Source organism: Drosophila nasuta, chromosome 2R, assembly GCF_023558535.2.
Source record: "Drosophila nasuta strain 15112-1781.00 chromosome 2R, ASM2355853v1, whole genome shotgun sequence".
Lineage (NCBI taxonomy): Eukaryota > Metazoa > Arthropoda > Insecta > Diptera > Drosophilidae > Drosophila > Drosophila nasuta.
In genome coordinates this window covers 27,493,749-27,634,343 of record NC_083456.1, presented here as the reverse complement: position 1 = coordinate 27,634,343, position 140,595 = coordinate 27,493,749, and the positions used below count along the sequence as shown (strand labels likewise).

Below are 140,595 nucleotides of genomic sequence, written 5' to 3'. Positions count from 1 at the left end.
ATAAAATAACCCATGTGCTGTAAATCGATATTTGCAGAATACTTTTATATGCTAGCCAAAGATTTCATCAGCAGTCATTTCATTGACTTTACAGTCAGAATACACATAGTTTATGGCAACGATATGCATTCGGTTCTCTAACTGTGAGTCTATAAAAGCAGAACAAAGCAAGCAAGAGAGCTACAGTCGAGTATGCTTGACTGTGGGATACCCGATACCCATTTTAAATGAAAGCTAAACAGTGCGGTACTATTCTTAAAATATACCGAATTAATATACCAGAAAATACTAAAATGTACCAACTTAATGTACCGCAAAAATACTAAAATATACCAATTGATATATTAATGATATGGTGTTACACTCAAAATATACCATAGAATACAAAATATACCATAGAGTACAAAATATACAATAAGGTACAAAATATACCATAAACTTCAAAATATACCAGATTGTTGGCTAAAATTTAAAACAAACTAAACCTTTTTTTTCCTGTTACATGCACTTCCTGCCCGCACAAACTTATAATACCCTTCAACCCTTTGGGTGGCGGGTATAACCAGCCAATTTACGTGCAGACTCGGGCATCTAAATAAACACAAAATAAAATGTAAAGCACATAAATTTATGAGTGCAACTCTTTTGTGCAATATTTTTGTTTTTAGGGGAATTTCTTTCTGCTCTCCACTCACTAAAAACTAAAAACAAAACATAAGCAATTTAAATGTTTGTATTGCAGTAACAGGCAAAAGCAACAGCAGCTGCAACAAAATGAATGTATATTGTGTAGTAGTGTGTGTGTTGGTGTGTTGGTTGTGCACACACAATGGTCATCATAATTGTTGTTAATATAACCAAAAACAGCAGTACTCAACCTTCGGTGCATGTGTATGTAAAATATTTGTTTGCCACTGCAATATTTATTTAACTCGGCAAAAATAATTCCATTCTAAAATTTTATTGCACTTCTGCCCTGCCCCATGTGGCAAATGTGTGTATTTGCTTTGTGATACCAGTAAACATACATGTTGTTCAATTTATTATTAAATGTTGCAGCTGCAACTTCAGCACACAAATTGTTTTATTTTATTTTATCGATTTCTCTTACTCTAAAACTTATCGACTTTCTCAATCTCAGTTATCAACAATTACCAAGGGCATATAATAGAAAGTTTTCAACACTTTTTAGCAGTCATTATTCTTTGAAATTATGTCACTTAATGAAATTAAAGTCTTATCATCATTCATCTTAATTATGTGTCGCCAATTCAAATTGAATTTCAATGCGCTGCACAGAGTGTATTTTCAATCAATTCATAAAAGAGCTCGACGTGCTCGTAAATTTCTTCTGCTTGAGCTGGGCAAATAGCAGCAATCAGTTTATAAATGTCAAGAGCATTGGCACTTGTTTGCTACCCAAATTAATAACCAACTTGTCTAGTAGTTTTTCCTGAATGTCTCGTTGTGCCAATGGGGAAATCCTAGATGAGAGCCAGAGACAAGTTTTACATGCATAGCATAAGCTACTCATTGGACACTGGAGGAGTTGACACAGAAGTGGGATGGAGCATTGCGTCCATTCAGCAAATGCTTGGCCATGTTAAATCAATAGTGCACGAGTGTTTACAAAGTTTCAAGGCTCGGCCACAGTGCCCACACAGTGCACGTTCAAATTTGTCCTTTAATTAAGGTTGCAACAAGGTTCAACTCCGACTTCTGTTTGGTCTACAAAAGCAACTGCTGCATTTTGTCAACGTTTTCCCATCTCGACTCAGCTCAACTCTACTCGACTCGACTCGGCTCGACCTTTGGCCCTATGAAGTTTCAATCATTAAATTGTGCCTGCCACACACTTTGTTGCAACACACACACACAGAAACACACGCACACACCTCTGAAGTGTTGCTTTAAATCTCAGTCCCCTCGTTTTATACTTATGCACATTTTGCCAAGGCTGTTTGGCCAAATCTCTCTCTCTCCCCATCTCTCTCCCTCTCTCTATGCCCCATGAGTTGCGAGTGTGTTGTCTGCTGCTGCTCTGCTTCGGTTCGTGTGCGGGCGTTGTTGCTGAGCTTTTTAATTTTAATGAGATCTCTCTCACTCACTGGCAGGCTACGTGCTTGGGCCAGAAGCAGAAGTAGAAGCAGAACCAAAACCATAGTCAGAGCCAGGACCGTTGTTAGCCACGCCTTGGCACTAATTGAGGCAGCTGCAAAATGTTTTGCGCTGACTTGGCGCGCTCTTCTCCACTTCTCTTCTCCACTCCTTCACTCTCCTCTCTCGACAGACAATTTTAATTACAAAAATATGCATATTTAAAGCGTTTTTAACCGAAAGTCTTGGTGGCAAAAGGACAATGCCTAACAATGGCCGACAGCTTGAGTTATGAAATGACAGCAAAACTCCCAACTGATATGAATAAGAATAGCGTACAGGCAGCTCAGAGACAGCTCTTTCAAGGAACCCAATGAAATCAACATAAATCCTCAGAATGTTTTGTTACCGTATCGTAAAAGAGAGAAATGAGAAAAAATAAAATGCTAATTTAATGGCATCCACTCGTGGCTAATACAAAGCAAAGCAAAAGAAAAAAAACCCGCCCACTTTGCCCACTTCTAACCAGGTTTTGCGTGGCATAAGCCACAAAACAGATTGATACATTACGTGGCCAAATGCAAATGCATATCTCAATGGAATCTCTCTCGATGAATGAGATGTAGAGCCACACACACACACATACACATACAGACAGAGAGCTTTTGCTGCTGATTGATATGTTGGATTCACATGCCAACAAATTGGATTTTTGCATTTTAATCGGATAAAAAGCTTTAAATATTTTATGCAAAAGAGCATAAACGAATGCATGCAGACAGTGACGTACGTATCTGGGGAAATCTGTTGCAAAATTATAACAATTTATTTTAATTAAGCTAGCTTAGAACCTTTTTGACCATAGCAAGGCTTCAATTTCGTTCAACAAAGACAAAGTAAGTGAGACAGACACCTTTTATGGATTCCTTCTATGCCCCATTAGGCAGAGACAGAAAACTAAAAACAAAATACACACAACACACAACACAACGGAAATATTTTGTGATAGAGAAAATGTCGCCCAACAACTGGAACGCAGCACAATGGCGTTGCATTTCCGTTTCCGTTTCAGTTTCAGTTGCATTCTCTTATTTTTTCGGTGTCTCTTTTAGTTTCCACTGGAAATGAAAACAATTTATATTTGTTTTGTGTTTTTTACTCGCGCACAAAAACGTGGACAAAAAACCCTTACACTTGTCTCTGGTCACAATGTTTTTTCTCCATTCTTCTTTTTTGTATAGTGTCAAAAGGCATCAAGCTCAAATTTCAGACTCCGAAGTATGAGTTGTGAAATGGCTGACGGACAAAGTTTTGTGTTAGAGATAAAAATGAAAATGTTTAGGTAATTGAAAGTGGCAAACGGAGAAGCAGCGAACAATGTTTGAAATAAGCTGAAATTGTCAGTTGAGTCGAAAGTTTCACTAAAAGTCAACTTATACGCCCTGCATGAATTTCTAATTAGTTTTCGGTTTTCGTTATCGTTTTCGATACGGAAAAAATAACTCTTGAAATTCTTTTACTTACTGTTTGTTGAAGCAAATTTCCATTGGCTTATGCACCATGAGGACAAAATGATGCGGGTGCTGGGGCCAAACTTTATGTGTGGTCTTCTTTCACCCCCCCACTGAAACTGAAATGCGAAACGTGCTTGAGCCGCAGTGAATGCGTTTGCATAAATTGGCCAAGGCATAAAATCCAAGTGGATAGTTACCAACAAAAAAAAAAAGAAAAATAGTAAAAAGTGAATTCAATTTGGATTTGGTGCAGCAACCGCCACGTTTTTTTATTCAGCTGCCTCTCGGTTGCCACTTCCCATTGGCCACTTGCATTGTCATGAGTGGCGGCGGCTTGAAATGAAGTCGCCACTAAGCTCGTTTGCCTTGCCTTGCCCCGAACATAAACAGTAGAAGCAGAAGCTTAGCTTTAGGGGCAAACGCCAGCTGCAGTTTTACGCCCACCACTTATGACCAATTTTTATTAGAGCCGACAAGGCTAAGGCATTTCAGACATTCCATTTTTTCGTTCGTCTTCTCTCTTCTTTACTAAAAAAATGTGCAAGAATATTTCGAAATGTGCCTGGACTCTTGAACGTCCATAAAAGCTAACATATGCAGGGCGTGAGTTTATGGAACGTTCTCCCAATGGAGTGCACAGGAAGGAGCTTCAACGACAGGTCAGGATAACGTTTACAGGAAGCAAAAGGCAAAATGCAATAGGCAGCAGAGAAATCCAACTTTTATGTGAAAGCCTGCCGCCTGCTGACACTCGAAAACTGAGCTGCAGCAATTAAAACAAGCTCAAGGCCATAAAGGAATTTGAATAAAACGAAGAGAGAGAGAAAAAAAGACAAATTCGATTAAATTCGGCAGCTGCTTTTTAAAGCGAGGGATTCAAGCTGCGAATTTAATGCTGATGGGCGGCAGCCATTGAAAAGCCGCTGAAAAGTTTTGGCTGTGAAAGAAAACAAAATAATATCGATTATTAGCACGCGTACACAATGGACGGAAGCAGCAGCAACAAAAACGCACATAAAGAACAACACAACAAGGGAGCAAATGAAGGGAGAGCGAGAAGTCAGCACCAGCACCAACAGCAGCAGTAGCAGCAGCAAAACTGGCAGTCAAGCAGACAAGCAAACAAACAAAAAGCACCACGGCAACACAGGAACAGGACGCAACGCATCAGGAGAGAGTCAAGGGAACGGTGGGGGAGGGCGGGGTTTGGAAACTCCCAGCGAATTTTGTTAGCCCAATTAAAGCAATTTTGACAGCTCAACTGCGGCGCAGCTGCAAAGCAAAAGCAAAAATCTCAGCAACCAGCAAAACTAACACAGTGCCTTCAAAAAGTTGTGTAGACCAGGTTGGTTAGCGTTTGTTCGTGGTAACAATAATGAAGCAACTTTTAATTTGGCATAAAATGAAACAATATTTGAAATTATTAAAGCGCATTCATTAGAGATGTTAAGCAGTGCTGTAAGCCTCTACCTAGACCGTGATGATGATGATTGCTCCGCTAGTTTACAGGATTAGCGGTGGCTTGGCAACCCTAAGCGGATTAGCATAACCAAACAGGCGACCAAAACGCCACCAAAAGACAAATGCGAATAAACAAAGGCAAAGAATGTTCGGACTACATTTGCTCTCAGTCGCTGTCGCTGTCGCTGTTGTTCAGCTATTTATTCACTCCACAAGGGTTCAGCTGTTGTCACTTAAATTTAGGGACCAAACTGAGCAGTGTTTTCCACTCCTATCTATCTCTCTTTTCTTTATTTGCCATGTTCATTAAGCTGGCGCAAAGCAAAAGCTTTGTTGTCGATACTCTCTCTCTCTCTTTTATTCGTTTAGATAGCTCTGTTCAATTGCTGAAATTATTGTGTACATGCAATCAGCTGTGTAATGAAAGCCAACTTAGCTGCTGCTGCTGGTGCTGCTTCTGCTTCTGGTGCTGTAATCAACAGCAAAGGTAAATGCCATAAATCTGTTAGCCGATTTGCTCGTTACACTTCACTGGTCGCTAATGATTTATTGGCACATTGCAGCACAGACAAGACAAATGCCCAAGTAATTGAATTACAAAGGCCAAAAACGAATCGATGATAACTAACGCTGACTAAGCGTCAGGCACTTATGCAAATTGAGCATGGCCAAGTGCTGATAAGACACCAAAAAGTAGAAGAAGATAGTGGCGGCACACAAAAACAACATTGATTGCAAAATCAATGGCTCAAAACACAGTGCAACAACAGTTCAGTTCAGTTCAGTTGAGTGCTGGCCAAAAGTCAGCTTAACGGCATTTGATAACGACACGATACTTTTGCCACTCAACGAAGACAGTTTAAAATGCAGGCTTAAAGCAGCGAAGCGCACAAAAGTATGCAACGGCTACTCGTTCAACGGAAACGGAAACGCGAAGTGCCAAAGAAATAGAAAATAGAAAATGGAAAATAGAGAGCAGAGAGCAGAGGAGTTGCAAAGAATGAAGTCATGAGCATTATTTGTGCAAAATTACCTTTAACGAGCTGACTAGCTGTGGCTGTGGCCATCCTGTTGCATTACCATTACCGCAATAAACTGTAGCTCACTCGCTCGTTCACTCGGTCTATCTCGCTGCGGGTGTCGAGTGCGCCGCACCAAGTTGCTTGGCTAAATTGCACTTGACTCGAATGCCAATTACATGGCCCTGCAGATGTCAGATGGCAGTTAGGCCAGGCCAAAAGCAGGAAGTCGACAAATACGACAACGACAACGACGATGGCGATGGCGAGGACATCGCCTGTAGACAGCAGCTGCAGCTGCAGACTTTCGCCTTTGGCACAAAAGTAGAATTGGCATAAAGTGGATTAAATATGAATAAAAGATATTTGCACAAATTGCATTAGAGCGGCGTCGAGTGCACAAAAGTCAGAGATTGATAGTGAGATAGGAAGAGGCATGCAAAACAAAAAAAAAAAAGGAACGGAGAAACTCTGATCCCTTGAGGTCAGCACAGCATTAACTTATTGCATTAACCAAGCCGAAAACAGCTTGTAAACTGAACTGAACAAAAGCACTTTCAATTTATTTGATGCTATTATTTTATTATTTACATGCCAATTAAAGGGATTTCATTTCAGTGTTTTTTGTTTGCTTGTTAATTTTAACGACTTTTGTCAAATATTTCATTAAATTTTTACAACTCTACGAAAAAGCGAGGGAATTTAATGAAAATACAGAGAGCTCGAAAAAAATGCCATTTTGAGCACAACGTAACCGCAAAACGACGCGACCTTTCATACAATGCGCATTGCACTGATGGTCAACGTTAGAATTTCACCATCGACCTACACAGAAAGAAAAAACGTGCTGAAATCAAGAATAAAATCTTGAATCAAGGTTGTTTGTTTATCAAAATTGTTCCAAGAAGGTTTATTTTTAAATCAAGACCGAAAATCTACACAAAAAAAAATAGATAGGCCTACCTTGAAATTCATGATTATAATCTTGTTTCAAGAATGGATAAATCTTATAATTTAACCAATAAGTCAAAAGCTTGAACATAGATCAACAATCTTTAGATTAATTAAAATAAAACAAACATAAAAAAAACATATTGCAGTTTTTAATAACATTTATGTATGTCTAAATTTAAAGGAAGGAAATTCTAACATTTTAAGAAACAAAAACAAAATTCCTATTTTTCTTAACAACGAAAAATCTTAAATAAAGATTTGCAATCTACTTTTCAATCTAGAATAAAACATTAATGAATCAAGATTTAAATTTAAAAATAAAATGTTCTTAATCATAAAATGAAAATTCAGTATATAAATCTTAGACCAAGACTTTACCAATATAGTTTTTTTTCTCTCTGTGTATTGTGTGTTGCAGAGTGTATTGCAGTGTGTGTGTGCGCTTGTAATTAAATTCCATGCCTGCAAGTGTAACAGCAATATTTGGTTTTGTGGCTGCCACCTCACGACCGCCCAGAGTTGCCCGTTTTCAAATTCTCACCGCATGATTCAACCTTCAATGGCGGGCAGTGCAACAGGATGTAGCATCTAATTTGATTACACCGTATGTTACCTACTCTCATTCGTACAATTGAAACTATGCAAATGCCAGAGTGTGCGTGTGTATCTATATACAAATGTGTGTGTATCTTTGTGATACAGCTTAAAGTCCCATTAGCGCATTTATGAGCTTTTGACCAAAAATTTAATTATGTAAACGAACTGTAGCATCAAAAACTTTCGACCAATCCCCAAAATACACTTATGTTCAAATATATCTTCTTATCAATTAGTAGCACAGTGTGTGTCTTGCTTAATTAATTAATCAAGCAACAGGAGTAATTATAATGCATATTCTGTGTTTTGTTGCATAAGCCAAGTATTTGAGTGTAATTTAATTAATAAGTTACATTCACAACTCATTTCGCAAACTCATCTAAACCACCGCCGACTGTCTGTTTGTCTCTCTGTCTGTTTGTCCGCCTGTCTGCATGAATAAAGACATTTAACATTAATTGAAATTGATTTTAAGGGCTGCCCCAAAAATCTCATGCTCATTACATTTTATTGACAGCATGTTTGGCATGAAATTAAACATGTCAGCATTGAATTAGTCCTCTAATTACACTGAATTTAATGCGGAAAATTAAGTGAGTAATGAAAAAATCGGGAATGCATTAAAAGGAATTTCATTGAATTTGAAGCAGTTATAAAAATGATTTAAATTTATTAAAAATACGTAAGAAAGCTCGACTTCGAGTAACCCGCTACCAATTTTGCATAAAATCTGCATTATTCTTAAAATATACCGAATATATTGCAATATACCGAAGGCTATATTTGGTATATCGATTAACTACTACTTGCGAAATATACCAAATTTTATATTAAAAGCAAATTATATTGTACCTTACTAAATTTGGTACGAAGTAAAATATTATTATTTTTCAAATTATTTCAATTATTAATTATATTTTTAATAACTAGTTTTAAAATTTTAAAGTTTTTATCAATTTACAATGCAAAAATAATTGCAATTAGTATAAAAATCAATAGGTTTTAAAATTTTAATTTTTCAATTCTAAAGTGTCTTTAAAGTGTAGATAACTATTTCAAGTAAAGATTTTATACTTTAATTGCAAGCATTATAATATACATTTATATTTGCATATTAAAGGTTTTAGTCATTCCTAAAATAAAGATAAACATTTTCAAAATAATATTTAGAAACTAATCTTCTAAAAAACAAATAAATGTTTGCTGTATTCTACCAAATTAGCTTTACTTTAAATTGTGTGTGTATTCCATAATTCTGAAAAGTTTCATCCAAAAATAAATAATTTTGTAAATCATACCAAGCACACGTTATACCAGTTCTCACCTGAGCTCTGCTTTCGGGCAGCAATCAGAGCTTCTATTAAATCTATACGAAAGTTTTGCTAGAGCAGCTCTTGTTAAAGCACGATGCGGGCTATTGCTATATGTATGCCTCAATAGATATACATTTCTGTGGCCGCTATCGAGTGCCACAGACATGAAATTTTCACAAAGTAGTAAACTTTATGCCGACACCGTCAACGAGACGCACACACACACACACACACACACACAGAGATAGACACACGCCCACACCCACAGATTTGCGCTCCCACTACTAAATTGGGTTTAGTTGGAAAGCCAAAAAAAGAGAGAAAAAAGCAAAGAAGTATAAGCTTGTTAAGCTTGAAAAGAATATGAAATACCCTCGAAACGAATCCAAATAAATGTTAAATGAATTGGTAAACAAATAATTGTAATATCAAGTTTCATTCACAACATTTACATTGCTCGTTAAGTACTTGAATTCCTCAGAAACTTCCAGCATCATCATACCCTTTCACCTCCTTACAGGGTATGCAAAAATGAAAGACAAAATGAATGGCAACGAGCGGCGAACTTTTTCATCCACTTTTTTGTACATGTATCTCTATATTTATGGAACTTTTTCAATTTGGAAATAAAGTTTTTTGGTATTTCGCGCACATTTTTATTCATAACAAAGCAAATCGTGACCGTGGTCGAAAAACCAACAACGAAACTCAACATTTAAATGTAAAATATGTGCAAAATGCAGTGCATACTACATACATGTATCCTTATATTAAAAACTAATTTGAGTTGTTGTGAATTCAGTAAATGTCGATTTAACCGAGTTTACCACACCATTAAAATTCAAATCGACATGGGACAACTTTCACACTGACACTTCAATTACATAATGGAGAGCCCACATGCCGTATGCGTAATAAACGCAATTTAAATTTCCCAAGGAAGAAAAAAACTTTACTTCAACTCCAATGGCTGCAAAACTTTCGAGTTAATGCAGCACCCCTTTTGAATACTTTGACGGCTTACGAATACTCTACGAAACAAAGAAGTTCTCTACATACGCTCTGATGACCTGACAAAACCTGTCGACAGAGAGCACAATATCAGTTATTTATACGATGCAGACACACACACACATGCTGTGAGTAAGTAAGTAAGTAATGCAAGTACAAAATAGAGTCCCTAATGGTTGAGCAATTTCAATTGCAACTCGCAGCAGTTCAGCGAGTGGAAGGAAGCCTTTACTTTACTTTAAGTGCTCTTGCGAGTACACAGACTTTCGCTCAGACTCGCTCTCTCGCTGGCAATCGCCCTCGAAGTTGTACTCATATGTCAAAATGCTCACTCGACAACTGCATTAAAATGTTGCAGTCGGTTGGCTGTCAATGAAAGTCATATAAAAAAAAAAAATTGAAAACATTTGCAGCTGCATTTTAAAGCAGAAACTCTTTGTTTAATGGCTTGTGCATTTAAATGCACTTAAATCAAGTAGATGAAAGCATGAACTGGGCAACAGACAACAATTATCATACAATGCTCGCTGATCCTGCGACCTTATCATAATGGTAAAAAAAAGTCAACAGCACACAAAAACCGTAAATAATATTAATTATAATTGTAGTTTGAAATTTAATTCTATAATACCCATAATATAAATAATAATAAATTAATAGTAAATTATTCCCCATAAATTCAAAAATAATTTTTAATGAAATGTCGAATATCTGAATAAGAATGTATCTTCAGAAATATATTTACAAATTTCTTACTTTTATTTGTACAGCTTATGTATTTGCAATATCTCAGAAATATATTTTATTATTTAATATAGCACATAGAATTTCTACTCCCCTACACTATAATAAGCTTATTGAACCTCCTTTATTTGCTCTGAACTTAGCTTCGGTTAATCCAATGTTCATTGGCATAGCCTTGATTTAAATTAATTATTGAATTGTTTTGAGCGTTTATTGATTGATGATTGATTGTAATCACTGTTGTTATGGAATAACTAATCGATTAAGCACCAGCGAGGGCAAGCAATATCATTTGAGCCTACATTCGGCTATAAATTACACTATTAGCTGCAACTCGAGTATGTTCATTAGACCCCCAAAAACACTTGTCGTCGTTTAGCATTAGGTTAGGTTAGGTAGGACCGGCTGCCCCAGTACGGGGCAAAGCATAGACCAGTGGAGGTCCGTAGCTGAACCGGTAGCTTATCTACGTCTCAGAAATCGCGCAGTATGGATGCATTTTTGGCAAAAGCCAGCAGCATCCTAGGAGATAGCCGTGAGACGTCCCGAAGATCGTTGTGGCACGGCGAATTAAGGTATTTCAACCGGAGTCGGGATAACGCTGGGCATCTACAGAGAAGATGCTCAAGTGTTTCCTTAACCCCGGGTTCGTTGCATTTCCTGCACTGATCACTGTTCGTGATGCCCATCTTTACAGCATGGACAGCTGACATACAGTGGCCAGTTAAAATGCCTAGCATTAGCCTGCAGTCTTTCCTTGAAAGCTGCATGACGAATTTGGTTAAGTTTTTGTTAGTAGAGGCACACATCAGCCTTGCAGTTTTGCACGAGTTGGCATTACGCCAGCTCGCGTCCCACTGAAGTCTAGAGCGCACCTCAATTTCACTGCCTAGAGTTCGCAGGGATATCGGAACATTGCACATGTTGCCAACATCGAGCCCCACTCCCTCTTTGGCGAGAGTGTCTGCGATCTCGTTGCCATCGATGCCCTGGTGGCTTGGGATCCAATAGATTCGCACGACCGCAGATGCGTTCAGCGACTCTATTGCTCTTCTGCTGTCCAGGACAACTTTGGACTTGACCACATCAGAGTGCATTGATCTTATTGCAGCCTGGCTGTCAACAAAGATGTTAATAGAGGTGTGATCACGCTGTAAACCCCGAGCCAATTCGGCAGCCTTGCCAATGGCAAAACTTCCGCCTGGAAGATGCTGCAATGGTCTGGGAGTTTATAGGATTGTTTGGAGACCGGGTCCGGGCGGTATACGGCCGCTCCGACACCATCATCCATCTTCGAACCGTCGGTGAAGAGGTTGAGGGCTTCGGGAATGCATAACCCTTCCCGCCAGCACTCCGGTTCCAAGAATATAGTGTTAATATGGTCAGTACTGGTAAGGGGATAGTATAGTCCAAGTCTCTACTAGTCTCCCTACCAATGGCGCTGTGACCATAGCCTAGCAGACCCAAATTGCCAGTTGCGGCAATCCGTAGGGACGATTTTGCGGCTATGGATTGCGCGTATAGGTGTAATGGTTCCACACCAGCTATTACCTCGAGGGCTTTAGTTGGCGTCGACCTGAGAGCGCCTGTGATACACAGTAGCGCTTGACGCTGTGTCCTTTCCATGATGGATAGGTACGTCCTTTTTTCAGTGGCCTGCCACCACACTAGAACACCGTAGGTGAGGATAGGGCGAACAACTGAGATGTATATCCACCGCATTAGATTAGAGAGAGGCCCCAAGTGCAACTAAGCATCTTCTTCGCCATGTACAAGGCTCCGGTGGCCTTCTTCACCCTTTCTAACACATTGAGCTTCCATGTCAGTTTGCTGTCCAGGACCACACCTAGGTATTTTACTGCTAGGCTCGGCTTTAGCATAGTGCAGCCTATTTTTGGGGGACCACGCAGGTACCTTATACCTCTTCGTGAAGAGGATAAGGTCCGTTTTATCCGCGTTAATGCTGAGCCCGGCTGATTCGGCCCATGCTTTAACTTCCCGCAAAGTAAGTTCCATTACGGAACTAAGGGTGGTTGGGCATTTCCCAGTTATCAAAATGCTTATGTCGTCAGCATAGGCAATTAACTTGGGGGCCCGTCTAGTAAATTTTAGAAGTAGTACGACCAAATTCCAAAGGAGAGGCGAGAGAACCCCACCCTGGGGAGTGCCACCTCGCACTACCTTTGTAATGGCCGCATCGCCCCACGTAGCCACCACCCGCCTGTCACAAAGAAGGCGGTTGACCCATCTGTGGATCGCTGGTGCCGTGTTAATTGAGGTAAGGCCCTTCATAATAGCATCAGTGGTGACGTTATTGAAGGCGCCTGAAATGTCAAGAAATGCACCCAAGGCATATTCTTTATAGTGGTCCGCTTTTTCTATGGAGGCTACTAGAGCATGGAGAGCAGTCTCAATGGACTTGCCCTTTGTATACGCATGCTGATTTGGGGACAACAGATGCATTGAGTTGCTTCTGATGTGCAAATCAAGTAGCTTTTCCAATGTTTTTAGCAGGAAAGAGGTTAGGCTGATAGGCCGAAAGTCATTTGGGACCACATGACTGCATTTGCCCGCCTTGGGCAGGAAAATGACTTTCGAGGTCCTCCAAAGAGTGGGGATATGACCCCATGCGAGGCACGCCGAATAGATACCCGATAGCCACGGAACAATCGTGGGCTTGCTGGCTTGCAGCATTGCTGGCGAAAGTCCATCGAGACCGGGCGACCTGACCTTCGCAAAGGAGTTGATAGCCCAAATTATTTTGTTATCTGTAATTAGACTGGCAGGGAGTCTCATAACTGGGAGACTAGGAAAGAGCTGCCAGTCACTATTCTCTATTCCAATACATCCCGGGAAATGAGTTGAGAGCAGTGCTTCAAGAGTTTCAGCACTGCTCTCCGTCCACGCTCCATCGCCCGACTTGAGCAGACTAGGACTGGAAGCCTGCTTGGACAGCAGCTTCCTCAGTCTGGAGGTGTCTTTGATGTTATCCAGGTCCGAGCAGAAGGTTCTCCATGAAGACCTTTTGGATGATCGGATCATCTTCTTGTACGACTTCAGGAGAGACCTATACTCGTCCCAGACATATTCGTTGTCCGCCTTCTTAGCAAGTTGAAACATGCTAGTAAGCTCTCCACGTAGCGATGAGAGATCTGGGTTCCACCAGGGTGGCTTCGATCTTCTCGTCGGTCTTGAGAGTCTACAAGATTGGCGAAACGCTGAAAGTAGTCCTGCAGAAAGGACATTGACATTAGTTTCTAGGTCCTGCACCGAGTTGATGTTACCCGGCGAACCAAGAGACTTGGAAACAAGGCTAGAGAATTTCGCCCAGTTCGTGTTACGGGGATTTCTGAACGGCTGAGCCGCAGGTACCCTGTTAAAAGGAATGGTAAATTGAATGTACTTATGGTCCGAGAAGGAGGGTCTGTCCAGGACCCTCCACTCTTCAACATTGGTACACTCAGTTGAAATCGTTAAGTCCAGCACATTACTGGAGGTGGGACCTACATAGGTAGATACCTCACCCCTGTTGGCTAGTCTAAGCTTATGGTTAAGGATAAAATCAAGAACTGACTCACCCCTGTCGTTGATGTCGGGACTTCCCCAGACGCTATGGTGGGCGTTGGCGTCCGTTCCGATAATAATATGCTTATTGGAGGAGCAGACCATGTCCACCAGCCTCCGCAGCTCGTCAGGTGGAGCCGGCTTGTCGTGGGCCATATAACAGGATGCCAGCAGCAAACATCCTTCACGGCTCTCCAGCACCACCACGGTTAGATCGTCGTTGCTGTAATTAGGTAGTAGATGAGCTTTTAGCCCCTTCTTTACAAGGATGGCAGTTCTCGATCTGCTTACCAATGTCGGGACGTATAAATCATAGTTGGGCGACTTCAGTCCAGCCACCGTGTTGCCCGACGCTATCCACGGTTCTTGGACCAAAGCCGCGTAGGCGGACACTTCCTCCAGGGCAAGGAGTAGCTCCGCCGAAGCCGTTTTGGATTTATGGAGGTTGAGTTGCAGCACACTCATTAGAGGTTAGCAAACTCGCGGGGGGGCCCGTCTCCATGGACAGTTCCTCCCCACCTCCTCCGTCTTGTCAGTCAGGCTGAGGTGCTGGGTGGCGTCGGTCACGCTCTCGAGACCGAGATCTGCCTCAACCTCCCCAGACCTCAGCGTGTGTGTGTCCTTGTCGTTCGGATGACGTTTCTTGAGGCGAAGGTACACGCTCCCTAAGCCCCACGCCATCTTCCCATTGCGTTTATATAGCAGATCCTCGGCCTCCTTGTTGATCTGAATGATCACGTGCTGCCCACCACTGGGTAAAGGTTCATCAACCTTCAGCACGGACCAATCACTCGTCGGTATGGCCGGGTTCTGCTTTTTAAGCAGCTGAAGCGCCCGCTCTCCCTGGACAACTATTGGGAAAAGGACTTTCGCCTTCGGCATGGACGGAATATTATTCCTGTCCACCACGTCCAGCTTGGCCCCTCCCACAGCCCGTCCAGTTTGGGTACGGTCGCTTGCAGCCACTGCAATGTTGGGTCGTCCTTGCATGTCAGGATCTTGACACCATTCAGCCAGCCAGTGCCTTCGAATGTAGGCATTGGACTGTCTGGGACATTCTCCATCCTGACAAACAGTGCGTCGACCAGCTTACTATGGGTCAACCGCCACCGCTCTGCAGACATTTTCCCGTTAGGGTCCCCTCTGTCTATGAGAGCAACGGCGAGATGCCGCCTGGCAGTTTCAGCAACCGTTGCTCTCTGTTTCGTCCTGTTCGAGTCCGAGTTGGTGGAGCCAGGTGCTCGCAGCTTCTTGCTCACTGGAGCCCCTTGCTTGGGACTCTCAGCGGACCGTTGGCGCTTGCTTGCCATGGACTCCACCTTGTTGTTGGCAGGGCCGGTAGAACCGGTCTGCACTTTATTGTCTTTTGGAAGGGGGCTAAGTTGGTTTTCCCGCATCCACGTGTTGGCCCAGGCAAGCCTCTCCTGGTCCTTGACGGACAGGTTAGCTACGCCACTAAGCCTTGCGTGAATACGGGTCGCCGCCCTATTTTGGCCTTCTCCTTCAGCCCCCGTGCCCCGCTGCGCAACCTTGGAGGTGCTGGCGATAGGCAGGGGTGACTGAAGAGGAAGACGTTCCCCTCCACCGTAGAAGTTGGCGCAGCGCTCTTTTGGTCCGTGTCGGTTAAGACCACAGCACCCGCGCGCACCAACCTCGAATTTTGGTGGCAGTGTTGTTACAACTGATACGGCCTGCTCCCGCCGCCTCAGAGGTGTGACCGCTGGCGACACGCAGAGAGGATCTCTCCCCCCCGTGCCCGCCGGTGGTAGCAGTCACGCCTTCCACCGACGTTTGGGCTGACATCCCAGCCCGAGTTGAATAGTTTAAAGAGTCCATTCCGAGACCATAGTTGGCTAATTTTGTTCTTGGGAGCCCCCCATAGCGTTTTCAGTCTGACCGCCAGACACCTCGTACCATGGATTCTGCTACTTATCTTCAGGCAGATGCCCGAAAGATAAGGAACAGAGTCCTCAGCTAGGATCTGCAGTTCCTGAAATATCGACGTATAGTAGAGATCTGCTACCCGTTGACACTGAGGTAATACAGATCCTACCCAGCCAGCACCCTCGGGGAGGGTTCAGCAGAGGATTTTTGCCAGCCGTCGTTTAGCATTTGTATGTATACAAATGTAGATAGATAGCTTGATATAACAGGTGTACAAGTGTGTGTGTGTGTGTATGTTATACAATCCGTTGTGAAAATGCCAGAGTATACTTATCAAATGAAGCCGATGTTATGTTGTGTGTTTGTGTGTATTTGTCTATGTGAGTATCGATTGTATAACTCACATAATCCCACAAGTGCCATTGCCATCAATATGAAGTACTACTCTCCCTCTCTGTATAAATGTATGTGTGTGTGTGGGAAGCGTGCGTGTGCATGGCATAAGCACTCATTAGTGTAAATAGCTTGGTTCTATGACCGAGTGGCTCTGAGTACTATGTCCAAATTGCTGCCTATTTAAGCAACATCCAAATTATTTTGGGTACCACTCAATTAAACTGTAACAGGAACACGTTCTTCACAAGTGAAATCCTACATATCGATCATAATTTGATGATGACTTGATGACTGCGAAATTCATAACTAAGCACACACTATGCGAAATGTGAGTTTCGTTACCCAATTGTTTAGGCATCCATTTAATTTTATTATCAAGATGGGAAGAACAGCTCTTTTCCGAGTAGAGTTCAAGTTGTCTGCAGTGCACTGAGGCGTGCAAATAGAGAGAACGAGAATGAGAGCTGCTAATGCAGATTCAGCCAAGCAAGCATTTAACATAAAACGTAATTTTCCATTGTTGTAATCCATATTAAATGTAGCATATTTGAATGGGTCTGAAACTGAGTCGCAGTCTGTGCAGAAGTATCTACGCATTTCTATGCTAATGTGCTAGCGAAATTTGAATGGGAATCCAAATGCGAATGCGAATGCGAATACGAATACTTTGTGTGTAATCAAATCGGATACTATACACTCTCTCTCTCTCTATCTCTTTCTCCATCTCTTGGGGGTAGTGTTGAGAATTCGGCAGAGAAATGTTACGCTTTGTTAATCCTTTAATGTGATTCCCAGGCACCTTTTGAAATTGTAGCTGCTTGGGGGCTCCATCCTTTTGATGGTCTTATTAGGAGCCTCATTAAGTGCGCAAACAAGAATTTCTCATATGTGAAATGCGAAAGCCAAAGCCCCACAAACTGACGGAAATATGAACCAAGAATTGTTGTGTATTATTTAATTTCAATTTTGGAGTAAACAGCTGCCAGCAGCAGCAGCTCAACACGCTTTGAGGCTCAACGCAATACGATTCAATGCGCACGCAAACACACACACACTGCGTATGCGTAATATTCGAGCTGTGTGTGCATTTGAAATGCAAAATAGTTTTGTATGGCACCCGAAATGACTGCCGCATAATTGACAAGCTGTGTGTGTGACGATGTCAGGTGTAGCTCATTTGCATGCTTCACGTTCGCACCTAGCTGATAGGCGCCTCGGGTCAAAAGAGGCGTGGGGGCGTGACTTCCAAAAAACACAATACGCAACGAACGTAGATTAATTAGAAAACTTGTTCAGTTAGACGCAATTTTAAATTCAATTTTAAAGCTGCCAAAATGATGCGAATGTTTTGAAAGTCAAGAATTATATGAAAATAGATAAATATGTTTGTACTAATTTGTTTAAAGATAATTGGCTTTATGGCTGCTGCTGATGCTGCTGCTGTTGCCAACAAAAGACTGTGCAAAATATCAATGCACATTATGCGAATATATTTCATGTCATGGCTGCCAATTGCAGCTCGCAAATTGAGCACAAAATTCAAGATGAAAATACGACTGCAATTTTAAATGCATAGCATTTTAAATGAGATAAATTGAAAGCAATTTGATTATTAAGCCACCATATTAAAGCATAGAAAGATTATACATGTTGAACAGTCACTTTAAAAAGCATGCCAAATACGTTTAAATAAATTCAAGAAGAATATGGTAATAATAATGCACTAAGAAATTATTAAGGCAAATGACTTACTTGGTGAATGGCGTATTTCCTTAGCATTTCTCTAAACTATACATAATTTCATGGGAATAACACAATAACAATTTTTTTATAACTCAACACTTTTTTTTTATTCATTGATAAGCACAACAACAAAAATAATACAAAAAAAAAATTCATTCACATATGTACAAATATTGGTATTTTTATTCACACTCTTCTTCGCTTTATTGGAAAACACACAAAAAAACACCAAACTACCATTCACACACTATTAATGGTATTTTTTGTCATTCACACTGCACTTATTAATTTTCATAGCTTCGCTTTGCTTGCGCTGCTTTTACACCTCTCACTTATTCGGCAATTCCTTTTTTTTTCGTCACTTTTGATTTAAGCAACCGATAACAGCTGCAACCTTGCAGCGAAATGAGAGATAATTGAAATGCGACTGATGCGCTTCAAAGAAACAAGATTATGCTTTCACTACTCTTCATATACAATGCAAATTTGAAGCTATTATATTGAATTATTTTTCATTTTAGCACTGCATGGACCAAAAGCACGATTTTGTGAGGTTATGTGTCACTACGCGCAGCTAGCAATCAATCGTAAACAATTTCACAATTTAGACATATTACTTTAAACACTGATTATACAATAAATATTATATAAATATACAAAAAATATGCACTAATTTGGGTGGTTAAATAATAATCTAGCAACGCGCAAAATTAATTTTGCCAGCAGTCAATTTTTCTGCATTGATCCTGCACAAACGCGAACACAAACTGGCAGCAATTTTTTGCGCCCTCTCTCTCACTCTCTTCCTACTCTGCAAATGCAAGAAGCACAATTGACTCTCTTCAACGGCTGTGATCACATGTATGTATGTATGAGTAAATAACTTTTTTCATTGGAATTCTTATTTGCACACACTTTCACAAGAGAACAGCAATCTGTTAAGCAACACTTTCAACTGGTTCCCAATAGGGGAAATGTTTACAGACTTTGGCTGGTGTTGTTATTGTTTCTTCCCCCGGCCCTTTGGTGGGAATTAAACAAATTGTACAAAGCGCCACTTTAACTCGAAAGTTAACAAAACATAAAGAACAACTTTGAAGTCTCCGCAGCAGCAGCAGTAAAACAAACAATAATTAAAATTTCTTTACGAGCAACCCAACCAAAAAAAAAAATAACGATGCAAAGACTTTAAGTGAAAAGTTTTTAAAGCACTTGTGAGATGTGAGACGCTTGAGTCGCCGTCGGTGTCGGTGTCGGAGTTGGGAGTCGGGAGTCCTCTAAAACCCTTTTTGCCATATTGGCCCTGACAAACGGCTGCGTTTGTCATGTGTTAGCCTGCGAGCAATATTTTCCGGCAGACGGCAAATAAAAATCCCCAAACTTATGTTGCCGAGTAACAGACGCCGACATCTCCATGCCTCCTATGTAGCTATGTAGTATCAAAGGCAACGCCTGGAACGGCGGCAATAGCTGAAGATGAAGCTCCAGCTGCAGCTGCATCTGAAGTTGGAGCTGGTGTTGGAGTCTCTTGTCATGGTGCTGGGAATTAACAGCACATTGAATTTTCTCTTACGACATTTTTTTGCAGCTCAGACACATGCATGGCAACGACGCTTTGGAGACATTGCAGCGTTGATAAGTTTTGCATATAAATTGTGACACACACCAGAAAGAAAGAGAAAGATAGAGAGAATGTAGAAGGCATAACATATTTTAAAAGTACTGCTATACGCTTGAAGACGGCGGCAACAACTTTATTTATGTGCTGGCAAAACTATTAGCTGAGATTTTCATTAAATTTATAAGCAAACGCCAAACAAGTGCAGTGTGCAAGCATATTGAAAAACTTTTTGCTAAAGCTGTATGTGCAGCTATTTGCCATAAACTTGGCTTCATATTTGCAGCCGCCCTTTACTCCCGCCGACCGCCACGCTGCGTATGAGTTGCTACGATTTGGTGCTAGGTGTTGCTGAGCCTGCGAAATTCGTCGTCGATCTCCGTCGCTTATTATTGTCGCCGAGACTGAGGATCTTGAATCTTATGTTCTGCTGACAGTGCGATTGCCACTCGATGCCACTGCCGCTTCTCGTTGCTGTTTCTGTCGCCTCTGATAGTGCTACTGCACTATAGCCGAGATAGCATCAATAGCCAAAAACCCATAAATCAGTTGCTCTTTGAGTCTTTTCGAAAAGAGTCGGGAAAGTATTTGCAGACAACGAGAAACGGTCAACAGTTATTTGCGAGCTCCGATTTTGATTCATTCTAAATAAAAGTTGAGCTTGATCAGAAAGGTAATGTTAATGGTATGATAAACAATTGTGTGAATTATACTAATTAAATTGAAGATTGATTTCAGAGCTATTCTTCGAGCTGTAATCTGTTAGATCAGATGCTTACCAGGCCTGTGACGTCGGTCTCTGATATCTGACCCAAGCCTTTCCATATCTAAGAGAGAATAGTCTGCTTCCGTGGTGACGTACCTTGGTGGTCTTACAAGAGTTTTTATGCCGCGTATTAGCTTGCGTATTATTTGGATAACTCGACTTGGCAGTCTTGTCATTGTCCTTATTACTTATTGACATGCATATATAATTGCCAAAAATAGTCTATTCCATTGCACCCATTTATTCTTTAAACACATTCACATTCGACACATTCATTCATAAACATGAATGAATTCATGTGAATGAATGAATGTGTTGAATGTGAATGTGTTTCTAGAATAAACAATCGTCTATATAACCTTACTAAGATTATGTTTGCAAAGGTATCTGAGTTATTTTACAATATTATTTAAACTTAATTTCGAGTTGTCATTGAATTTGATAGATCTAGGTGTGTTTATACCCGCTACCCATAGGGTAGAAGGATATTATAACTTTGTGCCGGCAGGAAATGCATGTAACAGGTAGAAGGAGGCATCTCCGACCCTATAAAGTATATATATTCTTGATCAGCGTCAACAGCCGAGACGATCTAGCCATGTCCGTCTGTCCGTCTGTGTGTCTGTCCGTCTGTCCGTATGAACACCTAGATCTCAGAGACTATAAGAGATAGAGCTATAATTTTTTTTTTCGACAGCATTTGTTATGTTTGCACGCAGATCAAGTTTATTTCAAATTTTTGCCACGCCCATTTCCGCCCCCGCAAATCAAAAAAATCGAATAACAAGCGGCTGCGAAAGCCCTGATGACAGGATGATGTACCGCTGAATGCCCATGGTGCCCTGCATCTAGAGTATGATTTCGTTTCTTCCAAATTATTGAGTAAATTATTCCAAAGGTATCTGAGTTATTTTACAATATTATTTAAACTTCATTTCGAGTTGTCATTGAATCTAGATCTAAATGACAACTCGATATGAAGTTTAAATAATATTGAAAAATAACTCAGATACCTTTGCAAACATAATCTTAGTAAGGTTATCTAGACGATTGTATAGACTAGATGTATAGTCTAGAGAGTACAGAGCTCAGAGTCAGTTCAAATAAAATATTTAACTAAAATGCTCCTCAATTTCTCAAGTATATCGGTTGTAAACATTTTTGTAAATATTTTTTTGAAATATTTTATTTTGTTTATTTATAGTTCTTCCCGGACAAGCATTATCCAGTTGAATCGGACCCTAATCCGAATCAGCATCAATAGAACCCATAAATTGGTTTCTCATGGAGTCTTTTCGTAAAGAGTCGGGAAAGACACTTATTTGCAGACAACGAGAAACGGTCAACAGTTATTTGCGAGCTCCGATTTTGATTCATTCTAAATAAAAGTTGAGCTTGATCAGAAAGGTAATGTTAATGGTATGATAAACAATTGTGTGAATTATACTAATTAAATTGAAGATTGATTTCAGAGCTATTCTTCGAGCTGTAAACTGTTAGATCAGATGCTTACCAAGCCTGTGCCGTCGCGCTTTTAATTCTAGGGCAAGCCTCTTCAGAGTTCTGTGAGAATGGTCAGCTATCGTGGTGACGCTTTGACGGGGTCTTACTAGACTTTTTAAGTCGCGGATAAGTTTCCGTAATATTTTGTGAATTCCAGGTGATAGATTTACGATTGTTCTTATTATGTATTGGCAAGAATAGAAAATTGCCGCCAACACACCTGCCTTTTTATTAGAATAAATTGCGTCTCCAAATTTTTCAATGAAGTGTAATATTTCCATTGTATTAGTATTTAGTTTAGTATTAGTATTAGGTTTTTTATTTCAGAATAATTATTTTTAACGCAAAAAATTTAAAACTATAATAATTTCTATGAATGTCTATGAATGTGTTTCTACAATAAACAATCGTCTATATAACCTTACTAAGATTGTGTTTGCAAAGGTATCTGAGTTATTTTACAATATTATTTAAACTTCATTTCGAGTTGTCATTGAATTTGATAGATCTAGGTGTGTTTTTATATTATTATTATATTATATTATTATAACTTTGTGCCGGCAGGAAATGTATATAACCGGTAGAAGGAGGCATCTCCGACCCTATAAAGTATATATACATATTTTTATCTCATATAACTTGTTTTTATTTTATGTCATAGCTTCGCTGAGATTGCTCATAGAAATTCTTTCCATGACTGTCTCTTCTTTGAGTGTAATTGAATTATGAGTAACAACAAATGTAGCAATTAATTTTGAAATAATATGTTGCAAATGGTAAATAATTAAAATAAACACATAAACAAATTGAATGTTGAAATTCAGGGGAATATATTCATATCGGTTGTCTACAATATAGCTGACTAATTTCGACAATAATTAACAGCACATTGAATTTTCTCTAACTACAATTTTTTTGCTACTCAGGCACATGCATGGCAACGACGCTTTGGAGACATTGCAGCGTTGATAAGTTTTGCATATAAATTGTGACACACACGAGAAAGAAAGAGAAAGATAGAGAGAATGTAGAAGGCATAACATATTTTAAAAGTACTGCTATACGCTTGAAGACGGCGGCAACAACTTTATTTATGTGCTGGCAAAACTATTAGCTGAGATTTTCATTAAATTTATAAGCAAACGCTAAACAAGTGCAGTGTGCAAGCATATTGAAAAACTTTTTGCTAAAGCTGTATGTGCAGCTATTTGCCATAAACTTGGCTTCATATTTGCAGCCGCCCTTTACTCCCGCCGACCGCCACGCTGCGTATGAGTAATGCATGCCGTCGCACAAATGTCAAAGGTTTGAACTTTGCCCCACACACACACACACACACACATTCCCAGCGACAACGACAGAGACAAACAGCAACAAAAGCGAAACGAGACTAACCGAAACATTTCATCTCCGCCCCCTTCAACATTTTGTCTCTCTGTATTCTTCTGTCTGCTGTCTGTTGTCTGTTGTTGGGCGGCTGCTGCTGTTTCTGTTGTTGTTGCTGTTGCTATTGCTGTGACATGCCCTAAAGTCCTCCCAAGTGTCTGTTGTGTCGCATTGAATTTATTGGAATTTTTGTTGTGCTTTCGAATCGTGCACAATGCTTACTATGGATTTTTTGTCCTTGTTTCTGTTCTAGAGAAAGAGAAAATATATATTTCCGTTGTGTTTCTCACAATTTTGTTAATGTCTCGTTGTCCAAGCAGCAGTTGACATCGGTCAGCGGTTAGCCGCGAGCAAAAAAAAACCTGAACCTAAACCAAAGCCAAGGCAGCCTCCAGTCATGACAAATATAAATATAATATGAGCTTTACTTTTCTATTACAGTTCAGTGTGCCACACACTTTCTCTTCATGTCTCTGACAGCCTTTTGGCTGTTGAGTAATTTGCAGCCACATAACCCACATGTTTTATTTATATTTGTTTTTCATGTCTGTCTCAGCTCGAAGTGTTTGTCCCCAAGGCAAACTGTAACGTAAAGAACTGTAACGTTTCACATATTTATTTTAATGGCCACAATAAATAAATATCGTAAATATCGATTATGAAAAGGCAACCAAAGTTCTAGCCAAAGTGTTAGCCTAGGGCTTTGAGCTGTCAGGCAGCACGTGCAAAAAGTTTGTTACCTGTGCCAGGACCTCAGGCAATTAGCCTGGCCACAAAGCTTATGATAAGGCTAATGCCGCACTCTCTGTTTGGGCTAATTGAAAAAGTTGCAATTGCTGTCAGACGCAGGCAAAATGGAAAATGGCAAAAGTAACAAAAAAAACATAATATATAGAAAAAAGAACATTGCATAAATAAGCACAAAAATTGCAGATATCAAAAAAAAAGTCGGTAATGCCATAAATTATTTTAGCTAGTCTATTTAAATCCTCTGCTATACACTTTACAGAGACAATTGACTTTATAGCCTTGGCCAGACCCAACGTCTAGTATCTGCTTAATTCATGCTGTTTACCTTTTTATCGGTGCCGAGCTTACAAATTGTTATTACGGGCCGTACGTAGAGAATAGACTCGAGTCGAGTCGAGTCGAGTCTAGAGTAGACAACAATGCGATATTGTGGTCAAGTTCTCTGAGCCAGACATTTGCATAATAAGCCTGGGCCGTTGGCCAAAACGGACTTTGGCTACTGTGTGTGTTAAGCAGTGCATGAAATTGTTCTCTCTCTACCTAGATTAGACAACTCTCCCCCCAACTCCCCAACTCTCTGCCTCCCCTCAGAACAAAGTGTGCCGAGTGTAGCTTAAGCCAAAACGGAAAGCATAAATTCTGGTACGATATGAGAACAGCCAACAAACATCCGCACATAAATAAATCATAAATATTAAATGAAAACGAAAATGAAAATGAAAAATGTGCAGCAGCAGCAGAAGTTATGGTCTAGGGAAGCGCACAGAACCTGTCAGCGAGTTGTGGCTCCCAACTCCAGCTCCCAGGGAATAATAATGCAGCAGAGGCGATTGCATGATTAGCGGCAGTCCAAAGCAGCAGAAATACTATATATAAGGAAACCTGACTCACCAACTACTGCTGTTGTTGTTGCTGTTGCCTTGGGCAAACGCACGTTATTCTCACACACAAGCAAAAATTACTAAATTCGATATGCAATTTATAAGCTCACTCTTTGGCTCCACCTCCTAACTCATTCTCAACGCTGTCTGGTTGCCTGGTTGCCAGCATAAAACGTGTCTAGCCCTTTTGGCAATGTTGTCTGTAGTCTGTAGATTTGGTAAGTACTGTTTGTTGATATCTCTAGCGAAAGCTTAAGTGCAGCCAAAGGCAACAAAAGCCAAGCTATCGCAGAGGCAACACAACAGAATACAACACAAGGCACAAGGCACTGGGAAAAACGTTATGCTTTAATGCGATTTAGCCAAGTAGAAAACGGCCAAGTGCTGCCTTGTTATTTGCCAGTTGTCCATAAGCTGCATACAACTCTTCAAAGTGCATCTTATTGTACCCTGTAAAAGTTGTAAGCAAACTAATTTAGGATGGGGTTAGGTTAGTGTTCCGATTTTATATGATTAATTATATTTCTATTTAATCATAAGTATTTAAATACAACTCTTCAAAGTGCATCTTATTGTATTCTGTAAAAGTTCTAAGCAAACTAATTTAAGGTAGGTAAGGCTCTGATTTTATATACTATATTTAATCATAAGTTTTTTAATAAAATTGAAATTGTTTGTTTATTCAAATTGCTTTTATAAAAGTTAGACAAAACAAGTATTCAAATAATAAAATTATTTCAAAATAATTAGACAAAAGTTGTTATAAATCGGCTCCACACAAAATAATATCAAAAACTGTGAAACGTATTCAAAAATCTTTGCAGAATGCAACAGATATATTATCTGCGAACAATGTAAAACTATTAATATACAAATTTCCATAGATATCTTATCGTTAAGTCAGATCAAACCAAATCTACGGAAATCTTAACAATTTAATTGTAATTCTGAATAAGAAAATATATAGCTCATCTTTAAACATGAAAACATTAATTCAAAATACGAAAATAAATAAAAAATTGGAACATAATTTAAAAGACATTAGCATTGATCTGTTCATCATAATACAAATGAATGTACAAATATTATAAGAAATATTTGAAGAATAAAATGAACTTTTATTAGCACTTCTTAAGCAATGTCATAATTTGTGCTGTGTTGCCCGCACTCTATTATTTATGATGGCCACAAAAATGCCCTCATCCTGCATTTTAATTTAAAGCCACTGAAACATTCAACAACGACAACAACAACAACAATAAAGAACAAACAAAACGCGGCGCCACGCACAAGATGATTTAAAAAGCGTTAACATATTTTCAAGCGCATATTTCTGCAGATATTGCCTGAAAGCTGTCCTGAGACCAGGTCGCAACACACGCAGCCAAAAACGAAGGAAAAAAAATCATAATCATTAATCATTTTTTTAACATGCCCCCAACGAGAACGACGACGACGACGATGGCGATGGCGATGAAGCTTTGGCTGTCCGTGGTTGCCATTGGTTGTTCCATAAAAGTTTGGAGTTTGTGGGAGGAGAGAGGGAGAGGGAGAAGGGGCGAGGAATGGCTCGCCAGGTCGGGTCATAACGCATTAACTTGGCGGAGCACTTGTAAAATCCGCATGTGGTTCACACTAACTGTGATATTATCAACTTGAAATGCGACCACAGCCACGCCCACTTTTTGGGTGTGTGGGCTCGACCGCGACAAATTTGAAAAATGGCCCAAAGTTTTATGGACCAACTCTCCCCGCTCCCAGCTCTCCTCTCAACTCCATGTCGTGACATACGAGCTGAAATAAATATTTTTTCGCCTGGCACGTTACAAATGCTTTGCGTCTGTTGTACAAAACTTTCCCCCTTCCCCTGACTCTGTGTGTGTGTGTGTGTGTTTTCAGCCTGGTCATATAAAATGGCCAAAAAAAAAGTAAACCAGGAAAAAAGTTTTTAAGATGCTCTCTCTCTCTCACTTGGTCCGTTCGGTTATTTCGCTTTTGAATAATGCAGCGTTTTGCTCAAATTGTTATTTGAAATTTAAATGCACGCAACATGAAAACTTCTTGCAGCAAAATCTCTGAAGAATTTTCCAACTGAATTTTACTGAATGCCATGCATAAAATTTCACATGACATTGCCAGCTTTGTTCGTCGACAGTCTCGAGTCCAACCACCCCACAAGTTGCCAGACTATTATCAGCTGTTTGCTGTGGCCCCCTTACGCTTCGCTGCCTCTGTGGTTTACTGCCACGACTCGGCCAACGGGTCGGATGCTTGATGCGTTTGGCTGCTGCGTTGAGGTAGGCGACTCGACGTTGTCCGTCATTAATTTGCACGTTCGTTGTGTATATGCAATGTAAACACACCAAATACTGGTATAAATCTCAGCACAACATTTCTCTTAACTTCTCTCTGCCTCTCTCTCTCTCTACTCTCTCATTCTCTTTATAAGAGTTATGCGCCTGCGTTAGAAAGCATTGTGCGTTCACAGCAGCTTCCGTTGTTTTCCGGATGTTTTATTTATTATTGTTTATTCTAAGTGAATTTAATTTTGAATGTGTTTGTGGTTTTTTGGCAATAGGAACATGTGTACACTGCATAACATGATTTGGGGCTGCTACGATGCAAAGCAAATGAATCGAGCGCAAACTACGAACGTATTAAAAGTTCTAATTAAACATGAGTGCCGGAAATTGTTTTTTGGATACAAAAAGTTGCATGGTTTCTATTCAGCAAATTCTTTAAACTACACGTAAACATAATTTAGAAATTTGTGGCAGATATGGAGATAGTTTTTAACAGCTCATCATGAATTTTGAAGGGTTTCAGGCAGCAGAAAAGTTTTTTTTTTAATTTTAACTATTCATAAACATAGACTAAAGATTTTAAAAAATCAGCGTACAATTTTAAAATAATCAGAAAAGTAAAATTTTTTTTCCATTTAATATATACATTATTTAAAATTGTTCACTTGGCAGCCTAAAAATATTTAAAGCAATTCACAATTCCTTTTAAATCAATACATTTCATAATTTTAATCTTTAAGCAGCAAAATATTTCAGTACCTTCGTAAGCACATAAATACAAAATATTTAAAGTGTTTCACTACTCCTTAAAGAGGCTTAAACTTTTTAAATGAAAACCTTTCTAAGGGCAAGTTTAATCTAACTAATTTTCTTCAACATATTGCCCCCACTCCATTGCTGCCTATTAAAGTAAAATACCCTTCCGCTATGCTTGATCCTTCCATGGGGTAGCTTTATTCGTCACCATAAAAAACTTCTTTAATGATTAAATTCCTTGCGTTAAATTCAAGAGAGTCAAAAAACTTCGTGCCCAAACATCAAATTCACGCTGATTTTTGTCATTAAAATGAAGCAAAAACTTGAAGAGTAGCAGCAACTGGAGACCGACAAACAAATGACACTTTTGCTACGTCCAATCCACTCGCCGCCCCCGCTTCCCGCTCCCCCTCCCCACTACCCGCTCTTCACTACTTATATATCAAACAGACCAATGGGCACTTAGCCACTGCGCGTTTTTAATGGTCAAAACTTTTATGTTTATTGTTTATGCTTTGAAGCAAAAATTTTCATGAACTTTTCATTGTTCCGGTTTTGCCGGCACAAAAACTTTTCGCACACAATGCACTTTAATTTCGCCAGAGCAGCGAACGTTCCCCCGCCCCACTTCCCCTACTTCCCTTCCCTCTCCCTCGTCGCCAAGAAATGCTGCAAAACAATACGAAAGCAAATGTTGCAGCTAAACTTTATGCGACAAAAACTTGGGCCAATGACAGTGACATGGTCAGAGGGCAGCGCTAAAATGGCCAGAAATAACGGAGCAACCGAGTGGCTGCTGGCTGGCAACAGTTGGCGTAGGTGGAGCAGACAGAACAGACTCTAAACTCAAAAACTTCAACTTCAATTCCAATGTCAATGACTGTTTGGCGCATTTTATGCACATTGCCAACTTTGCTTTATTGGCTGCCAAATGAAAATGCACTAAAAAAAATTACTTAGCATGCTTAACAGAAATCCACACACACACACACACAGCAGGCGGTCAAAATCAAGTTCGCTGCTAAGTTAACTTTAGTTGATTTTCTCTAAAGCTCAGCCTCTTTGTTGTTAGCGCCACAATGAAGTCGACTTCAAGCTGGTTTCCTGATCACTGCCTCAGGCTGCTGCTGCTTCTTGTTAACATTTATTTTCTCATGAGCTTTTCGCACTGTTTCGCTTTTTATACCCGCAAACCTTAGGGTAGAGGGGTATTCTATTTCAGTGCCGGTAGTTAGTCTATATAACAGGCAGAAGGAGTCTTTTCTGACCCCTTTAATTTATATATATATGTCATATGAACATGTAGATCTCAGAGACTATAAGAGATATAGCAATAATTTGTAATATATATACAATGTAGTATATTTAAGTATAATTTGGAATAATTTATTGCTAACACCGCAATGTTTTACTTTCATTAACAAGTACTACAAAAGATAGCTTTATAATTATAATAATTACAGAATTTGGTATATTTCAGTACTTTTTCGGTATATTAATAAATGTTAAAACTGCACCATTTTTCTTTTATTAACGGGTACTATGAAATATAGAGCAATTATTTATAATTACATAATTCAGTATTTTTTTTAGTATTTTTTCGGTATATTAATTTGGTATACTTTAATTTTAAAACTATAACTTATAACTCTTCTACTCGGTATATTAATGTGGTATATTTTAATAATAATAAGTTTTATTTAATAAAAAGAAAGAGACACATTTATTATTATGCAATTCGGTATATTTTAGTATTTTTCAATATAATAAATTTTGGTGTTTTTACTTTATTTCACTATTTTACTTATACGAGTATTGAGAATGGATAGCGCGTAGTCGGACCCACTCAACTGTACCTTCCTTAGTAGTTTTTTTATTCAAGACGTGAAATAAAAAGTTACCTAAAACTTTTCTTTTCGTTTTTTCTTTGTGTTCATTGTGCGTTGCAGTTATTCAGCCAATTTTCCAGCACCGCTAAATATAGAACTGAATTTGTGTAAAATTAAATTTGCGGTAAGATGACTCTTATTGTTTTTCTAATACAATTTCTATTTATTCCCCTACATGATTAATTGTCATCTGAGCATGTGCTCTAACACCTAAGCTCAAAGGTTGTGTAGAACTTACTAATACATGCACAAACATACATATATGTATGTAAGTACGTACATATGTGTGACACAATGTTTGCTCAATCCGGCAGAGAAATCTAGCCTAGAAGGCATGCAACACATTGGCACTTGATATGCCACAGCTGCTGCCAAGGTGCCAACAAATTGGAGTCAGCTATTTGCAAGCAAACCTAAAGCATCGAGTGTGTGTGCTGGTGTGTGTGTGTGTTTGTGTGTGTTTGTGTTTGCCATGGCATATTTGTGAGAAAACACTTAGCATTAAATGACATAATAAATTGCCAAAAATGTCGACAGGAAAACAATGTTGAGCCACGTCGTATACACAACATGAGATTTTTCGCCTTTTCAAAGTGTTGTTTTTACCATTTTTTTTCTTTCTTCTTTTTGTTGCGTTTTGTGTTTGCTGTTGTTACATTTGTGAAATATTTTACAGTGGCAAAGTGAAGTGTAAATATGCCCCAAAGTGGTGTGCAACATCTGCTGTCGTCGATGTTGTTGTTGCTGTTATTGTTGTTGTTGTCGCTGTCAGTCACATTTGTTGCTGCTGTTGCAGTTTTTGAAGTGAAATGTTTGTCAGCAGCTTAACGGCAAATTGTTGACATTTTTTAGACAAAACTAAAAATATGCAAACAAAACAAACAAAATACAAAAATTCATGTTTAATTTATGACTTAAAGTTTTGGCCAATAATTGAAAATTTGCCGCAGGACTATTGATAACAATTTTCTAGTACAGCTGGCAGAGGCAGCGGCAGCGGCATCACATATTAGATTGCACATGCGAAATTGGCCCACCCGAAATTGCATAATAATTCCTTATGGTCGTATCATGTGTGCACATATGAGAGCACCATCAGAGGCAGCGGCAGTGGCAGTGGCAACAAAAATTGTGACACAAAGTTATGACAATGATGAAATGGAAACGACATAGACGAAGGACACACAGACAGCACGAGGACGTCGACTGCTCCTGCTCCTGCTGCTGCCGCTGCCGCTGCTGATGATGATGATGAGCCGCAGCAGCAGCAGCAGCAGCAACAGCAGCGTCGCATCGCGTTTCCATGGTCGCCAACTGGCAACGTTGAAAATAAGACATTTCTCTCTCCCTTCCTTCACTTTTCACTTTTTTTTTTTTTTTTTTGGTGGCACTTTTTACTTTCGTTTCAGTTTTTTTCGTCTCTTTGTTGTTGTCGTCGTGCTCATGCCACAAAGTACAATTTCATTTTATATCCTTTAGATGTGTGTGCACATACACATCATACACACATACGTGCCTGTGCCCCCGTGTGTGTGCGACGAAATTTTCGCACATTTACATAAAAAAGATGTTGAATATGTGGGCTACAAAAAAAAAAAACCCGAAAACGAAAACGAAAAGAAGAAACGCCACACGCCAGCAATGCAGTCAAGTTACATGGGCTGAGGCCAAAGCCAAAGCGCTGAATTTCGCATAACATGCTCATGCGCTACACCTGACAACCGCGTTAGGCATATTCATTTTATGAATATGTATATGAATCATTTATATTTATATGTGATACTCATATTGCAGGCTTGTCAAATGGTTTTTGCGATTTTTACATCACATTTGCATTAGGTGAAAGCATTGTTTTTGTTTTTAAAGTGACTCTAATTCGCAATGATTTATTGAAATTTGTTTTTGTAAACTATACAACTCTTTGCATAGTTTATTCTGGTAAAAATTCAATGAAATTCTTATTAGAATTAGTTATTAGCAGAAAATCATTGAGTTCTTTTTACTTAAATGTCAACCAAATTCTTAAACATTTACAAGTAAGCTTACAATATTTCAGTTAGAATTTGTTCACTTTTTTAATAGCGAATTATGTATGTTGAAAATTAAATAAATATTACGCAAATCATTAATTATTAAAAATTCCTATTTAATACTGCCCTTTTCTTGGCAAACAAAATTATTAAGAAACAAATATAAAATTTGCAAGATTTACCTAAATATTTATCAATATTTTTAGTTGTATAAAATGAAATTTTGTTTATATATTTATTCCATTTCAGGCTATTTTACGAGTATGAGTGAATATTTTTTAATATTTTTTTAATATTATTTAAATATAAATTTACACCTAAGTACCATAAATGAAATAAATTTATATCGTTGTTAACATACATTTTTTGTTTACTTTGCAAAAACAATCCATTCTTATAATAATCTAAATTATTTGTTTAATACATCATTCAAATTTCAAATACTTAGCTTTCCTTTAACCACAAGCAGCATTAAATAAATTAGATCACAATAAATTATGGTATTTCATCTTAGTGTCAAACCACAAATTAATCGTTTGCATATTATATAATGTGGCTTATAAGTTAATGAAACCACAACGAGTATACGCAATGTATGCCGCACACACAACCATTAGATAATAATAATAAAGTATTTCTAATTACAGCAGAAGTCACATGCAGCACATGTGCGAAGTAATAATGCAGCTCATTGACAATTCTTGCAGCTGAAGCCACATGCCAGCAAGACAATTTTCTAAGACATTGGCAAAGGCAGCCAGCAATGTTGCTTCCCCTCCTTCTCCTCCTTCTCCTCCTTCTCCACCTTCTTTCCCTTCTTTCTCTACTGCAAGCACCCGCTGCTGACATTGCATACTTTCACTAAGTTGGCTTGAACCAAGTCGAGTTGAGTTGAGTTGAGTTGAGTTGAGTCGAAGTCGGAGTCGTCACAAAATTTGCATGCCAATGCAGAAGACATTCCCTCAGTCATTCAGTCAGTCATTCAGTCATATGTGACATTACGATGCGGCAGCTTGCAAAAGAAAGACGACTAGAGAGCGAGAGAAGGTTAAAGAAAAATATAAAACAAAACTTTACGAGAGCAGCAAATACACTTAAAAAGTAATAAAATATTTTATTGCAGCACACAAAATGCGAAACGAGGAAACTATGAAAATGGCTTTTTCTCTTCCTCTCCCTCACCCTCGCCAAGAAAATATATATATATGCAAATAAATTCATTTGTGCAACACTTGAAAATTGAAAATAAAAACTCATTTCATTTTATTACAAATGTGATGATGTCTGGCCCCTTTTTTCTATATTTTAGTGTGTGTGTGTTTTGCACTTAATAAAATAATCATTAGAGCTGATAATGCCATGTCATGAGGCATGAGGCATGTGGCATGAGGCATCTAATGGCACATCCTTTAGCACATAATGCTGTAATCAATAAATGAGAGAAGCAGCTTTCGCTTCAAGAAGTTAATTTTATGGAAGCCACAAGCGTCACACTCAATGGAGGCAGTCGACATTGTTGTTTGTATAATGCGTGTCATAGCGCTTGTAGTTAGTTGGGGTCGGAGATTGGGTTGGGTTTGGATTTGAGTTTGGGTGGCACTCATGTTCCATGCTGTCTCGATGCGCAGTTCATCAATCAAATCACTGGCTGTTAGTCAGTCAGGCAGTCATGTGATTTGATTGATTCACGCTAAAAATCCGCACCCACGCAGAGCATCAACTTTACCCAACCCAAACACTACTTACTGTGTATGACAAAAACAGAGAGAGGCAGAGACAGAGACAGACAGCAAAGGCGGAAGCTGGCAGCAGAGATCCATTCCACAAGCGCCATCATCATCGCAGTCAGCCAATTCATCCTTGTCGCCGCCATTTCCAGACCGCATTTAGCGACGTTGCCTTCACATTGTTTATGCTCCCCCCACCAACGACAACCAGAACGAGAGAAAGAGATAACGATGCCAGACTGAGAGACTGAGTGCAGCAGCAGCAGCAGCAGTGGTAAACAATGTTTCAAAACCGCAGCTGCCACTTGCCACTTGCATTGATTTCACGCTGCTGCCGCTGCTTCTGCTGCTGTTACTCGCAATCGATAAACTTGCCAGCGACAGGCAGCTAGAGCTACTTAAACAGATCCTTAACCAGCCAGCTGAGTGTATTCATTTGTCACACCAAACAGCAAAACTCTAATATATAAATTATTCAAAGCAAACACGACTTTAAAGGTCTTGACATGTAACTTTTGGCTGCCTTCCTGAAAATGGCTCCCCGATTGCCATTTTTGGGCTTACAAAATTTGTTACGTCCATGTGAAATTGCCCAATTTTATGTTCAATCAATAAATACTCGCAATAGCAGCAGCAAATATATATCGATGGCAGCTACTACGTGTTGGCTGCCTCAATTTATTTGATATTCATGCAACATTAACATGGATTTTTATTAGTATCATTTTTTGAAAAGGGTTTTGCATAGCCAGCCCCTTCAACTAATAAAAAACACTCCGACTCTCCGTCTCACACACACATAGACAATAATAAAGCACGACTCCTGAGCCTCAACCTGGACTAAAGCTACTAAAGGCTTAGCACACTGGCTAAGCGTATTTATATTATGCCAACGTGGCGTTGTAGTAAAAATAAGATATGTGCATAAAACTAAGGAATTATGCGACCTGTAGATACCACGTGGAAAATGATAAATATTTTATGTAGTTTAGGAACAGTTTCCCAAGTATTATTGTCACAACTTTATATGCTATATGTCGAACATAACGTATACGCCCTGTTGAACGCACTTATTGTGCTATAAATAACACTTTCCAAATAAGAATATACTCATACTTTACACAATAAATTCTTAGCTATTCGCTGTAAGTCACGACTTGAACTGATCAAATTCATAACAAACATTACGTATACGCCCAGTTCGCAGCTCTTACTAACCTCTAGACATCAGTCTACAAATAATCACTTTAGACAACAATTGCTCAGCTATTCACAGCTATTGCCACGACTAAAACTGATCAATTGAATCATAACAAACATTACGTATACGCTCTGTTGAAATCCCTTATTAACCTGTAGATGTTAGTCTTAAAATAATAATTTTGCATAGTTTACGCAACAATTCCAAAGCTATTCACAACAATTGCCACGACTCGAAATGCTGAAAATTGGATCTTAATATACTCCATATCGAACATAACGTATACGCCCTGCTGTCATTGCTTATTGACCTGCATATGTCACATTCAAAATAATAATTTGACATGCAGCAATTTCACAGCTATTCACAGCTATTGTCACGATTCAAAACGCTCAAAAACTCCTTTTCACACATAACGCATACGCCCCATTGGAATCGCTTACTTAAGGGTATTTGCAAAAGGTAGACAGGTGATATAAAATGCCAGCTGGGTTGCGACCTCTGCTGCTGCTTCTGCTGTTGCTGCTGTGTCAGGTGTACGTGACTGTTGCCCCTTTTGGGAACTGCCACAATTACCTGGCGTCGATGTTGCAGCTGTGAGCGAGGCATAAAAACAAATCAATATGCCCCTTTTGATTGGCACTTTGAATTTACAAAATAAAAAGGGAAAAAACTTCAAACCAAGTCTTATTTGATATGGCAAAACTAATCAAAGTATTAAATAAGTAATAACGCAGACCAACAGTTGAAGTTCGGCTGGCACAAATTTCGTGTTTGATTTTAAGAGTCTGAATTAATTAAACTTGTAGCTTGTTAAACAGCCAAAGGGCGCGCCAAAGTCCAACACCAGAATCTACCTCAACTTTCAGTTTGTTTCGTTTCATTTCGTTTGTCGGCAGCGAGTTTCCGTGTAGGCCAACAAGTGTCTCAAGTTTTTGTGGCTGTTGCTTTGACTAACTTCCTGCGACGAGTTCTCCTTCCACCCACAGATATTTAACCATTTGAAGAGTGCGATTATAAGCGCGAGCTGCGACCCTTTTGGCCGGCATTAAATGTCTCACGTTTCAGCCACTTCTCTACCATAATTAGAGCCAAGAGCAATTTGAAAAACACTTGATGCTGGCAATTAAAAAGTTGAACAACATTTTTCTTTTTAGCTAGCCAGCCAGCTAGCGAGCTGACGTTTCTCTTCGCCCCCTCGCTGAACCAATAGAGTCAAGGTACCCACAGTGTGTTTGGCCACGCTGGCACGCTGCTTCCGGGCTGCAAGTGTAATTAATTAGTTTTCAATTTCACTCAGCTAAATATGCATAAATTATGTGATGGTGACTGGGCAGGATAACCAGGAACACGGCAACCAAGCGGGTTTTGAGTAGCAAACATTCAAACAGGCAGCGAGCAGCGAGCAGAGAGGCAAAAGCAGGCAACAAGCGAGTCAACCTTCTCATGGTCATAATAAAATTTACTAGCCATTACTGCAGTTAGCTGCTGGCAATTTTCTACTTACTTTTTCTGCTGCTGTCGCTGCTCGTGTTATTGTTGTTTTTGCAAGTATCTCTTCTTGTACTTCAGTTACACTTTTGCGAGAGCCAATTTGTGCGCCAATTACTTTGTTTGTATGCGAGAGGACAGCGGACACACAAACAGCCAAAGGAGATGCTGCTTGCTTGCACTTGGGTTGCTGACTGCGCTTCCTCTATTTCCGTAGCAAACATTTCCGTTTCGCATTGCAGCAAATTTATTGTTTCCGTGCGGTTTTGCCATCTCTACTGTTAGATAAAAATATAGCATACTTTTCTGCGCTGTTTGAACTAAAACATCTTAGGATATGACTGAGATTATCAAGTGCTGTGACCTGTCACAATACCCCCGAAAATAAATAAAAAAAACAAAATGACAAACGTAACGGATGTGCGACTCACACACACTAAGATATTGCCTCACGCACAATGACGGCGCGCCCTTCCGGCCGGAAATACGCATTTAGTTGCATGTAGAATTGTTACGTTTTTGTCAACAAGCAAATTATACGAGTATTTTCTTATTGCGCCTTCGTCTTCGTCGTCGTCGTCGTCTTGACTATGAAAAATGAAACTGTCGTTTCGCATAAATCATTTCGGCAACATTCCAAGTAACTTTTGTGTTTGCTCTCCTCTACTTTTCTGCCGCTGCCATCGCCGTCAACGGTTTGTACTTATTTCCGCTTCCGCTCTGGCAGCTAGCCTGGGCCGAGGACATTTTTGTGAAAAGCTGCCGCTGCCGCTGCCTGTGTATGCAAAAATAGTATATACGCGAACATTTTCTGCGCCGTCATTTCAACTGGCATAATTAATTACCAGAGCGCGCACATTTCCCAACGGCATCGGCATCGCCATCGCTATCGTCTCGTTGCGTGCCACACACAGCGGCTAGGTCCTAACCTCAATGCCTCACTTGACAATCAACGCCCCGGAAACTGGGCCCCGGACTCAGGTGCGGCTGTTGCTGACAGCTTGGCTGAGAGTTATGCGGAAAACAAAAATAAAAATAATATAAAGAAAACCCAACGGTAATTGGATCATTTTAATTATACGAATTTATGCGATGGCATTCGGCGAATGCCAAATGCCCCCAAGTCATTGTTGTTGTTTCTAATCGAAAAGTTTCGCAGGCTGCCCGCCTACCAGTTGCTTAGCACATCAAATCGCATTATAATATTAATGTATTTAAATTTCTCATCTCTTCCCTCTTTTTTTTTTTTGTTTTGGCTTTTCACATTTGCAATTATAATGAGTTGAATCGTTTTCAACTGATTTTTGTTTATTTTGCAGTAAGTGATTACTTACGCTTTAATTTCGGCAAATTTGTCAAATTCTAAATACGTTTTGCATTTCGCATAATTTGAATATAATTCATTGGCAATAAATTCGTATTAATTATGCGAACGTAAGTTGGCAAATTTGTTCAAATGAAATTTGAATAATTACAATAGCTACTCTAAAAATGAAATGCACGCATTATAATTGCATTAAACTTACTCACATATTTAAATGTTTTCAGTAAGTGATTTAAATTAGAAGTGATCAAATTTTGAATGCTGAAAAGCTTATATTAAAACAAAACAAAAATAATACATTGCAAAAAAAACAAACGAAATTTATGATTTTATTTTTTCTTTTTTGTTAAAAGAGTTTTATACTTTAAAGTTTATCATAATTCTACTACCAAGTATAACAACTGCCGAAAATTAAATACTTACAATATTTCATAGAAGTGCTGCCTTAACAAATATTAATATTATTATGAGACAGTAATTAATTCCTTACATAGTTTTGTGTTATCTATCTATCTTCACAACCATCAACCCATCAACAAATGAAAACAAGTAAGAAAGCTACAGTCGAAAGTGCTCGACTGTGAGATACCCGCTACCCATTTTTAATAAAAGCAAAATATTGCGGTATCATTTTCAAAATATACCGAATATACTGCAAAAATACTAAAAATATACCAAATGGTATATTTGGTATATCGATATAGTACACCATTCAAAATATACCATAGACGGCACAATGTACCAAATTGTCGGCCAAAGCAACTCAGACCATACAAAAGTATTTCTTTAATAACTTCCACAATTTTTATCTGATCGTAACCAAATTTTCAGGAATCATAACTACTATAGTTATTATTGTATATACCAAAATTCGTTACTCTAGCTTTAAAATTATTGTTATTCGATTTTTTTGATTCGCGGGGGCGGAAGTGGGCGTGGCAAAAATTTGAAAAAAAACTTGATCTGCGTGCAAACATAACAAATGCTGCCTCCTTCTACCTATTACATACATTTCCTGCCGGCACAAAGTTATAATACCCTTCTACCCTATGGGTAGCGGGTATAATTAAGTTTAAATAATATTGTAAAATAACTCAGATACCTTTGCAAACACAATCTTAGTAAGGTTATATAGACGATTGTTTATTCTAGAAAAACATTCACATTCATTAACACATTCATAGAAATTATTATAGTTTTTAAATTTTTTGCGTTGAAAATAATTATTCTAAAATAAAAAACCTAATACTTAAACTAATACAATGGACATAATACACAACATATAAAAAATTGGAGACGCTATTTACTCTTGTAAAAGGGCAGGTGTGTTTGATGCAATTTTCGATGCTTGCCAATTCATGTTAAGAACAATGCCAAATCTATCACCTAGAGTTCACAAAATTTTACGCAAACTTATACGCGACTTAAAAGCTGACCATTCTCCCAGAGCTCTGATGAGGCTTGGGCTAGAATTAAAAGCGCGACGGCACAGGCTTGGTAAGCATCTGATCCAACAGTTTACAGCTCGAAGAATAGCTCTGAAATCAATCTTCAATTTAATTAGTATAACACACAATTGTTTCATCATACCATTAACATTACCTTTCTGATCAAGCTCAACTTATATTTAGAATGAATCAAAATCAGAGCTCGCAAATAACTGTTGACCGTTTCTCGTTGTCTGCAAATAAGTGTCTTTTCCCGACTCTTTACGAAAAGACTCCATGAGAAACCAATTTATGGGTTCTATTGATGCTGATTCGGGTCCGATTCAACTGGATAATGCTTGTCCGGAAAGAACTATAAATAAACAAAATAAAATATTAAAAAAAAATATTTACAAAAATGTTTACAACCGATATACTTGAGAAATTGAGGAGCATTTTAGTTAAATATTTTATTTGAACTGACTCTGAGCTCTGTACTCTCTAGACTATACATCTAGTCTATACAATTGGCTAGATAACCTTACTAAGATTATGTTTGCAAAGGTATCTGAGTTATTTTTCAATATTATTTAAACTTCATATCAGGGCTTTCGCAGCCGCTTGTTACTCGATTTTTTTGATTTGCGGGGGCGGAAGTGGGCGTGGCAAAAATTTGAAATAAACTTGATCTGCGTGCAAACATAACAAATGCGGTCGAAAAAAAATTATAGCTCTATCTCTTGTAGTCTCTGAGATCTAGGTGTTCATACGGACAGACGGACAGACACACAGACGGACAGACGGACATGGCTATATCGTCTCGGCTGTTGACGCTGATCAAGAATATATATACTTTATAGGGTCGAAGATGCCTCCTGCTACCTGTTACATACATTTCCTGCCGGCACAAAGTTATAATACCCTTCTACCCTATGGGTAGCGGGTATAAAAAAGAAAACGTTTTATTGCGTAAATTTATTTTTTGTTTTGTTACGATCAGATAGAAATTGTAGATGTTATTTAAGAAATACTTTTATATAAAAAAACGCCTATTGCAAAAGGGTTTTAATCTGGTTTATTTTTTAGTCGTTGTTATGTTGTACTATATGGAAATACTAAGAATAGCCCTTTCTATATTTCTTTATTAATTCGGTATATTGTTAGAATATGGGCTTTTATTTGATTGCAGACTTCTTACATGTTGATTAAACAATTTGGGTATTATGAAGTTAAATTATTACAACTCAAGCTAATTATATATTTTCAACATTTTATATAGAGAGAAATGGTATTTAGAATTCTGAAAAGCAGATTTTCTTAAACGCTAAACAGCATTTTAAAAAATTCTTACTTTCTTTCAAAAAAGTATCAACATTTTTTCTGTCAAATTAGCTACGCTTTTGTCTATTTAAAGAACACAAACATGCATTTCTATTGCTTGTCGTGCATTGAGTTTTTTATTTATAAACCAACATAGTACCAAAGGCAAGTGAAAGAGAGTGTGTGTGTGAGTTTTTTATCTTACATGAAGTAGCGCTAACACATGGCTGAAGGCATTTCGCTGATAAGTAGTTGGCAGAAAAAGAAAACTACTGACTGATTGCTTTCCTTTGCTTTTGGCGTTTGACGAACAACACTTTTCAATTAGGCGCCGCACTGCCGCACGGCAAGGCGACTCCCAGTGGCGCAGCCATTGACGCAATGCAATTCAATTAGATGCTGCTGCTGCTGCTGCTGTTGTTGGGTGCAGCTTACCCAAAAGGTCTGAAAAGATGCAGGAATGAAAGCAAGCGGGTGTCATGCTTCGTTGGCAAATGCAATATGCTGGTACCTTAAGCTGGACTCGCCTCGCATATGGGAAAACTAAACTACATATATGTATGTATATACTGATGTGTGTGTGTTGTGTGCTTGCCTAGAATTGACACCATGAAATTGAGTGAGCTGCAGTTTTGCAGCCGCCGCAGGACTTTACCCAAGTTGGACTCCGTTTAGTCGTCGTCTCGTTTCGTGTCTCTTCAGATGAGTTATCACAACGGTCGCATTGATTTATGCAGTCGCTGTGCAGGCGACCCGCATGGCTGCTGAGATAAGAATTAATTGGCAAGTGCAGTGCGCATATAAATTGCGCATAGCCCGCCAGCCACACCCACACCCACACAGTTACGAGCACTCAGAGGAGACTGCATCCAATGCATTTGCCAGGTCCCATTGCCACTGCCACATTGGCAGTGCATTGCGTTGCTCTTAATGTAAATGTGACAAATGTTTTACGACTGGCTGCGCCTGCATCGACGATGACTCCTGTTGACTCTGGGCAAACACCTGTAAATGGGTTTATGCCACAGCACACTCACACACACACAGGTACACAAGCAAACACACACCAACACACAGATGCATATGGGAACTACTAGCAACGTCAGCTTGTTTGCATTTCACGCATATTTTAACCAGCTCTCTCTCTCTCTCTTCTCTGCATTTTTGAAGCACTTTTTGGATTTACAGAGAGACAGAGAGATAAATCCCCTATCTCTACCATGTGTAGCCCACTTACCAAAACCTACATTCAGTTAATTAATTGCAGCTCCTATTGCCTTAATTCTAGCTAAACATTTAAAGCTATTTGCACTTCAATATGCACAATGTTGTGCAACTATAATACGCTTCCACTGCCCTGATTGGCCTTCGATATGCATATTATTAACAACATTTTCATTCACGTTTAATATGCGTTATTTGCGTGTAAGTGGGCAACATAACCCGCATCAGTTACATATGTAAATTTCATATTTGTCTTTGAATTAATACACGTTTATCCACAGCAGCATTTTGTAATGCGAAACTGCTGCATTTTTAAATTGGCATTTGGGTTAAAAATGCAAATTTACTAACAATGAAACCGGATCAAAATGGTAAATAAGAAAAAATAACATTTTATATTTACATTAAATAAATTTAAAAAGAATTTCTATCATAGATGAAGGTTTATTTTTAAGAAATTAAGACGCTGAAACTAATATCTTCTTTAATATTTAAAGCCGAAGAATTTTTATAAATTGGTATATTTTTATATTTTTACGGTATGTTTTATTTGCTATATTTCAAGAATAATACCACATTGTTTTACTATTAAACTCGACTACAGCTTACTTGTTATTTATTTCTTACTAATTCATAAAACTATGCCTGAAAACACCTAAATGATTTATCTTATATCCTTATGAATTAAGTATTCAAACAAATTTCAATTTTTATAAGCAACATATACTTTAATCCTTCCCACACTTTTCCAATTCCATATTTTCATACTATAAACTTCCAAAACAGCACTTATTAATTAAAAAACTTTTATTTTAAGTCCAGAAATTCTACAGCCTATTAAGTACCATTAAGAATATTGCAATATGCTTCGATTATATCTGAACTTTTATCAGTGATATCCGTTGCAGCGACACTTTGATTAACGGACTCAAAGAAGGCCAGAAAAATGTGCAAATTAAAGGGCGATCGACAAAAGGTTTCTCTTAGCTGCCATTGACAGTAATTTCCTGACGTAGCCTGGACGCTCAAAGCGAAATGCAATTTCCGATTAAACACCCTGGCCCTTTTTTATATGCTCCAAACATTCATGCCGTGGACATCACAAGTAGTGGAAGCATCGGCATCGGCAGCAGCAGCAGCTGCATGTGTCCATGTTTTATGGCCCCGGGTTCATAACTGCAAGCGTAACACAGCAAACTGAGAAGGAGTCAGACACCGAGACACACACACATGCACAGGTGAAAGGCAAGTTGGGCTCACACATGCCCAGGATATATGCACATAAAAGGATGACAAAGAGCACCACAGCAGCAAAGCCAAAAAGAGCTCGACTGCAACTGCCACTGCGACTGCGACTTCGACAGCGAGTCTTAACCATCTGACCACAGCTGCCAACACGCAAATGGTAATGGTGCATCAAAGGAATACTCAGCATATGCAGAGAGTGAAAAGACTAAAGACTAAAGGACTTCTCACTCCTTCTGCTCCAGCCACATAAAGCACTCAGTTGCTGCTGCACGTGGTTAGTTGGCTTGACTTGCAACTCTGCCAAGATTAAATCGTGGCTAGCCTTTAGGTTTCTATTGCATTACTTACACTGAAAGAAATTATAAAAAGCAATAAATAAAAAACTATTTTAAGAAGCTTCTTAGCTTTCGTAAAATAATCGAATGAAATGCTTAGAAAATAATTAATAGATGAACAATAAGTTTGTTCAATTAAAACTCACAAATTTAACACAACTAAAAGATTGAAATATCTAGATAATATTAACAATGAGCAATTATATTTTTAAGTATTATTCCTATAGAACAAAATGTAAATATTGGTTTTATAAAAAAGTTTGTATTAAAATCCTGATGTTCGTGATTTAAACATTCGCAATGATTATATTAACTTTATTAACTTTGTATTCTTTACCATAATTTCAACATACTTATTGATAAATATATCAATACTTATTTCTATATATTTATAAAACTATTTGTATTAGTATTTCGAAATTGTTTTCTACTAAACACATTTAAAGAAATCGCAAAATTTCATTGAAATTTGAATTTTATATTAAGTTTCATTTAAATTCTTTTCCCTATTTCCACAAAGCAACTTTAAATACGCTAGCAACTTTTTCTATCATTTTATATTATTAACTCTAAACCATAACTCATAACAGTTGTAGAAAAAAAAACACGACATTGAATTTAGTATTGAAGAAAGTTGCTTCACTCCCTTCTTCAGAATAGAGATATCAGTTTATTCAATCGCTTATCAGTCTGTTATTGTTATCAATTGATATGAGGAAATTGTACATTTTAGAAAGGTGTACAATTGTGGTATGCTTAAAAGTCTAAACAATGTGTGAGTGTGTGCTCTGTGTTTTTATTTCTGGTTAACATCACTTGCATTTGTTGTTTGATGATGTTTTCTAGTTTTAGTTATTTGTTGAAAATACACAATAAACGATCACAGTGCTTGTTGTTTGTACACACACACATGGATTTGATGTGTGTAGTATTTATAATTGTGGCCAATTTGTTGTCACCGCTAATTGTTATTAACGCCCGGCTGCAAATTGCAAATTGCAAACTGCAAACTGGAAACTCAGAAATAACTCTCGCACTGCATCTGACGTCGCCAGTGTGGCCAATCCGCACAGCCCACAGACTGTGAAGTTTGCACGAATCCTTTGCCCGGGGCACAATTGAGCAGCAGGGGTGTGGCATTAACACCCGGGCACATGTAGAATTGATTGGGATCCAGCGTTGCCCACGGCTGATGCTGTATTGTTTTCGCTATTTGGCTGCCGCTGCCGCTGTCACAGTCAACAGCCGACGGGGCAGCCGACGTGTCGGTAAAGTTGAGGCTACGACAGGCTGGCCATTGCTCGTAGGGCAGGCAGCCCAGATGGCCGAGGCCATTGAAAAATCCACGTCCCTGGGGACAGTGGAGTTGCAGGGGCATTTGGTCCGCCGCAGTGCATACGTAGAATATGTTCGGATTGGGATCGCCCCACATGTTCGTGGCATGTTTGCATGTTCTGTTCGTGGCCGCAACGGATGCGTTTGCATTCCTCATGCACATCGCGAGCAACAGCAACGGCAACAGCATCGTCATCATCGTTGTCAGCTCCATCATCGTCATTCTTATTGATGTTGTTGTTGTTGCTGCTGCATTTCTCATAAATAATTTCATTGGCACACTCGCACTCACAACACAAAAATTCACTTTATTGTTATTGTTATTCCGTATGTGTTATTATTATTTGATGTGTTCATAAAAAAACATTTATAACTGTATATATGTATGTATATGCGAGACCCTTTAACGCCGCTGTTTTTGCACCGTGCAACACAAACACATTGACTGATTGATGCGGCGCCATTGTCATTCATTTTTATACTCTCTCTCTGTGAATTTTATCTTATATTTTATCAGGCAGCTGTGAAGCTATGACGTTCGAAACTTTTTCTGGTTCTAACAAGTTATCTGATATCTTATCTAATTTAGAGTTTGTTGAAGTTTGGGTTTTTCTATGTTTTGACCAGCCCATAAAAATCAAAATGAAACAATTAACTCGTGCGTTTTTAAGGGCATGATTTTTCACATGAGTCACGTTCATTGAAATCGCTTAGCGACTAAGGCAACGACAGCAGACAAAAGGCGACAATGGCCTTATCAATGTGATAGCATAACATTAATTGCCTTTCAAATGAAGGTAAATTGGAAATTATTGCTGCAGGCAATCAGACAAAATTTAATTACAAAACTCTCGGCTACATGACAGGCCCAAGAAATGCCAAAACACTTGTGCATCTCTCGCACACTCTTTGTGTCTGCCTCGGCTGCATAGCCCAGCCCAGCCTAGCCCAGCCAGCTGCTGTCAAAAGTTCTAATTGATTTCGCTTACAGCAAAATTCCAGCCACCGAAACAGGCAGAATAACAACAACAACAACAAAACAGCCATTGAACTCTCGACATCAGCGAAGCCCAGCTGACGACGGCGACGATGTCGAAGACCGTGAGTGTAGGCCATAAACCTGGGCAAGAAAAAAATAAGAAGCGAAGAAAAAAATATATAATAATAGAAGAAGGAAAGTTCCCAACAAACCATTCAAATAGCATCCGGCTTTTGTTCTGCTTTGTTGAGTCACGTTGTCAATTGAACTTTTCTCTCTCTCTCTCTCTCTTCTGCCTCTTGTGCGCACTTTTCGCAGTCTATTTTACGCGAGCCAAGTTTAAATAGAGAAACTTCTATGCCGCGCAGCAAAGTTGACAACATAATCGACATAAATTCCAATAGGCATGTGGCCAGCGAAATTTCTATTAAAACTTTGCTCATGCGCAGCAGCTGCTGCTGATGATGATGATGACACCGACAATGATAATGACGTTGTCAGTGCGCATCAAAATCGACTTGTATATTTCTTAGGAATTCACCCAAACCACTTCACTTCAATTGATAACTGGCCCAAAAAAAACCGAAAACTGACTACCCAAAACAACTAAATAGAATAGATAGTAAACAAATTAAGGCAGTTATCTAGCGATTACGGTGCGTATGAGCAATGTGTAGCATCCGCATAGCAGACACTCAATGGGCGCTCAATGACAAGGCTACTTATCAAAAGATAAGTCGCCTGATTACAACGCCAATAGGTTATAAATGTCCATCCATTGGACGCACAACAATTTAGTCTATTTTCAAGTGCTCAATAAGAAATAACTTTGAAGAGAAATTCAAGTGTCTTCAACATGCAAAAAGGTAAAGGCAAAAAGGATTTTTAATGGCTACAAAGTGTTCACAAAATGTGTGTGCGTTGTGCTTGCAGTATTCTGGATATTCTTAGGCCTTTTGGCTCTAGGACTGGCGCAGCAGGATTCAACTACGCCTGCTGTCACAACGGAAGCTCCTCAAGTGACTACTGAAATTCCTGCTACCACTGATGTAACTACGGATGTGACCACTGCTGCTCCTGTTGTAACTACTGAGGTGACTACTGCAGCCACAGATGTAACTACAGCTGCTCCTGTTGTAACTACTGAGGTGACTACTGCTGCCACTGACGTAACTTCTGATGTGACTACAGCTGCTCCCACCACTGCTGCTCCTGTTGTCACTACTGAAGTGACCACAGCAGCTCCTACCACCGCTGCTCCAACTGGCAGCACTACTCCTCCCTCCACCACCGTTGCTCCTGGTACCAACACCACTCCACTCTCCACCACCGCTGTTCCTACTACCTCTGCCTCTACCACCGCTGCTCCAACTGGCAGCACCACTCCACTCTCCACCACCGCTGCTCCAGGAGGCACCACGGTGACGCCTGAAACTTGCGTCTACGAAACACAAACATGGGGTGTGCCCCAGCTGAATGCGTTCAAGTTCTGCGTGGATGGTGAGGTCAAGACCACCACATGCATTGCCAATCATTACTATGTGAGCAATACCAAAGTATCGGGTTGTATACCCGCTGCCGATGTGGATCCCCTGTGCATTGATACCACGATTACGGCACCTGTTTGCACTGGCAACAATTTGAGGCAGATGCAACGCAGCAGTTCGCTAACTAGCTACTATCTGTGCACTGCCGAAGGTGCTCAGCCCGATTTGCTGCCCTGCCTGAATGGCAAGATCTTTGCCAATAATAACGGTTACCTTGGCTGCTTTGAGTGGCCGCAATGGCGCACAGCGAGTGGCTGCGTCACTTACACACTTCCCTCTACTGAGTAATACAATAATTCATCCGACGACGCATCAACACGACAGTTCAAATAGATAAGCCAACCAGAAAGTGTCAAGCATTTTAATTACGTTTTTATTTACCTGACTTTATCATGATGCAATATGAAATATATAAATTAATTTTCAATTTCCCAAAATTGATTATAAAATAATTAAGTCAAGCGCCGTTTGGCAAATTGTTAATAATCAATAGTTTGATAAGATAAACTGAACGAAAAAGGTTTTTCAAAATACATTTATACCATACAATATTACAATAGTAAAGTGACTCGCAAGTCTTTCTCATTTTGTTATTCCTCTAATGTCAGCACATGAAGCATATTGCAGTGCTTTAAATAAAAAGTTTTCTGCAGCGAAATTCCCGCAACAAACATGTGTGTGTGTGTGTGTGTGTGTGTGTGTGTGTGTGTGTGTGTGTGACACTCTTAGCTTGCAGCGAAAAAAAAACACAAAACAATTGTCACCACACACAAAACAACACGAAATGGCAAATTGCAGAGCACAGAATGGGGGAAAAGGCAACGGGAAACCTGACTCGGTCACCGAGCATATGTATCAAATAAAATACTACAGTCAACTCAAGTATGTGTGACTGTGTGTGTGGTTGTGTGTGTGTTTGTGTTTGTGTCTCAGTTGTGTCAACTTGCTGCGAGTTCAAAATGAGTTTAAAGTTCGCAGTTAGTTTTTGTATCTTCTGGCGAAATCTAAACTGTGCACAACTCGGCGTATACTTGATTGCCAAACACCAAAGCAGCGACAGTTGATTTATAGATTTTCTTTTAGATTATTGAACGGCAAACGAAATGCCAGCAGCATAGCGAATGCATCAGAGCTCGAAGAAATATATTTGAAAATTCCTAAGTATGTGCAAGTTTTCTCATTTATTCCTTTGGATAGCAGATGCGTTTGAGAAGTTTCACATGTAATTTGTAATTTTATTTAGTTACTTTGGCTTTAACTTGCAGTGAAAGGAAATATTCTATTACAATACAATCTTCTATTACAATTAAATTAAGTATACGTATAAATGCCCCATTATTTCACTTTCATTTGCTGCTTGACTTTAATCAGAATTCCAATTAATTTCAGCACTCACAGCTGTCTAATTAGTTTTGCTTTCCAGCTGAATTTACTGATGCAGGCACTTGCTTTTGATAGTTTCATGGATAGTTACGCATTTAGTCAAGCGCTAGCAGACAAAGAACTCATGCCATCCATAGCTAATGCGACTCTATTGCCTAGGTAATAAATGTCTGACTGCAATATACACACATGCCGAGAGAGTGAAGCATGCATGTTGTGCATGAAGTTGGAGTGTCAGTGACACGAAAACTGCTGCAACAATAGACTAGAGAGAGGCGACTGCCACTGCGATTGTGATTGCACACTGCTTGCTGGATACCCCCAAATGAGTTAGTCAGGAAATTGCATTATTTGTCTTTTGGATGTTGCGGACAAAAAGCAGAGTCGCGCAAACTGTCCTTTTTACCCCTTCCCAAACCCAACACTCCAACACTTCATGACTGCAGTGTGTGGCGCCTAGTCGTCGTTAGGACGTTCGTCGTTCGTTGTCCCGTGCTGCAGCCACTTTAAAGCGACGCTAGCTATCTCCGATGCGACACTGTTCTGTCACACATGTGCATTTTGAAAACGCTCTCCAAGTCACAGCAATTTTTCTGCTCCATTTCCGCCCTCTGTTCGTTCGTTTCGTATTGCAGCCACATCTCTAGCTACTCCTGCTGCTTTTCCTGCTGCTCCTGCTGTTGCTGCATTTTAATTGCTTGGCTTGGTGTGCCGCTTGGGCCATTAATCCTGCAAAAGTTGTGCACTGAAATTACGAAAAGGGATTTTTAAAGTCACAATTGTCGTATGTTATCAACACACACACACACACACATACACAACACAAAACAGTGACAGAGACAGGCGCATAGCCAATGTCCAGTGCAGAAGTAGTCTGTGGCAAAGTCAGAGCACCAGAGAACTTGGCCTGTAGTTTAAGTTAAGGGTCAGTGGCAGGGAAAAGGGCGCTGTCGCAATGGTGCTCAGATTTAATTGAGTTTGCAATTGTTCTGCGGCCTGGTCAACTCCGACTGAGAGAGTTTTGCAAGTTATGCATTTGAATTGCCTTTCGCAACGTGCCTGCAACGTAGCTCAACTTTCGACTCTACTACACTACAGCACCAGAAGTTGCAACCGACGTCGGCACAACTTCCGTTTCCGCAAAAGGAACGTTGATGGACATTGGTCAACGGTGTTGCCACTTTAATTACAGCTATGAGTACTTGTGCGCTTGTGTTTGTCTGTCTGTGATAGTTGGCAACAGTTCGTATAAATAAAGTTACCTTAAACTCTGCCGCAATAGCTGAGCTACACCTTAGCTGCATTTACGCATTGAGCGCAAAAGTATGCAACAGATTTTTTCATTGCCTTTCTTTTGCCTGCCTGAAGCCTGCAGTCGTTTTGTGCGACGTTTCCTGTCGAGTAGCCATAATTGGCATTTTTTATACCATACTCTGTCACTACACAAGCCAACTTGAGCGGCACCAGCCACATAAACCGCTTCACCCTCGTGCTGTGCACCCACAACGACAACGAGAAACGCGAACGCATCGCAACCGTCAGCTTGTTGGATGATTTTCTGCGCGTACATTTTTGTAAAGCCCAACAAGACCGAGGCTGAGAGTTGTGGATGGGAAGATGTAGTACTTGCTGTTAAGTTGGCTTAAACTTTTCCACTTGAATGGCAACGGAAGGTTTTATGCGCCTCTGCCGTCGTCGCGTCGCATCGCATCGTCTCCGTATTGTATTTTCAGCGGCGCATAAAAGTATGCTGCACGAAATTTCTGCACTGCAACAAATAAATATTTGACCTGCCCCCTTTTTGCCTTTTGGTACGTCTCCTCGCAATGCCTAGCATTTGTATTTTATGGCGCCGTTGAATTTATATTTGCACTTAACAAGCGACAACAACTACAACACCAACAACAGCAATAACAACAACTTTGCACTTTCTGCGCAAAGTTTGTTTGGCTTATTTTTTGGTTACAAATCAAATCCGAAATCGCATTAAAATTGCATGCAGCAACGGCAGCAAGAGCAGAAAGCAGACGCAAAAAAAAGGAAAATACAAATTGTGTGTGCAAACTGCCACAAAATCGCGTTGCCACAAGCCTTAACACCCTCCCCAAACACTGTACTTCTGTGTGTTGCTGCAATATGTTGCTGAAGGTGTTTGGGTGTTTCGGATTCGAATTCGTATTCGTATTTTAGCCCGGCATCTGCCGTCTAACTGCTGTTTGTCAGGCATTTTCGTTCGCTTGGCGTTTTTCGCCACTCCAATTGAATTTTCGTGAGACGAAATCACTTCAACGCCTTCGATTTCAATTTCCGCCCCATTTCCAATTTGAATTCTGTTATTGCATTTGCATTGTTTGTTGTTTGTCCTTTACTTTATTGCCATTTTGCCCGCCATTGCCAGTTGCGGGCTGTGCGCGATTGCAGGTCGACGTCATCAAAGTGTTATCATTTATTTAGGTTCTGCGGGCGAAGTGGCCTACTTAGACACTCTGAAGGATAACACTCATATACTACCACAATTATGCGGGTTAAGTTTAGTATAGATGATTGTAATCACTCAATTAAGTAGCTCAAGTTTAAATGCCTTATTTATTAGGCGCCCCTAACAGTATGCAACATTTTTTGTTTGCTTAGTGCAAGTCAGTTTCTTCAAAAATAAAATAGTGTTTAACTTTTAACTATGTGTTTGTACCAAATATTGATTGAATAAATAATAGAATCTGTTAAATTTAAGTGCTGTCATTTTTTTACATTTAATACAGTTATGTTTTATTAGTTACATTTTCTCTTTAAAGTACATTTTAAACACTCATTGCTTAAATTGCATTTACATCAAATTATCGTAGTTATTATAACTTTGAATTTTACACTTTCACAGTTCCTCAACTTTTCATAATAAGTGTGTTTTTTCCTGTATTTTCTTTTTTGTGTTGCTTTTCTTGTTATTCTTTCTGCTCATTATACAACAGTTTGACAGCGCAACTTTTTCGTTTAGCTTTTAATCCTTACAGCCTGTCAGATTTAGCAAGTTTGTGTTATTTTTAGGTCATCTCCTTCGTCGTTATCTCTGTCGTCTCGCACCTTCTTTTATTTTGCATTTTACTGCTTTTTTTTCTTAAACAATTGGACACGCACTTGGCATATCTTTTGTGCTCAGCTGCTCATTTTGCATACCTCAGGGGGCGAGCTCGATTTAATGACCATGCTTGCAAGCACTTGCCTTCGCATTGTGGAAAGAAGCAATTGTGGCAGCAGCTTAAATAACTCCCCTTCCCCCACCCCGCACTCTCGCTCTCTGTTGAGAGGTTTCTCTGCTCCAATTCATTGTAGTTTTGCTGGCGAGAGAGTCGAGAACTCTCATGTCTGGCTTCCAGAAGCTGTCGTTAAGCATGTTTCAGTTGCCAGTTGCCATTGTTGTTGCCGGTTGCTGGTTGCTGGTTGCCGATTGATGTTGCTGTTGCTGTAGTTGGCGTGGCGATGGGGCATCAATAACGCATTTGTATAACATATATCGTAGTCAATAGGAGACACGTGTCTAAGTATCTAGTCTGCTGTCGAGCCTAAGCTCTGTTGCATGCCATTGTAATGGTATCATGCTGTAACAGATTTCTGTTTACCTTGATTTACATAAGCGCAAATACACACACACACACACACTCATACACGAGGTGTGGCAACCACAGAGCAAGGCAAACAAAACGACGCTGCTCAATCGCAGTGGCTGCAGTGACAAAGCCCCAAAGTCTCCTCCCCCCTTCCCCACCTATTCTTCGGTGTAAGTGAAGCACATGGAAACGATACAAATACACTCAAGCATGCACTTAGTCTTTGCGCCTTTCATTTCTCTTCAGTCTCAGACTCAGTCAGTTTGGTTCGTGTCGATGCCTCGACATTGATGTCGTTGCAAGAGTGTGAATAAGCACATGTGTGTGTCTGTGTGTGTTAAATACATATGTATATGTATTTGTTTGTGTGTGCTACCAACTGCGATCTATGCAAATTTGTTTTGCCTGCTTCCCGTCTTTGCCGCATGCGATAGCAACACACAAAAACAACAGCAACAACCACTCCGCCAACGACTTTTTGTTAACAGTTTTCTCCCTTTTGCTTTTTATTTTGCCCACTAAACAAATAAAGTTATTTGCATGCGCAACTAAATCGATTTGTGTGTATCAAATTGTGGCGCTCCCAAAGTAGAAAAAACACCAGAACACAACACAACACAACAAACTGAATGACTGCCTGAGAGCACAGCTGTTACAGCAAATCAGCACGGAAGGCAAAGTAGCTCTTGCTCTTGCTTCTGCTTCTGCTGTCTTGGGCCTCTTCCCCCAAATGAGTTGCAACATTAAACTGTATTCAGCGAACAAAAAACACACGAAAGTTTCTTTTAAAAAAAAGAAAATGGATGCAAAACTTTGCCTTTAACTTTACCTGTTTATACTTTCGTAAGCCAACACTTGACTAAAATATGGCACTAAATCATACTTTAAATTGGGTTTTATGGCAATTTTGATTTACAAGCAGATAAAGCAGCTTGTCTAAAAAAATATCTCTAAATTAGTCATACGACAAAAGTAATTTAAATGCTGTCAAATTCAAAAGAGAACTTTCAACAAAGTTTCTTTAATTTTGTCAGGCATTATCATCGTTATAAAGCACCATAAAAAGAAACTTCAAATCATACTTTCAATTTGAAATGTATCACACTAGATAAGTAGTTAAATTTTGCAACCAAAACAAAAGTTATTAAAAAAAGCACAAATTGACTTTTGAGCAAATTGAAGAGAATAAGCCTCAAACTCAAAATGAACACAGTGCAAAAGTTTCTTGTCATCATCAAGCAGGATTAAGAGCACTTAAATGAACTGGTGCCTAACCACCAGGCTTATGTGGTTAAACAATGGTTAAACTGAGTGAGAGAAAGAGTGCAAGAGAAAGAGAACATTCATTTGATACGCTCTGTCGCCTAACAGCTGCCACCCGCAGTGTCTGATAATTAAAGCCAGACCAGAAAAATTGTCGACAATTTAATTAAAAACAATTTTTGGCCAAAATGTTATTTTTAGGCACGAAAGGGGAAAGAGAGAGAAAGCACGGGTCGTAGCGTTTGGCAAACAGCGCAATGGGAAATAAGCCGCTTTGGAGCGCACACATGAATGCCATCAGAAATGCAGCATGCAACATGCAGCACATGAAGCACATGGAACAGAGCCGTATGGCTGGCAAAGGGTGCTGGCCAAAAGGATTTGCATTTATTTGTTGTGATGTCCCCCATACGCGCAGAACAATTAAGCAGAGTGCGTGGTCAAATGCATTCGGCCATGGCCGATGGGGGTATGAGGGGCGTAACGTGGGCGTGGCGCACAGCAAATTCTGCTGTGGTTCACGTAAATCCTTTCCTCTTTTTTGACGCAACATGAACTCGGTCTATTGTTTGCGTAATTCGGTAAATTGACGGTGGAAGGGACAGCCACCAAAAAGAGGGCAACGTGGAGCCGGGGGCGTGGCTTTAGCCCTGTTGCCCATTTTAATAATTTTTAATTAGCAGCCGTTGGCTGACATTGTTGTGAGCATGCTCTGCCCAAAATTGCTATTTAATGAAGTTTATTTTGTGTTCCGCGTAATTCCGTTAATTCCAATAATTCGCATGAAATATTTACAAAACATTTATTTAATTGCTTATAATTTGTTGATATTACTTTCAAATATCACCGATTGAAATGATCCAAATGCCGAAGCTAATTAATTCTTTTGTTCAACTAGACGTATGCTTAATAAACTTTATTTGGAATTATGAGTTTAAGTTTTTTTTTTTTAATTATGGAAATAGTTCGTCTTAATAGTATAAGAAACATTATAAAATTGCTTAAATTTAAAAGCAATTTATTTCTTTGGTACAACTACACGTATACTTAATATATACTTTACTTAATTTTTTTTTGGAAATTATAAAAATAATTCGTCTTAATAACATCGTAATATTTGTAAAATTGTTCAAACTTATATATACAACAAAGAATTTCTTTGGTGCAACTATGCGTATGCTTAATATGCGTATTATGGCACTTTCTTCACTCGCCCTTCAGTTTTTAACCAAATTAAAATAATTATATACATTTATACATTTTCTTCAATATTTTTAGAAATTGTTATGTCAAGCCCCAACTGGCAATTTGGGTCTGCTAGGCTATGGTCACAGCGCCATTGGTAGGGAGACTAGTAGAGACTTGGACTATACTATCCCCCTTACCAGTACTGACCATATTAACACTATATTCTTGGAACCGGAGTGCTGGCGGGAAGGGTTATGCATTCCCGAAGCCCTCAACCTCTTCACCGACGGTTCGAAGATGGATGATGGTGTCGGAGCGGCCGTATACTGCCCGGACCCGGTCTCCAAACAATCCTATAAACTCCCAGACCATTGCAGCATCTTCCAGGCGGAAGTTTTTGCCATTGGCAAGGCTGCCGAATTGGCTCGGGGTTTACAGCGTGATCACACCTCTATTAACATCTTTGTTGACAGCCAGGCTGCAATAAGATCAATGCACTCTGATGTGGTCAAGTCCAAAGTTGTCCTGGACAGCAGAAGAGCAATAGAGTCGCTGAACGCATCTGCGGTCGTGCGAATCTATTGGATCCCAAGCCACCAGGGCATCGATGGCAACGAGATCGCAGACACTCTCGCCAAAGAGGGAGTGGGGCTCGATGTTGGCAACATGTGCAATGTTCCGATATCCCTGCGAACTCTAGGCAGTGAAATTGAGGTGCGCTCTAGACTTCAGTGGGACGCGAGCTGGCGTAATGCCAACTCGTGCAAAACTGCAAGGCTGATGTGTGCCTCTACTAACAAAAACTTAACCAAATTCGTCATGCAGCTTTCAAGGAAAGACTGCAGGCTAATGCTAGGCATTTTAACTGGCCACTGTATGTCAGCTGTCCATGCTGTAAAGATGGGCATCACGAACAGTGATCAGTGCAGGAAATGCAACGAACCGGGGTTAAGGAAACACTTGAGCATCTTCTCTGTAGATGCCCAGCGTTATCCCGACTCCGGTTGAAATACCTTAATTCGCCGTGCCACAACGATCTTCGGGACGTCTCACGGCTATCTCCTAGGATGCTGCTGGCTTTTGCCAAAAATGCATCCATACTGCGCGATTTCTGAGACGTAGATAAGCTACCGGTTCAGCTACGGACCTCCACTGGTCTATGCTTTGCCCCGTACTGGGGCAGCCGGTCCTACCTAACCTAACCTATGTCAAACATTCTTAATATGTACATGAATTTAAATGACAAATCTTTTTGTTTGCAATTTCTTTAATTGCTTATTTTTGTGTTTAGTTTGAATTTTATTAATTTATAAAATTTGATGGAAATCTTAGCACAAGTATTTTTGAAATTGTTATGCATTGAAAATAATTTTCGTATAGCTTTTAATTTCATTGGTGCCATGAGACGTATACTTGCTTAATTTCTTGTTTAATTCGCAGGTTGTCCTTTCTAAAAAATTATAAATATTCATATGAAATATTTCTAACACACTTATTTGATTGTTTATTTAACTTGGATACACAATAGTTGAGACTTTAAATGACAAGCATATTTAATAAAGGTATTTCTTTGGTGCAACTAAACGTATGCGTAATACAACGCGTATACGTTATGAGAATTTTGTCACTTTTATTTAATTTTATTTCAATTTGCTAGGCAGTTCCTTGTTGATCCGTTTAGATAGCAGCAGGCAGAGGCTCACTTGGGGGCAACACTGGTGGCGACCAATACCATTCAGCCCAAGGCACACAAGCCTTGGCATCGTTCAGGAATGCCGTGGCAATCGGGCAATATCCGACGGCAGCAGGCACTCCAAGAGTGGAGCAAACCCAGTACTGGTTCTTGATATAAAAATGCGGATAGAACTGCACAGCGATCTCCTCTTCCGTCTGGCAACCTGGCTGTCCAGTTGGTTTGCCAAAGGCAGCGGCGCTGGAGCAGCTGATTAGAGCAAGGCAGCAAGCAAGAAGATACAGATAATTCATGATGAGCTGTAAGAATTAGACTGACCTATGCTAATTTCATGGTGTTGCTTATATAGCACTAGCAAAAAACCCAACTACCTGAACGTAATCTTATCAAAAGTGTGGCACGTAACTGTAGAGAGGGAGAGAGCGGTACTATAAAGCCCATAGGGAGAATGTGGGGTTTAAAAGCCCTGTTGCTATTTGGCAGGCAGTTTATGGCGCTGTTTGTTTGCCCAGCGTTTGAAGCTGTGTTAGCTCTTCCGTTCAGCGAGGGAGCTGGACTGCTTGCATATTCATGACATCAACGCCAGCTGTAAATTATTTTCAGAGATAGCCCTGGCAAGCCACAACAAGCGGAACAACAGCTAATTAATTCAAAACACTGCCTTAAAGGCATTTTTGGTGGCGGGCCAACGATATTTTCACCTGGCAAATGAGTCGCTCTGTCTGCTTCGCCTGCTCAGCCTTGGTGCTCGTTTGTGCTAGTTGTCCAGGACTTGCTTTTGGGCCGCCTTAAGCCATATTAGGTCCTGCACACTTGAGTAATTGCCCTTGCCATTGCAGTGCGGCTGCAGTTGAGCCTCAGCCTTGTGGCTGGATAAAAGGCACTGGCGAGGAGGAGGCTGAGGACGACTCTCTTTGGGGGGCGTCTAAGGGCCGCCTTTATTGCGCACGTTGCGCATTTGGCTTTGTTTGCTTTTGGCCATAAATTAAATCAGGTTATTAATGTCTGCCATTAAATGAAGCTACAGGCACACACCGAGACAAAGACACCAGAAAGAGGGAGAAACCGAGGGGGAAAACAACTACAAGTACGCTGCCTTCCTCTTATCCAGTGACGGTCTCTAGAGCTCGGCTTTTTGGTGATTTATGTTAATTCATGTGGCATTTGTAGCATTTTCAAGTTATTCGCAGATTTTACAAAACAACTACAAAATTTGTATGCACTTTTGCCCAAACACACATTTAAAGCTTGTTTTATTTTACACGAAGACGGAAGTCGGAAAACAACAATTGAAGTTGTTCGTGAAGAAAACATTTCATTCTGTAAACATGTTTATTAAATGTAATGAAATGAAAACAAGAATGTTTTATTTTATTGTCAAAGAAAATAGAAAACAACTCTTCTAGGAAGTTCACAAAATCAAAAGAATTTTTATATTTCTTATAAATTTATTTGCTCTTCGAATGCAGTATTTAATCAATGGAAACTACCGATTTTGTGGCCACATTTCAGCATTACAATTTAATTATATTCAAATAATTTGTTATGAGTATTTCAAAGCCAATTTAATTACATTTTACAATTTGTTGGAACATTGCTGATTCTGTTTCAGGTCCATTCCATTTATGAATTTCTGAAGCGTATCAAGTAAGGAATGTCAGCTGTAAAAAATGTGAAATATTCTGAAATCATTGTAATAAATATTTGACGTATATAAAGCATTTAAACATTTCAAAGAAGGAAAACAAATTAAGGCAAATGCTAAATATTAAACTTACTTAAATGAATATATAAATAAATAAAAATGTTTAATTTCAAAAGGCTTCTTTAAGACTACAAAATGTACAATCTAGATTATATAGCAGAGTATTTATTAGTCCAACAAAATTGTAAACTTTGCACTCGCAATATGCTAGAGAACATGTAAATGTTGATTTTTATTTGCAATATTTTCCATTTCCCACTCGAAATGCGCAAAAAACAGCAGTCGAATAAAGCAATATAAAAAAGTTTCACGACCATCCATTGGAATAAATTTTTGCAGCTCGTTTTATTGATGTGCTCGCCTCGCCTTTGGACTGACAAAGGGCTTGACTGATAACTGACAAAAATGAAATAAAACGAAAACGAGCCATAAAATAATCAAAAATTGTGCAACTGAACTGTGGCATTTTTTTTTTTTGTTTTTTGGTTTTTCCTTACACTCTTACACTGACGAACGAAATGCAATTGGAACAGTTGGCAAACGGGGCAATATTGATTTATGACAGATGTTTTGGGCCCATCCAACATGAATTTAAATTTCACTGTCAAAAACTATTAGCACTTGACGATTGCCAAAGGCAGCAGAGGCTGAGGATCAATGTGTCCGTTCGTTTAACCAAAAAATTAAAAAAGAGAAAAATAATAAAAGGGTCAGTTCAATTGCTGTCATAAGTCAAACGCCTGTTGCCAATTGAGATCGAATCAATGTGTGTTTACACTGTGGCAAATCAAGTGGTAATTGCAGTTGACTCATACAGCTCGCAGAATAACACACCCATCAGCAGATAACTTATCATTCACTCGATAACAGCTGAATGAAATGACAAACATCTTTTATCTTATGTTGACTTCCACAGAAACTGACTGATAATGCAATTAGTGCAGAATCATGGACAAATCTCTTACAGTGTAATACCGGAAATTTGTTTATTATATTCTAAAGAAGACTATTAAGTTAGTGAAAAACAAGTAAGAAATCTACTGTCGAGTGCACTCGACTGTGAGATACCCGTAACCTATTTTCAAATTAAAACAATTTGGTATTATTCTTAAAATTACCGAATTAATATACAGACAAAATAAATACAAAAAAAGTGGATATAAATACAAAAAATATATCGAAGACTATTACATTTAAAAAATAAAATATAGTACAGAATATACTATATTGTCAACCAAAGCCACTAGACCCCATACAAAATTATAATACCCTTCAGATATAAAATTAATTATTACTATTAACTGATTTGATTTTAACGCTGATAGAATCTTGAACTTTTTTTCATAATTAAATCAAATTTAAGCGCTACTAATTAAAGTCAACAAAAAACAATTCAATTAGCTTAAATGCTTAATAATATTCATAGTTAAGCTCTAATGATTTACAGATCAAGTTGCCGTCACGCATTCGATTAAACAAATTTTACATAGTACATTTTGGTTTACTGTGAAATTTAGAAACCTGTTTGCAAGGTGGGCACGTTCCGTTGTCCACATTATTATTAAATATGTTATGTGACTATTGCGGCAGACGGTAAAAATCCCCCTAACAACGCTGAATTTCGGAAATATTATACATTATGACACTTTTACACAATGGGAATCACAGTTGCGTATGCTATAGGTATATTATATTATGATCTTACTTACATGCATGGAAGTAACTATTTTTATATTACTCTATATAAGTTTTCAAGTTCAAAGAAAATATTAAGACGGTTAGGAATTTGGCTGTAATTTTTAAGTATAATAGAATTATCTATGAATTTATCTATCAATTTAAGCACGAAAATGCTACGTTGTTGTGATCAACACAAAAAAAATTGGTAAGTGCTACTTTTGTAAATTATTTATAAAAGTGAAAGTAATTCCGTTTAATTGGCATCAAGTGCTCTACTGATTATGGAAAATATTCTGATTCTTTATATTAAAACAACTGTATGTCATGACAATACCTTAAATAAATATATTTGCAAGTATATGTTATAAATCTGGTTCTACAAATGACTTGATCAACAACTTCAATTAAAGACCGGTTGGCCAATTTTTATCAGCAATTGGTATAAAAATGTAAACAGCGAGTTGAAGCTAATAAATTCAATTAAGATACTCAGACGATAAAGATGAAACTCTGCTTGGCTGTGATCAGTTTGCTGCTTTGTTGTGGCCTCATAGTGGCTGAACGGGAATGTCCTTTAATATGTCCAGCCAATTACGCTCCTGTGTGTGGCGAAGCCAACATTCGAGGCAAAAAAATACTCTGCAAATTTGCTAATTCTTGTGCCATGGATAGCAGTGCCTGTCGCGACAACATTGGTAAGTTAATCTATCAAACTTATGGTTTGTAAAGATATTTATAAATACATTATTTATAGATTGGCGTTCTTCAAGCTGCCACAAGCTTTCACGGCAATGTTCGAGTCTCATGTGAAATGACAAATTCATAACAATAAATAAACGAAGGTATATAATTATATTTTTAGTTGCCGTCTGATTTCATGCGGTAAATTATTTATTTATACACGACAGCGAAAAAACATTTATGGCTCTATCAAGATCTTTTGCAAATTTCAATTTAAATGGTCAGCAATGAGTATAAATTAGCCTGATCTGTAAACTCCGTTGACAAATTAAATTTGTTGCAATAAAGTTCTGTATTGCTTTGATTAGTTTGCTACTCTAATGCAGCCTCGTAGGTGCCAATTGTCCAGAATGTGATGACAACAGGTAGCCAACTTGAGGAGAGATCTTCATTGAGATCAAGTTCTGCAAATTTTTTAAACTATTGTACAATGGAAGCCAATGGTAGTTGCAACAAAGTATGCAAGTTTGCAGTTTATTGTTTAAATTATTGAACAGGTAAATAAATCATTATTTTCTCTTACAGAGTGGCGTGAAACATTGTGCCTCAGCACAGTGACAAATTCTACATATTTATCGACTCTAGTTTAATATGAACTTGACTTGTCCCACAATTTGTTAAATAAACAGTTTGCAACAATGTGATATTCTCGACTATTTGCATTCTCTCAATTCCAAGATGCAAAATCTATCAAATTCATTACAAACCCTCGACCATAATTACATACACTACACAAATATTATTAATTGCGTTTAACAAGTGCTTCCGGGAATCACAAACCGGCTATGGGAAAAACTGCACCTCCCACAAAAGCAATTTGTGGTATAAATAGTCTAGCTAGTGAATAGAAACTATTAATTGAATTTAGTGATTCTAGCTGTCATCATGAAAATCTACTTTGCATTGATCGGTCTGCTGCTTTGCAGCACTTTGACACTTGCTCAAAGGAGGAATTGTCCTTCCGTCTGCACTTTGGAATATAATCCTGTCTGCGGAGAGGCCAATGTTCGAGGACAACAAGTTCGCTGCCAGTTCTCCAATCCATGTGCTATGACTAGCAGTGGTTGTCGCAACGGCATCAGTACGTGAAATTTGTGTAACCTATTTCATAATAATTTATTAATATTTTGTATATATATTTTTCAACAGACTGGCGATCAACTAGCTGTGGAATTACTTCACCCCAATGCTCGAGCCTTGTTTAATAATAAGAGTTCAAAGAACAACCTTTTAAAAAAAAAACAAATTTAAAAGAAATTTTCATATTCATTTGGCTATTTGTTATGAGAGGTTTTTATTAAGCAACTTCCGTTGCTAATGCACTTCGATATAGATTATATAGTATATAAATTGGCATTATGCCATGAAATTTGAATTTTCTCAGAAATATATAAATAGAAATGCATTTTGACTTTTAAAATTAGTTCAAATTCGATATCTTAACTATCAACATGAAAATCTTCTTTGCATTGTTCGCTCTCTTAATTTGTTGCAATTTAAAAACAGCTATTGGTATCAATTGCTACCAGAAAGCCTGTCGCCCTGACAACCCTCCCGAATGTCGTTGTAATCCGAGAAACGAATAGGTATGTGAAATCCATTAATCTCATTTCCTATTATATAATAATTTTTTTTCTATTTATAAAGGATTCCTTGCCATTATTAACCATCGGCCTATTTGCTTAAAATGTGCACCACGAATTTATAATTATAATTATAATTATAATTATAATTATAATTATAATTATAATTATAATTATAATTATAATTATAATTATAATTATAATTATAATTATAATTATAATTATAATTATAATTATAAAACTTATATAACATAGGCTATTTTATTTTTCTTACTTCCGATCGATATAAATTCTATAATTGATAAATTGCGTTGTACCAAGTAATATCAATATCCCACTGAAATTCAACAACTGCTATAAACAAAAATATAAATAAAACAAAAACGTATTCGAACTTGTAACTATCAACATAAAAGTCTGCTTTGCCACCGATTAGTTAATTAATGAAAATAAAAAGAATTGTATGTATACTTAGATTATTCCGCTTTTCGTTTGCTTTTCATTTTCGCAATACTCTCTGATACAGTTGAAATATAGTTTTCATGCAGAATATCACAAATAATTCACAATATCAGCAAAGTAAGTAAATTATTCTCTGATATGAGTTTCCCAGAAATGTAAATTTTTACATAATAAGTTTGCTGCTGATTGAATAGTTTCCTATTAAATATCCGTTGCTAATGCACTTCGATATAGATTATATAGTTGATAAATTGTCATTATACATACCATGAAATTTGAATTTTATCAGAAATATATAAATAGAAATGCATTTTGACTTTTAAAATTAGTTCATATTCGATATCTTAACTATCAACATGAAAATCTTCTTTGCGTTGTTCGCTCTCGTAATTTGTTGCAACTTAACAACAGCTCAATCTGGCAATTGCCACAACTTAGACTGTAGCCCTTACAACCCTCCCGAATGTCGTTGTAATCCGAGAAACGAATAGGTATGTGAAATCCATTAATCTCATTTCCTATTATATAATAATTTTTTTTTCTATTTATAAAGGATTACACTACAAGATTAACCATCGGCCTATTTACTTAAAATGTGCACCACGAATTATAATCCGTTCAATAAAACTTATATAACATAGGCTACTTTATTTTTCTTAATTCCGATCGATATAAATTCTATAATTGATCAATTGCGTTGTACCAAGTAATATCAATATCCCACTGAAATTCAACAACTGCTATAAACAAAAATATAAATGAAACAAAAGCGTATTCGATCTTGTAACTATCAACATAAAAGTCTGCTTTGCAAACGATCGTTTTACCAATTTGTTAATTAATGAAAATAAAAAGAATTGTATGTATTCTTAAATTATTCCGCTTTTCATTTTTGCAATATATCACAATGCAGTATATCACAAATAATTCACTATATCAGCCAAGAAACAGAATTATTCTCTGATCTGTGTTTCCCAGAAATGTATAACTCTACATAATAAGTTCGCTGCTGATTGAATAGTTTCCTATTAAACTTCCGTTGCTAATGCACTTCGATATAGATTATATAGTTTATAAATTGCCATTATGCCATGAAATTTGAGTTTTCTCAGAAATATATAAATATAAATGCATATTGGTATTTAAAATTAGTTCAAATTCGGTCTTTTAAATATCAACATGAAAATCTACTTTGCATTGATCAGTCTGCTGCTTTGCTGCACTTTGACACTAGCTCAAAAGAAGATTTGTTTCCCCTGCACAAAGGAGTATAATCCTGTCTGCGGAAAGGCCAATGTTCAAGGACAACAAGTGCACTGCAAGTTCTCCAATCCATGTTTTATGGCTAGGAGTGGTTGTCTCTACGACATCAGTACGTGAAATTTGTGTAACCTATTTCATAATAATTTATTAATATTTTGTATATATATTTTTCAACAGACTGGCGATCAACTAGCTGTGGAATTACTTCACCCCAATGCTCGAGCCTTGTTTAATAATAAGAGTTCAAAGAACAACCAGCTAATAAATAAATATACAAATTTAAAAGAAATTTTCATATTCATGTGGCTATTTGTTATGAGAGGTTTTTATTAAGCAACTTCCGTTGCTAATGCACTTCGATATATATTATATAGTTTATAAATTGCCATTATACCATGAAATTTGAATTTTCTCAAAAATATATAAATAGAAATGCATATTGACTTTTAATAATAGTTCATATTCGATATTTTAACTATCAACATGAAAATCTTCTTTGCGTTCTTCGCTCTGTTAATTTGTTGCAATTTAACAACAGCTGCAGAGAAGAAATGCGCAAAAAGACTCTGCGGCTATAGCATCCCTCCCCAATGTTATTGTGCTAGATATGAATGATGTCTCCTGCGAGAAAAGAATAGGTATGTGAAATCCATTAATCTCATTTCCTATTATATAATTAATATTTATACTTTTAATACAGGATTATACTACATTCCTTGCAAAGATTAACCATCACGAATTATAATCCATTCAATAAAACTTATATAAAATATGGTTATTTTATTTTATAACTTCCGTTCGATATGAATTATATAGTTTATAAGTTGCATTTTACCAAGTAATATTAATTTTCAACTGAAATGAAACAAAAACGTATTCGAACTTGTAACTAACTTGTCTGCATTGCCATCGATCGTTTTACCAGTTTGTTAGTTAATGAAAATAAAAAGAATTGTATGTATTGTATTATTCCGCTTTTCGTTTGCTTTTCATTTTCGCAATACTCTCTGATACAATTGAAATATTGTTTTCATGCAGAATATCACAAATAATTCATAATATCAGCAAAGTAACTGAATTATTCTCTGATATGAGTTTCCCAGAAATGTAAATTTCTACATAATAAGTTCGCTGCTGATTGAATAGTTTTCTATTAAACTTCCGTTGCTAATGCACTTCGATATAGATTATATAGTATATAAATTGCCATTATGCCATGAAATTTGAACTTTCTCAGAAATATATAAATAGAAATGCACATTGATATTTAAAACCAGTTCAAATTCGATCTTTTAACTGTCGCCATGGTAATCTACTTTGCATTGATTGCCTTTCCAATTTTTAGCAGTTGGACAGACGCTAAAGACTGCAAAATAACACGATGCAATTTGGCGTATCCTGGGGAATGTTATTGCGATTAACTTTAAAGAAGCACTACCAATAATAATCCACTGAAAAAACTTATGTTAATGGGTATTTTCTTAATAAACTTCTGTAGACGATGAATTTTGAAATAGTTTATAAATTTCCGTATACCATATCATATTAATTTTCCAAGGAAATTAAACAACTGCTTTATATAGAAATATGAATGTTTATATAGAAAATCATATAGACATTTCGTATTAGTTTAAATTCAATCATCTATCAGCATGAAAGTCTGCTTATCATCAATCAGTATAATAATTTATTGCACTTTAGAGTTAACTTCGGTATGTAGGATGGAGCCTATTAAGGGTGAACTAGTGCAAGGACTCGATGATAACTGTTTATTGGACTTTATCGCCTGCAAGAGAGGAAAGTGAAAGTGTGAATGCCGATAAATCAGTTTTGTAAATATATATTATTATTTTTTCTATACATTTTATACAGGCTCATCTCACTGTAAACCATCGCTCAAGTGCGCAGCTCTTTTGACTTAAAAATTATATAAATTGTAAATTGCATTATCCCAAGTAATATTATCTTCCCACTGAAATATACCGACGCATCTACCCTGAAATATACAAAAATAGCAAAAAAAAATCACATATTTGATCTTCTATCAACATGAAAGTCAGCTTTGTACCGATCGTTTTACTAATGTGTTGCAATTTGGCAGTGACTGAAAAGAATTGCGTTGTTTCATGCCGCTTAACGTTGCGTATTCGAGGATAATTGTTTAATGAAGAGCATCGACTAGAACACAGTATTCAGGATGTGAATTTCGGTAAACCTACTTTGTAATCATTATTTGTTTTATTCGGTATATGCGCACTTAGCACGAACTCCTTGCATGATTAATCCATCGCCCAAATGCTTGACCCTTTAAAGTTAAAGAAGCTCCATGAATTTAAATTTATTGTCTAACAATAAAAGGAATTTTAAGATTATTCTGCTTTTCATTTTTGCAACTGAATTATTCTCTGATCTGTGTTTCTCAGAAATGTATAACTCTACACAATAAGTTCACTGCTGATTGAAAAGTTTCCTATTAAATTTCCGTTGCTAATGCATTCGATATAGATTATATAGTTTATAAATTGCCATTATGCCATGAAATTTGAATTTGCTCAGAAATATATAAATATAAATGCATTTTGTTTTTTAAAATTAGTTCATATTCAATATCTTAACTATCAACATGAAAATCTACTTTGCATTGATCGCTCTCTTAATTTGTTGCAATTTAACAACAGCAGCAGAGAAGAAATGCGCACTAGAATTGTGTACCCTTAGCATCCCTCCCCAATGTCATTGTGCTCGATATGAATGATGTCTCCTCCGAGAAACGAATAGGTATGTAAAATCTGTTAATCTTATTTCCTATTATATAATTGATGTTTTCTACTTTTTATACAAGATTATACTACATTCCTTGCAAAGATGAATTATCGCTCTATTCACTTAAAATATGCACCACGAATTATAATTCATACAATAAAACTTATATAAAATATGGGTTTTTTAATTTTTAACTTTCGTTCATTATAGATTAAATAATTTATAAATTGCAGTATAACATGGACTTTTGATTTCCCACCAAAATTGTACAGAACAAATTGTATACAGAAATATATAAATATAAATATTATAGAAAGAGTTATTTCAAAATAATTCAAATTTGATCTTTTTACAATCAACATGAAAATCTTCTTTGATCGTTCTGCTTATCTGTTGTAATTTTGTAAAAGTAAATGCCAAAGATTTTGCACATTAGACTTAGCTCCTTAGTGAACGAGTGTTTTGCAGTTTTGGCTAAGGAAACCATCGCCTGCAGAACAACAAAAGCAACTTTATTCCAATAAACGCATTTTCTAGGTATATAATTATTTCTTTTATACATTTTACGAAGTTTTACAATCTGTTCCATGTGAGGGTAAACAATCTTCACCCAAATGTCCAGCTCTATTCACATAAAAGGAGATCCTCGAATTCCAATTTATCGCATAAAGCATGTCAAATAATAAACAATATCAGCCATGAAATCCACGAAATTTTCACTGATTTGAATTCCCAACAAAAATGTATTATTCTATATAGGAATTAGCTTGCTGGTGCTTTAATATTTTCGGTGTACATAGATTACACGGATTACAAATTTAATTATACCAGTAAATTTTAATAATCATAGAAAAATATAAATAGAAATGCATATTGGCATTTCAAATTAGTTCAAATTCGATCTTTTTACAATTGACATGAAAATCTATTTTGCTTTGATCGCCTTGCTAATTTTTTGCAATTTGACAGTGGGAAAAAAGGAATGCGAATATGCGTGCATATTATTAGATTCTCCTGTTTGTGGAACAGGGGCTTTGAAGGATGAAATATTATTTTGTGAATTCGAGAATGAGTGTGAAATGAAACGCATAGCCTGCAAGAACGATATAAGTATGTTTAATCCAATTAACTTATTCTCTAATCATGTAATATTTTATACATTTTAAGCAGATTTACGCCCCATTCCTTGCAGAGGTATTGGAGTGTCGAACAATTGTGGATACATTAAGCGTATGGCAAATTTAAAATAACAATAAAGGCGAAGCAATTGAATTTAATTTATTATGTACAATTATACATATTAATGGCTGTTGTTTGAATAATTTCCTATTCATTTACTGCTAATCCACTTCGATATAGATTATATAGTTTATAAATTGCATGAAGTTTGAATTTTCGCAGAAATGTATAAATAGAAATGGATATTGTCGTTTAACATTAGTTCAAAGTCAATCTATTCTCAATCAACATGAAAATCTACATTGCATTATTCGCTCTGCTTGTCTGTTGTAATTTGTCAATGGCTAAAAACAATTGCGGAATAGCATGCCCGAGAATCTACCGTCTTATCTGTGCATTGGCACATTTTGAGGGTGAACAAGTGTTTTGCAAATTTTCTAATGATTGTGCTAGGGAAAACAGAGCCTGTTGGACAGAAATACGCAAGTTTAATTCGATAAAATGATTTCCTAATTATATAATTTTTTCGTTTTACATTTTACGCAGATTTACAACCCGTTCCTTGTGATGGTAAACAATCTTCACCAAAATGCGATGCTTTACGCAAAATCCATCTCGAAAAGAAATTATCAGCCAAGAAAATCAATTTTCTCTGATCTGACTTTCCCAGAAATTCGTAATTCTATAATTTGATTAAAAAAGTCTACCTTTCAATGTGAAGATTTACTAAAAAAAATACAAATTAAAAAAATATTTATTTTTTTGTCTATTTGCTGTATTTTAATTCAGACTTTGTTTAAAATTTGTTTCAATAAAAATAGAACAATTATTAAAACTTTAAATTGTAATTTTCAATAAATATGCATATTTGTAATTAATTTACTCAGTTAATTAATTTCAACAATTTTGTAATAATACATCACGAACTGGATTAATCGCGTCGTTATTGAAGTATCGAACAATTGTGTATACCTAAAGCATATGGCAAATATATGATAACAAAATAAGCCAAGTAATTGAATTATTTTACGGAATTTTCTCTGAATTAAATTTACAAAAATATGTATAATTCTACATAATAAGCAACTACTGTTGCTAATTCAATTCGATATAGATTATATAGTTTATAAATTGCATGAAATTTGAATTTTTGCAGAAATGTATAAATAGAAATGGATATTGACGTTTAAAATTAGTTAAAATTCCATATTTTTACAATCAACATGAAAATCTGGTTTGCATTCATCGCTCTGCTTATCTGTTGTAATTTGACAGTGGCTAAAAAGAATTGCCAAATAGGATGCCCGAGAATCTATGATCCTGTCTGTGCATCGGCACTTTTTAACGATGAACGACTGTTTTGCAAATTTTCTAATTACTGTGTTAGGGACAGCGTCGCCTGCTGGACAGAAATACGCAAGTTTAATTCGATAAAGTTATTTCCTAATTATATAATTATTTCTTTTATGCAGATTTACAATCCGTTCCTTGCGCTGGTAAACAATATTCACCCAAATGCGATGCTTTACACAAACTCCGTCACGAAAAGATAATATCAGCCAATAAAATCAATTTTCTCTGATCTGACTTTCCCAGAAATTCGTAATTCTATACATATAATTTGATTAAAAAGTCTACTTTTCAATGTGACAATTTACTAAAAAAAATACAAATTAAATAAATATTTATTTATTTGTCTAATTTCAATTCAATTTAAGATTAGTTTCAATAAAAATACAACAATTATTAATACTGTCAATTGTAAATTACAATAAATATGCAACCTTCCAATTTTAGTAATTCATTTACACGGCTAATTAATTTGAACAATTTTATAAAAATACATCACATACTGGATTAATCGTGTCGTTATTGGAGTATCGAACAATTGTGTAAACCTAAAGCATATGACAAATATAAGATAACAAAACAAGCCAAGTAATTGAATTATTTTACTGAATTTTCTCTGAATTACATTTACAATAAAATTTATAATTCTACATAATAAGCAACTACTGTTGCTAATTCAATTCGATATAGATTAAATAGTTTATAAATTGCATGAAATTTGAATTTTTGCAGAAATGTATAAATAGAAATGGATATTGACGTTTCAAATTAGTTAAAATTCCATATTTTTACAATCGACATGAAAATTTGTTTTGCATTCATCGCTCTGCTTATCTGTTTGACAGCGGCCAAAAAGAATTGCAGTACAATAGAGCCATTAATCTATGCTCCTGTCTGTGCATTCGCACATATTGAGGGTGAACGAGTGTTTTGCAAATTTGGGAATAAATGGAATAGAGACAACATCGCCTGCTGGACAGAAACACGCAAGTTTAATTAGATCAAATTATTTCCTAATTATATAATTATTTCTTTTATATATTTTTCGCAGTTTTACAACCCGTTCATTGTTATAAAAAACAATCTTCACCCAAATGCGATGCTCTATTCAAAATCTATGAGGAGGCGATAGCCTCAGAGTTTCCCAGAAATTCGTAATTCTATACATATAATTTGATTAAAAAAATCTACTTTTCAATGTGACGATTTACTAAAAAAAATACAAATTAAATAAATATTTATTTATTTATCTATTTACTTTATTTCAATTCAGACTTTGTTTAAAATTAGTTTCAATAAAAATAAAACAATTATTAAAATTTTAAATTGTAAATTACAATAAATATGCATATTTGTAATTAATTTACTCAGTTAATTAATTTGAACAATTTTGCAATAATACATCACGAACTGGATTAATCGCGTCGTTATTGCAGTATCGGAAAATTATGTATACCTAAAGCATACGGCAAATATAAAATAATAAAATAAGCCAAATAATGGAATTATTTTACGGAATTTTCTCTGAATTACATTTACAATAAAATGTATAATTCTACATAATAACCAACTACTGTTGCTAATTCAATTGGATATAGATTATATAGTTTATAAATTGCATGAAATTCGAATTTTCGCAGAAATGTTTAAATAGAAATGGATATTGACGTTTAAAATTAGTTCAAATTTAATCTTTCTACAATCAACATGAAAATCTATTTTACATTATTCGCTCTGCTTATCTGTTGTAATTTGGCAATGGCTGTCTACCGTCGTATCTGTGCATACTGAGGGTGAACGAGTGTTTTGCGAATTTGATAGAGATGTTGTTGGGCACAAAATCGCTTTTTGGAATGAAATACGTAAGTTTGATTCCATAAAGTTATTTTCTAATTATATAATTATTTCTTTTATATATTTAACGCAGTTCCACAACCCGTTCCTTGTGATGGTAAACAATCTTCTCCCAAATGCAATGATCTGTACAGAAAGTTGCAGGAATCGTGATAATCAGCCAAGTACATGAGCTTTCTCTGATCTGTATTTCCCAGAAATTCATTATTCTATACATACAATTGAATTAAAAAGTCAACTTCTCAATGTGACGATTAACTAAATAAAACAAGTAAAAAGCTACAGTCGAGTGTGCTCGAATGTGAGATACCCGCTACCCATTTTGAATAAAAGCAAAATATTCTGATATTATTTTCAAAATATACCGAAAATACTACAAAATGTTAAGAAATATACCAAACAGTATATTAATTATATCGATATATATATCAAAATATACCATAGACGGCACAATATACCAGATTGTCAGCCAAAGCAACTAAGCCCCTTGTAAGTAGGCGTTTTTGCCCATACAAAAGTATTTCTTTAATAACTTCCACAATTTTTATCTGATCGCAATCAAATTTTCAGGAATCATAAATACCTTAGTTATTATTGTAAAGCTCTAGCTTTAAAATTACGCTTGTTATTCGATTTTTTTGATTTGCGGTGGAAGTGGGCGTGGAAAAAATTTGAAACTAACTTGATCTGCGTGCAAACATAACAAATGCTGTCCAAAAAAAATTATAGCTCTATCTCTTATAGTCTCTGAGATCTAAGTGTTCATACGGACAGACAGACAGACGGACATGGCTATGTCGTCTCGGCTGTTGACGCTGATCAAGAATATATATACTTTAGAGGGTCGGAGATGCCTCCTTCTACCTGTTACATACATTTCCTGCCGGCACAAAGTTATAATACCCTTCTACCCTATGGGTAGCGGGTATAAAAAATACAAATTAAGTTGATATCTGTTTGCTTTATTTCAATTCAGACTTTGTTTAAAAGTAGTTTCAATAAAAATTGAACAATTATTAAATTTTAAGTTGTAAATTACAATAAATATGCATACTTCAAATTTTTGTAATTAATTTACGCAGCTAATTAATTTGAACAATTTTGTAATAATACATCACGAACTGGATTAATCGCGTCGTTATTGGAGTATCGAACAATTGTGTATACCTAAAGTATATGGCAAATATAAAATAATAAAATAAGCCAAATAATTGAATTATATTACGGAATTTTCTCTGAATTACATTTACAATAAAAATGTATAATTCTACATAATAAGCAACTACTGTTGCTAATTCAATTGGATATAGATTATATAGTTTATAAATTGCATGAAATTTGAATTTTCGCAGAAATGTATAAATAGAAATGGATATTGACGTTTAAAATTAGTTAAAATTCCATATTTTTACAATGAACATGAAAATCTGGTTTGCTTTCATCGCTCTGCTTATCTGTTGTAATTTGACAGCGGCCAAAAAGAATTGCAGTACAATAGAGCCATTAATCAAAAGTCCTGTTTGCGCATTCGCACATATTGAGGGTGAACGAGTGTTTTGCAAATTTGTTAATAAATGGAATAGAGACAACATCGCCTGCTGGACAGAAACACGCAAGTTTAATTAGATCAAATTATTTCCTAATTATATAATTATTTCTTTTATATATTTTTCGCAGTTTTACAACCCGTTCATTGTTATCAAATACAATCTTCACCCAAATGCGATGCTCTATTCAAAATCTATAAGGAAGCGATATCCTCAGAATTTCCCAGAAATTCGTAATTCTATTTGATTAAAAAAATCTACTTTTCAATGTGACGATTTACTAAAAAAAGAAACAGATTAAATAAATATTTATTTATTTGTCTATTTGCTTTATTTCAATTCAGACTTTGTTTAAAATTATTTTCAATAAAAATTAAAAAATTATTAAAACTTTAAATTGTAAATTACAATAAATATGCATATTTGTAATTAATTTACTCAGTTAATTAATTTGAACTATTTTGTAATAATACATCACGAACTGGATTAATCGCGTCGTTATTGGAGTATCAAACAATTGTGTAAACCTAAAGCATATGGCAAATATAAAAACAAAATAAGCAAAGTAAATGAATTATTTTACGGAATTTTCTCTGAAATGTAATTACAAAGATGGCTAAGATGGCTGCTGTTTGAATATTTTCCTATTTAACTACTGTTGCCAATTCACTTCGATATACATAGATCAGATAATTTATAAATTGCATGAAATTTGAATTTTCGCAGAAATGTATAAGTAGAAATGGATATTGATGTTTAAAATTAGTTTAAATTCGATATTTTTACAATCAACATGAAAATCTGTTTTGCATTCATCGCTCTGCTTATCTGTTGTAATTTGATAATGGCTAAAAAGAATTGCGGAATATCAAGCCCGGAAATCTACAAACCTGTCTGTGCATTCGCACATATTGAGGGTGAACGAGTGTTTTGCAAATTTGGGAATAAATGGAATAGAGACAACATCGCCTGCTGGACAGAAACACGCAAGTTTAATTAGATCAAATTATTTCCTAATTATATAATTATTTCTTTTATATATTTTTCGCAGTTTTACAACCCGTTCATTGTTATAAAAAACAATCTTCACCCAAATGCGATGCTCTACACAAAATCTATACCGAATCAGTGGTATCAGCCATTTCGTTGAGAAATAAACGCTTAGGAATATAACTATCGATAACTAATGTTAGCAGTGCATTAACATTAACACCTGCACTGGACGCAATTATGTAAACTAACATCAACAACAGTCGCGAATAAATAACCAAAGCAGAACGTGTTTTATTTTACGCTTCCGCCAAGACTCTTCTGACGAACCAATTCGTCCAATACATTAAAATGAGTTTTCTCTGATCTGACTTTCCCAGAAGTTCATTATTCTATATATTTAATTCGATTCAAAAAATCTACTTCTCAATGTGACGATTTACTTAACAAAATACACATTAAATTGATATTTATGTAACTGTCTATTTGCTTTATTTCAATTCAATTAATTTCACTAAAAACTAAACAATTATTAAAACTTTAAATTATAAATTACAATAAATATGCAATCTTCCAATTTTTGTAATTTTACGCAGCTAATTAATTTGAACAATTTTTTAATAATACATCACGATAAAGTATGTTTAATCCGATTAACATTTTATAATCATGTAATATTTTATACATTTTTCGCAGATTTACACTTCATTCCTTGCAAGGGTATTGGAGTATCGAACAATTTCATATACTTAAAGCATATGGCAATACAAAATAACAAAATAGGCAAAGAAATTGAATTATTTTACAAAATTTTCTCTGATCTGCAATTACAAAAAAAGTTTATAATTCCTCATAATAAGATGGCTGCTGTTTGAATATTTTCCTATTCAACTCCTGTTGCTAATTGAATTCGATATAGATTAAATAGTTTATAAATTGCATGAAGTTTGAATTTTCGCAGAAATGTATAAATATAAATGGATATTGACGTTTAACGTTAGTTCAAAGACAATCTATTTTCAATCAACATGAAAATCTACATTGCATTATTCGCTCTGCTTGTCTGTTGTAATTTCTCAATGGCTAAAAAGAATTGCGGAATAGGATGCCCGAGAATCTATGATCCTGTCTGTGTATTGGCACATATTGAGGGTGTACGAGTGTTTTGCAAATTTGCTAATTATTGTGTTAGGGACAACATCGCCTGTTGGACAGAAATACGCAAGTTTAATTCGATAAAGTTATTTCCTAATTATATAATTATTTCTTTTATGCAGATTTACAATCCGTTCCATGTGATGGTAAACAACATTCACCCAAATGCGCGACTCTATTCAAAATGCTTCAGGAATCGAGATCCTCAGCCAATAAAATATTTTTTCAACTGATCTGACTTTCCCAGAAATTCGTAATTCTATACATATAATTTGATTAAAAAAGTTTACTTTTCAATGTAACGATTTACTAAAAAAAAATATAAATTAAATAGATATTTATTTATTTGTCTATTTGCTTTATTTCAATTCAGACTGTGTTTAAAATTAGTTTCAATAAAAATTAAAAAATTATTAAAACTTTCAATTGTAAATTAAAATAAATATGCAACCTTCCATTTTTGTAATTAATTTACGCAGTAAATTTGAACAATTTTATAAAAATACATCACGAACTGGATTAATCGCGTCATTATTGGAGTATCGAACAATTGTGTATACCTAAAGCATATGGCAAATATAAGATAACAAAATAAGCCAAGTAATTGAATTATTTTACGGAATTTTCTCTGAATTATATTTCCAAAAAAAAAATGTATAATTCTACATAATAAGCAACTACTGTTGCTAATTCAATTCGATATAGATTATATAGTTTATAAATTGCATGAAATTTGAATTTTCGTAGAAATGTATAAATAGAAATGGATATTGACGTTTCAAATTAGTTAAAATTCCATATTTTTACAATCAAAATGAAAATCTGGTTTGCATTCATCGCTCTGCTTATCTGTTGTAATTTGACAGCGGCCAAAAAGAATTGCAGTACAATAGAGCCATTAATCAAAAGTCCTGTTTGCGCATTCGCACATATTGAGGGTGAACGAGTGTTTTGCAAATTTGTTAATAAATGGAATAGAGACAACATCGCCTGCTGGACAGAAACACGCAAGTTTAATTAGATCAAATTATTTCCTAATTATATAATTATTTCTTTTATATATTTTTCGCAGTTTTACAACCCGTTCATTGTTATAAAATACAATCTTCACCCAAATGCGATGCTCTATTCAAAATCTATAAGGAAGCGATATCCTCAGAATTTCCCAGAAATTCGTAATTCTATACATAAAAAAATCTACTTTTCAATGTAACGATTTACTAAAAAAAAAAAAAACAAATTAAATAAATATTTATTTATTTGTCTATTTGCTTTATTTCAATTCAGACTTTGTTTAAAATTATTTTCAATAAAAATTAAAAAATTATTTAAACTTTAAATTGTAAATTACAATAAATATGCAACCTTCTAATTTTGTAATTCATTTACCCAGCTAATTAATTTGAACAATTTTGTAATAATACATCACGAACTGGATTAATCGCGTCGTTATTGGAGTATCAAACAATTGTGTAAAACTAAAGCATATGGCAAATATAAAAACAAAATAAGCAAAGTAAATGAATTATTTTACGGAATTTTCTCTGAAATGTAATTACAAAGATGGCTAAGATGGCTGCTGTTTGAATATTTTCCTATTTAACTACTGTTGCCAATTCACTTCGATATACATAGATCAGATAATTTATAAATTGCATGAAATTTGAATTTTTGCAGAAATATATAAATATAAATGGATATTGACGTTTAAAATTAGTTAAAATTCAAACTTTTTAAAATCAACATGAAAATCTATTTTACATTATTCGCTCTGCTCATCTGTTGTAATTTGACAATGGCTAAAAAGAATTGCGGAATAGCAAGCCCGGAAATCTACGAACCTGTCTGTGCATTCGCACATATTGAGGGTGAACGAGTGTTTTGCAAATTTGGGAATAAATGGACTAGAGACAACATAGCCTGTTGGACAGAAACACGCAAGTTTAATTAGATCAAATTATTTCCTAATTATATAATTATTTCTTTTATATTTTTTTCGCAGTTTTACAACCCGTTCATTGTTATAAAATGCAATCTTCAGCCAAATGCGATGCTCTAAACAAAATCTATACCGAATCAGTGGCATCAGCCATTTCGTTGAGAAAGAAACGCTTAGGAATATAACTTTCGATAACTATTGTTAGCAGTGCATTAACTTGCCCAGAAAATCAATTTTCTCTGATCTGACTTTCCCAGAAATTCGTAATTCTATACATATATTTTGATTAAAAAGTCTACTTTTCAATGTGATGATTTATTGGAGTATCAAACAATTGTGTAAAACTAAAGCATATGGCAAATATAAGATAACAAAATAAGCCAAGTAATTGAATTATTTTACGGAATTTTCTCTGAATTATATTTCCAAAAAAAAAAAATTATAATTCTACATAATAAGCAACTACTGTTGCTAATTCAATTCGATATAGATTATATAGTTTATAAATTGCATGAAATTTGAATTTTCGCAGAAATGTATAAGTAGAAATGGATATTGATGTTTAAAATTAGTTTAAATTCGATATTTTTACAATCAACATGAAAATCTGTTTTGCATTTATCGCTCTGCTTATCTGTTGTAATTTGACAGTTGCCAAAAAGAATTGCGGAAGAATATGCCCGGGAATCTACGATCCTGTCTGTGCAGTGGCACGTATTGAGGGTGAACAAGTGTTTTGCAGATTTGATAATTATTGTGTTAGGAACCAAATCGCCTGTTGGACAGAAATACGCAAGTTTAATTCGATAAAATTATTTCCTAATTATATAAATATTTCTTTTTACATTTTACGCAGATTTACAACTTGTTCCTTGTTATAATAGACAAGAATCACCAAAATGCGATGCTTTACACAAACTCCATCTCGAAAAGATATTATCAGACAATTAAATAAGCTTACTCTGATCTGTCTTTCCCAAATTGGTTATTCTATATATATAATTCGATTCAAAAAATCTACTTCTCAATGTGACGATTTACTTAAAAATAAAGACTTTTTTCAAAATTAGTTTCAATAAAAAATTGAACAATTATTCAAACTTGAAATTGTAAATTACAATAAATATGCACCTTCAAATTTTTGTAATTAATTTACGTAGGTAATTAATTTGAACAATTTTGTAATAATACATCACGAACTGGATTAAGTTCACCCAAAACTCCACGATACAAAATCAAGTTAACTGATGCACGTTTTAAAGGCGCTTAAACCTGACATTTAGTGCATTGTTAAGTGAAGTCAGTCGTAAGTGTTTTACACATTTTATTAATTGCATTATTCACAATTTGCAAGTACTCGAACCGGTTACGAAATTTCAGCCAACACTCAGTATATAAGTCGCTGAGTTGAATCGAATTCAATTATTTAATTTTCATATTCAAAACTGTGACAATGAAGTTCTGTATTGCATTAATAAGTCTGCTGCTCTGCTTCAGTTTTATTTTGGCCACACGAAGGGAATGTCCTACTGTCTGCACAGCGGACTTTAGTCCTGTTTGTGCCGAAGGATATTACAAAGGAGAATTGTTGCGTTGTCAATTCTCCAACTCTTGCAGAGCGACAGTCAGTGGCTGTCTTAACAGAATCGGTGAGTTCAACATACTTATCTTAATTATTTAAAATTTAAATACATACAATCATAAATCACTTCTCAAATTTTAAGAAAATTATCCCCAAATTAATATTTATTTGATATCTCCTCTTTTAGACTGGCGTCCATCGGCTTGCTATAAACTTTCCAATTGTGATGGTCTCGTTCAATTCTCTGACCCACAAAGTCAGCCAAAAGCACCTTATTAAATAATATTAATTACATAATAATATGGAAATAAATTTGCAATTTAATCTATAACTCAAACCCGATTGATCTTCAATGATTAACCTGATTTCAGTTCAATGACTTCAGCAATAAAAACAGATGTGCGAATGAACTAATTAAATGAAACGTAATAAAGAATATGACTTCATTTTAATAGTTGTTTAACCTTATCCGGTTTTATGGGAACTGAATTAATAGCAAATTATTGTCATCCACTATTGCTTCAAGATCTGAGTTTTCCGAGAATACTACAACTTTTTTCAGTATATCATTACTTAAGTCAATGCACTTAAAATGACTTAATTGTATTAACTCTTCTGACGGACTTCAATTAATTTGCAAGGTTACTTACTTCACTACAAGTTCAAATTCGTTTGCAAAACATTTTGAATAAAGTATATATGTACTGCAATGAAGAGGTTTTACTATTGTTATTAAAACAGCTGAGTAAACTGAATTCACATCAATAACAAATTTGTCATTATTTTCTAGTTCAAAAATAAATATTTATTAAAAGCCATTTGCATATTTCTATCAAATTCGTCGAGTTGATAAAGAAACTAAGTTTAAAGTTCACTTCAAAGCTTTGCATATTTTAAACAAATGTTTACCATAATCTTTGAATATACTACATAGGTTGAGCTTAGTAACAAAAAAATACATTTCGGTGATTTCCCATTATCGCCATAAACATCGAATGAGCATGACGTCAGGTTAATTTGTAATCAATTTGCATCTTGAAATTGAGAGAATATCACATAAGCAAATAGTTGAGAATATAATAATTAGAATAGAATATAATAATATAAAAAAAGTTTCAAGTTGTTTATTTAACAAATTATATATTAATCATTTATTATCATCAATTTGTCTTGTTTGTTTAATGAAACTCAACTCGAGCATTTCGCATTGTAAAAACTGGATTTACAAATATGGATTTTTGCAAAATCATACAGTTATAAAGCTAACTTACATACATATTCATTTAATTTGCGTGACGCTTTCAACAAAATACTCGTTTTCTTGTTCGTTTTCTATTGTTTTTTTAAGTTTCTGATAAGGCAAATACAATACACACACGTCATTCGGCCAAGCCCACAAAGTGTATAAATTTGCTTCTGTATTTGTGTTTTGTGTTTGCTATTAAACCAATACAGAAGTCAAATATTATTTAAACGTTTGAACGAGCGTCAGCTAACAACAGTCGATACTCAGCTGCCGATCGAGCAACAATACTATTTACAATGAAATTCATTCTGGCTATTTCTTTGCTGCTCTGCCTCGGCTTGAGCTACGAAGTTAATGCAAGTTGTTCCGGTGATTGCCCCGAGACTGAGGATGTTGTTTGGGCTCTCGGCGGAGGTTGCAGCGTTTTCCGCAACAAGTGCTTCTTCGATAAGGCAAATTGCACACGCAGACCAGGTAAATACTTTTGAAATATAAATATCCATATTCGTAAAGCGGTAACCTTGGCACTCTATGGTATATTTTGCACTCTATGGTATATTTTGCACTCTATGGTATACTTTGCACTCTATGGTATATTTTGCACTCTATGGTATATTTTGCACACTATGGTATATTTTGCACTCTATGGTATACTTTGCACTCTATGGTATATTTTGCACTCTATGGTATACTTTGCACATTATAGTATATTTTGCACTCTATGGTATACTTTGCACTCTATGGTATATTTTGCACTCTATGGTATATTTTGCACTCTATGGTATATTTTGCACTCTATGGTATATTTTGCATTCTATGGTATATTTAAAATGTACTACTGAATACCTAAAATAGCTTCTGGTATAATTTAGCATTTTTTTGGTATATATTCGGCATATTTGATTTCTTACTTGCTATTATTATTACAGCTCTCCAAATTGTCACTAAGGAGGAATGCCAAAAACATTGCGCCTCTGCTTGCCCACAAAATTATGATCCTGTTTCTGGTGACTACAAAGGACAAATTCGCCACTTTGGCAATGCCTGCGAAAAGATTGTGCACAGCTGCCAAACTGGTGAAAGTAAGTTAAAGCATATGTTAATTTAATTAAATCAGTATTAATTTATATATTTCCTTTTTTAGCTTTCCTAAACTAAACTACTATACAATGTCTGACAACAACTGCATTTCAAAACGTAACGAGTCTTTAAACCAATTCGCTGTAACTGAATTCGCCGCATTTGCTTTGCATACAATTCGCCATCTCTCGTTTTTATGCAATGTAATTCTTTGGATTTCGTATATAAGCCTGATTTATTTACAAATGACAACAAAGCTTTAAGTCTGTGCATTGTGTGAAGGTCTAGATAAACTAAGAATAAACTTGAATTATCAGAAGAGTCTGCCAATTAACATTTCTCAAACTGTAATAATAGACTTGCGAATTTGATCAAAATGAAAATCGTGGTTTTTATGTATGTATATACTTTATATTAATTTGACACCCGGAATGAATGTTCCTCTCTGCACCGCCGGATGTAGTGAGGCTCCTGAGGAACCAGTTTGGGCTCTTGACGGTTCTTTCGCAACAAATGCTACTTTCATGCCGCCAATTGCTTTCGATCTATGGGTAAGTATTGATATATAGTATTTTGTTAGGCAAAATAATAGAGTTAAAATAAATTATTTAGTATTTGTGCAACCCATGAAAATCGTACCCAAAGAAGAGTGTCAAAAGTATTGCAAAGCAGATTGTGAGGATGAATCAGAATATCCAATTGTTGTATACTACAAAAACGAAGTCAAACATTTTAATAATCTATGTGAAAGTAAACTGCACACCTGCCGAATAGGGGAAAGTAAGTGGATTCAATTATATAATCAAAAGGCATTTAAAAAAGAAACTTTTATTTTACTTCTACAGTATTCTCATACAGTAATCTCATACATCTACCCTAGGTCAGCTGCAGAAAATTGTCTCAATTCGCCGTAACTGAATTCGCCGCACTTACACAGTTATTCAACGCAATTGCATTTAATTTGTTTTATCTATGTTTTCGCATATAAACTTGAGTTAGTTCTCAATTGGTGCAAAGCATTACAGATGGCATTGTGAGAAAGTCGCCAGCAAATGAAAATAAACTTGAAGATAACGGGAGTCTTTTTTATTATTAACCGGCTATATTTTGAAGTGGTTATTACAGATTTTAAATATCACTTTAAAGTGCATTCTTTATCATAATGAAAATCTAAATTTTTTTGTTTTTACTTCCTCTGAGCTTGAGAGCTAGCGGGGATATATATAATTGTGCTGCGTTTTGCTTCCGCTCTGCTCCCGACACCAACGAAACTGTTCGGGTCTCGATTCCATATTGCTATGCCTTTCGCCACAAATGTTTCTTTGACGTCATTCAATGTCTTCTTGGGCCACGTAAGTTTGATATCAATTAAGCATTTGTGAAACGAAGATAAACAAAGATATAAATACAGAATTCTCACATTATGTGAGAATTGTTTAATAATTTACTTTGCAAAGGCGAATTATTTGTATTTTTATAGTGAACTGGTAAATGGAACTACGCATTTGCATTGCATTCAACTCGACATCTTTATTCAACTCAATTGCATTAAATTTAATTTATCTATGTTACGATTCTGCATATAAGCGTGAGATAGTTATCAATTGAACGCAAAGCTTTATGGATGACATTGTGTAAAGATCGTGAAAAAAAACTGAAATAAACTTGAAGATTGTAAACTGAAAATATTTGTTAAAAAGTGATTAAATTTCTTTTGTGTTTAAATTCTATCGATCATAATGAAACTCGTGATTTTTCTGTGTTTGCTTTCACTGAGTTTGTCAGCAAATACATATATGAATATTGCCCAATGTTCGGATTTGGATTGTCCCGATACTATTGAAACAGTCTGGGCCATGACCAAACATTGCACTGCCTTTCGCAACAAATGCTACTTCGACATGGCCAATTGCTTTTCTGGATTTCGTAAGTTTGTTAACAATTATGAATATTTGAATAATAATATGTATTAAAACAAAAAACAACAACTATAGTGTTTGGTCGACAGTTCAGAGCTGTTTCCCACGAAGAATGCAAAGAACATTGCAACACAAATTGTTTGGATTTGGATTATAAAAGAACCGTCGACAACTATACTATAGATTTACAAAAATCCTGCATAGATATTCTGATCGGTTGCAAAACTGGCCAAAGTAAGTCAATCCACTAATTTTCATAAATAACTTTGCAAAACACGAATTATTTGTATTTTTACAGTAACCTGGTAGTTGAAGCCACATGATGTTCGAATACAATTATATTGTTTACTCTCAATATTATTATACTTCTATAAATAAATTATATTATATGCAATATTATAATGGCGTTTAAGTAGAAAAGCTCTTAGCACGGTTGTAAAATATTTAAATTTGCATTTTATTAATGGTTTTCAAATTGTAACGATTTTTCCTAATTCGCCCAAACTGAATTCGCCGCATTTGCAACGTATGCAATTTGTCATTTCTATTTTTAGTCAACGCAATTGCATTTAATTTAATTTATCAACGCTTTCGTATATAAGCTTGAGTTTGTTATGAATTGTGGACAAAGCATTACGGATGGCATTGTGTGAAGGTTGACAGAAAACAGAAATAAACTTGATGATTAAAAAGTTTACTTTGATTTTAAAAAACAAGTAAATAAGTCAATAAAAATATAATCCACCGATCATAATGAAAATTGTGATATTTGTGTGTTTGCTTCCACTGAGTTTGGGAGCAAGGTGGCATATAAGTAATTGTCCTTCGGAGTGTCCCGATACTGAGGATATAGTCTGGGCCATGGGTCAATACTGTAACGTGTTTCGCAACAAATGCTTCTTTGATGGCGTCAATTGCTTTCGATGGTCAAGTAAGTAGTGATGAAAGGAACGCATTTTTCTTAGAACAAAACGATAGTAAAATAAACTTTAGTATTTATGCGACCCATGAGAATAGTCGATAAAGTAGAGTGTCAAAAGCATTGCGACTCAGATTGCTCGAAAAAAAAGGTCCTCCAGTAGTTGAGTACTACAAAACCGAAGTGAAACATTTCCGAAATATATGCGAAAGTATTTTGCACACCTGTCGAACTGGACAAAGTAAGTGGATTGATTTATTTAATGAAATAGTTTTTAAATTACTAATTTGCTTTATTTCTACAGTATTCGAGTAACATGGAAAAGGATTTTCTTTAAATATATTTTAAGTATTTTAGCTATAATACTTAATATGTGTACACTTAAGTAACAAAATTCATGATATTGATTCCTTTACAGTTTGAAATATTCAAATTTTATTTAGACCCAAAATACTGTTCAATAACATATAAGTTGAACAGCGAGTAAATTATAAAAAATTTTCGAAAATTTGTTTGGCTTGTAATAATAAGAAGCTTTAATAGCTAAAAGCCAAGCCTCTGTATATCGCATAATATTAACTTGCATATTCACTATTGAAGCTATTAAAAGTCAAAGCGTTTTAAACAAATGATTAGCATAACATTTGCATTAATCTGTTAATAATATAAATTGACTGCGTTTAAGCTTACTCTTTTAACCTTTTTTTTTTGTCATCTGCTGATAATGCAAATAAAATATTAACGTCACTATTTTGGAGACTTTTTCAAATGCGGTTTTCAAGCCATACGCCACTGAACTCATAGAAAAGTCTCCAAATAATTCAAGTTTTAAATATTTAAACGCATCTACGAGAGCAGTCAAAAGCAGTCGAAATTCAGCTGCCGATCGAGATAAACCCAAATAAACACATTTATTTGCAATGAAAATCGCTTTGGTGTTTTGTTTGCTGCTCTGTCTGGGATTAAGTTGCAGCGTCAATTCCTTGGACTGTCCAGATAAATGTCCAGATACTCAGGAACTTGTTTGGGCTCTTGGAGGTCGCTGTTATCTGTATCTTAACAAGTGTGAATACGATAAGGAGAACTGCAAACGCGAGACACGTAAATATAATGCTTCAACTCAAATTGATTGAACATAATATTAATATTTTATTTATATTTTAACAGCTCTGAAGATTGTCACCAGGGAAGAGTGTCAACCTTATTGTGCTTCTTTCTGTCCCGAAAGCTATAAACCCGTCGATGGAGATCTTCGTTACTTTGGACATGCTTGTGAAAAGATTGCTCACGTCTGCAGAACTGGCGAATGTAAGTATAAGATTAAAAACTTACTTATTATTAAATATTATTAATTTAATAATTTATTTACCTTCCTATTCAGTATTGAAGCTATAATTGCAGTCTAAATTGTAACTATCCTCGGTCGCAATTCGACGAACTTTAATTTCTTGCAAGTCCAATTAAAAAACTTAACTAAATAAAAATTTATGCTGCACAGATTGTTCGGAAAATGATGAGAACGGAGTAGTAGAACTTTTTTTAGTTAATTAAATTATTTGTATAAAACGTATTGTATTTCTGAAACTGTTTAATGTGCGCATTCTTAGGAATTGATTGTTTTGCTTTAAGTTTGACAAGTTTTATAATTAACACATTTATAAACAAGTTTAAGATTATTATCGTTATAAAATGTGATTTAATTTGTTGAAGCTTGAATTTGTTGTGCGTGTATTGTATAAGTAATGCTATGTTATATAAATAAATAATGTTATATGCAATCTAAAATGTTATAAAGTTTGTCGACTTATTGCTTTAACCCAAAAATTTATTGCAAAGGAATTCATCGTTGATTAAACCATTTTTGATATATTGCAGTAAGCAACAATTAACTTTAAAATAATAATATATATATTCAAAATAATAACATTTGAAATTCAACAAGTATATGTTTATATAAAAATATTTACAACATAGTTGAGGAAATCTGGTTTCAATGCATAAAATTTATTTCCTTGGCGGAATTCGCTGTTTTTAATGCAATTTATTTAAGTGTTATGTATAATGGATTTCATATGTATAAAATTGTGTTGTGAACTGAACATTTAGCATTTATTTAATAACAGATAATTAAGAAATAAATACTCACATAAGTCAAGTTTATATATCTGCAATATAAAATAACACTTTGCAACCTCGTTATAAATATGTGTTCGATTTACACAATTTTACACTACAAGTAACAGATGAAATAACATAAAAAAAACGCAAAAAAAATATTTTAAATTTGTGCAACTGAGCTGGTCAAATATTTCTCAGTTTTATTGTTAAAACTGAAGTGAAATGCAATTGTTACCAAGCTGCAATATTGTGATGCATGACAGTTGGATTTTTGGGGCAGTTCAGCATGGATTTAAATTGCAGTGTCAAATGTTATCAACACTTTGTGACTACAATGGGCGTGCCAGTTTAATTGATGTCATAAGTCAAAGGTTGACACAGACATTGATGGGCAAGTGCACTGCGAGAAATTGGGATATTAGTTAGCAGACACATTGAACTATTGAAGTTGAACTTTTAATCATTTAATATAGTAAACGCTCATTTTAATATTTATTATTTTTATTCACACACTTAATTTGGATTTTTTAAAATTCTAAAAATATTTTTGAAATTGGAAATTTAGAAAACGCTGATGTTGAGCTAATATTAATTCTCCTCAGTTTATATTTTTCATTTGTTTCACCAAAATATTTAAACACTTAATTTGGATTTTATTTAATTTTAAATAATTTATTTGAAATTGAGAAAGAACAGCTGCTGAGTTAAAATTAATTTTTACATTTTACATTTTAATCAATATGAATTTAATTTTTTGAACTGATTAACTGTTAAATTCAAAATTGTTTCTGTTTATTTTTCTTTTATTTATATTTGTATTTCTTATTTATAAATTCAAATTTCACAGTTTTATCTTTGTATATTATTTTAAGTTTTTAATCTGCTTCAAATTTTTTAATTATTTTATTTTATTGAATTTTCACTGTTGAATTCAAAATGTAAAGCTCTATCTCTAAACTTTCAGCGCATTTTTCCCTCTATTTATTTTCATTATTGTCACAAATATCCAATAATACTCCATTATTAATGCTTTTATTTGGGGATTAACAACTTGTCCAGCCCGCTGGTCGACTTGGTGGCTCAATGCATGGCTTCCACACCCAATCAATCCAGGGAATACAAGCCTCCTTGATCTGATCGAATCCTGTGTTGGGCATACACTTGTTGAGCTGTGCCTTGGCATTCAATTGATGACACATCCAGTACTTGGTAGGATCAATGCAATGCCTTTGAGCTCGTCCAATCTCCACTGACAACTTGCAGCCCGGTTCGTAGTTATCAATGCATTGAGCTCGCAGCAGGCAGAAACAGCCGCAAAAAAGCAGAATAAAAACTGCAAAAGGGGAATATAAATCGTATAAAATCAGTTAATTCCAACTCAAATTGTTTTATGCTTGTTACCAGAGAGTTGCATGATGAGCTGGGGAAAATCACTTGGCTGGAAATGTGAATGCAACTTCAGTCATTCTGTGTCTTTTATATAGAATGCTCAAGTGCTGGGTGAATTGTTGGCCAGTTCAGTGTCCCATTGAGCAGCACTCGCCATCAATGTAAGATATCTCAAGTGCTCGACAAGGTCACGGATTGTCTTGTTTAGTCTTGTCTCTCTGATTGTTTGTCCCCATTGAGTGGCTTTAATGCTCGATTCTCGAGATTGTGTCCAACACATACACATAAAATGCCACACACGCATTTTCCAATTGCTAAAACAACAAAAAAAGAAGACAGGGAAAGTGTAAGAGAAAGCTTAGCAATTGAAATGGCAGCCAATTTGCTCGTACTTGAGAAAACCTTTTTTATCTTTAGTCTGAATTGTTATTCATTCAAAAACATTGAAAATAAAGTATTGTAAACATAGTATATGATAATACTCATTTACATTTATTTGTGTTGTTTCACTTTATAGAAAAATATATATTAATAATTATTTCCTTTCACTTTCAAAGTATAAAACTTATATTGAATATATATATTTATTTGAATCTATTTAAATATTTCTGACATTACTTTTACTTTTAAGTTTAACTATATTATTACTATCCTAATTATTCTTAAGTGCTAGAATGTTTAAAATCTTTCTTTGTGTATTCTTGCTCTCAATATCTCACTTATTGATTGTTGTGATTTATTTTCGTTGTACAAATTACTTTAGAGCTTCGTCTGGAAAATTGCATGCCACTCACGCGTTTCTGAAATGGTCAAGCGAAAAGAGAATTTCAACTAACAACAGCTGCCAGCACAAGGCTTTGCCACAATATCCCCTCACATTCACAAAGGCAGCAAATAGCCAACAACCAAAAAGACGTATGCCCGACTGCATTGGAAAAGAGCTTTAGAGCTGACCATTTGGGGTGCTGGCGAACAAAGCTATGCCTTTGGCCAATTGTGAAAGACGTGTGAATTGCATTTTCGTTTTGAGTTTGAGGGAAGCCAATGCAAACACAATTGGATGAAGACGTCACTGAAATAACGCAAGTCACTCGAACGAACATTTTTCCAATAAAGAAATAATTTCTCTTAAATTTTCCAATAATAATTTCGTTTTTCTATTAGAATTTGTATAACGCTAATAACTAAATAAGTAACAAATTAATTGTTTAGAAACTCAACGCGCCAAATGTTTAAATATAAGCAGTATTGCCAGATTGCTCCAAAATGGTCAGTAAAATGTAAACAAAACATAAGCGTTACCATATAACGCATTCAACAAGGGCTGCAGTGTATGCCACTGCCAACATCTGTGTTGCCCTGACGCAAATTTTCGACTCACTTGAAGTTAGCGGCGCGTTGAAATTAATATCGCCTATCGACATCAGTGTGATTTCGCGCAATGTGACCGTTTTGTACACTGGAGAGAAAGATTGTAGTATTAATAATAATTCCATTAATAAAGAACACCCCAAGTTATTATTTCAAACCAAAACAATAAAGAAAATAAACAATCACTTGCACCATTGAAAAATAATGTGTGAAAACTACTCCCATCTCTAGTAACTGTAATCAAGCGAATGAGTCTCTATGTAGTATATTTGATATATTCGTCGTAGCAAATTAGTATATTTTTCGCATGCAAGTTGCGGTCACGCTGGCAGCGAGAGAAAAATAAAAATTCCGCAACAACACAGAAATTAGAAGAAGTGTAGTGAAGAATTAAATCTAATTATAACAAGCGACGCGCAAGCATTAAGCACATACACAATACACACACATACGCATACTGGTCAGCATAGAAGGCCAGTTAATTAGTAGCAAAATACACAAAACTTAACGATTTTTGAAACAACACAAAAGCAAAACGGGCAGGGCAGCGACAGCGACATCAGCAGCAGCAGCGGCAGTGACAGAAGCAGCGACAGCGGCAGGTAGCAGGCAGCCCAAAACAGTTGCGTATGTGTGTGTGTTAAGTAATGGGAGCGCGCGCGCGGTATGGGTTGAGGTGTATTTGCTACGTGTGTGTGTGTGAGTGTGTGTGCGCGTGTTGTGTTGTGTGTGTGCGAGTGTGTGATGCAAAGAACAACAACCACAACAACAAAGAGCGGGGTGTGTAACTAAAAGCGAAGAAGAATTACAGCACACAACAACGACAACAAAACACACTCGCCTACGTAATGGCCAATCAACTGGATGCCAATGTCAAGGACGATCTGAAAACGCAATTTGTAACGCGCGAGGGAACTTATCGCCTGTTAACGCTATCGGAGTACTCGCGTCCCAATCGTGTCGGCTACAGCAGCAATCAAAGCTCACCTCAGGTGCGCGTCTCGTTTGTAACGCTGCCCAATCCCAGCAGCGGCAGCAACAGCAAAACAAACAGCGAACATGCCGCAACGCCAGCAGCAACAACAACAGCAAACACAACAACCGGAACAACAACAACGAGTGATAAGCGATTGCAGTCAAATGGCGCAGCGACAACAACAGCAGCAACATCATCAACAACAACTACAACACCTGCTACACCAACATCAACAACAACAACAGCAGCAATCACATTGAATGGAGGCGGTGGCGGCGGGGATAGCTACAATGGCACCAGCACTGTCGACGCTCGCTTAGGCGGCGGCATCTCGATGCACTCGATGACCAACGGCGGCGTCCTCGATCAGAATGGCATGCTGACCAATCAGATCTATGGAGGCGATCGCATCTGCTTCAATTTCGGACGCGATCTTTACGTCTATGCGTTCCGTGGCATCAAAAAGGTAAGCCGCAAGAAACCAACTGCTACTGGTTTGTGTCTTCGCTAAGCACTGGGTAAAGTGCTCGCTATTCTGTTTATTGGCTGTTTTCGTCACAAAATTGTATAGGCCCGGCTTTAGCCTCAGCTTTTCTTATTTTTAAATAGTGTTAAATAATCGATTACCGTAATTCCCAAACATATATGTATAATGTCTGTGAGTTTAACTCGCAATCTGCAACTGGTTTGTTTATCCGCTAAGCACTGAGAAAAATACACATTGTTGGCTCCATTCCTGGAACACTTTATCATTTCAAATAAGTTATAGAAGAATATTCTAGTTTCGTAACGCTCTCCATTTGTGCTGTTTTTAGTTGTAGTTTCGGTTATAGTTGTTCAGTGAGTCGGTACAAAGAATTTTTATATAATTATAAGTTTTTATTTATTTATTGTGCTTTGTCTTCCCTTTTATCGCATTCATTAATACTTATAATACAACATAATTAAAATTTAACTATACAGAGTTTACAGATAGCTTTTTAAGAGTATAGATTCGGGTATTTCACAGTTGAGTACACCTGACTGTATCTCTCTGTTGTTTTATCAGCTTGTTTGCTTGATAAGAGCGCCGCCATTCGCCATTCAAAATTGCAATTGCAATACAACAACATCATAGTCATCATCGTCATCATCATCATGCCCACTGTTATCATTGTGCTCTTCACCCCCGCTTGGCAATTGTCAATTGCTCTAGTTAGTTAGTCTAACTAGAGAACTAGACATCTCCGATATCTCAGCAGTATCCAGTTTTGCCCCTTTTTTTGCGCACATGCTGCTGTCCAAACACACAATCGCTTAATTTGTTCCAATTCTCGCAGTTGTTATTCTTTTTGTTGTTGTTGTTACTGTTGTTGATCAATTCGCTTGCTTAGCTTTTATTTAAATGTGTGTTTATTGCGCTCGAAGGCAGCTTTTTTCCACTGGAAATCATACAGCGGCGTGATATACACTTTTTTTCAATACCCTTTCTTAAAGAAGTTAAACTTTAATAAACAAACATGATGAGCAATATTTTTCCATAGTGTTCTGTTCTTCATATAGCTTCAACTCTGTATAAAAATTAATGTTTTATAATCGCAGTAAACTGAATTTTAAATTAATAAAGAAGAAAGAAATTTCCTTGATTTCAGTATCTTAAATATACTTCGTTTAAAAATGCCCTTAGAGTATCTTTAAGTCATTGTTACACTGTGACATTAAGTCTCATGTTATCTATCCATCTATTTTCGTCTTTAGTTTGCTCCAGATAAAGTAATGTTCGTATTAATAAAATGACTAATCATAATATCTAGTTTTGCTAAATTCGTATTCGAAATGATAGTCTAATTAAATTAGATTCACCCGCAAGGGGTTTCACCAAAAAGCCGAGGTTATTCAGCGTATTCACACTTCACTGCGATTGGATTTCCTATATTGTTTAATTATTCAAGTTTGACGCACAGATGTTTTGAATGCTTTTTCATTTGCACTAATCTTTTATGCATTTTTTTCGCGAATACAAAAACTGAATTGTGCCTTGAAAGTCTTGGCCAAAGCTGGCATAATTCGTGCTACAAGCTATTGGCATCATTCGCAGATCAGCTGCTCAGCAGAAATGTTCATGAACAAGCCGCTAATTTGCACAATGATGCCACAAGCAGTGTTAATTTGTTTGCATACCCTGTGCTCTAGAAAAGACGAACAAAGGGTAGACTAAACAGAGACCACATTAGAGCATTAGCAATGCTGACTGATTGGTAAGAGCTAGAAGGCTACAAATTTGAGTCAACATTGCGACTATGACTTAGAGTTGTAATAAAATATTTATTTTACTGCAAGTGACTCAAATCCAGACTTAAACTTGGCTATTTATATTGTTTTCATTGTTTACACTTTAATGACTAACAATTGTGTGGTATTGTGTGCATTTTTGCAGGGCACCGAGATGAGCAAGCCAATCGATAAGAAGTTCTACAAGGGCACAAATCCCAGCTGCCATGATTTCAATGCGAATGCCGCCACGCCCACCGGAGCACCGCTGCTGGTTGGCTTCACAACGGGACAGATTCAACTGGTCTCACCGCAGCAAGGGCCACGTGAGCTGCGCAAGCTGTTCAACGAGGAGGTAAAGTCACATCTCTAGTATATTCAATTTACTTAATATTAATGGTTCTTAAACCCTTTGACAGCGCCTGATCGACAAGACCAAAGTGACCTGCCTGAAATGGCTGCCGAATTCACCGCATCTGTTTCTCGCCTCGCACGCCTCCGGTCATCTCTATCTGTACAACGAGGAGTTGCCCTGTGCGGCCACAGCGCCCAGCTATCAACCGTTCAAGGTGGGCGATGGCTATACGATACTCACCTGCAAGTCGAAGTCGACACGTAATCCGCTCTACAAGTGGGTCTTTAGCACCGACAATTGTTGCATCAATGAGCTGTGCTTCTCGCCCTGCGGCTCCAATCTGGCGCTGGTCTCACAGGATGGCTTTCTCCGTGTCTTTCACTACGATACCATGGAGCTGCTGGGCATTGCTCGTTCCTATTTCGGTGGCTTCCTCTGCGTCTGCTGGTCGCCCGATGGCAAATACATTGTCGTTGGCGGCGAGGATGATCTCGTCACCGTGTGGTCACTGCACGAACGTCGTGTTGTTGCCCGAGGCCAAGGACATCGTTCGTGGGTCTCAGTGGTCGCTTTCGATCCGTACACAACGTCCTATACGAATTGGGATGGCGGTGATTTCAGCGATGATGAGAATCAACTCAACGAGTACACGGCATCGCGTGAGGAACGTTTCTCCGGCGACTCCACGGCTAATGGCGGTTTCGAGGGGTTCGACAAGAACTCAACACCGTTGCATGCAACGCGAGCGCGTCCGCATTCGGCCTCGTTTCGCTCGGATGCCTCGTCGGCGGCGCTGGCGCCGGATAAGCTGGCCATCAGCTATCGCCTCGGTTCGGTGAGTCAGGATACGCAAATCTGCCTGTGGGACATCACGGAGGATGTTCTGCGACATCCGTTGGCGGCGATGCGACAGCGTGTGAACAGCACACAGCTGAACGATAGCAGTTTTCTCAATGGCGGCGTTGTCGATGCCGATGGCATCAAAGTGATACGACCCGTGGCCATGGGTCAGGCCAACAATTTCGCCGACTCGGGCAGCTGTAGTCCGATACGCGAGGCGGCGGGAGGCGTGGCGGCTGGCACAACCGCCGAGCACAGCAATAGCAGCTCGAGCAAATTCTCAACGGCCAACTGCACGATATCCTCGCAATCATCCAATGCCAATACACCGCCCGACGAATGCTGTGAAACGCAGGCAACGGACAGTGCAGTGAATACAGCGAACACAGCAGCAGCTGCGACGACAACAACAGGCAAAACGAATAGCAAAGCGGCGAGCAGCAATTCGTTAAAGTTTCCCAATTGCATGGTGGCCACCAAATCGGATAGCATCGATAGCAACAGCGGACAACAACAGCAACAACAGCAGCAGCGTGCGATGAGCAACTCGTATAACTCAACGTCCGGCTATAATAGCAAGAATTCCAATAGTTCCAACAAATCCAATTCGAATTCACATTCGGGCAGCGGCGGCAGCTTTAGCGCCTTCAATAGTCTCACACAACGGCTGTCAAACTTTAGTTTTCTGAGCAATTCGGAGAAGCGTTCGTCGGGTAGCATTGGCTACGATGGAACGACGGCGACAAATCATCGACAGCATCGCAAAGCCATGAGCATGCTAAAGAGCTATAATCAACATAATCACAACAACAGCAGCAGCAATCACAATAACAATCGCAGCAGCAACACCACCAATAACTTTGCACACTCCACCACCGTGGAGTCATCGACATCGGGCACAGGGACCGGGATGGGAAGCAGTGCGACAGCGAATAGTTTTGGCTCATTGAAGCTGAGCAAATCGTCGCACAACTCATCGCTGGCCACGGCGGGACAATCGTCCACCAGTGTCGGAAGCTATGATCCCATGAAGCTCATAGGGACACCAGCGTGTCCGCGTTTTGAGGAATGTCCGCTGCTGGAGCCGCTGGTGTGCAAGAAGATTGCTCATGAGCGTCTAACGGCGTTGATATTTCGTGAGGATTGCTTTTTGACGGCATGCCAGGATGGCTTTATCTACACATGGGCGCGACCTGGCCACACAACGGTGAGTTCTTGAAATACGCTTTCATTTAATGGGTAAATTCTAATAGTTTCTCTTTTCATTTGCAGCACGTTGCTCAGCACTTGTCGCCCAGTCAAACAGCGCCTCCGGGCGGCACGGTAATATAGTTCGATAAAATGAATGCGGTCAACTATCAGCGTAATCTTGTCAAGCAGCAGGAGGCGGCGCAGTCGGTGATTTAGGTTAGAATGCTAGCGATTGATTTCTTAAATAATTTCCTGTTTTAGAGACAACACAACACACGATGTTTTCTTTTTGATTGATTATTGTTTTCCCCTCTCTCTGTTCGTTGCGACCTTTTTGTAATTCCACTCGTAAATGAAAGAAAAAGAATATTCATAAAGCAAAAGAAAATAAAAACATAAATTATATAAATAACAAGAAAATATTATACGAGATATAGTTGTGTAAAACATAACTACGATTTATATATATGTATATGCAACAACAGCAACAGGCAACAGAACAAACATTTATATATGAATACAATTGAAAAGATATATATATATATATATAAATTGATCTATATATATATATACATGAATATATATTTAAATTTGGATTATTATTAGTTGTAAATGTATTATTTTTAATACGTGGAATTTGTTGAAAACAAAGCAAAGCATGTTTATAACTATTTACTAAGCGCTAGCATAATACACACAGAATACACACATAATTATAATAATAAAAAGCAAAAAACAACAACAACTACACACACCACACACATTTTGCATTAGTCAACAATGATGAAATTAAAATTGATGAAACGACAAACCCGACAAACAAACAAAAACAAAAAATGAAATTGAAGCTAAGCTAGCGAAGAAATATTTGTATGCGAAACTTTTTCACACATTTGTGCTATGGTACTGAGTTGCAATTGAGGCCCCCAAACAAAAAACTAAACGAACTACTTATACTAACTATATAAACTAATTAGTATTGCATTATGACTAAATAAAGAAGAAGGAAACGCAAAGAAAAGAATAGAAACGAGCGAATAACGTAAACGAAAACTAATACCTAAAATGTAGGGCAACTGTTATCGTTATTATCATTATGGATTATGATTATTATTATGGATTATTCTTATTACTACTTATTATGATTATTTTTCACGCTATATTTCGAGAGAAAACTCTCTCAGCCTCACACACAAGCATAATAAAAACACACACACATCCAATACACCCAACAAATTAGACTTAAATGCAAAACAGGAAACAAACAAATATAAATTAAATATTTCATACCGAAACCTATATTTTATAAAATGCAAGTCGGTTACGTGCGTGCGAAAGAAACTAGTGACAAATTTGAAGATCGAATGAGAAACGTAGCCAATAAGTTGAAATAAAACAAAAAAGGAAAGGCATGCAAACAAAACAAACAACCAACCAAACAAACAACACGTTACAGTAATGAGACTAAAACAAATTTCAATAAAAACTATATACTATTTGAAAAAAGACAAAAAATCAATGAAAAAAAAAACATACACGAAGCTTGTTTTACTGCCCGCTGAATTTATACAATTTATAGTTTTTTATTTCTCAAGCCTTTGTTTTATTTATAAAATGTGTGTTTCTTTTTAAGTTTTTTTTTTTCTTTTTAACAAAAATATTTTATGCTTCATTTCCGCGTAATCTCACAATTGGAATTCGTATTTTTGACCACTAAGATTTAACATTTTTTGGAAATGGGTTTTGGAAACATTTAACACATCGATTTTGGGAAGTATATCGCTAAATATTTTTATATTTGTATATTTACGGATTAGCTGTTTGTATGTAACATATATCATTTGCCCCAGCGGTTGTTAATTCAATGAGTTTCGCCAAAAAAATATTACACTAAGGATTTCGTTTTCTTGTTTTCTTAGAGCGCCTTTAGCGCCGCCAATGCATCCGCCGCAATGGGCAAATACAAGTGCTTGGAGAGCAGGAAGGTAAACAGCACTTGGCCGGCAACCACAATGAATAGGAAATACAGCTTTCGCTTCCGTCCGCCGCTATAATCGAATTGCTGCGGATTCCCATATGGATCGTAGTTGATGCCACCGCTAGGAGCTGCTGGGGAATTGTCCTGCAACAGCTTTGTGCGTAGCGTGCGCAGCTGCAATTAAACATGAATTTAAAAAGGGTATTCTAAGCATAACATTCATCAAATGCTCACCAGAAAGAAGCCAAAGGCGATGCTGGTATACGCTAATGCTATATAATAACCAGATCTGAAGAAGAGCGTGCTCAGCAGCAGACAGACAACGATATTGACATATTTATAGCCCGTAAATGCAATCAAATCCAATGTCTTAAGACTCGTCTTCACATTCATCACATACAACGATATCGAGTAGACGACAAGTTCAAAAATGCTGTAGGCCAAAGCGCTGGAGGCCTGGATGCCCAACTGTTCAGGTGAGAAGCGATTCTGCATGCCCAACAGCAGACCAGCAACAATGACATAAGTAATATAGCCCATCGTCGGTATATAGAGATCGGGTGCATTAATATCATAGCGTGGTTGCACTGGATGCTCCTGATCGTACTTCAAAGACCAGTCCTGTAAAAGAATTGTACATAAACTGTTAATATGAAGCGAGCTTTCAAAAAGCTGTTAGCTTAACAGCACTGCGTAGGTTAACATTGAGTCCAATCAGACAAAACCTTATGTAGTTGGAAAAGTGCATATGCTGTTAACTTAACAGCGACAATCCAATTGGATACTCATTGTCACTTTTGGTACATTTTGTACAGCAATGGGTACATTTTCGATTACCCGGTACTTTTGTGTTACTACTGGTGCATTTCTGATTACTTCTGGTACATTGGTACCATTTAAGAAAAATGTACCCAATGCTGACTATCTTCTATGTTTATCTCTTTATGCTCACCCTGTGTATAAAGGGAAAGAAGAGCAATCGCAGCTTCCGACCCACGTACGCATTATCCACAGCAAAATAGTACTTTAGCTTTGCCACTGGAACCCATTTCTCGAACTGATTCTCCACCAGTTGCTTGCCCTGATCCGCCAGCCGTTGACCATATTGCATGGCCATGTCCTGCACAATCGGCTGCTGCAACATGGCAAACTGTGGATATTGACCAGGAGCTGCTGCTCCAGCAGCGTTTGGTGGTGCTACACCATAAGGTGTTGGCTGCTGAGGAACACCATATGAAGTTGATGGTTGCGCTCCTGGAACTTGTGCCTGCGGCGCTGCTGTGTAGCCAAAGTTTTGTGGCTGTGATGGGGCAGCTGCTGCTTGTGGTGCCATCGTAGGGACAGCATTATAGCCCCCATAGCTATTGGTTTGAGGCGCTGGTCCGCCATACAAATTGGGATCGAACATTGTGGGTGCAGCTGTGGGTTGCATGAAAGCGGAACCGGTGGGCATCGGTGCAGATGGCCCCATGGCATTGACATCGCTGACACGCTTAATGGGACGAGCTCGGCCGCCGCCTTGTGCTATTTTTATTGAAATAAATAAATTATAGAAAAGTTTGCAAGGCAAACAAGAAGCAAAAAGACTGCGGGAAGGGGAAAAGTGTTAGGAAAGCTACAGACGCAAACGAAACGATAACATATAACGCAAAACATACATACAATTAAGAGAGTAGGGCTATAAAGAAACAAATTGAATGAACTTAAAACAGCTGCAGCCGCTTTCCGAGTTTTCCAGCAATGGCGGCAACAACAAAAATCGGAAGACTGCAGAAGCTGCCTTCGTGGTTAAAAGAAAATACTTGCGTTGCCCGTAGCTTTGTCCTTACAATTTTCCCACTTACGATTCCTCATACCCGCGTTTGGATTGTAGTTCATCTTGGCCTTGTCTTCGCTCCGCTTTTTTCTTTCTTAGTGGTTTATTTTAATCGAATTTAGCCCTGTGTTATTCTATTTTAAATATCAGCAACACTTTGGTTTATTACACATCACCATTGCCGATCCCAGTGTGACCGCCAGTTCACTTTTCAAAATTTACAATTTTAACGTGACAAATATACTACAGTCATGTTTGTGTTTTCGCAATTCCGTGTCACGAAATAGCTATTGTGAAATAATATGATAAGCGTGTTATTTTTATATTATTTGGTTAAATATATTATTTAGTTAAATTAATTAATATTAATAGTTAACGATGTCTTGTCATCCTCATAAAAAAAATTATTTTGGCAACCCTAAACATGAGCCGCTGACAACTATTATTGCCTATCGCGTTGCCAATTATGTTTGTATTTTTATTCAAAATTTCTGAATAATAATCACTCCTAATAGCCTATTAAGACTATGTTTTCGTCTTCTTCCAAGTCCAATAGAAGGCTTACAGCTCGGCATTTTATTATTACTATTTTTTTTTAATTTTTTAATTATGTAGTATATATGAAACATCAACATTAGCATATTCTCAGTTGTAAGCTACGGTCACACCGCGCGGCTTGCACATATCGGTGGCTTGATATTTATTTTTGTTGAAGTTTGTGTGCTTAGTTTTTGTTTTTATTTAATTCAACCATAAGTTTAAAGTGCGTAATTACTGTTTAATACACAACTGGTTAGTAGTGTTCCATAATTACTTTGGATTTTAATTGAAGACTGTGAGTTTAAAGCCGAATGAGAACTGAAAAATTCAAGGCTCTAAATTTAAGGTGTGGTTTGATGTTAGGTGTTTGACTAAGCGCAGCTTTTTTCCAATTAGGCGCTGGTCAAGTGTAATTAATATGTGAATTATATTTAATTGATACATAAATGAAACGGTTATTAAGAAATTGAATCCAATATAAAGGGTAGTTTGCTTAATTTAAATAAGTGCATTGTTTAAATTGCGCTTTAGACCACGCCTAGTGTAGCACACACACATACACACACTCAGTCTCACACGTACGCAAATACATAGCACACCTTAACATTAATATGTGTATGTGTGGGTCTGCTGACTAACCGACTCATCTTTAAGATTTGTTTATGCTAAACATTTTTAAACAACTAAATCACATATTAGCAAAATAAACATTCTACGGTATTGTGCTTTATTTATAGATTTTCCATCCACAAGCAGAAAATGTGCCTTTAGTCATCATCAAGCAGTCAAACATGAAACTAAACCAAGTCACGATGTCAGCTCATCATCACTATGGGTTAATGATCGTTACATTACTGTTGTTGTTGGCAACCGCGACCAAAGCACAACTTCCTTTAAACGACCTGCAACAACAACAGCTACAGCAACAACAACAGCAAGCAGGGTTGCCACAGCCACAGGTGCAAGACCCACAAACATATCAACCCAGTTACAATAAGGACTACTCGCCACGCTATAACCCTTTGTACACGGGACAACAACAGAATCCCGAAAACGCTTTATACGATAATCCTCTGCAGGATTACAATAATCAGCCGGGAAGTCCCAATTATGTAGGAGGCAGCAACATTGGCGGCGTTAATCAACAAAATTATAACAATAATAATTTCAATAACTTGGGCGTTGGCGGCGCCAATGTGGCCGGACCTGGCAACTTGGGTGGCAATCTGGGTCCCCAATACGATCCCTTCAATCGCAACACCATCACCAACAGCAACAACAATAATGCCGGACTCGGATATCGTGATATTTTCACCGATGAGGATAACTTTTGTCCCGAATATTGGGTGTCGCATCGTCAGACTTGCTATCGCTTTATACGCTCCCCCAAACGCAACTGGGCGGAGGCCAGGAAGATTTGCAAAGCATACACGGCGGACTTGATCAATGTGGACAATGTGGAGAAGCATGCATTCATCTTGAAGAATCTCATATTGCAGAACCAGCGTCAGAATCGCTTCTTCATCTCAGCGCGTCAAACCGGACCGCAGAATTGGGTGAATGATGACAACACTCAGTTGGTGCACATCGAGGATTCGTTTGCCTTTGATGAGCAACAGGCACTGGAGAATGAGGATCTGATTGACAATCGTTTTCTGGTTCAGAGCAATCGCAACTTTAATCCCAATGCCGCCAATCAATACTACAACACAATGACGGGCACAACGAACATCAATCAGCGCAATCAAAACAATTTGCGGGGATATTTCGGTGAGTATTTCAGGAGCTCTAATGAAAACCCTTTTTACGAACATTTTTGCAGTTCAACCTTCTTAGCTTTTAAAGTTTACTTTACAATTTAACCAACATTTTTGTTATATATAGATATTTCTTACTAAATCCTTCTTTTCTGCAGGACCCAATCAACCTTATGGTGATAATGGCTATGTGCGCGATCGTGTTGTTTACGCTTACTCGCGGAAAAACGATCGCTGGATGTTTATGCCCGCCTACGAAATCGAATTGAATCTCTTCATCTGCGAGTCCAAGGCTCTCTACAATCCCGACAATGTGCACATCAAGCTGGACGACAAGCGACCATATGACTATGGCATGGATATACGTGACTATGAGCGCGTTCCACGTGGACCGTTCTTTGTCCGACAACCCAATGACACCACCTATGATGTGAACAAGAATCGATTGATCGATGATGTCTCGCTGCGTTGTTTGGCTGGTGGTTTTCCAACGCCCACCTACGAATGGTATCGTGAGGTTTACATCAACGACACGCTCGAATATCATCGCATCGATCCGCTAACAAATGATCGCTATACCATCTCGGGAGGCAATCTCATCATCTACAAACCCAGTCAGGCTCTTGATCAGGGTTCGTATCATTGTGTGGCTGCAAACAAATTTGGAAGCGTGCGTTCGGAGAGCGCAAATCTCAATTTCGGTTTCATCATGGAGTTCAATCTGAAACGTTCGGCGGAGACTAGCGAAATGAACTGGGGCAAGGCAATCTTCTGTGATCCTCCACAACATTATCCTGCCATTAAATTCTACTGGGCACGCGACTATTTCCCCAACTTCGTAGAAGAGGATCAACGTGTTTTTGTCTCATACGATGGTGCGCTATACTTCTCGTTCATTGAGACCGTGGATCGTGCCAATTATTCGTGTACTGTGCAAACAATTGTCTCGGATACGGGTCGTAATGGACCATTCTTCCCTCTGCGCGTCACTCCCAACAGCAATTATCAAGCGCTGATCTTTGCCAACACCTTCCCCAAGGTCTTCCCTGAAGCACCGGTTGCTGGCGAAGATATACGCTTGGAGTGCATGGCTTTTGGCTATCCGATACCATCGTATAATTGGACCCGAAATGGACAAACACTGCAGCGGAATGCTTACATAACGAGCTACGGTCGTGTGCTGGTCATCAGGAATGCTACAACCAATGACAATGGTCAATATACTTGCAGCATCACAAATCCACGCACATCGCTCTCGAAATCGGTGTTTATTAATATACAAATGAAACCCGAGTTTACAATTCCGCTAAAGGACATGATCAAAGATTACAATAGCGATGTGACATTCATTTGCGAATCGTTTGCCATTCCCGATGCCAATTATACGTGGTATAAGAACGCCGAGCGTTTGGATCCTTTAACAGTCAATCGAGATCGTTATGTAATACAGGACAATGTGTTAACGATAAAGTTCCTGGAGAAGGACAAGGATGAGGGCATGTATCAGTGCGGTGCACAGAATCAGTTGAAGACATCGTTCTCCTCGGCCCAGCTGCGTGTGCTCTCCATGAAACCATCGTTCAAAAAGTATCCACTCGAATCAGAAATCTATGGTGTCTACAATGGCAATACAACTATTGTGTGCAATCCAGAGGCAGCGCCTCGTCCCAAGTTCCAATGGAAGAAGGATGGTCAGGTGATAGGTTCAGGCGGACATCGTCGCATCCTCCCCAGTGGCACTTTAATCATTGCACCTACTTCTCGAGATGATGAGGGATTGTATTCATGCATTGCGTCCAATCAGGCGGGTACCGACGAATCTCATGCTCGTGTTATTGTGCTGCGTAAGTCAAGAAATCAATTTTACTTAAGTACACTCCTTTAATGTATAATTTTTTTACAGAGGAAATTCGCTTTGTACGTACGCCACCGCAGCGCATTGTGTCCCGGGGAACACGACATCATTTATCTGCACTGCGAAGCCGCCTTTGATGAATTGCTGGACATTGCCTACGTTTGGAAGCACAATGGCGCTAAGCTCCGCAACGATCACGATGGCACTCAGCGCATTGTAAGTTCAATAAATCTACCAAATTGAATATGAAACTATAGCATATGTTCTCTTTACAGATCGTGGACTGGAACAGCTTGACGGTGCACAACATAACGATGCGCGATGCTGGAGATTACGAATGCGTTGTGCAGTCGGCTGTCAATGAAATTAGCACAAAGACCAATGTGATTATTGAGGGAGCGCCTGGTGCACCGGGAGGTGTGCAAGTGATTGAGATTGGCAAGACTAAGGCCATCATTGAGTGGGTCGATGGCGTTAACAACGGACGTCCCATACGCTATTACAACATCTTGGGACGCACCAATTGGAATCGCACCTGGGTCAACGTTTCCACGCATGTGCAGGCGCGTGAAGTGGATCGTTATACATCTCGCCAGCAGGCTGAGGTCACCAATTTGACTCCCTGGTCATCGTATGAGTTTAGCGTGACTGCTGTTAATGATCTGGGCATTGGCACGCCATCAGCACCATCACCTATCTACAGTACCCACTCTGATAAGCCGTATATTGCACCACGTAATGTGGGTGGTGGCGGTGGCAAGATTGGCGATCTGACGATTACATGGCAACCGCTATTGCCTGAGCAACAGCACAGTCATGGCATACATTACAAGGTCTTCTGGAAGCTCAAAGGCAGCTTGGAATGGGCAAGTGACATCATTAAAAAGCAGGAGAACATTGGCATTGCTGTCGTCAATATTCCGCTCAACAATTACTACACCGAGTACGAGGTGAAAGTGCAGGCGATTAATGACATTGGCAAGGGACCGGAAAGCGAAACGGTTGTTATACACTCGGCGGAGGATATGCCACAGGTGGCACCACAGAAACCCTTCGCATTGGCCTACAATTCCACCTGCTTCAATGTTACTTGGAATCCTATTGATATGTCACGCGAGAATATTCGTGGCAAGCTGATAGGACATAGGGTAAATAATTTGGATTGTCTAACACTCGATGGAGTTTTAATTTATTTATTTGCTATTTTAGTTGAAGTACTGGAAGACGGAGCATCAAGAGGAAGATGCCGTCTACTATCTGTCGCGTACCACACGCAATTGGGCGTTGATTGTGGGTCTGCAGCCGGACACATATTACTTTGTTAAGGTCATGGCATACAATGCAGCCGGCGAAGGTCCCGAAAGCGAACGTTTCGAAGGTAATAACAAAATATGGAAGAATTTCATGTGAGACAGATTTAAGAGCATTTCCGCTTAATTTGCAGAACGCACATATCGTAAGGCGCCACAGAAGCCGCCGTCTTCCGTGCATGTCTATGGCATCAATCCATCCACTGTGCGTGTCGTGTGGCGTTACGTCTCTCCGGCTCAGGATGAGGAGCCCATTGAGGGCTATAAGGTAAGTCACTTTTATACTTTTAAAAGTTAAGCAGCTTCATCAACTGCAATCATTTGTTTTAGGTACGCATTTGGGAGACGGATCAGAATATGATCACTGCCAACAACACCATTGTGCCCATTGGCGAGAAACTCGAGAAATATATCAACACTTTAACGCCCGGCAAGAGCTACAACATGCGTGTCCTGGCCTTCAGTAATGGCGGAGATGGTCGCATGTCCAGTCCAACGTTACGCTTCCAAATGGGTAGGACAGCTCGCAATGCAGCTAATACGCGATACGCCCATAACATCAACACAGCGTTGATATTGAGTGTCTTGTTGTTTATCACCACCTTTTTCTATACCAACAATTAGACAACTGCAAAAATAGCCATTTAAGATTAAAACAAACCGTCCGAGAGAGTTGCAAAGCGCACACGCTTTACAAATCATAAACACACAAACTTAAGAGTCTCGTTTAGATTTAAATCAACAAACATTCCGTCTATATATGTATACTAGTACAGTAACCTCAGCGAATTGAGCATATGCAATACAATTTGAAGAAAAGAAACAAAAAACAGAGATAAGAAAGTGACCTTATATACATCTAAGTAGAGCATATGAATTTTGATAGAAATGAAATCACAATTTTTTTATATAATATTTTTCGACCATTATATATACATGATATATGTTTTTTCTTTTGATTTAACAACGAACGAATATTGTATATTAGCATAAGCAAAAAAAGTGAGCAGCTATCTATTGCATATAACATTTTCAGTTGTCTTTCGTCCTAATTTTATGCGTCTTTCTGTAAGTACATACCAAAAATGTACAATGTATTAAATGTTTAATTTGTAAACTTATACAAACCTTTTAAAATTTACTCTTAAATAAAAGACGACAACAAATTATTAAAAAAATATTATTAAGTTGCATTGCATTTTCATTTACCGGCAAATTGAATATGTAGAATGGGTGGAGTCCCCTTAATTCGTTAGAATTTCAAATATTTAAATGCGCAGTGCTGCTACCCGTTGTGTTATCGATAACTTATCGAGTGAAGCAACGCTGAAAGCTTAAACAGCTGTTTGCATACGGCTGCCATATGTACATATGCATGTATATACGACATTCATTGTACATAAGTGTATGCGGAGAAACGAAATTGGAGGATGGCTCATAAGGAAAATTGAGTGAAAACGAAAAGTAGCAAGTGATTAGAATATACAAATAGTAGATAACCCACCCAAGCCCCAAGCACACGGCAAACGCTTGGAGCAGTCGCTACAACAACGCACACAAACAAACCAAAACAATAGCGAACGCTGCTCTCTGCTGCTTTGCTGCTGCTGGGGAATGGAAATGGCTGAGTCAAACGGTCCAACGACATCAACAACAACCAATAACATCAACAATCATTCAAAATATACGCGATACACCGAACTACGACGCGTGGAGGACAACGACATCTACAAATTGGCCACCATACTCGATCGACACGATTGCTGGCGCAAGTTAATGTCCAAAATACCCAAACAATTGGATGCCACCGAATGTAGTGCACCTGGTGTTTTAAATTTCAAGGAAATTGCTACTCGTGTGGGCTACAAATACAACGAACATCAGATCAATTTGATTGCGTCGGAACATGTGGATCGTGGACAGAGTATATCACAGATTATGATTGATGAGTGGAAGACATCGGGCAAACAATGGGAACGACCCACAGTGGGAGTGTTATTGCAATTGCTAATACACGCCGAAATCTACAGTGCAGCTGACTATGTGGCCAACAATTTTCTAAGCGGTAAGCTTGTCAGATATCTATCGAACTTCCAATTTAACCTTTTCTTGTCTCTTGCAGAGCTAAACCCAGAACGTCCCGCTGACGGTCCTGCGGCATTTGTGCAATTCAACACCGAGTTGAGCGAGGAGATGGATGTGGATGAGAGCAGCAGCTTTCAGCCAGACACCTCCGAGCTTAATGTGGGACAAGCTCAGGCGCGTGGAACGCACATGAATGTGGATTTCTATGAGAAGCATATGGTGCGACGTGATAAAAGTATGCCACAGCCAGAGCAGGCGATTGCTGCTGCTGCTGCTGAAACTCGACCACAGCGTCCACCGCGCGGACGTCAACGTACAACGACAACAAACAGCAATGCCACCAGCAATGCCGCCACTAGCCAAGCAATCGAGTCCAATATTCCCTTTCTATCAATGCTTAATGCAAGCAGCAACGATGAAACGTCTACTCCGCACAGTACGGCACAAATTGCCGCATTGCCGCAAAGTAATATACCCAATCTATCGCTTCTTAATGGCAGCTCCGAGACATTGTCAACTGAGTTGGCGACCAGCACAAACTCAACGACATCCACCACAGCCTCAGCAAGAACGGAGACTGGGGCGATGAATGGCAGCTCAAATGTACCAATGCTAACGCTTCTACTAGAACATCAAAGAGGCGAGATAAGCTCTACAATTAATGCGAGCACAACAGCAATAGGAACAGCAACAGCAACAACATCAGCAACTGTTGCTGATTTGAGCTACAATAATTTGCCAGCAATAAGTGCGTTGAATTTGAATGCTGCCAGTGGCAGCAGCAGCAGCAAAAACATTCCAAACGGAACTGTATCGCATAATGATGATGATAACAGCAGCGGCACGAGCAGTTTAAGCAATGATGACGACGACGACGACGATGATGATAATGACGAGGATGTTGATGTGGATGACGAAGAGGCGGATGTGTCATTGCCCAATTTGAGTAATTCAGAGCATCAGACATCGAACAATGATTCGAGTCTGACAACGGTTACTGGGACAAGCGGTGACAATAGCTTTGAGATGATCAACGATTCCAGTTCAGCGTCCAACGATGATGACAACGCCCACAACATTCCAAATGTGAGTGAACTGCAGAAAAAGTAAAAAATATGATCGACCGTCCATGACTTTCTGCAAATCACATGAAATATATAACATACATTCCATAGTGTGTGTTTGGTTTGTAATATTGAACTAAACTATATATACTATATATAGAGCAACATGTACATACACATATAAGATATAAAAAAAAAATGAAAACGAAAAAAAAAAACAGAACTTAACGCAAGTTGTTAACAGACTTAATTTAACATATCAAGCTAACTCACGACAACACTCAGATATACATATATATATAGCGTATATATGTGTAGCTTCCATGACAGCCAATTGAAATATGTATTTTTTTCATTTGAGGCAAGAGATTATATGTTTTTTTATTTGTATAGTTTTTTGTTTGGTTTCAGGTATTCTTTTTGTAATCAATCCATAGCACAAATCAAAGCAACCAATTTTTGTATTAAAAGAAAACTATTTTACAAAACAAATACAGATTTAATACGTGAACAACGAAAATGGATTTTTTTGACAATTTTATCAATTGCGTACTGAACGTGGCAATTGTTGTGCTGGGAATTAAGTTAAGTATGTACATTAAAAAACTGTGTAAGGATAAACTGATCGCTGAGAGAGAATTAGAAAAGGATATTGCTCGATTATACCACTTGCGGGAATTAATGCGATTTGAAAGTCGCGCCAATCGAGCACACGAAGCTATCGATTAATCGCAACACTTGCGACACTGCGTGAATGCTGTGATGACTGCGACACATCAACAAAACAAGTTGCGCATCACTAATTCTCAAAGCCCTTGGAACACACATCAATACAATAATAACACATAATTTCGTAGTTCTTTGGTTGAATTTCTTTCAAAATTTTTCGCAACATGGACGAGTCGGAACTGCTCTTCAATTTGTTCTACTTCCTGCTGTGTATGTGCGTCATCTATCCACCCGAGGAATTCCAACGTTTGGGCTTCACCATCGAGCAGCTGTTCTCGCGGTTTCTGGGCGAAGAATATCTCGATTTTGTCGGCTATCACATACGCCGAACTTCTCTGAATCTCTTCGTTCACAGCTGCCTGCCCGTCACATATTTCCTCATCCATCGCCTCAAGTTCTCAGTGTTTGCCACACAACAACCACTTGAATACAATGAACTTGATCCCGATTTTCCAATGCCACAGGAAGCTGTGGCCTTCAAGACGCTCACTTGGAAAATGGCGCAACGCTTCAGTGTTCTGGCTGTGCTCGCTGTGCCCGCTTTAATCTTCAATTGGCATCAACACAATTGGCGGCGTCATCCTATTAATAAAACCTTGGCAAAATACTCAAATACTCCTGATAGTTATAGCGCGGTGTCCAGCGATATTGGCACCGAATTCCGTCGACAGGATGTTTATAAGCGGAAACTGAACTCCATTAGCACTGTGATTGCCACTGAAAACTGGATCATCAAGACGACCATGTACAATGTGAATTTCGCTCATCAGAGCAACACAACGCTCAGCGTGGCCAAGGTATGAAAATGCTATTTATATATACTTTTAAATCCCTTAAACTGGGATGTTTTTAACAATACCCACTCTTCAATTACCTTCCTTCGGTCCGTACACCAATATTATTACATTTTCTTATGAAGCATCTTATCTAGCTTGTTGTGACCCTACTATATATTAGTTACCCGAACGTTTTCTAAATAAAGAACTATTCTTTTGCTTGCAGGCGGAAACATACAACATTTCGCAGCACGACCAGAACGATACGTTGCAAATGATAAGCATCATTGTTCGTCCAATGCGTCAGGGGGTCTCTGATTTTCACATTCGCATCAATGCCCTCGAGTTTCGTAGTCTGGAGGATCGTGTGCGTCGCCCGATTGCCATACCCTCAAATATACAATTCCATCGCAGCGTTATCGATCGTTTTGTGGATGTGTTCCGAGCACAAGTGGCGCTCAATCCCATCTTCAACTCGGAACCCATTACGGACAAATGTTTCGCCTGCATGCTGGCCGAGCCGAATATCAAAATCAACAAGCAATGTGCCGATTTGAATCGGGCCGGAGCACCGCTAACCGATGAGGCTTGCTGCTCCAATTGCTATTGTCGTCCCATGTGGTGTGTGGAGTGTTTGGCTCGTTGGTTTGCGGCACGACAAAGCGATGTGGATCGTGAAGTTTGGCTGGAACAGAAATGCACCTGTCCGATGTGTCGTGCCAAATTCTGTGTGCTCGATGTTAGCTATATAAGGCCATCGATGGCAACCAATGCTAATAACGCTGAGGCCTCATGATTTGGCAGCAGCAAGAGCAAGAAACTCAAAAGAAACAACACACAGTTGATGAATTCAAAAAGAAACCTTATGCTTTATTGTTAAGATTGATGAATTGAATTTCTTACTAAAAAATTAAGACAATTATATAAGTACTATGTAAATGTAAATGTAGCATAGTTAAAGATATATATGCATATGCATATGCAATGCAATTTAGTGCAATTATCACGTTTTAATACTTGTACAATCTAAGCATGAAAGAGATAATAATGTTCATAACTTTACTTTATATATATACTAAGTAAGTACAATCGATCTATAATATATATTGTATTGTATATATATATATTTAGCGAGTGCCTATATTAGACCCACAATCTGTTCTCTATATTACAACTAAAAACAACACACAAAAAGCACAAAAAGGCAAAAGCAAATAATATGAACTATATAGTTAGTCTTCCCATTGCGTTCGGTTTTTCTGTTTTGCTCTCTTTTTTGTGTTGCCAATTTTTTTTGCACATTTATATAGTCCACACAACGTTGTGCAATAAACTCTTAGGTTGATTTAATAAAGCGTAATACAAATGTTATATATAACTTTATATATATATATATAGTATGCTATAGTATACACACATATGATGTATAGAGCCCCCAAACACTATCTATAAATTTGTTTCGTAAAAGCTTTTATAGCTCTCCGTTTTGTCACGTTGACTTCGCACTGACGTCGTCGTCGTTCCTGTTGCTGTTGGAGCTATCGATGTGTTGTTGTTGCTGCTTCCAATTGTTGGAGTTGCTGAATAGGAGGATGATTTCGCTGTGTTTCGCGCAGAGATCTGTAAAGAACATAAAGAGGGAAGAACATTGTTTAAACTTCCAAGTACATGTGTTTGCTTATTCTTCTGATAAGAATATCATTCAGTTGATTTTTTTGTATTTTGGAGGGGGGTCAGCAATCAGAGAAAAAAGTAATCAAACGGCATGTTCCAAAAGTTATATATACATAAAAGTTTTTTTTTTTTTTGTTTTTGATTTAGCACCTGATTTTAATCAAACACAAGCTATCGACATGCACAAGTATAATTCTCTCGCTCTCTTTTTGTTATTATTGTTTTTGTTTCTGTTTTTTGACAAGTGGCAAGAAACAACAGTAACAACAATAACAATAACTAGAAGAACAGCAAAAGCCCCCGTCAAGCAGTCGAGGCGTGCACAAGCACTTACCTATATTATTATTATAGACAGACATACACACCTGATATACTACCTACATTTATATACAATAACAAAAAGGTTTGTCTTTGTTATTGCGCTCTTTCTCTCTCTCTCTCTCACACTCTTGATAAGGTTTTTTGCACTGTTAAAACGCAAAAAAAAGAAAATTTTGCAATATCTGATATTGGTGGTATAGCGGAGTAGACATGTACTTATTGTTTGAGTGCTTTTAGTTGGTAAAACCTTGGTCATAATTCATGTCTTACTATCGGAGTTTCCTCTATCTATACAAAATCTATACTATACTATAATCAGATATATAACCCATATATGGTTTTCCAAAATTTCGAGGGCAGCACCAAGGCGGCCATAAAACGCTTTGATTTCTTTGATTGTTAAGTTTTCATATCAAGGAAACTAGCGATATTGATATTTGCTTAAAGATATAGGTGAGGCGAAAACCTAAATGTACGTTGCTATGAAGCACGTACTTCCTTAAAAAGTATCTAGGGAAAACCAAAACCTTTTCTATTTACTTATTAAAAACCCTTGTGCTTTGGTTTGCTTTCAGTACTTCAAAATCTAACAAGTCTTGATAAGTATGTCTATAAAAAAAGCCCCAATTAAATAGAGCACCTAAAGTACCTTTGAAGTAGAATAAAAGAATTGTTTATACATTGTCTTAGAATCTGTGTAATCTTAAGTGCATGCTCGATGTGTTATACTTTTATAACATTAACCAAGTTCAATGCACAGCCCCGACAATGACGCAGCGAGAACGTTGCCGGCAATCGATCGGTCACTGCATTTATTGCGCAAGACAACACACACACACACTCATAAACTCTACCACCACCCACCTGGGAACTGGTCCGGCACTGGTCTTTAACGACTCCCCGCGGTACTCTCCTCACTGACCGACCTCACTGACTGTATCACTCCTTGAAAGTTCCCCTTTTGCCAAAAATTAAGAAAACAAAATTCGCGTGCCCGTCGTGTTAAGAGTTGGGCGGGTTTTTGGTTATTTTATGGCGCCCCTTTCTTTGTAAAAATGCACACACTTATATGTGTGTTATATATATGCATGCAAGTTGACTATATACAGATGAAATACGAATTCGTATTATATGACAAAGTGGCGAATTTTCGTCGTTTTACTCATCTTACAACGTCGCAAACAAATATAGATGTATAAAGTTTCCAGAAAGGTGTGTTTGTCGGTCGCTTCTCATGATACAAACGTACATATGTACCTTGTATAAAAAAAACCCATTGATCTTGCTTATTTGGGCTTGAACACGGCTAAGTTCTGTTTTTTGTTTACTTTGTGTACTTATTTTTATTTCATTATATTTATTTTCGTTGAGCCAACATAAAAAGTGTGCAATATTCGTGTTCTTTTTTATGGTAGCTTTTTGTTTAAAAATATATACGACCCTTTTTTACGAGCTGCAAATTAAGCCACAATAAAGGATTTTACTTTGTTGGCCAGGTTACGAAATGTCTTTGTTCGTTTCTTCCGTTGATTTGCGTCGTAAGATAGAAAATAAAATTGCAGTCAAGGCTAAAAAGAGTTCTTTTTTTTTGTTGTGCTTTTTAATGATAGCAAGAAAAGTACCCTTCTGCTGCAATCTAATCTTTTCCTATACGAAATCATTGCAAAAATTGTGTGTTTTAAGTGACACGTTTAGTTATACACCAAATATAGATGTGATATATCATTTTTAGAGTGTGTCGGTTAATTATCATAAGCACTTTAATGTTGTCAACCTTTCTAACGAGTGAGTTAAAGCTAATTTATGCGATTCAACTTCGCCATCTAATTATTATAATTACAATAAACTCAAGATGACTCAAGTTGAGTAATATTTATCATCAATTTGTAATATCTTGAAGTGAGTTATTATTACACTTCCATTGAGTATTCTTGGAAATTTTCGATTTCACTCGACTTGCAAATGGCATTGAGTGCTATATATGTATATATATATATAGTATAGGAGATCTTTGCTGCTCTCGAGAGTGATCGTAATAGTGTTTATATTATTATGTTGACTGTGGATGGGATGCATTGGGAGTTGTTATCACAATAAAACAACTTCCGTTTTCTTATTAATGAGCATTTCCGTTTATTGTTGTTGTTTTCGGTTGTTGTTGTTGTATTTGTGTTATTGTTCGCTTCACACGAAAATAATAAAACACGAAAGTGACGTGTGGACTTTCGAACCACAGAGACCCTTAAGACCCCTTTTCTAGATTAGTTTCTACCCAGTTATAAATACACATAAAAGCCCAGACAAACAACCAAAACGTTATACCAATATATGAAATCACGTTAGCGTTGACGCACACACAATTTACACTATTTAGATCGCGATATTGTCATTGATATATAATATTTTTTATACTTTTTTATAGAGCACCCAGGCTGATAACGAATAACTAATGAAATGAAATTGAAAATGAGAATGGAATAACACCAAAAGCTCTCAGTTTCGTTTAACCCCATTACCATTTGAGAAATCGGTAATGAAAAACGCACCTTATCATTGTTTTCCTTGGCATTACTGCCATCGAAAAGTTTGCCATCAACCACATCCCGTTTCTTGTTCTTCGACCTGAAGCGACCTGAGCGAGAAATTGTGAAATTCCGCCATTGATGCGAATATTGATCGCCGCAACGTTTCTCCTCCTCGTTCAAAATGCTGTCCAAATAATGCATGGTCGGCTCATGGGCTGCTGTCATCGTGTTGCTCATTTTGATTTAATAATAATCTGAATCAGGATCAGTATTGATTTGTCTTTATGGAGATCGAACGTTACGTTTTTTGTTTACAATCAATTTTGCAATTCGGTAGCACTTGTTGCACTTCAGTTCATAGTTCGATAACGATTTAAAACGCGTTTCGATAATCTTTTCGTATTTTAAATATCGTTTTTTTTTTACTACATAAGTATGCTTGTTTTCTTTTTGTGCTTCACAGCTTTTGAGTTGGATCAGAAGCGCGAGAGAAAGAGACGCCGCGATGCGTGTTGGTAGCCGGTGACCGTTTGACTGCGAAGTTGCCGCTGCCGACACAACGCTGTTATTAACCGTAGTAGTAGTCGCAGTCGCAGTTGCTGTCGCTGTCGTCGTCGTCGACGCAAGTGACAAGCGCGACAACAACAATACGACAAGAGCCGACAAGCAACACGATTCGTTACGTTATGGTGTTGCGAGTGTGTTGTGTATGTGTTTGTGTGTGTGTATGCCCGCCTTTGGCCCCCAACGGACGTTCAGTCACAAAGAACAAACGCAACCCGTTGGAGTTGTTATTGTTGTAGTTGTTACTGCTGCTTCTTTTCTTAATGCCGTTGTTGTTGTTGTTGTTGGTGGTTTGGCTGGCAGCGAAAGAAAGCAGCAAGAAATCTTTCAACTGCTGTGAATCCAAGAGCGTGTGATTGCTCCTGAAAAGCCAAACAGGTGGGCCATATACACTCACACACACAATTGCAATTCACACATAAATCACCTGGCGGCTGACTGTGCGTAGTGTGTGTGCGAATATTGCGCGTGTATTTGTAGTGCTTGAGTTGACGTCAAAAGGGTGCAGCTAGGCAGGCATACGCAATGCGCTGCAATTTGATTTGTATTGATTAGATACAACACTTGAGTGTAGTAGATTATAGCTGTCATCTCAAAGAGAGAGCGGGTGAGAACAACTTAGCTTAATGGGTATTCTCAACAGCCCGCTCTCGCTCTTTGCACTTTCAGCTGCACTCTCTGCCTTTCTATGTTCAAAGCTCTCTTTAAGCTGCGCTTTCTTACCGCATTCATCGGGTCGTTGTGGCTCAACAAGAAGTCAACGTTTTGGCTACATTTGTATTTTCTATATGTACACACACAGATACACTCACACCTAGATATATTGTAGATATCATCTAGCAGCAGAGAGCTCGTGTGTTGTCGATGATAAGCGCAAATAGACAAAACAAACACTCGAGAGTCGCTAACAATTATAAATGATTAGATCGCTTTTTGGAGCATTCACTTTGTCCGGGGTCTTTAACTGTATCTTTTGTGTGTGTCTGTGTATACGATACGATGGGATGATGATGATGATGGTGCTGCTCTCCTCCTCCTCTTCCTACTTCTCAATCATCTTCAAGAAGGGTTCAAGTACAACTGCAAAGCGGGTTCATTATCTTGATGACTCATCCAATGGTTTAGCCCAAGTCCAAGTTGCGATATTATATATGTATGTATATGTATTTAAATAAACAAATTATTCACACATTTTCATGGAGCTTATCTAATCTGAAAATTTGCACCTTGCAGCCACAACAAAAAAAAAGTTAATTAAATTTCGAGTCGAGAATCGCTGGTGGATTAAATTTCATTTATAAACCCACCCACAGCCACAGGGTTTGTTGTTGGTTTTATTTACATAGGCAATTTTGTAGTAGAGTTTTAGAGTGTTTACAAAAAGATGTGATCAACATAAATTCAAAGTTTTGTGTGGAAGCATAATATAAGTATATCAAGTGATGTCTATATATAGTTAGTTATATATATATATAATCGTATTGTTTATAGCATAGCTTTTTTTTGTTTAGCATATTATAATAGTTATACATATATTTTTATTATTAGCTAAATGGACAGTGCAATTTGATTTCTCTTGTGTGTATTGTTAACAAACAATTTTGGCCAAGCAACGTGCAACAGCTGCTGCCCATTGTACATCATCATTCATAGTCATCGTCGTCAAAATATTTAACATTGAATTTTGGGTTTTTTTTCAGAGTTTCCAGCTGAAGAAATGTGTGGATTTGTTTTCAGTTTTGGTTTTGTTTTTTGTTTTGTTTTGGGGATTCTAAACAAATTTGAACTTAAAGCAAAAACGAAACTATTTTGAACAAGAAGTATTTGTCATACATATATGAATTATCAATTGCTGCAATTCAATTGAGTGTGTCCATTTTGCAAATTCAAACAACGCTGTCACCATTCACTTCCAATTCCCGTTCCCGTTCACCTTCTCGTTCACGATCACGTTCCCGTTCACGAGCAGCGGCTGCAGCAGCGGCCAGCCGCGACATTGGCAGCACTGGCTGCTGCTGCTGCTGTTGATGATGATGATGACGTGCACCAGCCGCAAGTCCTGTGGCGCCACCGCCGCCACCAGCAGCAGCATTGCTATTGTTATTGCTGCGATGCATAAAATTCCGTATATTCTCCTCTGTATAATCGACAATACGACGCTTCTTGCGACGCGCATATTGCTTCTGTTTCAGATAGATCTTCAGCATCCCTTTGACCGTGATGAACGTAAGGCCGCCGAGCAGTGTGCGATGCAATGTATTCTCAACCGAATCGAAAAGGATGCGACCCACAATGCACGAGATGGTGGGCAACAGCAGAGCACCGCAAAAGATGCGTGTGGCTGATACGGGATCGGATAACGCAGGCGTTGCCGGGTTCGATGATGTGGGCGGTTCCTCTTCCTGATTACTGCAAATTCAAAAAGGAATACTATTTATGAAGTGGATTTTTCGATTACTGATCTACTTACAGATTCGGGTAGATGAAATTGACGAAGGGAAATTTGCGCATGACGGTTCCACGATTGCGTATCAAACGCAACAACGCATCCTCCCAGCGGATGAGTCTACCCAGAATAAGGCCAACTGGTATGGCAGGCAGACCGATGAGCAGAATAAGCGGATCACCTGCTTCCATAATAGACATGCCGTGCTCATGGCCCACAATCTGTAGGGGATATAAAATATTAATAAGATTAAATACATACTAGACTAAAAGTTCAATAAGAAAACAAAATTTAAATATATGTCTGGCATATTGTCGTAGATGTTGCCTTTCACAATTGTTCACATTTCTTGTAGCTACTCTATAGGTAAGCGGGTCTAAAAATACAAGCTATATCTTTTCTTCTCATAAAATTATTTGTTAAATCACTACATTTTTAGAAATCATTTATAATATAATTTATTTGATATACAAATAAAGTCTATTAGGTGTTCTAATTACAAAGGACGAAAAAGGGCGTGGTCGAAATCTTAAGAATAACTTATTTGCATTGAAGTTGTACGAGAGTTATCATCATTTTTATTGGACTAGCTCTTATAGTCCCTTACATTGAGATGTTCAAGCGGATGGAAAGACAGACAGACATATATTTGACGCACTTGACACCCACCTGAAGAAAGGTAACAGCCCCATAGGTGACTGCCGTCCAGTACAACGAGCCCACGAAGAATCCCGCAGCCAGAAACGGACTCAATCGCTTCACCACATTGTCCATGGCCTCTAGGGCGCCGCCCAGTCTGCCCATTTGCGGGAACACAATGATGTACTCCGTTTGACATTGTGGACAGGACACGGAACGCAACGCATTGCCCTTTTGTGTCTTCTCATCGATCCAGCGATAGAGGCAACTCTGATGCACCCACTTGGTGGTGCCGCGACATTGGCAGGGTTGCACCCAAGCGGCCAGACGATTATCCTCATCGGTGGCAAAGCAGATCCAACAACACCGTTCCGTATCAACTGAGGCATCCACTGCAATAGCACCGCTACTGCTAGTGTCTAGCACATCCGATTTGAGGTTTTGCTGATGAGGCAACTTGGAGGTCGTTGGCAAGGGCTCCACGGTGACTGTTGTGTGTGCGGCGGTAGCGGCGACGGCGGCGGCGGTGACTGATGAAATTTCATTATTGCCGGCCTCTGTTGCTAATTCTGTCTCTTTCTCGGTCTCGGTCGCGGCGTCTGCAGTGGGCGCTGCTGTTGCTTTATCATCCATAATAATAATAGTGCTGCTGCTGCTGCCGCTGCTGTTGCTGCTTCTGTCAATAACACGCCATTTACACGAATTCTTATGCATTCTTGGTTTGGTCAATTAACAAGTTACGAATCGTATCAACTTACTCGCTAATTTATTTGTAAACTTATGTTTTGTTTCACCACAGCCTACTCGATTTCATATATTTATTTTTACTTTTTTCTTTCCAACTTTTTCCATTCGAGGAGAGCGTAGAGGTGGAGAAACGTCGATGGCACTATCGATGCATCGATGTTTTTATAATTTTGAAAAACATCGATTTCTTTATAGCAAACATCGATGTTTTGTTGCAGCCAACGTCTGTTAAAAATTCATTTATTATTGAAAAATTATTCTTTTAGTTTCATTTTAGACTTTTTAATTCTTAAAAAAGAGCTTTCTTAAAGCTGTTTTACTTTTCAGGGTGTGACCACAAGTGAAAAATTAAAAAATATTACGTTTTAATGCAAATGAGATTTATCAAAATGGAAAACACGCGATTATAAATTTTATGGTAACACATTCATAAAAATTCAATGAAGTTTCTTAAAAAAGTTTTTGAAAAAATTACAGTTCGAAAAACTAGTAAGGGAATTTGTTTGCGTACGAATGGGAGGTGAAGCAAACATTGCAAATTTCGGCACCTTGATGCTAGAAAAATACCGAAAAAAATATACACCACATTCCAATAGATATGAGTAACGTTAGTATCGTTATCGACAGCCAAATTTACGAGCGACACTGCAATCGATACCTAGTCTGTAACCAGTGCTGCCAAGAGAGTGTAGAGCAAACTCAAATTTGCCTTGATATTTTTAAACTTCAAATACAACTTTAAAAACGGATTTCAGTTCAAATTTTACTTTTAGTATTTTTTTTAATTTTACAATTTATGGACCAATCGACTTGAAGCACTATTTTTTTAGTTTTGTTACCTTACAGTAAAATGTTAAAAATCAATTAATTATTCAACACAATCACAATACAATTACTTTTTTTTTCTTCATACGCCTTTTGAGACATTTTAAGGAAACTTTTGAAGCGACAGCCACCCACACCATTAAAAATGATATGTGCGTTGCACAGTTTCTATTAAAGTTTAGATTTTAGCAAATATATATATGTATGTGGTTTATATGATAACATTATAAAGAAAGCCCGTTGTATAAGTAGCAAAGAATTTTAATTGAATTTGCCGCTAATCGAGCTCATTGCTTGCATTTTGTTGTCGTTGTCTCTGCTGCTGTCCAGGTCTGCTGCTTTGATGCTGTTGCTGCTGTTCATCATCATCATCATCGAAACCCTGCATCAAACGATTGAATATATCGCCAAACATGCCACCAAGTCCGGCGGGTCCAGTGTGCACATGTTCTGGCTGCTCATCAAAGTAGATGACACCGATTTTCGTCAGATATTTGTGAAATGATGTGTCGCGCTTCAGGGAGGGATCGTAAAGTTTTCGCAGAGCACGAAAACCCGTCACACTCTTCGTTTCGATGAGACGAAACAGAAAGTAGAGGAAATTCACCAGCGGTTCCTTGTAGGGAAACGCATGTCGCAACAATTTCGGATGATAACGTGTGTACTCGATGAATGTCTCCTCCGCGGTCTTGCGATCCTTCAACGATAATTGTTGCAACACTGCTTGCACTACAAACAAATCCACTTCGCTTTGGAAGCCCTTGTTTTGACTGATCTCGATGAGGACGCGACCACAGAGACTGCCATCCTGGGCGAGCAAGTAATGATGACGTGCTGACTCAATGTTGCCTTCGGCCCAAAAGACATGCGCAATCAGTTTATGCAACAACGGATGGCCAAATTGTCCATGCAATGCCGTACTCCACTTGACAACGCGTTGCTAATTTCGTAGAAAAATCAATTGCAAAGTGGTAACAACTATGGTTTCAGTTCTACTTACAATAAGCGTTTCACGCTCCACTGTCGTGGCGCTAAGGCCACGTATTAAGGCGCCCAGTCTTGGCACCCACTGAAAGTTATCAACATCTTCGGCAATGGCACCACGCTTTTCCAGTGTGTCCAATAGCAATAAACACAAATCGGCAGCACTGCTCTCCTGCTCCTTTTCGATGAGTTTTTGTGCACCATCGTACAACAATTCTAAGCAGTCCTCGTAACGTTTTTGGGCAGTATATCGAAAATATAACGTTCGATACATCATGTGGGCCTCGTAATATTCTCCTTCGGCCAACGAATGCGACAATTTGGCAAGTACGCGGCTGACACCGCGCTGATTAGCGGCCGTGTTGGATGAGGAGCTTGTGGTGGTGCTGCTACCGCTGCCGCTGGCAGCAGGACGTTCGGCTTCGGCCGTGGGCATGTTCTTTTGTAATAGTAATAGTAGTTGTAATATCACTTTTTCCAAATAATTATTTACACTTATGTTGTGTTATGTTATGTTGTGACCTATGAGTGATTGTGAATTTTTCTCAATAATATAAAGATTATTTATGGATACTTTATCGCTAGCACATATCGATTATGATTGCGTGTACATATCGATGGCAGTGCATACGGCGTTGCCACCACAACGATAGCGATTGCTGTCGAACGGTGCTGCCACCCCAATGCATTTTCGCACGAACAAACAAACAAAACGCAAGAGGCAACTCAAAGAAAATTTGCAGCAACAAAAAACGCGAAACAAAGTGAACACAACAAAACAAGAATACGAAAAATTTAAAGAAAACAAATGGAAAGCGATGGAGCGCCAGAAAGTACATGTAATGCTGTTGTCCCAGCCGTCGCAACACACAACAATTTTTCAACAAATAAATGGATAAAACTGAATGTTGGTGGTAAAATTTATACAACAACAATTGATACGCTTGTGGGCCGCGAACCGGATTCAATGTTGGCTCGAATGTTTCTGCAGGATGCTGGCGGCATGATGCCCAGTGAACGTGATGAGCAGGGAGCTTATTTAATTGATCGCAGTGCTCGGTATTTTGAGCCTATAATTAATTACCTGCGTCACGGCGAATTCGTGTGTGAAAGTCATATCAGCATTAAAGGTGTTTTGGAGGAGGCGCGTTTCTTTGGCATATACTCGCTGGTCACGCACCTTGAGGAAAAGTTAGGCGAGCAGGAGCAATTGGTCGATGACAGACCTTTGACTCGCATGGAGGTGATAAAAGCCATAATTCAGACTCCCTCAATCACAGAGCTGCGTTTCCAGGGTGTTAATCTGGCTGGCGCCGATCTACGCAAGCTCGACTTTCGCAACATTAACTTTAAGGTGGGTAACCAAGATAAAAATGTACTCTTACTATATGTATATTATATTCTAATAGTACGCCAATATGTCGCGCTGCAATTTGTCACACACAAATCTCAATTATTGTTGTTTGGAACGCGCAGATCTTCAGAATGCGAATCTGGAATGCGCTCAGTTGGTTTCAGTGCGCGGACTCTGCGCTAATATGGTAACGTCGGAACAATACCGATGATTAATCGGCACCGATAACTAACATTTCTCTCTTAAAGGAGGGCGCCAACTTAAGAGGCTGCAACTTTGAAGATCCCACAGGAGTTCGCTCCAATCTGGAGGGCGTAAATCTTAAGGGCGCCTGCCTGGAGGGCAGCAACATGGCGGGCGTTAATTTACGCGTGGCCAACCTCAAGAATGCCAACATGAAGAATTGCAATCTAAGAGCAGCAGTTTTGGCTGGCGCTGATTTAGAGCGTTGCAATTTGTCGGGCAGCGACTTACAGGAGGCCAATTTACGTGGTGCCAATCTGAAAGATGCCGAGCTGGCGCTGATGGTGACGCCACTACACATGTCACAGGCCATACGTTGATTTAGAAATCAAAACTCGAAAACAACTCGAAAGGACATCACAATGTGCAATTATTATTATTATCTTCATTGGGGTTATGCGAATTATGTATGTGAGCGTAGCTGAAATTGCGGTCTTAACTTAATATTTGTAAATACCGAATTGTATATATCAACTTAGAACGATTAATAAAACAGTATTAAATACGCCTATAATGTGGTTTGAATTTAAATTGACGCGTCTGTTGGCTGTAGAGCAAAAGCAACTCTGCTTTAAACAGTGTCGATTTGCATATCGATAACGAAAAATCTATGTGGCAGCGCTGTAAATTATATGGCTACACTGCGCTGGAGACTTGTTGCGAGACGAGCTTCTCAGTGGAGGAGGAAGAACAGCTAGCTGGAAGATTTGATCGGTTTTTTTTTGCTACAGAAGAATCATGACGAAAACGTGTCACTTGTCTATTGTGGCACTTGTGGCCTTTTGCATTTTAATTGCAACGCAATGTGCAAATGCCGACAAGAAGCAGAGCAAAAAATATAGCAAAGAGGCAAATGACCCGCATTTCAAACAAGTCATCAACGAGAAATATGAGCCGGAAATTCGGAATCTCCAGCGACCATTTCGCATGGCTAAATTGAATCTCGTCTGGGCCAAGGCGCAAAATGTAAGTGCAAATTATTAAAGTAAGATGCTTTATTTACACTGTTGCTCATTTAGCGCTTGACTGAGAGCAAAATCAAATCGCTGTACATGGAGTTAAAGATACATGATAAGGAGGAGATTACGTGGAAGCAAATTAGTAGCCAAGTGAAGGATAAAGATGGCATCAAAGAAAACGAATTGCGGCAAAAGTTAATTGGCATCATGAGTAGCTACGATTTGCTGGAACACTTTGACGACACACAGGATGTGGAGAAAATAAAACCCTATAAGGTAGGCCACCAAACAAAAAATTACAATTCCCGGTAGAGAGAGCTTAGAAGGGATTTTGAAATTACTGTCGAGTTCATTTTTCTTAACTCTTGTTATATCCATAGAAATTCCACGATCCCGAGGAGCGTCACAAGAACAAAAGTCTTTTCAAAGATAAGAAACTGAATAGGCTATGGGAAAAGGCAGAGCTCTCTGGCTTCACGGCTGACGAATTGAAATCTTTAAAGCAAGAGTTTGACCATCATCAAGACAAGGTGGATGTCTACTATAGCTTGCTAGAACATGTTGGCACCATGGACACTGACAAACATGAAAGTAAGCTTAAACTAAACTTACAATAAAAAACAAAGTCCTAATTTAATTAAAATCTTATTATTTAGATGCCATTAACACTGAGGATTTGGATACTTATAATCTCATATCGAATGATCCCAACGAGAATGAAATAAACTCACATCAGCAAAATGTGCAGAAATTCCAGAATGATTTGAATTCCCTGCGCGGTCATCATACAGGTATTAAGGATCATTATGATCGCTTGGAACGTCTAGTATCATCTGGACCGCACAGTCAGGACTTTATTGAACCCAAGGTTCAGGGTTTGTGGCGTGTGGCACAAGCAAGTAATTTTACGGATAAGGAACTGGCTTCCATTAAGACCGAACTGCATCATTTCGAGAGTCGTTTGCTAAAATTGCGTCATTTGCATGCTGAGCACGCGTTGCACAAAGAGAAATACAAGGTGAGCGTTAAAAATACCTCTTTATTTCAAGGTTTATAATGCTTGTGTAATTTTAGGATGAGAAGCACAAGGATAAGAGCAATCGCTTTGAAGACATGGAGGATCAGCTGAAGAAACAAACGCGCAAAGTTGAAAAACTTCAGGAGAATATTGAGAAAACCATCTTCAAGCACACAGAACTCTAATTTTTAGAGTCGAAAGATTGATATTGAAACCATGACATGGTCAAGCGAGCAAATTAGATTTTAAGTGCAATTAATCTCTGAAGCAATTGTTTAGTTTAGCACAAACTAATTTAGCTTACTATTTTTTATACCAAAATAGGCAGCTCTCAAGCAGCATTTATATTAATGTTTAACCCAAAAAAAACTGAATTAAAATGAGAATGAAGTAGAAATTTTCGAATTTGTTGCATTTTTTATTGCAAAATAAAAAATGTCAAAATGAATCAAATTAAATAGATGAAGAAAAATTAAAATAAATTAAATCAAAAATTCAATCAAATATTTTTCGCAGTGCACTTAGTGCGTTTCAGCGTTGCCACCCGGTTGTGTTGTTGTTGCTGCCTGCTTGCCAGCGTGTGCACATTCCGGGTGAATGGCATTCAAAAATGGAATGGAAAAATCGTAAATAACATTGCAATCTACTGCAACAAGAAAGTAGCGAAATACACAAAATAAAAATCAAAATAAAGAACAATGTAAAACAGTTGCTAAGTGTTTGCGAATACATAAAGTGCAATGGCTAAACGATCCGTAGATATGTGCTAAGCTAATATACAAATAACAATAACAAATAGTGCGTAGAGAGTACAAAACAAATTGTAGGCATGGTTGAGACACCAAAATTTGGCAATTTGGAAGCCTATACTTATCTGCTTGTGACCCTCAATCTGACGCTAACATTGATTGTAATGTTTTTCAATTGTCTGTGCTGCAAGAAAAGCATACCCAAGTGAGTACAGACACACAGCACATAGACCGCTTTCTGCCCCAGTGGGGCGTAGTGAAAGTTTCCACATCGTTGCACTCGCGCCAAAAGAAGCATAAAATTTTAACTCATTTCTATGCATTTTGCAGAAATGATTTGCTGGGTCTCGAGGGCATGGTCAAGCTGAAGAATCCCGACGAAATCATTGTGCTCAACAGCACCCACAATGGTGCAACAGCGGCGTCTGCAACAGCTGTGGCAACCAGCAATAGTTTGGTGCACAACAGCGAATCACAAGCGGAGCTCAATGCTTCCACGGTGTCAAATGCAGACTCCGAGAAACGGTGCGTAGAAAACTGTATTTCAACTTTTGAGCAAAGTATGATTCATGAGTTCATACGACTTCCCTCCACGATAAAACAAATTTCATGCCATAAGCAATATATATAAAACAACCCGCATAGCTATATTAATGGAATTTATTTTTGCAGTTCCAGCACGGCAGCGCATCGCAGTTTGCCGGACATTCCAGTGGCGGAGCAGCAGGACAATGGCTCGGAACTGTACGAAACAGTGGCCGACAAGCAGCTGGCCAATGCGCATAATCAGAGTCGTGAGTAGCTTGAAGTATTCCTTGCTTAGAGGCAGTTTTTAAATGCAACTCTGTACTTTCAGCTCAACCCAGTCTGAAGAAACAGACGAGCGTCTCGCAGCATAGTTCGATCAGTCAGGCGGACGATGTTAGCTCACCGTATTCACGTGTTAAAGGCATACCGCATGATTATGCCAAAGTGCGTGCCACCGAGCATCCTTATGCACAACTCAATGCACCGTCCACTTCCAGCGCGGCAGCTGCGGCTGTGGCAGCCACCGCAGCAACAACTGCAACTTCCAGCACTCAAGAGCACGGCACCGATTCAGTGCAACGCGGGTCGCAATTGAGTGCGGGTTCCACACAGCATTTGAATGATGATGCGACGCCACAGGTAGAGATTCCAGCTGCCTCGGCTATAGCAGGCATGATTTCGGCCAGCCAGGATCTGCCTTATATGACGCCACCGATAGCCAACCAGCATTTTAGCGGCGACTCGCAGGATTCGTCCAGTAAGTAAAGTGAAAAGTCTTAAAATATGTTTGGAAACAATAATTGGTTTGGGTCTTCGTTAAGCACTGGTTGAGATACGTGCTATGGTGTGTGTCTGTACTTAGCTTTATGAAGAAATTTACACTGCTTTCTTTAGTAAAAGATTAATGCATATTTTTAATTTTAATATAATATTGTAACTAACTTATTTGTCATCCACAGAGGGTTATACAAGCATCAGCGTGCGCGAACCTTTGGCGAATATATTGGCACAGCAGCCAGCGAGCAAACTGACGGCCAGAAATGCAACTTTAACGCGCGATGTCAACGATTCTCATTATGCTACAGTCTCCGATGATTCGGGTAAGTTAGAACAAACATGGAATGTATTTGCCAGGCAGAAGAAAGCGTCTCTAACTCCTTAGAGTACTTTCATATATTCCTAGTCAGTTCCGACACCAAGCTTTCCTTTTTACTCACTTTAAACTACTTACAGATGAAACCTATGCGGCCATTGAGGATCCCAACAATCGTCACATTCCAAATGCCACCGATATCTATACCAGCGGCTCCGAGACCTACGCACAAATCCAGCCGATGCAATTGAATCCCATTGTGGTCGCCGTTGAGATCAACAACAGTAGCAACTTGTCAGCGGGCAATAATTCATCGCTGTCAAGCAGCGGACAACAGTTGTCCACATTGAATCACAGCGCTGGCAATGCATCAACGCATCGCATGAGCAGCAGCAGTATGGAGCATGCGGGTCCAGTGCCACCGCATGTGGACAGTTTACGCGCACAAATGCATTCGCGACAAGCGTCCTCTTCCTCTTCCGTGTGCAATCTTGGCTCACCGAAGCCAGAGAAACGTCAGGCCAACTCACCGCTGCCGCCGACACCAAAAACAAGTCTCAGTCAATCGGGACAACATCATTTGCATTCTGCAGCAAGCAGCAGCAATTTAACATCGGGTCGCAGCTCGGTGATATCGGTAATTGAAGCTGGCGGCGATGGCAGCTCAAATGATGCCAATGAAGCAAGCGATGCATCGCCGCAGCGCAAGCACAGCAAGAGTCTCAGTCCCTCCAAGGATGTGGAGGGCAGTCGCAACATCGAAGGCATGTATGCCAAGGTAAGTTAATGCTTTAAATCGAAAGGAATTTCATTTAATATTCAATTACTTTTAGGTGATGAAAAAGCACAAATTCTCCTCGCATCAGCCGGAGGCACTTGGCGTTAGTCCCTTGGACAGCGCGGCGGCGGCGTTGTTAACTTCCTCTTCAGCGGGCGACAAAAGTCGCGTGCGCAGCAACAGTTATACGGCAAAGGATCATGGCTATGAAACGATACCAGCCGATGGTCAGAATCTGGCCCAGCATCATCAACATCATCAGCTGCCGCATGAGAATCGCAAATCGGATTGTTATGCCGCCAATATGCTGCAAAAGGAGCGACAACAGGAAGCAGGTAACCATCTAGAAATCAATTGAGTTAAGCTTCTTTGTCTCCCAGTGTGTAACCAAACCAAACCAATCTATCTGTCTCCTCTCTCTCTGCTTTGTGTCTTGCTTTCCACAACTATATTTCACTCAAAATCCTCCCAAAAAAATCATTTAGTTGATTTGCCCAAATGAGAAATTAACGCGACAATGAAATTAACGCGACAATTTCGTCAGTTTTTGTCTGGTTAGTATGCAAATTAAATGTGCGCTTTTGTTAGCTGATTTTTATTTCGTTTTCACACAATTTACTGATGCGCCTTTTTTAATTAGTCATAAAAATTATAATTATAACTGAGTTTTTAATGCCAAAAGTCAGTTTAATATAAGTTGAATGCAATTTTTGTTGCGTAACTTATTAATTTATTAAAAAATTATTGTAAAATCAGGCAAGAATCAATTTAACATATCAGCTTAAACCAGTTTACAAAATTGTATTGATAAAGCTGTTGAATATGAATATTGTCAACATATTTTATTGTTTGCTTAAATCGTCATACTTCAAGTTTTCTGTTGGCATTGTTGCAATTCTTCTAAATTTATTGAAATTATAAATTCTATTGAAATGAAATAATTTGTAATTATTCATAGCTTGATTTATTTCATTTTTTAGTATTAATTCCAAAGGAAATTCACGTTTTTTTTTTTATCTTATTTAACCAAGTGAACTATAATTCTTTTCACTGCAAATTAAAATTTTCTATGTGAGTTCCATTTTAGTCTTCTACGTATTTTATTTATATTCAAAATCTGTTTCAAATATTCTTTTGAAATGGTTTCTTCGAACAAAAATTAAGTTTATCTGTGTTTCCTTTTTTAAATTTATTTATATTTCACTTTTCCAACTTATTTATCGACTTTTTGAGTAGCTTCTTTTATGACATTCTTTTACTTTGTTTATTATCTACACAACTGCGTTTAATATTATTTAAAATTAGCTTTAAAATGCTTGGTTTAAACAACAACTAATCGATTTTCTTACTCCCATTTAGCCGCTTCAAGTCAGACGCTTCACAATCCCAGCAGCAGCATTAGCAGCGGCAGCAGCAGCGTCCAATTGACTTCCATTACGCCCAGCACCAGCAGCACAAAGCACTATGAGACTATTAACTGCCCACCGTGTCAGCCCCCAAACAACAACAACAGCAGCAGCAGTAAGACTAGCAACACCAACAACGATCCTGGCTATGAGCAACTGCATGCAACGCCCCACAACAACGATGATGATGCCAAAAAGTCCGACTATGATCCCAACTACGAGGTGCTCAAGAGTCGTGCCCACTCCGACGATGGCTATGCTAAAGTGCTGGAGAAGAAGCGACCACCTGGTGGCGGCGATGCTGTCGACAGCAGCGGTGGCTATAGCACGATACCGGGTGCCGATGCCAATCATAATTATGCCAGTATATTGGAGACAAAGGCAGCGAGTGAAACGGATCATTATGCGCGCATTGCGGAGAATGCGGCAACGTTGGCGTCGCCCAGTTCAATCAATTCCTCATCGATGGCCACGAGTTTGTCGATGATTACGGTGACCACAAGCACCACCAGCAATGTGAGCTCAACGCCGGTTTCATCGCAATACGAATCGTTGACGGGCACGGGCAGTGAAACGGATCCCAATTACGAGTCGGTATGCTATCTGAATGCCACAGCAACAACGACGGCTAACAACAGCAGCAACAATAGCAGCAGCAACAACAGCAGCAACACCAACAGCAGCAGCAGTCATGCCTATGAGCGTCTGGAGTCGGATAACAATACGCAGGCGAGCAGCCCGTTGAGTCCAGAGTTGAGCACGCCCAGCGATCAGTTGCTGGTCGATGATTACTTTCAAGTGTAGCACTTAAGAGGAGAGCTGGATCTCGTTTGCAACACAACAACAACAACAACAGCAACCGCAACACAAACATAGGAAGCAGCCACACAAATTGTTTTTGTTTTTTATTTTGCTTAGCAATTTTTATGCACATATCATAAATTGGAATGCACAGCACTCGACGCAGTTCATAGACCTTTTGCACACAACAACACACAAACAACTCTCTCATGCTTCATATCGTTTTTGCTCTTTAGACTCTTTAGCTAGTTGCTAGACTAAGTAATAGATAACAACACCAGACAACACAAGAAAATGTTTAAGGAAAGCAAAGAAAAACTCCATGTACAAAGTATTTGTATGTTTACTTCGATAATTAACTTTGCTTCCCTTCCCTAACACATATGTATTTAAAGCGATAGCGCAACGCTTGACACCACACATATAAATATATTTATAAATACTATCTATATCTACACGAAAACAACAAAAACCACAAAGAGTTTTGCCCAGTGTGCGTCCTAATTTAGTTCAATTTAAAAACGGCACGAACAAAGCGCGCAGTTTAAATAAGAGATTTGTTTTATTCTTGAAAATTGATTAGATTCGCAGCAAGAACGAAGGAAGTTGTAGATTATAAAATACATATACATATATATATATATATTTTTATATGTTGGCATTTTGTGCTGCTCCGTTTTTTTAAACTTTTAACTTGCAAGTATTCGAGCAACAGAAACAAAAGAATTACACTTAAGCTACCGAGTTGAATAAATTATTGATGACTTTCACAATGTTTGCATACGTATTTTATTTAGTTTTTGTTGCCTTTACAGATTACGCATTACTCATTACTCATTACGATTTTATGAATTACAATTACGATTATGTTTACGGTTTACTTTATACTTTTTTACGGGTCTTACAATAGCACACACAGACATGATAATAACATGACGCGCATCAAATTGCATTTCGCAACCACATCGAGCACAATAATAATAATAATAGTAATAGTATAATGTAGTATATATGTATAATGGGAGATTATTTCATTTTACGTGTAAATGCCGGCTGCCGGATGCAGTCAGTTTAAAAAGTCAACCATCATCTCCCTGTTGCGCCTCGTCTCCCGCTTTGTGTGCCGCCTCCGCCGCCGCAGCACTTAATGACGATGAGGCAGAGACGGAGACGGAGGCGGAGGAGGCACGTGAGCGCATTACACAAATGTAGATGATGGCGCAGAGAACAAACTGCAGGAATATGAATTGATAATCAAAGATCAAGCTGCAACGCTGCAGTGTAAAAGATGAAACGCGCCCGACAAGCGCCGAAAACGCCGCTTCCACGTTTCATTCATTCTCGCCCGGTTGCGCTGCCACACCAGCTGCCAATGCTGCCACAGCAGGTTGCACTTGTGGCTGCTGATGCTGCTGTTGTTGTGGCATGACAACAACAGGCATTGCTGCCTGTGCCACCTGAGGCAACTGCGCTCCTGCTGGTGGTTGCGCTTGCAGTGGTTGCTGCTGCTGCTGTTGTGATTCACGATTGAGCAGCGCTATGTTGCTGGCTTTCATTCGGGCAATGGGATTATGGATGGCCATGCCGCCGCCGTTGGCTCCTCCCCCCATAAGAGACGAGAGACACGGCGACATACAAGGTGTTGAGCATGATGAATTGCTGATTTCACACTGGTCAAGTAGGCGGAGAAGCTCGTTGGTGTCGGGTCCGCCCGAGGTTTTCTGCTGTGGCTCATCCTTGGCCGCCAGCGCCAGCGCCGTTGTCAAATCCCACATTTGTATCGCCCCATTACAATGTCCGGTTAATATAAATCTCGAGCCCATACGCGACGACACTTCGCACTCGTGCACACAGAACGCCGAGATTGTGGAGCCATCCACGGAGCGCACAACACAAACACGATCGCCATTCGAAGCCAAGCGCACGTAGAGTTGATTCGTTTCGGGCACAACTTTCTGCACAAAGATCATGTCATCATAGTCGCCATAGGGACCGAAATCATTGCCAGCCGCATAGCTGTAATTGCTGTCGGTGGCTTCTAGGGAAACGATCTTGAAGCTGGCCTCCGGTGTGGAGCCCGGTTGCGTTGACAGCATGCCGCGAAAACGTGTCAAACTCCAGGTGCGCACATGATGATACTCGCTGCAAACGGAGACCAAATACTTCTCGGATAACATGACCTGCAAACGAATGGTTTGGGTTGAAAGTAAGTGCATTAAGGGATTATCTACTTCATACCTTTGTAATGGGACTCTGATGCACAAAGAATGTCTCGAAGAGATGTGGCCCATGTCCCGCCGTCTCCGGATGTTGCACTATAATGCGCACCGCTCCCGACTTGGTGCCATAAGCAATCTCAATCCAATTACCACTAATACTTGATGTCTTGGGTGTTAGATACACAGATATAGCAGTAATGGGATCCATGTTGGCATCCTTGTACAGTTCGGTGACCAGCAAATCGTTGTCCTTCATGCGCAATGGAAACTTTTGCATATCAATGTAGTAAATCGAACCATTGTTGCAACCGAGCAGTAGAAACGAACCAGCCGAATCAAAGGATAAAACGGGCACCAAATCCTGGATTTGCCAGTGTTGTGTCATGGCGTGCCAGACGCCAATCTTGCCCGAGGAGGACAACGCCACCAGTTGGCTGCCAATGAAGAATAAATACTCTACACGCACGTGCAGATTAAAGGTGCCAATGTCGGTCTTGTTGCCACCTTCTTGAATGCTCCACAATCGTATCTGGCTGCCATAAGAGATGGCAATCATTTTGCTGGGCAGCGGCTCAGCTGTCGATGTATTCACCTTCGAGTTGATGGCAATGCGTTCGATGGCCGCATCGATGTGCGGTGAGGTGAACACTTGTTGCCAGCCATTGGAATCCTTGACACGATAACAGGTCACAAAATGCGCATACGCCACAGCAATCCAATTCTGATGTGCTTTAATAAGTTGCACTCGCAATGGCGGCGTCCAGTTGGAGCTCTGAGTGGGACTAAAGACAAGTCCCACTTCATTGCGTATTACTTTGTTTAGATCCGCGCTGGAGTTGCGTGAATGCCGCATAAAATCGAGTGAAGCATTGCGTGAATGGCTGGCGCCTCCGTTGGCATTCCAGCCGCCGGTATTGGAGCTGGAGGCGCCACTTGAGTTGTTGGCGCGACCGCAGCGCAAATCCCACGAAGAGTTGCGTGAATGTGTTGATGAATGCCGCGATGCCGAGGCGGACGATGTTTCGGGCACGCGCACCATGGAACCAGGACGTGATTCCATGGCAGCTTCCTGCTGCTGTTGTTGCTGCTGCAGTGCATCATTAGGCGGCATAGCAGGCGCTGCCAGGAAGCCATAGAACAAAACATCGCCGCATGAGGAATGATTGAGATCCTCGCAGAGCGCCAAACGTTTAGTTAATGGAGTTATGCCATAATATTCCGCCTCATGACGCAGCGCGCGTATTTCACAATGCTTGATGTCGATGTCCTTAGTGCGTAAGTAGTTGAGAATAATGGAAAAGAGCGTCGGATCGCGATCAATGAAGATGGCGTTGTGTTCATCACGCAGACTTGAGATGCGACCGCTCAGCAGCGCCGTAAAGAATGTGTCCGGTATCCACGTAAGCGTTTGTCTGGAAGTTGAGAAGCTGCAACCGAACGGGGGGTAGGGGAAGGGGGGATTATCAGTCTTTGTCTCACTTTATGCGTCATCAACAAAAAATTAAGTTCAAATGCACTCTTCGAAAACTCACCGTTGACCGCCCACATTGAGATTAACTAAATCGCTGCTGGCGCTGTGCATAAAGTAGGACATGCCAACTAATCACACCTGCAACAGCAGCAACAGTCACAGCAACGACAACAGCAACAAATGCACAACACAAAACTATCAACGTCGTCTTCAATATTTTCCTTGTGTGGCTTCGAAATTATTGTTGGGCCCACTAACTTTTATGTTGTTGGCCCGCTGACGACTGCGAGTGCAGTGAGTAGAGCCCTCTACTTAATTTCGTTACACTTTATTTTTGGAATTACGTTTTCTTTTTATTTGCTGCACTGCAACACAAATATACAAATGCCCCACATACACAAACTGCCTTCACATCACCATATGCATATGTTTGTAAACTGTGCGAGGCAAGTGAGTGTGTTTTTGTTGACATTGGTTTTCGTTGTCGTGTGAATGGCAGTCACAAGTGGCTTGAGGCGTCTGGCAACGCTGTTTGGCGCGAGCGAGTCATTTGAAATGTAGCTGATTGCAGAAATGTGAGTTTAAACTGTAAGTTTATATTGAACTGTTTTAATGTTGTTATTTATTTCAATAAAAATTGATCTATTTTTTCATGGGTGCATATGTTTGTGAATTGGGAGGTAGTACGTGCGTTCGTTGCTTCGCAGTGTATGGTTTTTTAAAGTAGTTCATTGCGTCTGGCAACATTGCGCAGGCTGACATTTTAAATTATAACGTCAAATAACTTTTTAAATTGTAAGCTAATTGTTGAATTTTATGTACAACTACTTCTATTGGGTTAAGCTTAAACTAATTAACAAGTTCTCTCTTTTAAGAACATCAAATGTTGCTCGATATACGTCTGAGCTATCGATCGACAGCTCAGCTCAGAGCAATGTGACCAAATTATAACGGAAAGTATATTGTCGGTATATTTTGCAAGTCTACTTGCGATCGTTACAGTTTGTTGTGCGCCATTAAAGTTGTTGCTAGCGCGTTAAAATTGCTGTTACACAAACCACAAAATGTAATAAATAATAAAAAGTAAGTAATACAAGAGCATATATATAACTATTGTGGTTAATACACAATTGCAAAAGGGGACCTACTAACCTTTCGTAAGTGGTTTTACAGGGCACTTGGGCAGCCGACGCTATGGACGACGAAGGATGGACAGTGAAGATGGCGTGCTAATTCAGCACCTTTTTACGTAGTATATATTGTGTTGTGTGAGTATGTCTGTGTGGGGATCGCAGGGCATTAGGGCACCCAATGGAGCAGAGCGCATAAACCGCAGTGGCTGTACTGCCTGAGGTGGAGTGCTTTTGCCATGGACACATATGGCGAAAATAAACCGACAAATGATAACGGCACTCGAGCAAACAACAATAAAGGAAAATTCGAGTAAATGAAAGAAATAATGGCGGCAAAAATGTGTAACAAGTAACAAAAACACGCACGCACACACACACGTAATCATATTCTCTACCGTCCTGCTCCACCATCTCCTACTCAGTCACACTCGTTACACTCGACTGGTTGTGTTTATCCTAACCTCAACCCGGTTACAGTTACAGCGCCATCGCGAACAGGCGAGTAACCAAATTCGAACAAATGCTTTACAAGTACACAGTTACACACACATATTCGCGGGCGTAGTTGTGTGTGTGTGTGTGTGTGTGCACAGCATATTAAAGTGAGCCAATTTTGGCGCGTGTTGTGTGCTAATACAGCCTCGTCTGCCTCGGTATAGCGTTCGCGTGTGTGTATGTGCGTCAATGCGCGTGTATACGTGTGTGTGTGTGTATGCAAAGGATGTGCGTTTGCTATTTCTGGGATTCGTACGCAGAGTTAACTCAAATCATAAATAATATACAACAAGCACACAACACTTGACGAAATAAAAGTCCACTGACGGTTGGATGACTACAACCAAATTTAAACATACATATATTGGTAAGTACAACATATGCAAATCGATATGTTTTCCTCCCCCTCCCTTTCCTCCCGCCCCCACTTCTTGTTCAATGAGCTTGTCAACGAAACGTTGACCAACCATAAATATTATTATTATTTTTATACAGAAGCAGCAGGAGCTCTTGCGATAAAAGTCACTTAATTGTGCACTTTCAGGCAAGCGCAAAAGCTTTTATACCGTTAGCTATGCACTTTGAAGCCTTAATGCAAACAGCTTTGGGTTTAAATGAGCTATTTAATATAGGCTTCGAAAATTAATTAATCTATAGAGCACTTTATTTTACAAGATTCAAATATTTTACATGCGTTGAATATTTTTTTACATATGAGAATTTCTGGAATAATTAAAGTAAATTTTAGATATTGTAAATTAAATATGTAAAGCAATCACAAAAGCAGGTTCGACATTGTTAACAATGTGCTTTATATTATTGAAAGCTCTTTAAAAAGACGTTCTCTAATAGAAATGGTTCAAGGGTTTTTTTATTAAAAAGAAAACTTTAGAGATTTAAAAAAATTAAAATATTTGTTGCATAAAACGCAATTGGCGCTTCACACTAAAGTAACTTTAATGTAAAGCCAAAAAACATTCTTGCATAAATTCCTTTACCTCCACCCTAGTATAATTAATGTTTACACATACTTAGGAGCAGGGAAAAAGCTCCAAAGGTTCATTAAATATGCACTTTTATAATCTAAATGGGAGGCGCTCAAAAAAGTTTTTTAACTCAGCCGCCTCACACAATTTTTACAGCATTTAAAAAACCACAAAGTAGTTAATCAATTAACTATACTTTCAAGTACTAGCGAAAGCACTTTGGCTAAAAGTTAATTAAAGTATTTGCGAGTAAAGCAAATTACGCATTTTCTTATGCATATTAACTACAAATAGTTGAGTTAATTTAGGTCAATTGTTGAGATACAATTAAAGCTTTTCTTCGCTCAAAGCAAGAAATTATAGGACAAACAGCTGAAGTTTCCCAAGCTCAGTTGAGTTGGCAAATTCAATTGAATTATTGAATGGTCAGTCAAGTGTTAAGTTCTGTGCCCGAAGTACAACGCTTATTTTATTCATAACGCGGGAAAACAGTGAAAAGCACACATTTAATTAATAATTCTAAAAACTTGATAACCCAAAAAGTCAAGCCATCATTTTGATTGCAGCACACAATGAAAATTCTCTATATGGGGAGAGCCATAAAAAATGAATGCAATTAATTTGTGTATGTTGTTTTGATGTATTTACATATGAGTGTTACCTTTTTTTATTTTGCGCTTTCGGTGTTAATTGTTAATCCTTGTTGACACCGCTTTTTTGTTGGCTGCAAACATACAGATATATATACACATTTATTTTGTTTTGTTTTGCTGGTTGGATGGTTGGTAGCCTTAATTTCTTAAATGCCCTGTCGCTTTTATCTGGCCTCTTGTGCGTTTTGTAATTAATTGGCTGTATATTTTACTGCAGGGAGCAGCAGACAACGTTGTCATAGGCCGCTCTCAGCACGTGCTGCCTCCATTGTGGAGCAGCCTAATGATTAATTACAATTTAATTTGTTTGCCATTTCGCTGGGCTTCGTCAGCTTCGCCACCGTCTCCGTGTCCGTCTCTGTCTCCACCTCCACCTCTTCCTGCCCACCGCACAGTGATCCATTGCTCTTTAAAAGCGCTGCCATAAAAAAAGAAAAATTGTGTGGAAAGAGTAGATTGTGATATTTGTTGGCAGTGGCAGAAGAAGCAGCAACAACAGCAACAGCAGCATTTCTGCTTCGAGTTCAAGCGAATTTTGGTCGAATTAATTGTTTTTGCATTTGATAGCGCTTTGTTTGCATAGCAAGCCAGAATATGCTAATGATTTGAGGAGGCCTTTTTGGCTTATGAAGCCGCGTAATGAGTCGGCATCACAATATTGCTTATTTGTTTTGTATTTTTTTTCTCTTTAATATACATATTTTTTATACCCTGCGTGATTGGAAGCGTATTTTATGTCCAACATGAAAAATGAAAGGAATAAAAAGTAGAACCACTTATAGATCGAATCTAAAGATTAAAAAAATACAAAAATATATAATTAAAATTATAATTGTAGAATTTATTTCTATACTATAATGCTATGATTATATCTTGAAGATAAATTGTATATAAATATATATTTTTAAATCAATCAATTAAATAACTTTTAATAAAATTAAAGAATTCAAAAATTGTCTGTAAGCTTAAAGTCGAGTAGAGTGAGGTGAATTACTTTACTGTTAGGGTATCCTTTATATTTATCTGTTTCCTTATAAAAAGGGAGATCTAAAAAAAAGGTACTTTAAACTTAAATTTGCTATGACGCTTGCTTTCAATTATATGCTGAAAATGGTTGTTCATTTATCGTCTTTTGGAACAAAACAACATGAGAAATGAGCTTTACTTTGGGCTTGGTCTAACATGAAATTAACTCATTCGTTGCGGCATAAAATAACAAAAGGCGCAAACTGACACACACACACGCACACACCAAAAGAGTACACACACACAGGGATGAAGGCATTCAAGTCTGAGGTCAAGCGACGCCATTTTTCAGGCGGCCAAACAAAAACTTTGCTTCAAGTGCTCCACACAATGGTTACATATGTGTGTCGTTGTCGTCTATCCTTGTTGTCTGTGTGTGTGGGTGTGTGTGTGTGAGTGTGCGAGTTTGTCTGTGGCTCAAGCACATGCTTTGCTGGCAGCAGCGAGAAGAAAACATAAACAAACGCCCACATACAGCGTGGCGTAAAAGCTTCTAAAGTGCGCTAACACAAAACTATGTCACGAAAGCTTTTACGCGTAATATAATGAACATTGTGTCTCCCAACAGGCGCAACAGTTTTTGAGCTTGCGCGCAGCACGGCAACACTGTTTTGTACTCGCTCTCCCAACACACAGAAAAAAGAAAAACACTTTGCTCTCTCTCTCTGTGTGCTCACTCTTGGACTCTCTCTCTCTACGTTGTGGAGCAACAGTTATAAGCTCACGCTGTTGCTTTTGCTCTTGCTCTGCTCACCCTTCGCGCGGCCCAGACAAAGCCAATGCCTGCTTTACCTGCAAATTGTTGCTGCTCCTGTTACTGGGAGTTGCAGTAGCAGCAGCGCAGTTAGCGTCATAGCTACGTGTATGTATGTGTGTTGGTGTGTGTTTGTGTGTGCTTGGGGCACCCAGGACTTAGCTGCTGCTGTGCTGCCTGTGAAAGATGTTTTCAGTGCCTGGATTGTTGTTGGCGAGTGCACAACGTGTGGGCCAAGCGGAGTGCGCGACTTTTCGACCAGTGTTGTACAACAGTCGCGAAACTGTATAGTAACGTTTATTATTTTATAACAAAAACCGAGTGTGTCCGTGTGTGAGTGAGTGAGAGTGTGTGTGCGTGCTCGTGAGTGTGTGTGTGTGAGTGTGCGAGAGCTTTTTGTAGCCAGATCCACGTGCGCTTATTAAAAAAATGTTTGAAAATCAAGAAGAGATGAGATTTTTACGTTTTAGTGCCGTGTAGTATAAAACATATACTCGTATATAGTATGTTATATATATAATATATTTGACAGCAGCAGAAACGACAACAACAATAACAACAAAAAAGTGATGAACATGTTTATGGCGCAATAAACACCACGAATATTTTGGGGTAGGCATGCAACAAGCGTATCAAATTAAAACTAAACTAACACATTAACATAGCCTGACACACATACACATTTGTCCTATATTTAAGGACAAAAACTTAAACATTGAAATTCAATTATGCGTGCCCTTGCACATTTTTCCCATTTTCCACGCCGTCGAACACTGTGGGCTCTTCACTTTTCCCTAGTTCCTTCCCTGACTGGCTGACTGACTGACTGACTGGGTTTGTCTGGTTTCTGGTTGCAAGGGATCTGTTGTTGTGTTTTTTTTTTTTAGGAGTACGCATCCTTTAAGGTGTTTTGTGTCTGCTATGTGCCGTATCTGTTTTGCTTTCATCTTCAATTTCCGCTGCGCACTCGCGCGTTGTCGTCGACATCGACAGCGACGTCGTCGTCATCGTCTTGGCACATAAAACACCAAGAAAATTACAACTTATTGAGTTGCAAAGCGCGCACACGGACAACAGAGAGACACTCACACACAGAGAGACAGACATTGCACCCTGGGGAGTATGCTACACTTTTAGCCAGCTTCTATCTGCGTATGGGCATGCGAATATGTCTTGAGGTTACCAGGGTCTCCATTTGCATGCTTTGCAAGCGTCTACCTCTGTCTGCGTCCGAGAGTGTGTCCTGTTTCTGCCTCTGTCTGCGTGTGTGTGTGTGTCTGTCTGTATGTCTTACATATGCTCGTCGCTATAATTTCATCTGTTGGCATTTTTTTACGACTGCCCGGTCCGATAACAGCAGCAACAGCAGCAGACAAGCGTAGGTAAAAGCTGCAGACGCGGTCAGGACAACAACACTCTTTTTTTTGTCGTTCGTTCGTTGGTGTTTTTTGGGATGTGTTGAGGTCCTTGACTTTTACTGTTTATTGCTAAGCAATAACAAATTTGGTACTGAAGCAGAAAAGGTAGTCGCTGATAACGTCCCAAAAACTTGTGACAGCCATGCGAATATATTTATTCATCTCCAGGCAAATTGGATATGTTTTTTTATTGGGATGCGAGATAGAGAAGTGAACACAAGAAAAATGAGTAAATAAGTTTAATATTTAATGGGTCTTAAATTTATTGGAAAACTAGAAAGAAGAAGGATGTTTAAGAAATATGTTAAAAAGCATAAAAACTTAGTACAAACATAAAATAAAAATGGAAGTATAATTTGAGTATGCATTATAAATTAAGTATACGTTCATAAAATTCAATATTTAATGTGTATAAAGCTTAAGTATAAAGTAGAGCACAAAAGGAAAATATAGGAAATCATAAAAGCAGACTACAAAATCAAATGAAAAATGAGATAATCGACTAAATCTTTGCTATACGTGAATGAGAATATAAAAATATAGAAAGTACAAATTCAATATTTAATAAATAGTACATTTATTGAACATATAGCGAAAAATGAATATTCAATACTTTCTTTTATTTTTGCTATATTTTCAATAAATATACTGCTTATATCAAGTTTTGATATGTTTGATATTTTTCCTATCTATAAAATAAATATAAATATTATAAATATAATGAAAACTTCAGATTAGAAGTATGAGAATAATAATATTAAGTATACGTTGGTAAAATGATTAGAAAATGATTAGTTTACTGCTTAACAGAATAGAACTTGATTAAAAAAAATTCTTTACTTTACCTGACAGATAATTTACCTGGTCAATATTTCATCTCTTAACTGTCTGGCAACGCTGCGTTGCCGCAGGTCATTAGCGCAATTGTGTTACTACTATTTATGTGCGTTTTGTCTACTACAATTTGCAGTCGCATTAGTAGTAGTGAGTACGCTTTTTGGCGTGCTGCCTTTTTTCGCCTGGCTTTTGCAACACGTTGCCATTAATACGTACTTCCCTTGACACTTGTGAGCCAATAAACTTGAAAAAGAGCAACAGTTGCCGCACACTGACACACTAACACACACACGAACACAGACACATATACATATATATGAACGACACGAGGACACACAGAAATATGTGAGCCGAGGGTTGTGAGCCGAACAGGTTTTTTTTGTTGTCGGTCGAGCTCGAGAACTGGCAACGTTTGCTGTGTTGCTGTTGCTGTCGCTGTAGCCGCAACATAACGCAGATGTCCTTTGCCGTGGCCGCCTCGCAAGTAGCTCCTGTTTTAGCGCCGGCAAACAGTCGAATAACGAACGAACGTACGCACGTAATATTAACACGCGGCTGAAACAAGTTTCAACTTATTTTGTGGGCTGTGCGTATTGCGAGTTGTGTGTGTCTTCGAGTGTTGAGTGTGTGAGTGTGGCGGGTAACGGGGCATGAAACACGTTCGCATCATCATCGACTGTTGCACGCATGCTGTGTGTATGCTGTGATATGTTAATTTTGTCTTTGGCAACACTTAGTAAACAATTAGTGTGCTAGTTGCTTGTGACACACGGTTGCCTACAACAGAAAAGTCAAGTCAAGCTAACAATTGGAGACGTGCCGCAGGCTTCGCGATGCTGTGAGGCAAGTGAAAAGTTTTAATTGTCTGCGTTTATTCATTGAGAAACTTGGCTCCGTTCGATGTGTGTGTGTGTGTGCGTAGGTTTTTACTTAATATTCATGCTTGGCACGACACAGTTTTATGTGAAGTTATGGACCCTCAACTGTCATTCAGCAGCCTCAGCATCAGCTCCATAATAATAACTTGTTTGCCTTTTGTATTTGCATAGCATTTACGTTCGCTGTTTTTCTCTGCTTTGCGCTGTCTTTCTCTTCCTTTCACTTTGCCTGCTGCTGCTGCTGCTTATTATTATTTATCATCTGTGCTTTCATTCGTTCTGATTAAAATCATTTGATGGCTGCAATTCTGGCAAATTGTTAGCATTGTGCTGAATGAATTCAGCTTTTGTTTATTTGTATTACATTTCGTTTATGGCCATGAAACATTTTTCATTTACAGACTCGCCCTCACACTCACACTCTTGCAATCGCCACTCACACGTTTTCTCATTTACGTACTCATTTTGTACATTTTTTATGAACTACAGTTAAAAGATTTTGCCTGGACTTTTCACTCGCTCGCTCTCTTTCTCTGGTTTGCCCCATTTGTTATTGTGTTTGAATTGCCTTGCACAGAATTGCCTTTAAATGCTACTTTAAAAGGTTGTTGTCCCTGCTGTGGTGCACCCAAAACGGGGGAGGCGGGGGAATAAGCGTAAAAGTTGCCAGCCAGCAAAAAATATATAAACAGTTGCATACTTTATGGGGCCTTTTTCTCAGAATTACGTTTTCATTTTTTTGGGTGGCAATGCGGCGTATTTTACATTCGAACAAGCCATTAATTTTGTGGATATTGTATACACAAACTTAGACGGAATTTCTGAACAAAAAGTAAATATTATTTTGCATACAATTTATTGCTTATTTTGCTAGCAACTCAACTCGGCAGCAAAAAAAGAGTTTTGCCTGTAATTTTACAAATTTGTGGTAATTTGATTATTGTTCTCAGCAAGACATCAAGCAAAGGAGTTAAATTACCTTTGAGTAGCTTCTATTTCACTTTTGATTTATTTATTTAGTATTATTTACTTTAGATGAAATTCAATTTGAAGCTGTCTAAGTTAAGTCCGATTATCTTACTGAGATTTATGGGGTTTAATTAAATTTTATATGTGAAATTGCTGCAAGTTTCCTATTATCAAAGTTACCCAAAGTTGAGTTGTATTTATTTTAGTTTAATTACAAATTTTATATTTCTTATTATTTAACTAAAACTAATCAAATTGAATTAAATTATATATTAGAAA

The 140,595-nt window shown here is 38.0% G+C and overlaps 20 protein-coding genes and 3 long non-coding RNA genes across 28 annotated transcripts; 14 read left to right on the top strand and 9 right to left on the bottom strand.

Annotated features, from left to right (window-relative positions):
• Positions 1-21,728: 21,728 nt before the first annotated feature.
• Positions 21,729-22,446, top strand: LOC132786361 (uncharacterized). Of its 2 annotated transcripts, none has more exons than XR_009632435.1 (3): positions 21,729-21,821; positions 21,886-22,088; positions 22,143-22,446. It is a non-coding gene; the product is annotated as an uncharacterized LOC132786361 (long non-coding RNA). The 2 variants fall into 2 exon arrangements; XR_009632436.1 differs by having other exon boundaries at positions 21,815-21,829.
• A 16,606-nt stretch (positions 22,447-39,052) lies between these two features.
• On the bottom strand, positions 39,053-39,851 carry LOC132786217 (uncharacterized). Its single transcript, XR_009632421.1, has 3 exons — positions 39,787-39,851; positions 39,525-39,722; positions 39,053-39,471 (listed from the first exon to the last, which is right to left on the bottom strand). It is a non-coding gene; the product is annotated as an uncharacterized LOC132786217 (long non-coding RNA).
• Positions 39,852-44,256: 4,405 nt separating this feature from the next.
• LOC132785724 (uncharacterized) lies at positions 44,257-45,267 on the bottom strand. Its single transcript, XM_060791948.1, has one exon. It carries the CDS (start codon positions 45,083-45,085, stop codon positions 44,495-44,497), a length of 591 nt encoding a protein of 196 aa, XP_060647931.1. The 5' UTR covers positions 45,086-45,267; the 3' UTR covers positions 44,257-44,494.
• Positions 45,268-46,591: 1,324 nt separating this feature from the next.
• On the top strand, positions 46,592-47,996 carry LOC132786010 (integumentary mucin C.1). Its single transcript, XM_060792374.1, has 2 exons — positions 46,592-46,656; positions 46,724-47,996. The coding sequence occupies exons 1-2, from the start codon at positions 46,647-46,649 to the stop codon at positions 47,623-47,625; spliced, it is 912 nt and encodes a 303-aa protein (XP_060648357.1). The 5' UTR covers positions 46,592-46,646; the 3' UTR covers positions 47,626-47,996.
• An 8,255-nt stretch (positions 47,997-56,251) lies between these two features.
• Positions 56,252-56,791, bottom strand: LOC132785636 (uncharacterized). The gene has a single exon (XM_060791826.1). The coding sequence runs from the start codon at positions 56,757-56,759 to the stop codon at positions 56,451-56,453; it is 309 nt and encodes a 102-aa protein (XP_060647809.1). The 5' UTR covers positions 56,760-56,791; the 3' UTR covers positions 56,252-56,450.
• Positions 56,792-60,339: 3,548 nt separating this feature from the next.
• Positions 60,340-60,745, top strand: LOC132786609 (vasotab-TY2-like). Its single transcript, XM_060793174.1, has 2 exons — positions 60,340-60,546; positions 60,606-60,745. Exons 1-2 carry the CDS (start codon positions 60,354-60,356, stop codon positions 60,659-60,661), a joined length of 249 nt encoding a protein of 82 aa, XP_060649157.1. The 5' UTR covers positions 60,340-60,353; the 3' UTR covers positions 60,662-60,745.
• Positions 60,746-61,446: 701 nt separating this feature from the next.
• Positions 61,447-61,997, top strand: LOC132786607 (vasotab-TY2-like). The gene is made up of 2 exons (XM_060793173.1): positions 61,447-61,673; positions 61,742-61,997. Exons 1-2 carry the CDS (start codon positions 61,478-61,480, stop codon positions 61,795-61,797), a joined length of 252 nt encoding a protein of 83 aa, XP_060649156.1. The 5' UTR covers positions 61,447-61,477; the 3' UTR covers positions 61,798-61,997.
• Positions 61,998-78,099: 16,102 nt separating this feature from the next.
• Positions 78,100-78,596, top strand: LOC132786071 (vasotab-like). The gene is made up of 2 exons (XM_060792457.1): positions 78,100-78,326; positions 78,447-78,596. The coding sequence occupies exons 1-2, from the start codon at positions 78,131-78,133 to the stop codon at positions 78,536-78,538; spliced, it is 288 nt and encodes a 95-aa protein (XP_060648440.1). The 5' UTR covers positions 78,100-78,130; the 3' UTR covers positions 78,539-78,596.
• A 1,140-nt stretch (positions 78,597-79,736) lies between these two features.
• On the top strand, positions 79,737-80,904 carry LOC132786070 (uncharacterized). The gene is made up of 3 exons (XM_060792456.1): positions 79,737-79,979; positions 80,435-80,587; positions 80,650-80,904. Exons 1-3 carry the CDS (start codon positions 79,802-79,804, stop codon positions 80,661-80,663), a joined length of 345 nt encoding a protein of 114 aa, XP_060648439.1. The 5' UTR covers positions 79,737-79,801; the 3' UTR covers positions 80,664-80,904.
• Positions 80,905-81,964: 1,060 nt separating this feature from the next.
• Positions 81,965-84,336, top strand: LOC132786072 (uncharacterized). Its single transcript, XR_009632403.1, has 5 exons — positions 81,965-82,511; positions 82,580-82,738; positions 82,803-83,435; positions 83,498-83,664; positions 83,728-84,336. It is a non-coding gene; the product is annotated as an uncharacterized LOC132786072 (long non-coding RNA).
• Positions 84,337-86,369: 2,033 nt separating this feature from the next.
• LOC132786885 (uncharacterized) lies at positions 86,370-86,984 on the bottom strand. Its single transcript, XM_060793595.1, has 2 exons — positions 86,943-86,984; positions 86,370-86,874 (listed from the first exon to the last, which is right to left on the bottom strand). The coding sequence occupies exons 1-2, from the start codon at positions 86,953-86,955 to the stop codon at positions 86,585-86,587; spliced, it is 303 nt and encodes a 100-aa protein (XP_060649578.1). The 5' UTR covers positions 86,956-86,984; the 3' UTR covers positions 86,370-86,584.
• A 1,640-nt stretch (positions 86,985-88,624) lies between these two features.
• Positions 88,625-95,416, top strand: LOC132784414 (WD repeat-containing protein 20). The gene is made up of 4 exons (XM_060790022.1): positions 88,625-89,743; positions 91,694-91,882; positions 91,947-93,929; positions 93,995-95,416. Exons 1-4 carry the CDS (start codon positions 89,150-89,152, stop codon positions 94,052-94,054), a joined length of 2,826 nt encoding a protein of 941 aa, XP_060646005.1. The 5' UTR covers positions 88,625-89,149; the 3' UTR covers positions 94,055-95,416.
• A 40-nt stretch (positions 95,417-95,456) lies between these two features.
• On the bottom strand, positions 95,457-97,914 carry LOC132784415 (protein YIF1B-A). 3 transcript variants are annotated; one of them, XM_060790023.1, is made up of 4 exons: positions 97,721-97,914; positions 96,844-97,415; positions 96,126-96,512; positions 95,457-96,065 (listed from the first exon to the last, which is right to left on the bottom strand). In XM_060790023.1, the coding sequence occupies exons 1-4, from the start codon at positions 97,767-97,769 to the stop codon at positions 95,829-95,831; spliced, it is 1,245 nt and encodes a 414-aa protein (XP_060646006.1). In that variant the 5' UTR covers positions 97,770-97,914; the 3' UTR covers positions 95,457-95,828. The 3 variants fall into 3 exon arrangements, with proteins under 3 accessions (XP_060646006.1, XP_060646008.1, XP_060646009.1); XM_060790025.1 differs by having other exon boundaries at positions 97,736-97,914; XM_060790026.1 differs by having other exon boundaries at positions 97,748-97,913.
• A 452-nt stretch (positions 97,915-98,366) lies between these two features.
• LOC132786680 (contactin) lies at positions 98,367-103,979 on the top strand. Its single transcript, XM_060793283.1, is given in 9 exon segments — positions 98,367-98,499; positions 98,985-100,017; positions 100,163-101,848; positions 101,908-101,954; positions 101,956-102,075; positions 102,135-103,007; positions 103,069-103,237; positions 103,304-103,437; positions 103,500-103,979. Coding segments are annotated over 8 exon segments (4,302 nt in total). The 5' UTR covers positions 98,367-98,499; positions 98,985-99,038; the 3' UTR covers positions 103,794-103,979.
• Positions 103,980-104,536: 557 nt separating this feature from the next.
• On the top strand, positions 104,537-106,387 carry LOC132786681 (protein Tube). Its single transcript, XM_060793284.1, has 2 exons — positions 104,537-105,234; positions 105,292-106,387. The coding sequence occupies exons 1-2, from the start codon at positions 104,784-104,786 to the stop codon at positions 106,362-106,364; spliced, it is 1,524 nt and encodes a 507-aa protein (XP_060649267.1). The 5' UTR covers positions 104,537-104,783; the 3' UTR covers positions 106,365-106,387.
• A 798-nt stretch (positions 106,388-107,185) lies between these two features.
• LOC132786683 (E3 ubiquitin-protein ligase TM129) lies at positions 107,186-108,672 on the top strand. The gene is made up of 2 exons (XM_060793287.1): positions 107,186-107,844; positions 108,050-108,672. Exons 1-2 carry the CDS (start codon positions 107,212-107,214, stop codon positions 108,617-108,619), a joined length of 1,203 nt encoding a protein of 400 aa, XP_060649270.1. The 5' UTR covers positions 107,186-107,211; the 3' UTR covers positions 108,620-108,672.
• Positions 108,673-109,260: 588 nt separating this feature from the next.
• Positions 109,261-112,894, bottom strand: LOC132786686 (uncharacterized). The gene is made up of 2 exons (XM_060793291.1): positions 112,365-112,894; positions 109,261-109,443 (listed from the first exon to the last, which is right to left on the bottom strand). The coding sequence occupies exons 1-2, from the start codon at positions 112,578-112,580 to the stop codon at positions 109,270-109,272; spliced, it is 390 nt and encodes a 129-aa protein (XP_060649274.1). The 5' UTR covers positions 112,581-112,894; the 3' UTR covers positions 109,261-109,269.
• Positions 112,895-114,571: 1,677 nt separating this feature from the next.
• Positions 114,572-116,900, bottom strand: LOC132786682 (E3 ubiquitin-protein ligase MARCHF5). 3 transcript variants are annotated; one of them, XR_009632469.1, is made up of 4 exons: positions 116,023-116,744; positions 115,378-115,574; positions 114,741-115,316; positions 114,572-114,678 (listed from the first exon to the last, which is right to left on the bottom strand). XR_009632469.1 is itself a non-coding variant. In XM_060793286.1 (4 exons), exons 2-4 carry the CDS (start codon positions 116,623-116,625, stop codon positions 114,794-114,796), a joined length of 1,323 nt encoding a protein of 440 aa, XP_060649269.1. In that variant the 5' UTR covers positions 116,626-116,668; positions 116,751-116,900; the 3' UTR covers positions 114,572-114,793. The 3 variants fall into 3 exon arrangements, 2 of the variants coding, with proteins under 2 accessions (XP_060649269.1, XP_060649268.1); XM_060793286.1 differs by adding an exon at positions 116,751-116,900 and having other exon boundaries at positions 114,572-115,316; positions 116,023-116,668; XM_060793285.1 differs by having other exon boundaries at positions 114,572-115,316.
• Positions 116,901-117,519: 619 nt separating this feature from the next.
• Positions 117,520-119,135, bottom strand: LOC132786684 (Golgi to ER traffic protein 4 homolog). The gene is made up of 2 exons (XM_060793289.1): positions 118,565-119,135; positions 117,520-118,504 (listed from the first exon to the last, which is right to left on the bottom strand). Exons 1-2 carry the CDS (start codon positions 118,982-118,984, stop codon positions 117,842-117,844), a joined length of 1,083 nt encoding a protein of 360 aa, XP_060649272.1. The 5' UTR covers positions 118,985-119,135; the 3' UTR covers positions 117,520-117,841.
• A 92-nt stretch (positions 119,136-119,227) lies between these two features.
• LOC132786685 (BTB/POZ domain-containing protein KCTD9) lies at positions 119,228-120,648 on the top strand. The gene is made up of 3 exons (XM_060793290.1): positions 119,228-119,902; positions 119,958-120,089; positions 120,151-120,648. The coding sequence occupies exons 1-3, from the start codon at positions 119,357-119,359 to the stop codon at positions 120,463-120,465; spliced, it is 993 nt and encodes a 330-aa protein (XP_060649273.1). The 5' UTR covers positions 119,228-119,356; the 3' UTR covers positions 120,466-120,648.
• A 163-nt stretch (positions 120,649-120,811) lies between these two features.
• Positions 120,812-122,519, top strand: LOC132784753 (alpha-2-macroglobulin receptor-associated protein). The gene is made up of 5 exons (XM_060790582.1): positions 120,812-121,111; positions 121,165-121,380; positions 121,485-121,695; positions 121,761-122,122; positions 122,179-122,519. The coding sequence occupies exons 1-5, from the start codon at positions 120,884-120,886 to the stop codon at positions 122,305-122,307; spliced, it is 1,146 nt and encodes a 381-aa protein (XP_060646565.1). The 5' UTR covers positions 120,812-120,883; the 3' UTR covers positions 122,308-122,519.
• A 53-nt stretch (positions 122,520-122,572) lies between these two features.
• Positions 122,573-128,254, top strand: LOC132784749 (serine-rich adhesin for platelets). The gene is made up of 8 exons (XM_060790577.1): positions 122,573-123,076; positions 123,202-123,396; positions 123,544-123,665; positions 123,728-124,156; positions 124,359-124,499; positions 124,633-125,270; positions 125,326-125,605; positions 126,630-128,254. Exons 1-8 carry the CDS (start codon positions 122,952-122,954, stop codon positions 127,478-127,480), a joined length of 2,781 nt encoding a protein of 926 aa, XP_060646560.1. The 5' UTR covers positions 122,573-122,951; the 3' UTR covers positions 127,481-128,254.
• LOC132784750 (BTB/POZ domain-containing protein KCTD3) lies at positions 128,251-131,609 on the bottom strand. Its single transcript, XM_060790579.1, has 3 exons — positions 131,229-131,609; positions 129,716-131,123; positions 128,251-129,657 (listed from the first exon to the last, which is right to left on the bottom strand). Exons 1-3 carry the CDS (start codon positions 131,288-131,290, stop codon positions 128,809-128,811), a joined length of 2,319 nt encoding a protein of 772 aa, XP_060646562.1. The 5' UTR covers positions 131,291-131,609; the 3' UTR covers positions 128,251-128,808.
• Positions 131,610-140,595: the final 8,986 nt, after the last annotated feature.

Excerpts from the sequence above, each read along its gene's own strand:
- LOC132785724 (XM_060791948.1), bottom strand. The coding sequence starts at position 45,085 with ATGAAATTATTTATGAGAAATGCAGCAGCAACAACAACAACATCAATA.
- LOC132785636 (XM_060791826.1), bottom strand. The coding sequence starts at position 56,759 with ATGAATTATCTGTATCTTCTTGCTTGCTGCCTTGCTCTAATCAGCTGC.
- LOC132786609 (XM_060793174.1), top strand. The coding sequence starts at position 60,354 with ATGAAACTCTGCTTGGCTGTGATCAGTTTGCTGCTTTGTTGTGGCCTC. Across the intron at positions 60,547-60,605 it reads TGCCTGTCGCGACAACATTG|ATTGGCGTTCTTCAAGCTGC; the intron begins GTAAGTTAATCT and ends CATTATTTATAG.
- LOC132786607 (XM_060793173.1), top strand. The coding sequence starts at position 61,478 with ATGAAAATCTACTTTGCATTGATCGGTCTGCTGCTTTGCAGCACTTTG. Across the intron at positions 61,674-61,741 it reads TGGTTGTCGCAACGGCATCA|ACTGGCGATCAACTAGCTGT; the intron begins GTACGTGAAATT and ends ATTTTTCAACAG.
- LOC132786071 (XM_060792457.1), top strand. The coding sequence starts at position 78,131 with ATGAAGTTCTGTATTGCATTAATAAGTCTGCTGCTCTGCTTCAGTTTT. Across the intron at positions 78,327-78,446 it reads TGGCTGTCTTAACAGAATCG|ACTGGCGTCCATCGGCTTGC; the intron begins GTGAGTTCAACA and ends CTCCTCTTTTAG.
- LOC132786070 (XM_060792456.1), top strand. The coding sequence starts at position 79,802 with ATGAAATTCATTCTGGCTATTTCTTTGCTGCTCTGCCTCGGCTTGAGC. Across the intron at positions 79,980-80,434 it reads AAATTGCACACGCAGACCAG|CTCTCCAAATTGTCACTAAG; the intron begins GTAAATACTTTT and ends TTATTATTACAG.
- LOC132784414 (XM_060790022.1), top strand. The coding sequence starts at position 89,150 with ATGGCCAATCAACTGGATGCCAATGTCAAGGACGATCTGAAAACGCAA. Across the intron at positions 89,744-91,693 it reads CGTTCCGTGGCATCAAAAAG|GGCACCGAGATGAGCAAGCC; the intron begins GTAAGCCGCAAG and ends GCATTTTTGCAG. Across the intron at positions 93,930-93,994 it reads CGCGACCTGGCCACACAACG|CACGTTGCTCAGCACTTGTC; the intron begins GTGAGTTCTTGA and ends TTTCATTTGCAG.
- LOC132784415 (XM_060790023.1), bottom strand. The coding sequence starts at position 97,769 with ATGAACTACAATCCAAACGCGGGTATGAGGAATCGTAAGTGGGAAAAT. Across the intron at positions 97,416-97,720 it reads GAATCGTAAGTGGGAAAATT|CACAAGGCGGCGGCCGAGCT; the intron begins GTAAGGACAAAG and ends CAATAAAAATAG. Across the intron at positions 96,066-96,125 it reads TCGCCTTTGGCTTCTTTCTG|CTGCGCACGCTACGCACAAA; the intron begins GTGAGCATTTGA and ends GTTTAATTGCAG.
- LOC132786681 (XM_060793284.1), top strand. The coding sequence starts at position 104,784 with ATGGAAATGGCTGAGTCAAACGGTCCAACGACATCAACAACAACCAAT. Across the intron at positions 105,235-105,291 it reads GGCCAACAATTTTCTAAGCG|AGCTAAACCCAGAACGTCCC; the intron begins GTAAGCTTGTCA and ends TGTCTCTTGCAG.
- LOC132786683 (XM_060793287.1), top strand. The coding sequence starts at position 107,212 with ATGGACGAGTCGGAACTGCTCTTCAATTTGTTCTACTTCCTGCTGTGT. Across the intron at positions 107,845-108,049 it reads CAACGCTCAGCGTGGCCAAG|GCGGAAACATACAACATTTC; the intron begins GTATGAAAATGC and ends TTTTGCTTGCAG.
- LOC132786686 (XM_060793291.1), bottom strand. The coding sequence starts at position 112,580 with ATGAGCAACACGATGACAGCAGCCCATGAGCCGACCATGCATTATTTG. Across the intron at positions 109,444-112,364 it reads CCAAGGAAAACAATGATAAG|ATCTCTGCGCGAAACACAGC; the intron begins GTGCGTTTTTCA and ends TGTTCTTTACAG.
- LOC132786682 (XM_060793285.1), bottom strand. The coding sequence starts at position 116,706 with ATGCATAAGAATTCGTGTAAATGGCGTGTTATTGACAGAAGCAGCAAC. Across the intron at positions 115,575-116,022 it reads GGGCTGTTACCTTTCTTCAG|ATTGTGGGCCATGAGCACGG; the intron begins GTGGGTGTCAAG and ends TATCCCCTACAG. Across the intron at positions 115,317-115,377 it reads AATTTCATCTACCCGAATCT|TAATCAGGAAGAGGAACCGC; the intron begins GTAAGTAGATCA and ends TTGAATTTGCAG.
- LOC132786684 (XM_060793289.1), bottom strand. The coding sequence starts at position 118,984 with ATGCCCACGGCCGAAGCCGAACGTCCTGCTGCCAGCGGCAGCGGTAGC. Across the intron at positions 118,505-118,564 it reads TGGAGCGTGAAACGCTTATT|CAACGCGTTGTCAAGTGGAG; the intron begins GTAAGTAGAACT and ends CTACGAAATTAG.
- LOC132786685 (XM_060793290.1), top strand. The coding sequence starts at position 119,357 with ATGGAAAGCGATGGAGCGCCAGAAAGTACATGTAATGCTGTTGTCCCA. Across the intron at positions 119,903-119,957 it reads TTCGCAACATTAACTTTAAG|TACGCCAATATGTCGCGCTG; the intron begins GTGGGTAACCAA and ends ATATTCTAATAG. Across the intron at positions 120,090-120,150 it reads GCGGACTCTGCGCTAATATG|GAGGGCGCCAACTTAAGAGG; the intron begins GTAACGTCGGAA and ends TCTCTCTTAAAG.
- LOC132784753 (XM_060790582.1), top strand. The coding sequence starts at position 120,884 with ATGACGAAAACGTGTCACTTGTCTATTGTGGCACTTGTGGCCTTTTGC. Across the intron at positions 121,381-121,484 it reads AGAAAATAAAACCCTATAAG|AAATTCCACGATCCCGAGGA; the intron begins GTAGGCCACCAA and ends TTATATCCATAG. Across the intron at positions 121,696-121,760 it reads GGACACTGACAAACATGAAA|ATGCCATTAACACTGAGGAT; the intron begins GTAAGCTTAAAC and ends CTTATTATTTAG.
- LOC132784749 (XM_060790577.1), top strand. The coding sequence starts at position 122,952 with ATGGTTGAGACACCAAAATTTGGCAATTTGGAAGCCTATACTTATCTG. Across the intron at positions 124,500-124,632 it reads TACAGTCTCCGATGATTCGG|ATGAAACCTATGCGGCCATT; the intron begins GTAAGTTAGAAC and ends AACTACTTACAG. Across the intron at positions 125,271-125,325 it reads TCGAAGGCATGTATGCCAAG|GTGATGAAAAAGCACAAATT; the intron begins GTAAGTTAATGC and ends AATTACTTTTAG.
- LOC132784750 (XM_060790579.1), bottom strand. The coding sequence starts at position 131,290 with ATGTCCTACTTTATGCACAGCGCCAGCAGCGATTTAGTTAATCTCAAT. Across the intron at positions 131,124-131,228 it reads CTCAATGTGGGCGGTCAACG|CTTCTCAACTTCCAGACAAA; the intron begins GTGAGTTTTCGA and ends GTTCGGTTGCAG. Across the intron at positions 129,658-129,715 it reads ATCAGAGTCCCATTACAAAG|GTCATGTTATCCGAGAAGTA; the intron begins GTATGAAGTAGA and ends ATTCGTTTGCAG.